The following is a 141,504-nucleotide window of genomic DNA, read 5'->3' on the forward strand; positions in this document are numbered from 1 at the left end:
TGTAAATAAATTGGCTTTTTAATTTTCTAAAGAAATCAGTGTGTATAACAACACTTGTACATCTGTTGCTGCTCTCCTCTCCCTTTTTGTAGAATCATAGAATCATTAAGATTGAAAAAGACCACTAAGATCTAGTCCAACCATTAAGCCATCATCTCCATACTATGCCCACTAACCATGTCCCCCGGTGCCGTTTTCAGTGGAAAGGCATTTTAAACATCTCCTTTACATGTGGCATTGAAAGTTGCACCTCTCCTGACACAGCAATTCCCACACATGAATGTTCTTATTCACCTTTGCTCCTACAGTTTCCAACAGAATTTCCTTGTATTGGCCATTTCTGACAGGAGCTCACCCTGAGGATAAACATACTATTCTTCAAGATTTGCACTGCTGATACAGAGAATCTTCTCTAAGCTTTCTCAAAAGCAGCAAAACCCTTCTGTCTGCAAATGCAGAGTAGTTTTAATGAAAGAAAGCTTAGCACATTCAGTGTAGAGTATCTGCATGCATGGAGTTTGCATACAGAGATCATGTCACTAGTTTGGTTTTAGTCAATTTAGGCAGAGGATAATTCTCTTATTATCTTAAGCAACAGACTCAGAAATTGTGGAGTGATGTCATTGTTAAGATGGCAAAGACTACGTCTGCAGACAAACCGAGGAAAGAAGAAAGCTGGTGAGCTCATAAGGCTGGATCTTGTGGGTTGGTTTCCACTGTTGGGTGTGTGGTGAGGTCAGATTAAAGAGACAGGAAGACGTGAGAGAATATATTCTTATGAAAAGTTAATTCTGTGACTCCCAGATACTCTGTAAGAGAAAGCTAAATATACTTGTGACTGGAAATTATGCATTTTCCTCCTGAAAGGTATGAAAATTGGATACGTAAAGAGAAATACACAGATTAATTAGAGGACTTATGTCTTAGTGACATAAAGCAATGTCAACGATCCACTGAATTTCCTGTGGAATGGATAGAAAACCATAGTTGCTTACCATACTGCACAAGAGTACACAGGTATTTCGGTATCCTGCCTCTAATAATCACTGAATGACCTACACTGCCAGAAAGGCAGGAGGAAAAAAAAAGTAGCAAAAAGAAAAGCCTGTTATGTGAACAGCATTGCAAAACAGACTAGTATCCAAACAGAAAGTGGCTATTTTACAGCTCACTTCTTACTGTAAAAGATAGAAGGCAGTGATGAACATGCTCCAAATGTAAAACGTCATCTGAAGAAGTTAACTTGTTATTATAAAAGTTATTTTATACAGTAGTATCATTCATGCAATTGGCAATAATGATAATATGTTGGCATCATCATTTGGCGTTGAAGCACAAGGTTTCTGATTATTTATTGGAGTTAAAACATAATGTCAGGTAGAGGTGCCAAGTGTAATTATAAATAGAACCTTGAAAAATCCACTTGGTGCGCCATCTCCTGCAACTCGTTCCAGCATGCATGTGAAAGAAAAAACTTACCTGAATCAATTAAAGAAATGAAGATGCATTAGAATTATTTTAACAAAGCCATTAGTGCTGTTTTACTGACATTCTTCTCTATAATGACTATTTTCACATCTGTTGTAGATGAATTAAATCACCTTTGAGTAGTAAGATGAAGCTTGGAATCTAGAAGAATACTTTCTTACCTTCTCAGTCATTCATGAAATACATAATCCTAAACCTGGATCAAAGAGATCCAGTTTCATCTTTTTACGCTCAGTAGAGTCAACCTGAGGACTGAAAATATTATGAGCATTATGTTGTGGTTTAAAAGAAAATAAAAATGAGAATTCAGTTGGTTCAAATAGATGACAAAAATTTCTCTATCGAAAACAGCTGCAGAGTGTCATACAAGGGTGCAGTGGCTCTGCTAGAAGTACTTTAATAAGGATCTTTGTGCCCCTCGTAAAAGTAGTGAGGAAATCAAGTTCTAAGGGACTTAGTGATGCAGATGTTGTCAGTCAGCTCTGTTATCACAGAAGTATAGAATGGCTTGGGTTGGAAAGGACCCCAAGGATCATCATGTTCTGACTACCTACTACAGACAGGGTTGCCCACTGCCTGATCAAGTACTAGATCAGGTGCCCAGGGCCCCATCCACTCTGCCTTAAACATTTCTAGGGATGGGACAACATTTTTGAGCAATCTGTTTCAGCACCTCAGTGCTCGCTCAGTAAAAAACTTCCCACTGACATCTAATCTAAATCTTTCCTCCTTTAGTTTAAAGCCATTCCCCCTTGTCCTATCACTGTCTACCCTTGTCAGAAGTTGATTTCCCTCATGTTTATAAGCTCCCAGGAAAGCTGAGGAACCCCAACTCTTGATAAGGCACTTTCACCTCACAAACCTTTGGAATTCTATGAACTGAACAATAAACATGGATAAGAATTATCTATTTGGATATCTATGTGAATTTCCAAAAGGCTTTCTATATGCTTTCTACAAAGCTTTCCAAAGAATGAAGGATCCTCACCTTGTATGTATCTTGATAAAATCTCAGAGAAAAAGAATAGTAACAAATGGTCAGTTCCTGGAGGGAAAGGAGCTCACAAAGGGAACAATTTATTCCGGGACATGTATCATTTGACATAATCAGAAGGAACATTGTGGGAAGGCATGAGCATTTAAGGAAAGAGTTCCAGCTCTGAGGAACTGGAAAGGATCTCACACATCAAAGACCTGATGATAGAACACCAGTTGAAATTCAAATATGAAGTGATTAAAAGATGAAGTACATAATAAAGTTTTAATAATAACGTCACAAATAAGCAGACAGACTCGAAGGATGTCTATCTAAGTGGCCATCATTGCTTAGATACAATATGTGTGGACTGTGAAAGATAACCCCATAAAAAGTCATCTCAGTATTTAGAGTGCATAAAACAAACAAACAAACAAATAAAATAGTAGGAAGACTAAGAAAATATTAGAGAACAGAAAATGTTCTTATGAGCTTTGAATAGTCTGTGTTTCTAATCTCTTGCTCTCTGAAAGGAGCTTGTAGAACTGAGAACAGTCTGGGGAAAACTGCAAGGGTGGCCAAAAGGATTGAAGAGATCCTGTAGGAGAAATAACTCGATAGGTTAGGAGACCTCAGCGTGGGGAATGGTCAATGCCTGTGGGTGAGTGTGGGAGTGACAGAGCTCTGCAGAGTTGCAGTACCAAGAAACAGGAGGAGAGGGAGAAACCATTCTTTTCTTTCCTCTCTATAAAAACAAGGTAGTCTAAACCAAATAATTTTCTGGACTCTTTGTGTGATCCATGAGATAATCCCCTGGAAAGGGTGGCATTTGCCCAGACCTTGCTTCTCCAGAGTCCAAATAGTTCTTCAGAACCAGCAGTAGTACATGAGATGTGGTGAGCCATACAATGGGTGAGAAAGGCTCTACACTAGATAAGAATTTGCATCACCATGCCGTCCAATGTCACTTTAGAGTAATGAAGGAAATGTGCAAAGAACCCTTAAAAAATTGCCCCCCTACCTGCAAAATGCTGTGTGCCAGTAGAAATATACACTGGAGGGAAAGTAGCCTGGATCCTCACAGAGCAGGAAAGGTGAGAACTGTGCAACCACTCAAAAACATGATGCTGCCATGTGAACAGTGAAGGAAGAAGAAGTATTTAATACTCTGCAAAACTTCAATAAACCCAAACCTGATATACGGGATGGCAGAAAAAAAGCATGTGCCGGATTTGTCTTTAATGGGCAGGAAGCTTTTTCTTTAATGGACAGCAGCTTTTCTGCCGCGTGTTATTCCCTAGAATTGCAACAGCAACATTAAACATCTCTTGACGTTGAGTTTTGATAGAATCCCTTCTTGGATCTTTACTTCTCGGTTTCATAGGTTGTTACTTTTGCACTGCTTTATATGCAAGTAATCAGAGCTGTTAGCATGAACTTTTCTAACTGACAGGTGCAAGCAGTACTTGATTTCAGTATTAAATGGCAGTTTTTCCCACTCCCCTTTATTTCCAGTTCTTATCTGGGCAGGTTCTTTTCAAGACCATTCTGGTAATACTTTCTAGAAGGTTGGTGATGCTGAGGCAAGACTATACACTGCATTGAAATTAATAGATTTTTAATTGTAACAACTAAAGTGGTATTTGCTAAAGTCACAACAAATCTTGAGAAGATGAAGGTTGAAACAGTTTCCTCACTGATATACATCATCTTAACATATTTAAACTGACGTACAGTGAGTGAAAATTGAGCCCATCTACTTTTATAGCCTGAGTACTGTGCTTTTCTTAAGAAGCTGACAGAATTGCCAGCAAGAATCTCTATACATTTTCAATTCAGATTCCAAAAAACACTTCCTGCTACCTACAGATCTTGCAGAAATGATCTTCATGGCAGTGATTTCTCCTCTTACTTAGGTAGCTTCTGCTGGCTTATAAGGGGATCCATAGAATCATAGAATCATAGAATGGCCTGGGTTGAAAAGGATCACAGTCATCATCGAGTTTCAACCTCCCTGCAATGTGCAGAGTTGCCAGCCACCAGACCAGGCTGCCCAGAGCCACATCCAGCCTGGCCTTGAATGCCCCCAGTGGTGGGCATCCACAACCTCCTTGGGCAACCTGTTCCAATGTGTCACCACCCTCTGAGTGAAAAACTTCCTCCTAATATCTAAACTAAACCTCTTCTGTCTTAGTTTAAAACCACTTCCCCTTGTCCAATCACTATCAACTCATGTAAACAGCTGTTCCCCCTCCTGCTTATAAGCTCCCTTCAAGTACTGGAAGGCCACAATGAAGTCTTCCCAGAGCTTTCTCTTCTCCAAGCTAAACAAGCCCAGTTCCCTCAACCTTTCCTCAAAGAAGAGGTGCTCCAGGCTTCTGATCATCTTTGTGGCCCTCCTCTGGACTCACTGCAAAAGCTCCGTGTCCTTCCTGTGCTGAGGACCCCAGGGCTACATTAGGTACCACACCTCATACTCATTATCAATGTACATCTTGAAGAAAGAAGGTAAAGATACACAGTATTGGCTGTACACTGGAGGATGAGTCTCTCAGCAGAATGTCATACAACTGTAGTCATGACAACTGCTTCATTTGTATCTCACATTTAGTCTTTCTGATACATTAGGATTTTTTTCTCCTCTAAATATATGTTTCCTTAAAAAGATATTCTCATCCTTAAACCCATCTGCATTAACTTAAAAAAATATAGAATTGAAAGTCAAGATCCTTAAATTCAAACTTTCTTGAATCTTTCAGTTTGTCTGCCAAAGGTGGAGTCAGCAAAGGAGAGATATAAATACAGGCCAGGTAATGCCTCTTTCTTTTCCTAAGACGGAGTGTGTTAGAAGAGTCTTTCATGGCTGTTCATCCCTCCTACTGTCTCTAAAGGTATCTATGAGAGGCATTATGAGACACTGGCTGCTTGAAGGTGAGAGGTGTCCTTCAGAGAGTAAGGAAAATTGATGAGTAAAATGAGAATAATTATGAAGAGTTGAGGCTTACTTTCACGGGGTAAAGAATGTAAAAATGTGATGTGTGGAGAAAAGTGTGATGTGGAAGTGTGAAATGTTAAGAAGCTTTCTGCAACTAGTGTTATGAGTGGACTCAGGTATGGTAACTTTGAACTCCCAGTCAGTGCAGTCTTTGTATATGTACTTCTCTAAGACAGGAAGATAAGGAAGAGGGAGAAAGCAATGATGGGCAAGGTCAGACTCAGAGCTGAAAAATGGCATCATCAAGCATGCTTGGGACCACACTGTATGCGTGGGGAAGGTTAAATAATGTGTCTTCCACTGGCTCCTGCAAATTATATACAAGGATTCTTAGATATGTGCTTAGAGACTTGTGTCTTATTCAACCAATTTTTCATACTGTTAGGTGAAATAGTGGTCAATATTCTGAGTTTTGCTTGTTGGGAATGCACTGAAGTTGACACTTTGTTCTTCATCCTGCTCTAATAAACCCTCCATCAAAACTAGTTTTCCAAAATGAGAACAAAGCAACACTTACCTTCTTGTCTGTTCTTTTTGTATCTTTGGGTATTTGTGACTGGTTTGAGGTGTCAAAGTTTTTACTGCTGTTGTCACTGTTACTCACCTTCCACACTAACTCAATTTACTCATGTTGGATAGGCTTTAGCATCATCATTTTCCAACTCAGACCTATACAAGATTAAATTGACGTGGATTAAATCACAGACGTAGTCATGGGGCCTGTGAACATTGCTGCCTAGATAAGCTTCTTGGCAAGATTGAAGGCTTCTCCTGCTAATATCAGAATATCATGTGAAAAAGATATCATATGAAGTCATGTTCATTCTCAAACTTTTGTTTGCAGCTTGCTGACTGAGCAGTCCTCTTGAGTTAAGTGGAATTGCATGTGCATGTGAAGTCATCCTGGTGACCACAGAACAGAGATCTTCCTGGTTTCCTGTTTGAACGTGTTACTTGTTAGTAAATGTTACTCATGTATAAGTTACTGAAATGGAAGGAATATCTGTACAATTAAACAGAAATTAAAGAGGGAGGAAACATTATACAGTATTTATTTATCCATCAGTAATGGCCTGGTGAATGTAGGTTAAGAGAAGAAAAGATAAAAGAATTCAACTGTTGGTATTGGCAACTGTGGCTTGTACATGTACAAGTGTGGCTAAACTGTAAAAGGAAAAAATGACACGGTAACAGCCAATTTGAATCAGTTGTTTTGTTTGGTTTGGTTGGTTTATTTTTGGTCAATGATTTTTAAAGAATATTAATTCCAAAATACCTCAGTTTTTATTAAATTTTGAGGCAAGACTTTCAAATAGTCAAATGCCAAACATCTTGTTTATCTGTACTGGATCTCCATTTAAGAAACTTTCGGAGTTTGACTTCAGTGGCAATGTTCCTTAAAAATATCTACATTTTAGCATTAAACAATGCATTTTTACTACTCTCCAGTGTTCCCCACTCTGAAGAATTTGCATAAAAGCAGGACACGATTCTAGCTTCCTGACAGATGTCAGTGAATATCTGCAAAATTTACAAATTGCTATTCATGATGAAGCATTCTGAAGAGCTTATTGCTTCCATTTACACAGGAATTATTTATATATTGTTTTATTATATATTTTGATTTGATTTCCGAGGACATAAAGGAAAAACATTTACCATTATTAATAAATGAAACGTGATCAACATTAAAAGGGAAAAGGAGTGTGGATACTAGATTCTCAGATCAATAACTGTACAACTTAAAATTTGAGATGATTGCAAGTGTATATTTAAATTAAATGACAAAATAGATCATCCCTGCAGTGAACAATCCAGCCACCTTTCTTCAGTTGCCTACAGATTTGGAGATCAGAAAAATACAACTAGCATTTGTTAGCTTTTCAATTTTTATAATCTCGTGAGTGCTCAATGAAGCTATACTTGAACTGTTTTTCTTTTCACGATCAGGTGGTTTCCTTCTGTGACACAGCATTCTAGTACTTTTCTTTTGGAAGGACTGCTTGTGTCCAAGGTTTATGTCTCTGCGTAAAGTTAGTGGGGATCCAGTAAAATCATTTTCTGTCTGATGGCAAGTTTTATTTCCTTAATCTACATCTTGTGAAATGCATGAAACTTAGCATTTAGAAAATCAAAAATATGTGACTGTTGTCTTATTGTACACTGATTGTTTCAGTACCTTATGACATTCTCTGGAAGTTCTGATGTTTTTGAGTATTAGTGTTGTTTTTTTTTAAGAAATCTTTAAATGTATAATAAAGTGCATAATATTTTGTCTGTCTCACATCTTCTTTGCTAGAGTTCTCTCTTCTGTGCTCAAGCGGAGCATTAGACAGATGGAATTAGACCGAAGTATGTTCTGCAGAGCTGATGCTACCTTGATCTTGGTTGCTTTCTTTGACTACTACCAGATAATTTAGGCCTTCTTGATCCCTTTCTTCCATTAGAGTGGTTGAAAGAATGCTGTCTGAATCTGCAGGTGGAACATCAATATCTGCATTTAAAAAAACAAACAAAACAAAAAAATTAAAAAAAAAAAACAAAACACAAAAGAAAGGTAACAACCCAGTGATACACATGTAGTATTAGAAAAAGCTGATTAGAAAATCAGCTGGTAGAGAAAGTCTGTCTAGTCACTGAGTGAAGAGTGACTGATGAGTCAAACCTATTTTCTGCTATTGCTTGTGTGGATTATACCTTCCACCAAATCACTTAAGGATGTTTGGTCATCACTATTAATACTTTTGCAAATGGCAATACATTTATGAATACATGACCTCTTTTGGTAGGAAAGATATCCTGCATAAAGCTAAAATGGTTTTAATCTGTAGCTTTTTGTTACCCTGCTAGTAATACAGTAATAGAGTCCTGTAAATGGGCAGTTTTCTGCCCACAAAGTTGCAGTACATTCCCTCTCTAGAAGAATTGTAATATTCTGTCTTCCAGGAAACATGAACTCAGCAGTACAATGTCTTCTATCCACTACTAAAAGCTTTACATTTTTTTCTTGGTTTGATGCTGTTTGTATGTATTGTATATATCTATTGCAGGTACTATAACTTTTTTTCAAGTGATTAACTAAAAGCTCAAGTTATAATTGTTGCTATTCTGTGCATTTATTCTGAAGAACACTTTATTATTATTGTTATTATGCTCCCCCCTTATTTTACTTCACAACGTGACATTCACAGTTATCTACTCATGAGAGTCACAGGTGTTTTGCCATTGCAGTGGGACAACAAACAATTTATTATGTCACTATAATGACACACACACATCAGCTACAAACTCAAAAGTGTTCTCCACATACTAGAGACCTCTAGAAAATATTATGAGGAAAAAGCACGAATAAGAGATTTGAATTTAGAAACCTGTTAGCAAAATGGAGACTGGGACAGCACAAACTGCCTTCATATACCATGACTGAGAGCCACAAAAAAATCATTTCATACTCACTTTGTCACTTCAAGACTATTATGGCAATATTTAGTAATTCAATCCCAACCAAGTGTTCACCAACCAGTACGGCTCTTCTGTGTATGTGGTTTTTGTTTAATAAATATTTTAATGGAAACCCTCAGGCACAAGTTGTCTCGGAAAAGGCAAGCTGGCAAATGCTGAGAGCATGTTTGCAGCAAACTCTTAAGAGAGAAACCTTAAAATAAGGACCCAAGTAAAACTCGGTATTTACAGACCAGACATATGCCGGCTGACCTGCCTAAGTATAGAACACTGGAGGAGCATTCAGATTTGTTTCCTGTATAAGTATCTGGAACTGATGAGGTGATGTTTACACAAATGTGAGTATGAGGTCACTGAGATATTTTTACCAGATATATAGATACATTACTAATTTTTTCCCCAACAGGTCTGAAGATTTACAGAATATATAAAATATTATAATCCTTTTTTAACCCATATACCACTGTATTTCTCACTGCAGAGAAAAAGAGGTAAAAATCAGCAGCTTAGCTTTGTCTTACTTTTTGAGCTTTCGAGACAAAACAAGCAAGAAGTACTTTTTTGTGTGCATGTATGTGGAATGCTCATAGCCCATGAAAAGAAAGAGGAAGAAGATAGCGTTGATATCCTTTCTTCTATAGCATGACACACACAAGCTGCACAGCCATTGCCATAATGAGATTTGTTACTACAAGTGTCCTCCCTTTACCACTGTGTTGTCTTCTCTTAACAGAGTGTTCAGTGCCCATGAAAGCTTAGCACCATTCTGCTGTACAAGCCAAAAACTCTGTGCAAAGATGTCAGGTTATGCAGTACAATGCTTGCCTCTCAAATAACTCAGCAAACAAGCAAATAGTTTTTGCTCACTGAGTTATATGACAGACGGAAGAGAGACAGAAGTTATATGAGAGACAGAAGATACTGAAAATTAACAGTTGAAAAAAAATCATTTTTTGTGTGAAATTTCTCTCAGAAATATGAGACCTAGAGGCACCATCAATATCCTGGGGAACCATACGACAATGTAGAGAAGTTTGAATAAAGTTAGGAAGCCCCTTCCAACAACATCAAGAATTAGAAGAAAGATAAAAGCTGGAGATGGACATATTCATGAGATATCTCTCTTTTCTTTTCAATTTTAACTTTGCTAAAATTAGTTGATTGATGTATAGTCATGCTGGGTTATACGTGAGTAAATGCAGGATGAACCATGTGATGTGATCCCCTCAGATTTCACAAGCAGAGCCTGGCTGAGGCAACAAATGTACCGAGAGGAGGCGTCCAAGGAACACCTTAATAGAATCTGTAGTCGTGCTGGGAAGTCAACTCCAAATACTTAAATCCTGCTGGCTTGTCCATACTGTGGACTGCTGCACAGTGTAGAGTTACTCGCATCCACTCCAAACAACCTAGATCAGGGCATAAGGTAGACTGGCTCTGGCAGCACAGTGATCAATACAAGAACTCTGCTGAGAAGTGGGTCCCCACCATGCTCCATGCTCCCTCAGGTAGACTGCTTCCAATAATCAAAATACTATGTTCAAAGCTCTGCACTGCAGCTGTGTAGATACTTGTGTTAATTCCTAAATGCACCTCTTGGGATGTTTTCCCCAGTACTAGTTGTAAGTACAACATCTGAGCTAAACTGCACGTAAACTAATTACAATGCATCTCTTCATGGGTAGGCAGAACTTTGGTCTAAAGGACCCCACATTAAGTAACACAAGACACTGATTGCCTGACTCATACTCATGACAGATGGAGTTTGCTTGCTTAGGCTCCTCTGAGGAAGCCAGTCCCAATCTGATTAAATCTGTGCTTCCCCCTCTAAATCCCCGCATCCCAGCCTGCTGCTTCCTGCAGGAGGCAGTGGCCATGCGAGCGGGGTCATGTATCCTGCCTTTCCAGCACAGAGTCCCTTTCCCTGCCCTCACTACAAGCTGTGCGGGCCCAAAGCATGTTTTGAAATCCTGCCTGGAAGGGCGCAAATTGTTGTGATGTCTTGATAAGCAGATGGTTTTGAGGTGTTTAATTTCAGAAGGTGACAATGTATAAGAGGAAAAAAAGTCCGTAGAGAAGCTGATTGGTAGATTCAGAACAAACTGATCTGGAGATGTTGATCTTCTGTTATAGCTATTTCAAGGCCAGATCCTCAGCTAGCGCAAATTAGCAAAGCTCCATGAAAATAAGTGGGACATCAGCTAAGCATCCAGCCTGAAACATAACTAATTCTGGGTAACGCAGTGGCATATGATGCTTAGCATCTTCAACAGGTTAATGACCACATGTTTAGAAGTACAGTCACATTTATTTCTCACCATTTGTATCTTGGTTTTTCTCTTATGTACTCTGCCCCTTGCCCCTTCTGCACAGTTTGCATAGGAGTGAACAAGAAACTGGCTGGCATAACTGAAAAGTGCCCACAATGCAGAGGAAGTGCCTGGTGATGTACCTTTGTTAAGGGAGAAAAAGGTGGTTACCTAATGGTGACTGCTTCATCTCAACTGAGTCAATCAGCTCCAGGAGATGTTCCCGTGCTTAGAGTGTTTGGCCAATACCTGTTGGCCACCTGGAGCTGGAGGTGCTGTGTTTCAGTTTCTGCACATTGCCAGTAAGAATATAAATAGAACAAATATATATCCGTTTTAATGCTCTGTTCTGTATTATGTATCAGTGGAGATATATCTGTGTTTCCTGTCTAATGAAGCATATGATCTTGCATGGCTTGAGAGTGACTCACCGACCTTGCTATTCTGTCAGACACTAAAGATGCTAAAAGCAAGGATTTTGTTCATCTTGCATTTATACTGCACTAAACTGCTTGAAGCACTGACTGCTTATTTTTCCTCCACATTTTGATATTTTTTTAGAGTTTTTTTACAGATTCATGGACTGAAATGCCTGTATACAAGATACTGTCTTGGGAAACATATGTATAAACTTTTTTATTAACTAGTTCATTGTCATGCTTAATAAAAGAGCACCAAAACCAGCCAGCTCCACACTTGTTTCAGTAAAATGTGTCTTGATGCATAAGCAGGGAAGCACCTCCATTCTCCACGTCCCAAAGTAGGATAAATTTTACCAAGTTTTAATTACTCAGATGTTACATATCTGGTTTAGGCTTTTTCCCAGGCTCACTTTACAGTCAATTGAGAGAGAAGAGAAGGATGTGTTTTTGTGGAGATACTAATTTCTCATATTGACCTTTACATAGTAATGTCCCCTGAACATGTGTACAACTCTCTGGTGACTATCAAGTGGCCCAGACAGGCAGAGTAAGCACAGCACCTAAATTTTAGTTGGTTATATCTGCACACTCATACAACACAAATGTCATTTATAAAATCAGATGATCTGATATCATAATACATTTTTTCCCACTCATTGCAAGGCAAAATTTCAGCATTACTTTCCATGCAATGTCATAGAGCTCATGTGCACTCTGAAATCAGAAAGCATTTGTCCAGGGAACACAAACAAAATGATCACCCCATCAAGTTTGCCTTTTCCTGCAGTGTTGTAAGCATTCACTGTTTTGGAAGAAGCCTTTTTGTTGACCTCTCCTGGCTCTGGGTCAGGCACTCACTGAACTAAGAGGGGAAGAGGATTACTGAATTTCAGAAAAATACAAAGGAGGCTAGATACAAGGTTTAAAAAATGTCTCTTATCAACACATCTGCTTCAGACAAGCTTCCGTTTGTCCAAGTGATTACTTTAAGACTGGAGAGGTGTGCAAAATAGTTTCTAAAAGGCAGCTAGTTTTAGGAAAATAAGCTAGTGACTTACAAAGCAATCCAGTACTACCCAGTCAGCAGACATATAATTAACAATGAGAGCACTGATCCCAGATTTTAATACCAAATCCCCTCAATGAAATGTTTTGTACTTAGTTAAAAAGAAAAAAAAAAGTGACATTTTTAGCACGTGCCTTAATTGCTGAAAAAAAAACCCTAAATACACTGAGTGTTTCAGCTTCCCACATTTTCCAAGAGGCATCTCCAGTTTAGGGATTAAAACATGGTCTTTTAAGGCTGAACTTGTTTCCATTTTTCTAAACAAAAATGCTTACAGCTCTTGAACAAAACGAAATACTGAGGGCAAATGCAAGCAGCTTTTGAGGAGTCTTTTGCTGTAGTTGCTGTTTTTCTCTAGTCATGCCAGAATCCTCTGCTTTCATCAGGACAGCCTCTTCCAGCAGTAACGGTGTTGCTCTGACAAAGTTTTTGAGCAGTTCTGTATTTCTTCCTTATAGTCCAGAATGCATTACTGGGAGCAGCACTGATAAGAATAGTCCTCCTGTGTCAAAAAGGCAAGAAGCTGCTCCAGCTGCTTAATGCCCAGTTGTCTGATGTTGACAAAGATGTTTGCCAAAACAGACAGGTGTTTCCATACCCGTAAAGGGGAATGCTTGGGACTTGAAAAATATAGCACTGTCTTGAATGCACAAATGTAAAAAGTTGTTTCTGAGAATAGATGGACTGGTTATTTTTACAGCAGTGCAGAACCATGATTTTAGCATGCTGATTCATGGTGTTTCTTTTGCACTTATTGAAAAGGAGGGAAGAACAGCCTATATTTCAGCCATGAGTGGGGCTCTTGAATCAATTCCAATTTGATTCAAAACCGGTAAGGTATCCCACAAATATCTCAGTGCTGCAGATGCAAAGAACTTCCCTTACTCAAAATGTTATCACTTCTTGCCTGCCCATAGTCAATGTCCTGGGAACTCTGTAAGAGCAAGAAAGAGTAAATGCTCAACTGGTAGATATCGAGAGCCTTTAAATTCTCTTGATGCAGAGGCACTTGCAGTGGGTGCTGGGACTGGTATTGTGCTCATCTGCTGAAATAGAGAAGGAATGAGGTAAAAGCAGATCTAGCTGCATAACGTCATTAATGCTACTTTCAGTTGAAATGAGTGAGAGGTAGGTAAGGAAATACCCATAGAGATCCCACAGATATGCAGAAAATATTTAGTGAAACTGATGCTTTGTATGTATTAACTGCAGTACTTATCCTGTAGACTGCCATCCCAAAGGAACAAACTCACGTTCTCCTGCCTGTGACATTTTTTTTCTGTAAAAACATTATTGGCTGCCGTAGCCTGAGAACTAATCTGCACATCCCAGTGGGCTGCTGCCTTGTCACTTGTTGCTGGAAGAAACACTGTTGCTTATAGCTGGCCATACTTGCCACCCTTTGGTCAAGGAAGCAAAGTCAGACTCTGCTGAGATTCCTTTACTCCCTTTCTAAACAGCGATGCCAGGAGCTGCTGGTGTTGCTTGGACATATTTATTGCTATTTGCTGCTTCCTTTATATGGGTAACTCTAGCAGCAGCAAAGCTGGTATCTCTTCTATCATCCCTTCACTATCCTGTTAGTGTGCTCTCTAGACCACTGACATACTTTCTATATTAGTTCACCCATACTTGCAGTCTGCTTGACGTACTGCATTAGTAATAATGTTGATAAGAAAGTCTAACATTTTTTCAGCACTTCTACCTATTAAACAATGCTAACAGCATGTACAGACCTGCTAATGGCCTAGCTAACTACAAGCAGGTAAGGTTTAACAGAATTTTGAATATGTATTTTCCCATGTAAAGCTAAATATTGTAGTTATTTTGAGTTCTGTTATTACACTTTGCTTGACATTTGGCTCTTTCTTTTGAAACCACATCTCCTGGTGAGAGCAAGCATTTCTTGGCAGCAGGGTAATGATAGGAGTTTCATTACACACAAAGGCCAATGACTACGTAACGTTTTTGGAAAACCTTGCCCAGGACAATCCATCACGGAATGGTATTTTGGATAATTTGTTCTGGCCGTCATCTTCCTACTACTACTGCAAATACAAGAAGTGCTCCGTTTAGTTCTAGCTAAAAATGAATGCAAACTTAGAGCTACTTTAAAAATTACTTACTTCTGCAGCATTTTATAAATTGCAGACTGAGACTTCATGCCCCAAAATGTGTGGTGGGATCACGAAGGAGCGTGCATTTTATTCTTGAAGTTTGACTAGCACATGAACTGCTAGTCCTTGCATAAAACAGCCACACTTTTGGAGCCAGCATTACTCTGAACTCCATCACAAAATGTTTACATTTTAGGCAAAGAAATAATTGAATGAATTTAAGCTGGATATCTGCAGAAACCCTTCAGGCATGGTTCCCTGATCAGATAATATGGTAACATTAAAACATTACCAAGACTCTAGGCCTTCGGTCAAGCATGCAGCATAAAGTTTGAATGGACTTGTAAAGTCTCTTGGGGAAAGAAGAAGATAACCAACAGATAAACTATAAATTTCTGGGGGGGGGAAAGTATGTCTGTCATAGAGACATGTAAAGATTTTATCAAGTGTTCAGTAATTTAAAAGAACTTACATGAAAGAATGATATGTAGATGAATTAATTTCAAGTTATACTGTTTTCTGATGGGCATCTCAGTGTGAAAATCATTAGAAGGCCTGAGGAGAAGCCTAATGAGGGATTTTGAGAACTGAAGCACGCCTAAAACCTGGCCATGGAGATACCTGGTAGAGTATCTGAGATGAGATTTCTAGCTTCTAGACAGCTGCATTTAGGTGAGATAAAATCCATACAAAATATAAGGCCTATTAGCTTGGGCAAGGTGCCTAATTAATTGGCTGCAATCATTTCCTGAGCTAATTCCAGGCTTAAATTTGTGCCAGATTAAATATCTTTTTCCCTGAACACCACTATTCAAAGCAAAGATCCCCTTAAATAAATTAGCAAATTATATTACATGCATATGCACTAAGCATTTCATTACTGGGTAAGGATGCAAAATCAGCTGGTTAAAAAAGCAGGAAATGATAGGTTATCAGTGCTAGCTTACTTTGGTCCCAGTGCATCAGTGATATAATCTTTGGCCTTGTATGAACGTGTCATACTGAATGGATTTCATACAGAGTGAAATTGTGATGGGGAAGGGGGGGCTGGCGTTTGTAAAATATCACTGGATGACAATGACTAGCAAAATATTGAGTAGACTGTCATTAATTGAGAATTCAACAATGTCAGTCAATTGAATGTAAGTAAAATATGTTGAAAAATGGCTATGTAATTGCATAAGTGAATGCTGCATCATGCCTGGAATTGATCACAATTTTTTTGAGGGTGGGGAAAATCACAAAATACTGATGTATTAAAACTGTTTACGAGACAGAGTGAGTTTCCAGTTTAAAAACTTTTTGTGGGAAAAAAAACTTCTAGAAATTTTAGCAATTACTAGTTTTTGCTTTTTTTTGGATTGGGAAGAACTTCTTTGAGCAGAGTTGTTTTGTTTTGTTTTGTTTTGTTTTCCCCACTAGAAAAGCAAAATAAAGAAACAAGTTAAATTAAAAGTAACTGTGAAATAAAAGGTGTGAAAAGATATTTCAAGAGATAAAAACCTTCTTTTTGGAGACATTCAAATCACACCATTTACTAAGTCTCCTTTTCTACCTAGATTTAGCCGTTTGGGAATTACTGAGGATTGGAAAATCTTGTTCTGGCTCAAGTCACACTTGCTCAGATTTGACATCAAATTTGACTTTTCAGGTTTGACTTTTCAGATTTCTGTCTACAAAATCGTAACAGTATTCTTTTGTAATTGGGCTTTGTTGTGTCCATTGTCTTGGGTATATCTTCCCTAACATCACCTCATTTTACTCACGCACTGTGTGCAAAGCACAGGCATGCTGTGATTCCTGGCTGGATCTATCACAGGCAAAGATAAAGTCTGCCTTACTTAGGTACCTAATTTATGTTCTGTTTCAGGCAACCACTGAACCAGTACTCCTAAAGTAAAAGCCGAAGTGCCACCTTTAGCAAATGGGGAAATTGAAGTTAGGTCTGAACTGGATGTGTTTTGCGATGCTTGCTCAGTCTCAACCTCATACATTTTTTGCTTGGTAATTTTACGTGTGCTTTACCTAGTGTATTGTACCTAATGATGCTTAATACATCCTCACGAGTTCACAAAAAGAGAGGAAAGTTGCAACTTTCCAGTACTTGAGGGGAGCTTATAATCAGATGAGAGATCAACTTTTTATGTGAGCAGATAGTGATAGGACAAGGGGGAATGGCTTTAAACTAAAAGAGGAGAAATTTAGGTTAGATTTTAGGGCAAAAATTATTTGCTCAGAAAAAAATTATTTGGCACATGCTGCCCAGAGGAGCTGTGGATAACCCATCCATTCCTGGAGGTTCAAGTCCAGGTTGGATTGGGCCCTAGGCAGTTTGATCTGAGGTGGCAGCCCTGCCCATGGCAGGAGCTGGAACTGAGTGGGCTTTAAGGTCTCTTCCAACCTGTGATTCTGTGTTTACACTGTTGCAGCCTTGGGCAGAAGGTGTAGTGACAGTGCTGCCCAGGCTTACCCTCAAAAGCTTGGTTGATGAATCCAGCCACTGACTCTTTTTCTTCAAGGAAGTAGCTGAAGCACAGTGGAGAGTGCCTTATCTCCTGCAGTTTGTGCTGAATATAAAAGAAAGTTGGTCTGTCGTTAGGATCTTGGGCCCAGCATCGTGTCATTAAATCGCGTCTGGAAAAAAAGAATTGATAAAAAGTAAGTATTAAAGATGATAGAATCATCCATCTTATCATTTAATCCTCTGACAAGCAAGTTCAGTGTAGATTTTCAACTTCTGAAGAGTTCATACATGGTGCAAAGATTACCACCAGCTGCTGAAGGAAGAAAAGCAGATTATGGGTCAGTTGTCAGGAATACTCACCATGAATGCTTTCAGTTTTGCCACAGAATGGATACATTTTTTGAGATTGGGAGCAGTTATAATATTGTAAGGCCAAAAAAAAAAAAAAAAAAAAAAAGCACCCCCAAACCCCACCAATACCTGCTCGCAACTCTCACAGCTCTCTCTCCTAAAAAGTGGCCAATACTTTTCTGAGGAAGCAGACAAGAAAATAATTGTGTGACAGTAAAAATTTCACTAAAACAAACAAACAAAAAAAAGAACTTGAAGCTATTAGCTTATTTTATTCTCCTTCAGCTACAAAGATGTTCAAAGCAAACTCTCTGGGACAGAGAAGGTTAACTTAGATTTCTGCTCCTAGACCAAAACAAATAGGAGTACATTTTCCCATCAAAGGCAAAAATGGTATCAGTTTTCCCTGGGTGCAGGGATCCTAGCCCGACCTGTACAAACCTATTGGTATCATTCAGTGGAAAAACTGCCTTTCTTGTTTGTGTAAAGGATAGGGCTGATTTACACTGCCTACTCGAGGGCATGAATTGCAGCAAGCCCCAGACACACAAAAACAAATCTTACAAAAGCCAGGGGGAGCAGGGCTGAAAACCAAACGGCAGTCAACACCTGGGTACGTTAAATGTTGGGAGAGGGGTCTTAGGGCCTCAAAACCAGAGTGCAGCATTTGAGCAGTCAGTGAAAGGACGATTCAGGAAGCTCTTCAAGGAATGCAGAGTATTCACCTCTAAGCCATAAGTTCAAATCCTCCCCTGACAAACAGCCTTGCTGTGAGATCTGAGTTATGTGAAATGAATTGGCTTGCTCAGAGGATCCAGTTTAAAAAGGAGGCTGACGTCCTTCGACACAACTCAGTATTTTCTGGAACTCCTGATGACAACTCTCTACTTCTGATTTTTCCATGATATTTTTCATTAAAATATTGTGTTTGGATTAAAAACATCAGTACATTTTTTTCAGAATCACTTTTCACCAACCTATATCACAGAGTTGCAGATCTGTTAGTGTGATACCAACTTCTCAAAAGAATTCAATGAAATCTTAAGGATCTGGAAAGTGATAGTAACTTCCAGTCACTGAATCACTTCCTCTCCTTACTCACTTTCAGGTGTACTGTTTATTGATGACGCAAAAAAATACGGATAGAAAAGTACTGAATTGGGCTGGAAGAGAAATAACTGGTTTTCCTTCTGTTGGCAACAACGTATCCATCACAGTCAATTCAAAAGCCAGCTTTGGATGCTGGAAACCAAACCACCTACTTTGTGGTCATGCTGATTTGTAGGATGTTCGAGAAGAGGACCTGAACTGCAGGTTAGTATCTGGACTCTGATGGGCAGAGCCTTGTGCACAGAGGTGTGCAGAGCTTAATGAATGCACTGCTCTTGTGACAGAAAGGAGAAACAGAAACCAACAGAGCGAAAAAGAAGTAAGAAATGATCCACAAAGTCACTTATGGAACAAGAACTTGACAAACGCAGATTCAGAACATTTTTGCATTCCTAAGACAGTCTTTCGAAACAACTACTTTTTAATGGACCATTTGCTTCCCAAAACCATTCAGTTTTGTAACTGAGTGGGAATATTCACTGTTGAAAAGACATTAAAAGATGCTCTGCCTGAACCTTGGCATGCTCTTGCATGTAAAGCTAACACTCTGGGTGGCTGTACAGATGTGGGTCTCTGACTGCACAACTAGTGTCATTCATACATCTGATTCATATTTCGATAAACACAGTTCATCTACAGACCCCCAAGCCTCTTTTTCAGTTCATTTCCAAGCTTTACGTATCTGCTCTTGAGGAAACCAAGATATTCTGGAACAATATCTTAAGGAGGCCAGGGGCAGAACTTCTCTTCCCCTACCCCTAAAAAACGAAAAAAATCCCACTTCCTAATGCTTTCACACCCAAGGTTTCTGTGTCAACTCTCCTTGCTCTTGCAGTGCAAGCCTACCACAGATTCCTAAACACTTCTCAGCTGAAGTAATTTGGCCTTTGAACTCTCTTCCTATCAACGATGGTTTGTTTTGTCAAATGACAATGAGAAAGCCAAAGTATCGGGAAGACAATCACCGACTGCTGATGTCCCGATGCAGGTTCAAAACCACACGGAGAGCAGCAGGAATGTCAAGAATCTCAGCATGCCATTAATGACCGAACAAAGTAGCAAAAAAGCTATTTAGGCTACTGACAGAAGCTGCACGCAGGTGCTGAGCGTTCACCAAATGAGATAAAAAGACCATACAGGAATCTAAGAGCTCATTCAGCCCCTTGGCTTTCAAAAACCAAGCTGATGCTGTTAGGTCCTGATCCTACAAGTCACAGCCTGTGGATGAGAGTTTAAGCTCTACCTGACATGCTAATTTGTGAGTCCTAGGACTTCAAAAAAAATATTTAGGTCAACTTTTTCTTGTTTCTTCTGAAGATCTTGTTGTTCACTTCAAAGGCAGCTTATAAACCTTTATGTGAGCTTTTACACTGAACTATCATATGGGTATACTTCATCTCCTATGCTTTTTTATTTGTGGGTCAGCTGTCAGGAATTTTTTAAGGAAACATTTTTCAGCAGAAAGTACTGAAACTGAAGTTGCTGTTGGGCTCCCATTAGTGCTGTCATTTCACTTCCAGTTTGCACTGTGTTCTTAAAAAAAAATTAGAACGTCTTCAGTTTCTCCAAATGGTAATTTTTTCTTCCCCTCTCCCCCTTTTCTTTTAATTGTTAATGCAATATTTCAGCTATATCCAGATAATGATAAGTAATCACCATTCGGAACTAAGAGCATTGTAATTGATGTGGGACCTATTATGGAGATCCAGGCTTGCCAATCACAGGATCAGTTTCAAACCATTTCCTCAGCCCCAGGAGTAAGAATTCTGTACCTTAAGTACCCTCTTCTTCCATTTGTAGGACCAGCTGTCAAATGCATTTCTGTGACTACTTACGCAGAATGGTTGTATAGGATTTGAGACATGAAATTACGCTATACTGAGTGATCATTGGACTCAGATTCAATTTCCTCATTCATACACCTCTGTCTGGTATAGATATATTATATGCATTCACTTTTTTTCTTTCAATTACAGCTGAATTTTGTACTCAAGATACAGTTTGGAATTGAAACCTTTGTTTATCCAGCTCAGCTGAAGTCTAATCAGAAGTGCAGACTTCTTTATTTTGCTCTGCTTCAACTTCTATTGTTGGCTTTTTTACAGAGAGGTCTGCTAAGATGTGCTATCAGTGAGAAAGCCTGTTATGTCTACTATCAATGGCACATGGTATATAGGACCAAGTTAACTCTTCATTACAGTGGTAATAACTTCTAACCAGTTCTGAACTGGTTGATCACGCATTCCCAGCCTGTTATTACTACTGGATTCATGCCTAAGGCTTAATTTATGTTATCTCTAAAGCCCTGTTTAAAAGACAGCTATGTATCAGCCATTAAACTTCAAGACTTCATTTTCAGTTCTCACTGAAATTCATGCTCACAGGCAGTTCTACTGGATGAGTTAGGAGCAAAGTGGGCAGCTACAAAATGCAAGCTGTTTTATCTAAACAACAAAAAAATGAGTGGATGTTAGATTTTGCAGGTGTGTAAGTAGCCGTTCAAAATGATAGTCGCCTGGCAATAAAGCTATTGCTGTCTTATAAATATTATCAACAATATATAAACAAAATTAACTTACATGTCATCAGGACAGTTGTTTGGAGATTCCAGCCTTCCTCCTGATCGTACATGGTGTAAAACTTCTATATTGGAAAGACCCGGATATGGCTGTTGACCCAAAGTTAATGTTTCCCACATTAAGACTCCAAAAGCCCTAAGAGACACCAACAATAAATTTTGATTACCATGGTGATGATGAGCAATCTCCCTATCATCAGGTAATTAAAAGGGCTCCAGTATAAGAACGAGACTCAAAAAAATTAGGAGCAAGTTGTTTTAACGTGATGTAAAACACTGGACACATCCTTAATCCTGGCTCTAGAATTGCTAAAATAAATATGTACTACTAACACATTTTCCTAGACATGGTGAGATGCAGTACAGCATCTCTAGGCACCACTCTCCATTTTCGTATGTCTTCACTTAAACAAGCATTTAGAAATTGCTGGAGGTGTCACTGGAAATGGAGAGAGTTACAAGTTCTCTGAAGTACCACTCATAAAGCAATCAGCACCTCATTGGATTTGGCACAGGGAACTAAGCGGACTTTTTAGATAAAGGTAAGAGTGGCAGTTAAATGGATAGGCTGTAGAGCCGGAAGACTTGACCAAGATTGGTGAGCTGTAGCCCACCAACTGTCACCCATAGCTATCCAATCTGAAACTGTGTGAATCTCAGGTTCAGCAGAACTGAATTGGTTTGCTTTTTTCCAGGACTCCTGACAGGGTCTCTGCTTCTTCACCATAAACCCAAATCTGCCCAAATATACCTTGCAAATAAAACTCTGCAGCAAAGTACTTTCCCATAGTGATGCTGAGAAATTTGGGCTTCAAAATAATGAAGTCATCGCTACAGGGTGAAATGGTAAGGGGAAAGTATTTGTTTGTAGGAAGGAAATGTCAATTAACCTAATGGAAAACAAAATGGAAAAAACAGAATATAGGCAGTCAATTCACTGCTCAAACAGGAAAAATAAAAATACAAATAAAAAAATTGGGCCTTGTACAAAACTATTTCATTGAGCAACACAATTTTTTCCCATCCAGGATCCCAGGGCTACAGCCCAGAGCATTAAGTAAAGAAATACTTACAAGCAGATACAGTTGTTGTGCCAAGTTTTTTACCAGTTCACAAAAACACCGCATAGGAAGAAATCTATCTTAGCTTGTGAATTATTAGAGATGGAAATATTCAAGCTTATCATTGCTGCTGTAAATCAATATTTTCTTGCTGTGTGATTTACTATTCTTTTCACACTGCTGTGTGTGCCTGCTATAGCTCACCAAACATCAGAGCGATTTGTAAACACGCCATCAATGAGGCTTTCAGGAGCCATCCATCTGACAGGGAGCAGGCCTTCTCCTCTTTTCCTGTAGTAATCATTTTTATAGATATCTCTGGCAAGTCCAAAATCACCAATCTTTACCACTCGGGAGCAGCTCCCATATCGCTTCTCAGACACAAGGCAGTTGCGAGCAGCCAGGTCCCTGAATTTTATAGAAACAAGAAGATGGAGTCAGCTTTGCAGAGTGACTCAGGTCAGAAGAGATCTCCAGAGGTCAAATGGTTCAACGTTCTGTAGAGAACAGTATCAGTCCTCAGGTTAGATCAGGTGGTTAGTTAAATTTTGCATATCTTCAAGGCTGGTGATGCCACAGCTTCCTTGGGCTACCTGTTCCAGTGATTGGTCCTACTCATTGTGAACAACAAATTCTAGTTTCCCTTGCTTCCCTGGTATAAAATCTTAGAGTAGCCCATCATTTTTTGAGAAAATTGTAAGTAATTTTAACAGAAAAGCATAACTTCATGTTTTAATTCAGTTCTCTTACCCTTCCTGTTATATTGTGACATCTTTCCTAGGTGTTTTGTCCCAGGTAAGATAATTAGTCTTGGTACTGGGGGTAAAGCTTGAAAGGTGAAGGAAATAAATTCTGTACCTGTGTATGAAACGCATTTTCTCTAAATAGGCACAACCTTTGCAAATATCCAAGCATATGTCCAAGAGGTCAGTCAATGTCAGTAAGGGACTCTGGAACTACAAGAAACAAAGACAATGTTAGCCACATCTCCTGCCTTTACAAACTCAGAATGACAGCCTCCCCAGTAGTAGAGTATTCCTACTACAGTAGTCATAGTAGAACAATACCATGCAAAGATGGTATTGTTTTCTCATCTGAAATTTATAGGATTTTTGCAAAACAGGTGCAAAGTATCTGTGTGCCAATAGAGCAAATGCTAATTAGTTGCAGAGTAAACTGCTAAATCACTACACTGCAAGGCAGGGTAACACATCCTGTTCTTTGATTTGGGGCTAAGAATATCCTGGGACCTTCAGAATTGCTTCTTTGCTGTAGTGGAAGAAATGGGACACCAAATATTTCCTCCTGCTATTATATCAGGTTTGCTTGCTGCTGTATATTAGTCAGTAGAATATGTTATTTCTATAGAATACACGTACATCCTTTTCAGTAGGCTTCAATACTGACTGTGCATTTGATGTGATCATATAAATGAAATAGATACCTGCTACGGTGCTCTAAAATTCCAGTGTCAAGTCCCTTTGACGTAAACTCATACCATTAATATTCTTAATCTTCATGCTGACTATGAAAGTTAATTAACTTCTTAATTAAAGAGGTTTATTTTTTATTCTTTTCTCCTTTTTCCTCTGAAGACTTTTGGGATACAGCCACAACGACAACAACAACTGTGAGAACTAGTGGACCAGATATATGACCACTATTATATGTTATAACTTTTCTAAGGGCTCTTTACAGTGTTCATAGAGAAGTACTCAACAGACATATCACGACTGAAAAAAATTCCACTTTTAATCAGTGTTTTAATGGTATTCAACATGACATTCAATCTTCTTCACAGCAACTCTGAATGCCTGGTCAGCACTCAATGCTGAGATCCCAGGGCATTAGCCAGGTCAGAGCCTGCAAATGCAGAAGGAACTGGACATCAGCATGGCCTTTAAGGAAGATTAAAACCGAGAAACTGTGGGCAGATACGTGTTAAAAATAGATCCCTTGAGGTCATCCTACCTTTTGCTTTCTGGCTCCTCGTAAATAGCTAAGCAGATCTCCTCCTTCCATCAGCTCCAGTATAAGGTACTGAGGTTCATTTAACAGGCACACTCCGAGTAGCTTCAGAATGTGAGGATGATCAAATTTACTAAAGAGAAATAAATGATTGTAAGATTAAGTATGAAAAATTCAATTGGTCGACAATAATTTGCATATACCTACAAGTAGTGAATGGGTTTACCCTTTACAATCCCACCTCCATGAACATCATGATTTAGTAACTTAAATTGCCTTGACTTGCTTAGTCATGGGGCAATTCTGTGACATCCTTTCAAAGCCGAGTTTACACTGTGCTTTGACAGGCACTGTAATGCATACATGCATGTTAAAGGCACACTTCATCGTGTTTACGTGAAGTAAGACAAGATACCCAAAGGTAATCTCTAGGAATAACATGAATTGCCACCTGTGCACTGGAAGTATCTCTACTATTTCAGTAGAGTATTCCTACTACAGTAGTCATAGTAGAACTATTGATTTAGAGAAACACACAGAGAGAAATGGAAGCATAAGGCACAATACCATCATCTTACAATCTAGAGAACTGTTTTGTTCAACTGTTTTTGTTTTATCAAGATAAACAAAACACTCATGAGAAGAACTAGCTGATATGAGAATAACTGCTTGTATGTGTCCAAAGTCTTGGGATTATGACAGAGAAATCAGCCCTCTGCGATCTTGCAACTTACAAACAGTGCAAAATATTCACTGACTCTTTCAGGGACCGTGTTTTTACAACCACATTTATTGTGTTTGAAAATAGTTTTCTCTTTGCACTGCTGTGTGAAAGGACTTGCACCATCAGCCAGAGAAACATGACCCTGTTGGGAAAACTGAACACATCACTGTTGGGTGGTGTCTAAAGTGCTGTCAAATGCACCAGAATAAACAAACAAATACAACAGAGGAACATTTTCCTTCTAACCTCTTTCAGTTCATTTAATCTTAGGCGTGGGCAAAAGCTCTTCAGCAAAAAGTGTGATTTTGAATTTGACAGTTCCCCCGCAGCACATACCTCACAGTCAGACAATGTTGTCACTCTTAAGAACAAAAAAAGAAGAAGGAAGGCGCACCTGATCTTTTCCTTACAGTTCCTGCAGTCCTTCCTCTACTGAGCTGTTATTTCTTATTTCCAAAGTAAGGGGAGGCACCCCTGCTACATATATTTATACACAAATGACCCACCAATAACAAATATCAAATTATTGTTTGACCTACGGATAGCTCAAAACTTTTTCCACTACTGCATAGCAATAAGTAGAAGAAACTTATAGTCCTTGCTTAGCTAGGACAGCAGAACACTACTGAATGTACTCCCAGAATGCAAGCAACATTTAAACACAGAATATCAGGGTTTGTAAACAACCAGAGCCACCTATGTAACCTCTTTGTCTTTGGCTTAATTTGAGACTTCACCGAAGAACATCAAGAAAAGTCTCTAACCTCTCCATGAGGAAACTAAATCACTCTTTTTCACTTTAAAGAAATATTTAAAGCTTATAAAACATGCCTTTTTATTATTATGATTTAATGACTACTGGAAATATGTAACACCTAACCTTTCCTATTCTCTCTGTCTCATTTAGCTGGTATACGTGCGGGCCCACATTAGTATTTAAATTTAAATCTAATAAATTCCAATAGCATATTTTTAGAGGATTTCTCAGTTTGGATTTGTAGCTAAAAAAAAACCCACAACAACATGAAAAAGCAGAATTGGAGAAGCTCTGAGTATACGTAATTTCCATACTACATAGAGAGGAGTTTTTAACTGGCTTTATGACTGCCAAGTAGACATAAGAAGTTTGCACACAGCACTTGCTCTTCATCATTAATTTACACCATCATTACATGATTTCATTTTAAATTTCACCAGCCTTTTACTCCTTTCAGTGTACAGTGCTTGGTAAAAGTCAGGCAAAGCAATGAAAGATATAGATACATTTTAACTGTAAACAAAACAAAACAAAAAAAACTAAAAATCAATTTCAAATTTAGTAATATTACATTTTCTGTGCAGGAAATGAAATATTTCATTTTTCAAAATATGATTCTAATCCTGCTTTTATGAAATGGAAGTCAAGGAAGTGTAGATCAACACATCTGAAAGCCACATTGTACTTCAAAATCAAACAAAACTTAATTTCAGTTTCTACTAGTCTCTGTGGAGAGAGAACAAGAACAAGAACTTCGAGCTGACATGCAGACTTTTCCATGTCAAGTTCTCACACTGCAGACGTGTATTATCTTTTCTGGGTGCACCTCAGTACAATAGGTATGTGGCAGCCTCTAGTGGTAAGTATGTGCGTTTTTAAAAAACAATTTCCATAGTAAATTGAGACTGCTAGGCATAAGCTTGTTTTGATGCATTTATTTTGATAAAACAATGCCAGCCAAATGTTGCTATTTACCTTTAATGACTTAGTTCTAGGGGAACAGAGAGACTGAAATATCTCAGTCCAAAACCTAACAAATCCATTCTATCAGTATATCGAATTTGCAATCCAAATCTTAAATTTTGCAAAAGAGTTTTATAGCTTCAGTTTCATGAGATTAACCAGTAGCAATCTGAGGTGTTTTAGAAGAAATAGGAGACTACCCCAAAGCACCACATCTGAGAAAAGCGCTGCTCTCATTCCTATCAATGTCCACCACACTCATATGAGAGCAATTTTGAAGGATACCCAATGGCAAAGCTCTTCCTACCTCATTAAGTGTGCCTCCTTCAAGAATTCACTCTTCTCTTGATCTGTTGCACCCCTCTTCAAAGTCTACTCAACAGAAAGCACAAGAACACTTATGTCACCATCACTTTTAGAACATACAGGTGACATGGACACAGCCTTAAATACATGGTATTTTCCAGCAGTTGTTACAAAGTGATAGATTCAGCTTTAAGTGACTTGCAAGAAATCCAGCAAGGAAATATCTGAATCTCTCAATGCTTGTTTCAGTTGCGTAACATCTGAGCCAAATCTCTGCAATTCCATTCTGTTTCCAGAGGACTACACAGATGTGATTACCTTGACTGCTACTTTGGATTCCCCACTTCCGTCTGCCAAGATATCTAATGCAGTCCCTTCATACACCTCTCCAAATGCTCCACTTCCTAACAACTTGTGTAGGTTCAATTTGTCCCGAGAAAAAGCTGGCAATGACTCGATCTCTGCTTGAGAAGGAAGAGTGCTGCAAAACATCAATACTAGTCACTTGTTAATAGTTAAAAATGCTTGACATTATATAAAATTCTTCCTTATATGAATCTGACGCTATTTGACTCAGGAACAACATTTAGGGGTAGTTTGGGTGAAACCTGAATGTTTTGGAATCTCTTGGAAAACACCATGTCTCCTTCCCTCCCCCTTCACTTGTGTTTGTTGCTAAAGTGAGCACTCAGTGTGGGATAGAGGAAATCCAGACCAGACTGTATACTGGGGAACTAGCTTGGCAGGGCATATTTCAGAGCAGACCTGCCCTCTGAGCAGATGCGGCTCCCATCATCACATCAGGTTGTCAGGGATGAGAATGTTGATAAAAGCCAATCCAGGGAAGCCCTCTTCTGTGTTTTTGTCCTGAAAATGCGTTTCCTCCAAGGACATACCTGACAGCATAACATGCATTGGCTAATCCCACTGTCTCAGCCATCCCCCTGAGTTGAGCTAATTCTTTATCTTCCTTGACAAGCACTATCTGCCCAGTTAAGGTTGGTTTTCTTGATTTCCGTCTTTGGTGCCATACTGGAATAGAAAAGAAGACCACAAGATATTTTACTCCGAGAGCATCCCAGAATGTGAGTAGGCTCTGAAAGGCGGCAAGGTCATTGCTTTTTTTTTCTTTTTGTCATTCTGTACAGCATGACCCTTTGGCAGCAAGCGTGAATGAGCCACTACCTTTTCCCAAAGAAGACAGAAAATTGAGAAATTAGGCAAGCATCCACTTCTGTATGTGACAAGAGCAAAACCCGAAGAGTTGGTGCAATATCACATGGCAAACATGAGGAATGAGAGGATAGGACCCTCATATCTAGATATTTATATTACAGAGTAATCTCTGCATTCTTCCTTCAGGAAAAAGGCTGAAGGGGATAAAATGAATTCTTTTGGTGAATAAACACAACACCTAACTTGCAAATTACAAGTTTTCATTAGGATATGTGAGAACTTCAGAGCTCCTTCAGCATTTCTATGCTGTTTCTACAAGTAATCTACAGTAATAAATGCCTTAAGATAGAGTGAACTGTTATGCTTTCCTAAATGTTGAATAGGTAACCATACATCTCTAAGACCTCAAAAGATGAGAGCACAGAAATTCCCTCCTGCTTCCATACTGCAGATTGTTCAGCATTTCCCCAGACCTGGAAGCCCATCATCTCCTGCTATCAGAAATGCCTGGCAAACCAAGGATATGCAAAAAAAATAAAAATAAATAAAAATCAACCACATACCAAAACCAAACAGTATGATCATAGTCAAGCCCAGTACAACTGCTCCAATCACAGCAACAATAGCAGTGATATCTGGAGAGGTCACAGTATCTGTTAAACAGAAGGGGAAAACTGGTAAATGACTGTGTGTATGAACTGTATCAACCTAACTGAAAGATCCTAGAGTTGCTTAGAGCTGCCCGCTGTGTAAGTATCTTTCTCAGCACAAAGCTCTCTTTTAAGCTATGTGGACACATCTATATTTGGTCAAATTAGTTCTCTTCCTCTAGGTTTTGACTGTTAATGCACTGATAACCCACAGTATGTATGTAAAGAGAATGTGCCAACTGCTTGATCACTCAGGATGGGATTTTCAAAAACAACAGCAGTGTACAGACCTAGAATTCTGACGGACATCAAGTAGTGATTTTCACATCTTTATCCAGCATGGAAGCTTGCATTTACTTCAAGATTCACATCACGATGCAAAGTGTGGGTCCATGGAGAAAAATCAGTATAAAGAAGCAAAATCAAAGTTCAGGCCCACTGTTCCGTGCAAAGCAGTGGCAATTGGGGTTACAGTGTAAATGCTACCAGTAGTTACCCTGCAGACACATTCTTTGTGCAACAACTTCATCATAAAATAGGTCTCTCTTCTGAAATGAGTTTATTTATTCTGGAAAAACTTGATTAACAAAACACAGAAGTGTAGGACATACCTTTAGCCAACACAATATCTTTGCTTATGTCACTGTATTCACCAAGCCCCAGCATATTTGCAGCTGCTACTCTGAATTGAAAAGTTCCTTCTAAGTTTTCGGCCTTCCATGTGCAAATGCTGTCACAAGAACCATTGTAAACCACCATCCACAAAGACTTCACTTTGTTAGTGTTGCCAGACTGTTTCCTACAACAGGCACAATGAAATAACCCAGGTACAATATTAATGCAGTAAGTGTTGTTCATTACATCTCCTCCATTCTTCACTTTCACAGCTTTCTCAAAATCTCTTTGCCTGCATGAAATCTCAATCTATTCACGGGGTTTTGGCTCTGGAGCAGAAAATTGTGCCATTCCATTTCATCAATGCCAGAAATCACACATTTTCAGTTTGGCATTGGAAATGAAATGCTATTTTAGATGTGCAAAGCTGCAGCACACTTTCATCCATGTCAGTGCACACCTTACAGCCAAGGTTTCACAACTTCTTATTCAGTTTTCAGAAAAAAGAAAAAATCAAACACAACAACAGTGTTTATTTCGTGTACTGTTAGAAGTTTTTGCTTTCCTGGGCCTGGAGTAATTCAGTGGCTCTTGTGCATCAGGTTTCACAAGCTAAATAGGAAGCAAGTCATTGGCAGGGAAGACACAATTCTTTAGCTAGCCAGGTTCCCATAGTATCTGCTGACTGCTGCATATATTTCTTCCATTCCCCATTGGACTGAGATTGATTGCTCATAATAAATCCAGAGCTGATTATTCACCAACCAGACCACACATTAAACTTGAAAGGCAATATGTGAAATATCATTTCATGTCACACAGGACTGTAATATTTCATATGAGATGACCTTCATGAGTATGTCAATCACTCTCCCAATATGCTTCAATTAAGAAAAAAAGCCAAACACTTCTAAACCAAAAGACAAGTAAAAACTATACCTTCATGTTCACATCCTAACCATAACTGTAAGAAAAATGGGTTATTTCAGAAGGCTATGCAAAAATTTTCTAGAATAATATAGGTCTGACTTAACACTTTTTTGAAGGGCATAGAGATACCTTGAGGTTCAAAGTGCAATTCTGCATATTCTCTGCATATGTGCATTGAAGCTGGAGAAGAAAAAAATGTATTTCCTTAATCTAAAAAAAGCCTCAGTGATGCAGTATGATTCCAGAGATTAATATGAAGCTGGAGGCTGGAGAACACAGCAGCTAAGAGACAGTCCTGACCTGGGCCACAGCAAGTCAGGCTTAACATGGGTGTTGGCACGTCAAAATTATTGTGGTCTCATACCATGAAAGTCAGTGCTGCTGTACACTCACAGAACTGTTCGGAACCTAACAGCACCAGAAAAATATTTCTGAGTGAAAACTTAAGTAAAGTATGCTCAACACCACAGTGCTGTGAATCTTTAACTTTCATAAGCACTGAATTGATTGAGGAAAAGGAAATATTAGATTCCCTCTATCACCGCTCATTTAAAACGTCTTAGGAATATCTCAGGAAATTGAACCTCCTTCAGTTTTAAATAATGCACTAATTAAACCTTTCACTGACTGCATTAAACACACTTGGCCAAATACTAGTCAAAATAATGAGAACTTTCAAAGTCACAGCCGTCAACAATATACTCTAACCTGTCCATTCAGCCCTTACATTGCTAGTGCAAGAATACGTGTGAAATAGCACTCAGTGGAGTCTAATAAGTGTGACATGTGCAGTTCAAGTGATTTGTATTTGACAAATTACTATAAATATTATTGAATCTTCTCATATTTGTGAGACTACCTTATGACTCTTCCTGGCAGCACTATATGAGCTTTCCTTACATCCACTGAATGCTAAGATATTTCAATATACATTTTAGCTGAGAATATTTGCTAAATATTTGAAAATTCAGATTTGAAAGATTTCCAAATGTTTCAGTGAAAAATGTATATCCAAATATATTCCTATATTTCAAGGATTGGTCTGGAAATGTTGTTAGTGTACATTCAGTGTTTTCTAGGAATTGATGTCAAAAAGTGGCTACTTATTTTACAGAAGGATGAGATCCTATGAGAAGGGCCATTAACATCACTGACATTTCACTATTCCTATAAAAAATATACTGAAAGCCCTTGAGATCTCATATCTGTATTTGCAAAAATGATTAGTTCTATCAGGTGTACTTCAAATTGTCCAGAACCTAAACACAGCCCCAATAATCTTCTGAAAACTCAGAACAAGTGAAAATGCATATTCAAAACAGAGAAAATAAAAATTGTGCATTGGTTCAGAAATTTCATACCTTGTGTCCTTTATGTCAACAAATCATGAGCCCTCCTATCTCTTAAATACAATTGCAAAAGCAATTACAGAATAAGTGGATGTTGCTAATAGGAATCCATCTTGTGATAGCAAGACACAAGGCTGATTTACCCTCCTAGTCTGTACAAAAGCCCAAGCAATGACAATTTCAAAGACAAATAACTAATTCTCAGCAATTTCCAAAACATCCACATTGTTTTGGGCTCAAAGGGCAGCTCAGAATCATCAGAGATATTCCCTGACCTATGGATGCATAGCACCTCGTGCTTCCTCAGAGGAAAGTGGTTGACTGCAATATGCTTGGCACCAGATTAGTCCACCTGTCCATGTATCTGAACAACCAGACAAAGTCTCTAACAAAGCCTGTTCCTGCTCACCTTGTTTTTTTCTGGATTGCTCCCTAGGTAACAAATAGCATCACACATCGCTTACCTGCTTTCTAAGATGTAGTAGGTGAGGTTGCTTCCATTGTCTTCAGCCTTTTCCCACTGTACAGAGTTTTTAGAGTCTTCTGCTCTTTTGGGTGTTCCCGGCTTACTGGGAACACCAGCTTTGGCCAAATGGGGAAGATACAAACATTTTCAACATGTACAGCAAAACAAAAGGTTAACAGAGCATAATTTAGACATGTACAAGAGTGGACATACAAAAGGAGCAAAGATCAGCATCAGTAATACCCCATGAAAAATTAGTCTTTGGCCTTCTCTTTGTGATGGACAAGTTTCAAAATTTTCACTCACATGAAGCTTTTCATGAGTAGTTATGAGTTAATATGGGTATAGGCATTTCATCTCAATTTCCCTCACCCTTTTCCCCATGTTCCACTTGAAGTGAATCTTAATTTCTTGGTGTTCTGTTACTTATTTTCCAAAAGTATTAGGTCCTGGTATAAGAAAATTACCTGCTAAATTTTACAAAATATGTTTTGAAGATTCATGTTCTGAAAATAGTACTAAAATCTTGTTTTCTTATGCTATGTGCTCACCTGTAGTTTTAAAGCTTGTTGGAAAGGAAGTGCTCTTCATTCCTGTAATATATACTACTGTTGCTCTTACAAGATAATTGGAAGAAGGAAGAGTTCCCGTGAGATTGCATGTGTAAACAGGGCCTATAGTACATGTAGTGCTTGCAGGAGAAAACCAATCACTTCTTGTTTGCCACTAGAAAAATAAAATATCATCATGGTCATCTTTCTTACTCTCTTGAAAATACATCACAGATTATTTGTGGATATATAACCACCTTGCTACATTTTAATACTGTAGGAGAGAGGTTATGCATGTGTTTTTTCAACCACAGGATTTTATCTTGTTAGAGATCAAGAACACAAAAACTAGTTTTATTTCCCCCTTTGCTTTCAGAAAACCTGCAAGTCTTGGTAACCACAAAGGACAATAGATTAAGTGATCCTTTTGCACAGCTAAAAGGAGCCTTTCCCTTGCTTAGCTCTGTGCAGCTTGTGTTTCTAGATCACTGTGACACAGCCATGAGTTCAGTTTGCCATCATGCAGTTGAAAGGAGATGGTTTAATGGAGTTTGATGCTTTTTTTATGGCAAGTGGGAAACATCTGGTGTAGGCCTCCTGGATCTGACTATCTGTATCAAGGAATCTATGTGATCTAGTTTAGCACAGGACATTTTCTGTGTGTGGTGGTCTAAACATTAAAACCTGAAGCTCCCATCCTTGCTGCTGTCAATGCTGCACTTATCACTGCAGTCTGCACTATTGCACCTGTTTTTACATCCAGCATTTTCTCCTAACTACTATCATAGGAAAATAAAATTCAGATACCAGGTTGTAGCTGACATTTAATGCCAAACATCCTTTATTTTCTTTTGCAGAGTAGACATACAGCTCACAGTTAACAGACAGACTGGAGGAGAGCAGTGAGGAAAGAGGGAGGGAACTATACTGAAACAGGAGACCCAAGAGGAATTCTGGTGGGGTCATCCAGGATGTCCTTTGGCACTGTGGAGTATTAAATGCTGCAGCTGCACTCCTCCTTGTTCCTGGCAAATGCTGCCTCCATCCTGCTTCTTCTGAGTCACTAAGACTGACATCACTGTGCCCAAATTAACCACTGAGATTCTTCATATATGCCCTGCCATGCTATCTTGCTCACCAGGATAGAACTGGGTTATGTTTAATCTGACATGGAAAAAAATTAAGTATTTTTACCTTACGCAGCTCAAACCAGAAGCTGGTTCCATTGATGTGCAGAGGAGCTCTCCATTCTAGCTGGAAACTGGTATTTCCGGGGATTATTTTGGAAGGTGAAATTGGAGACTCAAAAGTTTTTGCAGTAACAGGGACACTTTCAGAAAACCAGTTCTCATTGGGATGAAAAGCAAGAACCTAGTAAAGAAACAGGTGAAATGTAGATGAAATGTACAAGACCAGGTAGAAAAGGTGGCTTTAGAGTGTTTGGAAGGATAGCCGTTTTAAAACAAGGTAATATTTAGGCAATCCAGGATTAAATGTTTTGTGCTTCAGTGTTACATATCTTTAGGATGAATGTCAGTGGTTTCTGCAGTCCCCCTACTCACAGAATCTTTTCAGTTTCATCTTTCTCACTAAAACTCTTCTTCTTTTAGATCCTTCCTAAATGCCACAGATTCTTACACCAGTATGCAGACATTACATCACATGCTGGATCATAAAAACACGATATCAGATACTTTTTTTGTTTTATGAGACTTTTTTTTCTTTTTTACTAAAGAAAAAAAATATTAAAGGAAAAAAATATTAAGGGAAAAAAAAGCAATTGGTAAAACAACTAAGCCCACTATTCATATAATAATGGAGTTCCCTTTCATTGAAATTTTCAGAGCTTTTGCTCCTAAGATAAAACTTCATCTATTAGCTATGATTCATTTCACTCACACAGCCCTGCTTATTACACCACATCGAGTGCTTCAGAGTTAGGTGGCCTCCTTGCAGAAAGGATGTTTCTCATCTGTTGCTCGTCCTTCAGCATGTATCATGGCAACCACAGCAAGACTGTAGCAGAAATTCCTATTTAGTCTTGATGTCGGTGATATGCTCCCACAATAGAAAATATTTCAGTTAAAGGATTTAATCCGAAAAAGTCATATGGAAATAAATTGTGATGTTTGATTTTCTTTAATGAGAAGACTAGAGGACTGAGAGAAATCTGTCAAGTTTTGAACTTATATTTTCAAAATAGACATACATATTTACAGAGAAGCAGTCTGAAAACTTGAAGGTTAGTAACAGACAGGTACTGATTATACTGCTTGTGATTATACCTTGAACAAATTGTTTGTTCCAGACTGGAGATCACTGACAGACCATGAAAGCGTCCCATTTGGAAATTCACTTTTTCTCAAGGGAGCTTCTGGGAACAAAGACAATAAATTGACAGAGATTTGATAGCGGATGGATTCTAGAGGTCCATTTGGCTCCAGAGGCTCACTCCAAGATATGTTGATAGTAGTGTCGGACAAAACCACTGCCTTAACGGAATCAACTTCCTCTGGGACTGGAAGAGAAATTAAAATGAATCTACTTTTGGTATGGATCTCACTGTTTTGCTCTTTTATGTTTGACTGATTTTTAGACAAATAAAATGCAATGGAGGAAGGAAATACAAGTTATGAATATGGTAGTATTCTTGGCTATTGTACCATGCATGCAGGCAAAAACATTGCTGGTGTCCTAAAAACAGAACTCCTGCTCTTTCTTATCAGTTTCAGATTTGAATGCAGTAAGACGATAACTTGGATATGCACTAAAAAAAAATACCTATGCTCTTTCCCAACTGGAAAGAAGAAATCCTCAAATTTGACTATGTATCACAGTATTTTTTAAAAGATAGGTTCAAAGATTAATTAAATCATTCAGGTTGGGCTCTATGAATTGAGCAGTTCCAATATAATGTAAAGCTGATTTATTTTTCATCTGATCTACAAGTTAGATTTATTTTATAAAGTTATTTTGAAACACTTCATACTTAAATATCTAGAAAAAAATAAGTTTCTGCATAGCTTCCATGTATTCTGCTTTCTATAAAGAAATCATTAAACTCAAGATTTCTCATATAATACATGAGGTTGGCCTTTGACCTAAACTCATCTAAGACGTCCCTCTGTTACTGCTAAGCAAAGAGAAGATAGTTGCCAAGATAGTAAACTGTCACATACTCGCAAGATGTACAACATCTCCAAATTTCAGTGGTGAATAGAAATACTGTATTCTGGATTGCCAGTCAAATGGACAGTAAGTAATTTACAAAAGAAAAAAAATATTTGCAAACTCATCGTGTAAGCAGGATTGAGTTGAACTGTTGTTAGATAAAACACAACCCCCTCAAGTTCATTTTTCTGTAAGTTCATGTATTCTTCAGCTCTTTATTTTGTCCAGTTCAGAATCTCACAATTAAAGAGATTTATTTTGTTTACTTTGAGAGGTGTTTCTAGATTCCAAGAACAAAGTATTCACCAAGACAGCTTGTTATATAGGCTCTGCAGAAGAGGAAGCTAGCTGAGAACTCCCGAGCATTTCTTGCTATCATTTACAATTTTTTTTCAGAAATATATTCTCTAAGCTATGTAAGTGAGAATCTTGGCTTGTTGGTCTATTTTCCATGCCAGCAGATTTCTCACTAGCTCTTTTGTAAAAAATAAACTCTTCCCTTGGATCTCTGTGACCACTAATTGAACTGGTAAGTGGAATGCCCCAACTCTGTGTTAAACATTCTTTCTTTCCCTTTGAACTGTGCAGATACACAAAGAGTTAAAAGTTGTTACACTATCTAGATTCCCAATATTTCAGAATTAAGAGAGCATATTCTCTAATTTATGCCTTAGCAGCAAGGACTCCAGGCTATTTCAGCGAAATGTGCAGAAGCTAAGCTAGCAAGGAAGGCAAATGCCTTGTTTCACTAGCTAAAAGATATGTGGAGGAAGAGTGACACTCTGTGGCAAGAGGAATGCATTCATTTTTCCAAGTTGTACTTTTTTCATTCCTTCTATTTTCCTATTTGTTAGAAAGTACAGATTAATCCAAGCTTCTATCATTTCATTACAGAATTGAGGGAAAGAGAGGGAATGTACGCTGCTTCTGAGGTGTGAAATAGCATACACACTTCAAGAGGCTCTAGTAGCATCTGATTACAATTTAAACTAGCAGTTACATTCATGAAATTGAGAACACAAGTGCTGGGACACAAACACATTCTAGTCACAGCTGGTTGGAAAATTTTCAACAAATTGTGAAAAGCTCTAAATGTTGATGAAAATACCTGTTAAACTGCTCAGGGTTTGGGATTTCTTCTTCTTCTTCTTCTTTTTTTTTTTTTTTTTTTCTCATTATTATCATTTATTTTTGTTTTTCTATTTTGTTTTCAGACTTCATTTGTTTTGGTCACAGTGTTTTGTTTTGCCCAACTGAAGAAGTTTGTTTTGAGTTTTGTGTTTCACTTGACTTGAGACTGAAAAATTCCATTTCAATGGAGCAACCCAGTCTCTCATTTCATGTTCAACATTCAAGTTCCTCCACAGAAAGGGTGTACATTGCTGCAGGTTGGCTCAGTTTACCACACAAAGAAACAAGAGTGTGAATTCCTGCCACATCCCAATAGTATCCAATCTTACTCAACCAGCAAGTCGTATGAATTTTGCAGTACAGACACAGATTCCCATGCAAAGAATTGAAATTGACTTCTTATAGGTCAGCTTTGCTTACCTTCTGCAACATACTCCTTAGTAATATGCTCAAAATATTCATAGATCTACATAGGACCAGAGCCTAGTTGCTCAGTGCTGCAGACAGTGAGAAATCCATTTAGGTGGTAAAAAAAATATAGCAGGGCAGAGAGAACCCAAATAGAGGTGAATAGAGAGTAAGGGAAAACCTTTGGATTCTTGCTATGATATGCACACGTCTCGCTGCATTTCACAAGATTATAGCTGTAGTTGAGCTACATGTCACCTATCACCAGCCCTGCTATAGATGGCTCAAGTGAGCAAATACTTAAGATCCAAGTGCTGCTGTGCCTCTCCACTTCATTCACTTGCCCTCTCTCAGAGTAGAACTGCTCCAACCTTGTGGGACAGGATCCAGGCAGGAAAAGCAGTGAAGGTAAGTCTACAGCATGTCTGTAACACAGTGAGTTCAGCAGCAAGCATCCCTAGGTACTCTCTCCCAATTCCTTTCAGTAAAATACAAATGGACTGCCATCCAGGCTTGGTTATAACTCTGCTTCTGTAACATGGACATTATCAGAGGTGTCTAATGGATCTTCAGGGGGTGAGTTTTTGTGTGTTAAGCTGCCACCAAGCAGACACCAAGCACAATAAATGGAGCAGAGCTGCAGTGCCAATCTGCCACAAAAGAAGAGCAATTAAGTTGCACCACAGTAAGTATAGGTTGGATATCAGGAAATACTTCTTTACGGAAAGGGTTGTTAAGCACTGGAATAGGCTCCCCAGGGAGATGGTTGAGTCACCATCTCTGGATGTGTTTAAAAGCCATTTGGATTTGGTGCTCAGGGACATGATTTAGCAGAGGGTTGTTAGAGTTAGGGTAGTATGGTTAGGTTATGGTTGGACTCTATGATCTTTAAGGTTTTTTCCAACCTGAGTGATTCTATGATTCTATTCTATGATTCTATGATTCTAATAAAGTGCTATGCTTACTACAGAGAATGGATAGATCTTTGGTATTGTTTTTCCTGTTTTCACCAAATGGGGCCAGCAGTATCACTCCAATTACAACAAAATTATCTGAAGAGCAGTAAGAAGACAGCTCCTCATGAAGAAGGATATAAGACAGACATCCACGCACATACATGCATGCAAAACAAGAAAAAACTACTGAGCAAGGTACTTCTGTTGGGTCAGGCTGCAGTGTAAAACAACATATACAAAGGTACAGCATACATCTTCAGATGCTGCATTTCTTTCTGGGACTTGAGAGCTTCAGGAAAACTGGGGACTGTAGCTGTCCCACAGTGCAAAGAGGGAGAGTGATACAGGGAGTGGGCTGAAGCATTTTCCTGTCCTAATTAAGTACAAGACTATCTCAGACTAGTAGTGTTCTCAGAAAGTAAGGAAAGTTCAAACTCTATTTCCCTATAAATTCCAGTTACCCTTTAGGCATTTGAGGAAAGCTTTTGGGTTGTTTTGATTTCAAGGCAGATGGGGCCAATACTCCCAAATACATTAAAGTGCAGCAGAGCTGATTTTCCTCCCTGTGGCATACCCCAAATTTCATCAGTTTCATGAGCAGTCAGTAAGGTAGTTAGGATACTCAAGAAGCACCAGATCTATGTTCAGCAATGGGATCTCCAGAATAAGGTGGAGAGGACAACTGTGAAGGTAAAGGGCAGAGGATAAATGGAAGAAAACAAGAAGACAAAGTAAGTTGCATCCTAGGTGCGAGGCAAAATTGTCTCCTGTTACGCGCAGCTGAATAATTAGCATGTGCTCAGTAGTCATAGGTCCCCCATAATGAAACACAGTCCACAAGTCATCAGCAGAAGTGTTACAGAAATTCCTCTTTTCCTGTTTTAGAAAATGTGCCCCAAATAAAATAAGTGTATTTAATATGACTGAGTTAACTAAGAGAGCACTGAAGAGACAGATGATTTTTTTCTTTTCAGTTTAACATCAGAAAGGAAAGCCTGCAAAGCCACACAGCCAAAACAGGAAGTAGAGATATTAACCTGCACACATTTCTTGTGCATCATCTGGTAATATAACACATACACACATACGATGTGAGATCAATACTGGCTTTATAAATCAGTCTTGCTATGGCAGCACAGGCCCAGCTCTGAAATGGCAAAGAATCAGACTGAATAATAATAAGCTAACTCCTAACCAGTTATCTCTCTGCCTTAATTGATACAGTGAATGTTCAAGGCAAAAGTGCTATTCCTGCCCTTCTTGTTCTAATATGAAAGGGACTGAGAAGAACATATCAAGATTACTAAAACAAACAGAAAATACACTATTGGTACTCAAAGGGAAATAAAAATGAAGTGCTGTCTCTTCAGCCTGATAAATCATATCTACGCTATCATAAGAAACAGTAATTATGAGAACACTATCAGGTCAAGGGAAAAAAGTCTTAATGTTGCCTATATCTTAGACATTTAAACATATATAATCATACATCCATACTAACACAATTTATTTAAAAGGTGGTCCAAGGCAAAAACTGCAACTTCATCATTTTTATGCATAGTTTATCTTTCCTCAGGAGGAGTTTTTTAATGAAAACATTAAAGAACATACATATTTCTTTTGACTCTGATTCACCATTTTGGTCATGGATTTGGTCATCTACACAGGTTACAGTTTGAGCAGAAAATTTCACTACTTTCTGACTTGTTACCCAAACATTTCCTTAAGATTAGAATTATGTTCAAAACCAGAATAAAATTTGAAACAAACCTCCACATAGAGTTGTGCCGAATGTCTCCCCACCTACAGCCAGCTGGTTTTCATCTGAATAGTAGTTTTTCACCGCAACTTGTATGACATAGCTTGAAAATGGTTTTAGGTTGTTTATGACAGCAATAGGTTCCTGAATTTCCTGTAATTTTAAATCGGATAATAAATTTGTGTTCTTAGAAAGTACTCACATATAACACCAATCATCTGTCCATTAAATTAGTAAGTAGGTGCAATTAGCATGGTCACAATAATGTTCTGTTCAATGACTGGTGCTTGAATAGGAAATGGAAAAGTTCAAAAAGAATTACAGAAAAAAATTACTAAGGCAAGCAGAGCTATAACAAAGTGCATAAAATCAAGACTTACTGTTGCTGAACATGTTGAAGATTTATTTAAACATTTAAAAATGTATTTATTTAGTAATGACTTCAACATCTCTTTTATCAAGTAGAAACTGGAGATCCACTGCAACCGGATTTTAGCAAGGACATGTTGAAACACAGATGAGTGCTTGCGCAAGGAAAAGCTAAGGAATCCCCCACTTAGCAAAACACTAATCACAAACAAGAATTAGTATGGGATTTGCAGAAGTAGAAAAATTCCCTGACAGAAAGTTGCAGAATGGTTTATAAAATAATTAGAAGTAATATTACATTCTGTTATACACAGTTGCACATGCATTTTTTTTCCAAAATAGACATACCAAAGTTTTTTGCTGTAGAGTAGAGAAATGGTAGGTCAAGTTCTCGTGGCTGTTAGTCATTTCTCTGAAAAATACCAGATATGTTGGTGTAGGCTGGGATATTCTGGGGCATAGCTGCTGTGTTGTGACAGATGGTAAGCTTAACGTAAAACTAGTGTTTGTTGTATCAAGGATAGCAGGTTTCTCAGTGTTTAGTAATGGAGTCAGGCACCTCTTATCTAAGAAAGACATTAACAAATGAAAAAAAAAGCAATTACTGTTGGACCAATCCAAATGTGCATGGGATTCTATCATTGTTCGTATGAGAAAATAATAATCACAAAACCTTCTCCACAAATAGAAACAGAATAGAATACCACTTGGATATAGTATATTTGGTTAGTTGTATAGATTAAAAGAATAGCAGTAACCAAAGTAAAGGCTTGTTTATCTTTGATAAAATCAGAATTGCTACAATATTTTTATGCTTCTATAGGTACCAAAATAACTTGAAAATTTGGACTTCAGTTGCTGTATTACTGAAAGTAGTACACACTGTTGAGTCCAAACTTGCTTGTCACAAGAAAAGCAAATATGCAGAATAGCTACTAGCTTTCCCTAGCAATTAAATGTTATCTAATTTTCTTCCAAACAGTTTTTTACTTGTAAAGTTCACGGTAACAACAGGGAATGGGGAGACAAGATTTGGAAGAGAAGAAGTAGTCTTCATGGAGAAAACAATAAAAGAATGCCATGTAATAATATAAAAGAAGTAACAAAATAAAAACCCTTGTCACCTGACGAACTTTTGAAAAACAACTTAAAAATTTACTAAATGGACTTGCTGCCAGGAAGGAAATGACAGTGCAAGAACAATTGTTTGCCCTTAGTCAAGAACAATTGACCTCATTGTCAAGATCTTTTCTCCCTAAATGAGCAACCCTGTCACTCCTTCCAAAAGCAGGTTCATGCTCATAAGGGAAGGAGAATAAGAAAGACTATTTGGTAGAAATAAATGTAAGGTTCATTCTTTGACAGTGCATAGTTTCTTAGAGTAGTAAAAATCTCACGGGAAAAATCCGAGGTGAAATAAAGAACTGAGTCATTTTCATAACTGAAGATTCTTTCAGGCAATTCCATAGAAACGTGCTTACACTGAGAAAAAAATTCCTTTGCTACATATTCAGCCCCTTTCCTCCTAACCCTGAAGAGAAATCATCCTCTCACAGAACGTGTGACAGGACAATAATTTTCACTGAGTACTTCTGATGTATTAAATGATCAACTGACATTGTGTCTCTGGATGGCAATTAAATAGGCTAGAATGAAAGGAAACTAGCTGTACTACCTGCACACATCACTAAGGCAATAAAAAGCTTGTCAGTCAATCCAGATGGTCTTTGCAAACATCACTTTTTCAGTACCAAGTAGAAAATAAAATTGTTTTTTCTTATTTTAAAATTTTGATTTTCTTTTCTCTTAAACTTGTGCAAATAATTCTGTCAAAAGTTTTTCTCTTGTTCTGTTGCTTTGTTTATTGGTTTTCTTTGTTAAATCTTTTTATGCCACTATATATATATATTTTTAAAGCCATCATTAATGAGAATAACTCTGTGAAGATCTCTGGGTAGAAACAGTCCCATTGGACCAAACACGAACTGTTCCCTTTCTGCATCAGCTAAGCCTGGATTTCTTTAAATAAGCTGTATCTCTGGTTCAGCCTGTACCAGGGCCAAGCCAGGATCCTGCATCAATGCCAAGCCCACACAGACTACATGGATTAAATTTGCCCAAAGTACTGATAAGAATAGCCTGGGCTCTGGTCAGAGCAGCTGTGGGCAGGAGAAATGCTGCTGGCTGCCCAGAAACAGCATAAAATGTTTCATTCCATAGAACTCCATCCCAGTAAAATATCCTCTTGTATATTTGCTAATTTTTAATGTAAAAATTAATAAATTATTTTTAAATACATTAATTTCAATAATAGCTGTTCTAAACCTCTGTACTTACAAACATTATCTCTACAGGTACCATGAATCCTGAAATTGCATTAAAAATAATTTTTCCTTCATTCATTACATTCTATCATTTTTTCTTTTTTAAAAAAAAAAAAAAAACCCAACAAAAAAGAAGTAGTAAGTGAAGCCTGAGTCTACTAGCATGTAAGCTAATTCACTCTCAGGCACTATTTTATAAATCATTTTAATAAGCAGAGCTCTTATATGTTCATCTTTGGAAGAACATACTTTTTTTTTTTCAGCTTTGCATACTTGTGAACAGCAGAATTCTGTATCATGACAAAGATCATTACTAAACTCTTGCAGCACCTCGTGACAACTAATCATCTTCAGGACACAATGGTTGCTCTTTTTCAGTGCTTCAGGATTCACCACCTTTCTCAAATCTCCAGGTTCAACACAACTTTTAAAATAGGAATTTTTCTTTCATTATTCCCCTGATCCATTAAACCACATGCAATAATCACCATCATGTCCTTCCATGCAACAACTTAGTTAATCCTTATTTCCACCTTTTTAAAAATACAAATACACATAGCATGATCTACATGTCAAATACGTGCTCTGAAATAAACTTACTGCATTTGCAGAACAACCCAAATTTCCACTACCTGGATATGATTGCATTGCTGAGCTGTAGGCTAAGATTTTCAGCTCATGATTTGCTTTCTTCTGAAGCGAGTGTCTTGTGCCTTCTTTATTTGCTAGAAAAATTTCTGTGTATTCCTTTGTTTCAATGGTCCAATATATAAATTGGTTATCTACAGTCAAGCTTCCAATTTTTGTACCTGTAGGAAAATATTGTAGTTAAGCTTCAGCATAATCCTGAGTGAATAATTTTATGAGGGCAGATGAGTACTTCTTCTCAGTAAGTCAGTATGGGTCAGTATCTCAGCCACATTGTGTCTACAAAGACTTTATCTGGAGATTTCTGACATCTCACTAGAATACATACTTCCATTGGCAAACACTCTCACACAGCTCTTTCTCCTGGTTTACATCAACAGGGTACACAACTGGAAGCGTGAAACACATTAGTTTTGTCCATCTTGCCTAAAAATGAATCAGTTTTATAAATAAAGTACTTCACAAATGCTATTTTGCTGAAATGCGTGTTGTTGATAGTAGAGATGGAACTAATCACAAACTACCTGGAAAAGTAACATAGCAATCAGACCTTGAAAACTTGGAATCTTGGTAATCCTCCAGCAGTGGCAACCATCCACATCTGAGGCCCATATTTCATCTCTTCCTCTGATAAACAGCAGTTGGGGTTTCTTTATGTCAGATACATCTATACTCATAGGTCTTCCTAGCTCTGCTTCCGCCACGTTACAGTTGCAGTAGTTCTTCATCTTTTCTTCAACTGATTTGTATCCCAAAATGTGGTACGTGGTGTTATTCAGTATATCATAATAAAACATGCTGCCGCCATGATCAAGCTCTTCAATCCAATACAAGCGGCTACCAAATAAAATGCATTGCTTACAACAGAAAAACTTCAATCTGAAAAGTGTCCTAAATACAGTTTTGAAAGTAACTTCAATCAGAAACCTCCCAATTTAAAACAAGGTAAGTAAAGCAGCATATGTCCAGAGATAAATTTTCTGAATGGAAGGTCACAATAATGGAATGCTCTGGATAAAATGGTTGCAATGATGTTTTGGTAATGGTTATTCAGGATTTAAATGTTATTTGAAACTTTTACTCAAACATAGACATTTTTAAGATTAGATATGTCCAAGTTCAAGTAGCACGCAAATAGAAGAGCATCCAGAAGTTTATGAGACATACACAGTGTAAAAACCTCATATTAAAAGTCCTTTTGAGTCCTTATGAGTTAATTCTTCATGTAAATCTCGTTACACCATACTTTAAAGAAATTTTAAGTAATATGTGTCTTACCTTAAAAAAGGATATGACTGTAGAGATGATATAGTTGAATTATGTTTACTCAATTGTGTGTTCAAGGCTTTTAAGGACTTCGTCTTGAGTTCCAGATCAATAAAAAATACTTGAGTTTCATTCAATGATGTTTTCAGGGCAACAAATAGATGTCTTGCAATCCAATCTACTGTGATGGCTGTGACATTGTGAAGAAATACGTCTTCGAAAAACTTAAGAAAAAATAAAATAGAATCTTAAGAGTAGAATTTTCCCACCCAGTGTTAGGATACTACCAAATCAGATTGGCTTCCCAAGTCATTTCTACTTGGAAAGTAGAAACCAAAACATTAGCAGGTGGGATGAAGTTTCCAATATCTTTATACAAACAAAAACTGCTGTCTCACTAACATCAATCATTGCTTCCGCTTAAAATTAGAAAGAAATCAAATGAAATTAAACTTTGTTTGATACAAAAAAATGTATTTTATGTGTGAATTTGAAATTAAATACTTGTTGAAATACCTTGTGAACAAAGCAGATGTTGGTAATCATACATGTTTAATAGGAAAAATTTACCAATGGCATACTCAGGACTCTTCCAATTGCTACACATGACAAAAAAAATTGACAGTTTCAATTTTATTATATTATACATATTCGCATTGTATATTTAGAAATGGCCAGTTGTATCTCTTCCATAGGAGAATCTCATATGAACTGATAGTCATTAAGAAAGTTGTATCTTTCCACTTCAGCCTTCCCCACTGCATTTGCAGACCAGAAGGTCAACGATGTCCTGGGCTGCATCCATAATAGTGTGACCAGCAGGTCGAGAGAAGTGATTCTGCTCCTCTGCTCTCAGGAGACCCCACGACTGGAAGCACTGCATCCAGTTCTGGGGCCTCCAACACAAGAAGGACATTGAATTATTGGAGCAGGTCTAGAGGAGGGCCATAAAGATGATCAGAGAACTGGAGCAACTCCCCTACAAGGACAGGCTGAGAGTTGGAGCTCTTCATCCTGGAGAAGGCTCCAGGGACACCTCATAACGGCCTTCCAGTACCTGACGGGGACCTACAGGAAAACTAAGGAGGGACTTTTTATAAGGGCATGTGGTACAGGATGAGGGTAAATGTCCTTAAACTGGAAGAGAGTAGATTTATACTAGATATTAGGAAGAAATTCTTTACTGTGAAGGTGGTGAGACACTGGAAGAGGTTGCCTGGAAAAATTGTGGACACACTTACCCTGGAGGCATTTGGGGCCAGGCTGGATGGGCTTTGAGCAACTTGATCTAGAGGGAGGTGTCCCTGCTTATAGCAGGGGGGTTGGAACTAGGTGATCTTAAAAATCCATTCCAACGCAAACCATTCTATGATTCTACGATTCTAGAATTCTGCCAATAAATGTAATTTGCTATCATGCTGCTTTTTCTTTGTTTTCAGCATCATGTTTTGACTTCTTCAAAAACATGATTAGGCCCAAAATAATGACAATAATGACCACATTTTCCTAGATTACTTAAATCAACAGAAGGGACAAAGTAATACCTGAGACTCTGAAGTACTCTGTACATTCAGAAGAAAAAGAGAGTCTTCTAGGATGTAATACACTTTGTCATCATTAGCAGTATAACAGATGTCCTTTATATTTGTATTTGTCAGAACTTCCCATATGGTATGATTATTGTCTATGTCAGTAAGAAACAACTTGTTGAAAGAAGAAGTTATAAGAGTTGGGACAGGGAAAAAATCTGGAAAGAAAAGGCACAGCAGAATTTACACCAAGCATTTTAGGCAACAGCGGTCATTCACAACATACAACATAAAGCAAGTACAAAATACAAATGCCCCTGTACAAGCTATATTTGATTATATGGCATACTAGACAAATAGACAAACAAATAAATAAATAATCAGATGCACAGATTGATGTTGCGTTTTTGTCATCGTACACAAACTTATAAATATTTTTCAATGGCATTGTAGATGCTTAGCTAAGAACTTTAAGCCAAGTAAAAATATATTTGCTCTCTTAATTACCTTTCACAGCCCAATTAGAAATAATCTACGATCCCTAATAGATCTCTAAGTTTCTTGGATACCTTTCACAGCCCATTTGTAAGCAACATATATTACTGTATTTTTATGCAGATAACAGATTGAAGACTACCATTCCATGCTATCCTGACACTACTTAGAAAAATTAAGCTAGCATACTTCTGAGAAAAGACTTGCAATTCCCAAAAGTTAAGCTAATGATAAGAAATGTGTCAGTAATTTTCCATTAAAAGCTCCAGCAACCTCCTCTGTGTTGTCTACCACAGTGTGGAACAAATGTCATCCATGTTTAAGGGACTATTTATTATCAAATATGTGTATGGTTGAGTATACCAGCTATTACACAGAAACCATAAACTGACATCTAAGTCATCCATACCTGATGAATTCCTCTGTACTATATCAGATATAGGTCCTGGGCCCACAGATGTAAAAGCTTGCACCTGTGAGACAGGAGATTGTTCTGTACGTTAAACAGCAGCATAAAATATTTCAGTATAGAACATCATAACTGATGACAAAATGACAACCAAATCCCCTGACAGCTCAGCAAGGAATGTAAGCATGTGTTCTGCTTGACAAAGGCTGTGCTGGTCATTTCAAAGTCTACACTGAGATTTTTGCCATGACTATGTAGAAAATTTTAAGACATGGCCTAGAGAGTGACAGTTCATACTGCATTTATAGACTGGATACAAGGAAAGCCAGGCAGTCTTGTCTCTTTCCCCAGGGTGAAGTACTTTCCCACTGTTGATATTGCAAACAACACAGCGTTCTTCCCACTCATAGCCAGCCTATTACACAGTTCCATGCTTGTAGTTTGTCTTTCATTATGTTTTAAGCCTTTTATCATGACAGAAACCATGACCTAGCAAGTTTTAATATGAAAATCTTTTACTATGGATATTAAGTAATTCTTTGCATTTATAATGCAGTATTGCTTTTCAGCTTTGCAGTCAAGCAAAAGCCACAAATTCTTGAAACAAGCCTTACACCGTCTCCTAGACAGATACATCAATATGCACTGATAACGTCTGAAATAAGCTCAGTAACTTTTTCATACCTGAAACCTGACTGTGAGCCTAGGAAGCACATCTCTGATTGAAAAGAGCAATACAGAGGGTTTGACATCGCTCACATTCCACTCCATGAGAGTGTCAGCAGCACCACTCTGATACAACAGTTGGTAGTAAACTCTGAATTGCGTTAATACTCCATTGTCTGTTTCAGGTTTGTCCCATCTGAACTCCACAAGGACTTTCTCTTCACTTTCATGTATGTTATTATGCAACACATATATTCTAGGGTTTGCAGGGGCTGAAGGAACTGCATGAAAAATAAAAAACATAGTGAAACACTTATATGAAAACAGAACCTGTAGCTTGTAATTAACACTTCTAGTTTTGCACCTGAGCTTGACAGCCTTAATGTTGGCAAAATACAGATAGCAAGTAGAGAGTTGTTAGAGTATCCAAAACTTCACAGTAATATCTTTCTGTCTTTCATCAACAGTTATGTATCTGATAAAGATACATAGAAATGCAGATAAAGATACAAGTAAATACACTTCTGCTCTCCAATTGGGAAATATCTATTTAGTAAAATCCTGTAGCTTACTATGGAGTGCCATGAATATCACAGTACAGAATGAGCCCCATTCCCTCTCCTATTCTCTTCAAAACTTAGTGCACCTCATAAGCTTTCTCGGTACATCAGTTATTCTGCATTATATGTTAGCTGTCTTAACTTTAACCTACATGAGAGCAAAATGTTATGCAGTTAAACAGTGCATAACATTTATTAAAAACTTAATGAGTGGTTGATATATCACATGCAGCCTTTGATAATCATCATAATAGATCTCAATTTCTCTGTATTACTCATAGTCATGGGGGCACATAGTGGGTATGTGATCACACTCTTGCTCTTCCAAATTTGCTTACTACAACGGAGTGCATTTATGTGTGCAACAGATAATTGCCAAAGATCGTAGAATCATGGAATGGCCTGGGTTGTTTTAATTCGAATGTGATGGAAAACAGTTTGGCAAAATTTGCCTCTTTAAATCATAGACTGCTTTGAGAGATTCAAAAACCCTGGGGTCTGATTCAGAGACTCATCTCCTCTGGACTAATCATAGAATCATTGAATGGCCTGGGTTGAAAAGGACCACAATACTCATCTAGTTTCAACCCTTCTGCTATATGCAGGGTTGCCAAACACCAGACCAGGCTGCCCAGAGCCACATCCAGCCTGGCCTTGAATGTCTGCAGAGATGGGGCATCCACAATCTACTTGGGCAACCTGTTCCAGTGTGTCACCACCCTTTAAGCAAAAAATTTCCTCCTAAACTAAACCTTCCCTGTCTCAGTTTAAAACCATTCCCCCTTGTCCTATCACTATCCACCTATGTAAACAGCCATTCCCCCTCCTGTTTATATGCTCCCTATAAGTACTGGAAGGTTGCAATAAGGTCATCTGGAGCCTTCACTTTTCCAAGCAAAGATGTTCAGGAATGTGTCCTTACAAGTCTGCCTATGGATGACTAGCCCTGGGAGCTGCTCATTCCACTTTAGACAGGGTTCTACATCCTGACACAGACCTTAGACAGACACACAGTTCCAGTACTCATTGCAGGTTATGACTAGGATTTGAAATGCAAATACCTCCTTCAGGGGCTCGAAGGTACACAGACGTTGTTGGTGCCTTGCCCCAGTATGTGTATGGAGTCACACTAAAATCAAAGAGTGCAAATGGTTCCAGCCAATCAACTTTGTAGGATGGAACTGTCAAGTCATGCGGATGGAGGCACCGTTCACTCTCCAAAGACTGTGAACAAATAAAGTAAAGTAAAGTAAAGTAAAGTAAAATAAAATAAAATAAGATAAAATAAGATAAAATAAAATAAAATAAAATAAAATAAAATAAAATAAAATAAAATAAAATAAAATGTATTCTGTTTTCTAAATTCTTCTCTCCAAGTTGGTAGCTAAACCAGGACAGAACTGCTCCTCCTGAGTGATCATTGTTTTATCAACTCTTGTCATAATGCACATCAATCTGCTAGCAATCTGCCCTTTGAATTTAAAGTACAACTTGCCAAATGTGCTGAAATGCAGTGTGGATGAAAGCTAGATCTCACATTCAGTCAAAGGCTTTCCCACTAGCATCTTGGAGGACACTTCTGTCTTTAAGATACTGTGAAAGTTTTTCTCACACATCTTTGGGCCTGCTAACTCCTTAGCTGCCACTTCACACTCCAGCAGCTAGTCCAGAGCTACTGCTAAGCCCATGTTCCTCCAGTGCTGGCCTCAGTGGTGGAGGAACAAAACAGCTTGCTTTGTATTTGCTTTGTATTTAGTTTGGTTGCTTAATCAACTCCTAAATTCTGAAGAAGAAATAAACCGTGGATCTGTTTAAAAGTAGACAAAGCTAGAGCAAGTAATACATGTAGATAATAAAGAGGGATTGACTGAATACCCTCATTTGTAAAACACTTGATCCCACGCAGTAAAAGACAGTTCCCCATTGCACATCTGTGGAGGCACTCCAAATGATGTGAAAGCTTGAAGAATTTCCCTTTATCTTGAAAGAAGATTCTGGTACTGAACTTGGAATCACTTTTGGTGTAAAAGAGAAATTTCCTGCTCATGAAGAGAGGAAATAATGAAAGAAATGTAAATAATATTATCAATAAGTAGAGTTTAAAACCAGACTTAAAACTTTAAGGTACTACAAATAAACCCCATAATTTATCACCAAATAGAAACAATGGTCTATGAATAATAACATTATGTATTCTTTTTAGCCATAGTCATCACCTTTTCTAATTGCACATTATCCAGCTATAGCCTAGTATATTTATTATCAAGTTGCTGTTGTTCTTATCTTTAGCTAAATGGATACATAATTTTAAGAGTGGAAAATGAGAGGGGATACTTTTATTGAGGGGTTTAGATTAAGAAAATGAATTACCTGGCAGAGGTTTAAGTGATGTGTGAACAAGGGTAAAGGCTGCAAACTCAGCTGGTTCTGAAAAGGGAATACTAACACTCTGGTTGACTTCCTGAGTTGTAATGAATTTAAGCCTATTAATCCAGAACAGACGACCACTGTAATGCTGAAGTGCATTCTGAGACACCTCTGAAATACTCCATCCTGAGAATTCTTTCACTATGACATTACCACAACTGCAAAAACATATATGAAATCAGCAAACACACAGAGTAATGAGAACAGCATTTATGCAACGTTTTATAAATTAATAAACTTCTCATCATTCAATTTTTTGCTACTCATGTAGGAGACAATAAAACAAATCAAGAACTTTTGAAGTTCTCTACAGCACAACACTTTCTAGAACAGCACATTGGAGGATCACCCACAAAACAAATCCCTCATTCCTTTGATTTCATTAAAAAAATGAATTCTAAAGTGGTTTAGTATTCTGATACATGGATGTAGAAAATGGACTATTTCAAAAAAATCAGCCCACCATCTCTCAGCCATCCCACTTAAACCACTTCACAGCCTGAGATTCATTCTATTACCTCATAGCAGGTTCCTAGATGAATTTGACCCTCTTAGTTTCCCTGATAACTTTCTATTATTTATTAAAGTCTATTAACATTTTCCTCCATTGATGTCACTGATAATTTAATTTGTCTAGTTACTTCATGCCAAAACATACAGGTCCTTTTTGATCCCAATTTATCTTCTCAGTAAGAGATTAAATATATTGTAGGAGGTGTCATTTTACCATCTTAGAAATGTCTCTCGACTTAAACATATGCTATCCAAAGCAAATTTGGAAAATCTTTGACACACCATCAGGTCTATTAGGATGGGTTACTTCTAATCTCTCAGCTCTGGCATGCCAGAGATGATGATTCAAAACTCCCAATTTGTTCCCAGTGGAGATGCATGTTCTACTTAAAACTAATCAACACATTTTGATTCCTTAAATGTTTACCATTAATGACAGTGAGTATAAAATCAGTCAGAAAATTCAGTTGATTCCACTCAAAGCCAGCTTGCAACATTATGAACATATGTAAATACAGATACTGTTCAATTAAATCTACAAGGTACAATTTCCTGCTTGTTAAAAGGTAACACTCTCCATATGAAAAGGAGCAAAAATATGTTTTCATGAGCTACCACTAATCAACCCTGCTAAATAGTTTCTTCATGATGTGGGTGGCCCATATGTAAAAATACAATTTTTCTCAAGGTCTTATCAACACACATTTTAGTTCACATATAAACAAAGTTTTGCTCTATTTTGTCTTGTTTTTTAAACTGCTTTTCAAGAATAATGAAGTTGTTTCACATTCAGGATGATCAAGAGGAAAGCCTACTGCACACTGATTGCTCAGGAGTGAAAGTAGTGTCAATTCAAATCTTAAACTACACACAAGATGAACAAGTGCAGCTCTAGTCACTTGCAAGCCATCAGGTGTTGTAAATGCCAAGGTAAATCTGACAGTTAATACTGATTATTTCCCAAAGCTAAGTCTAAAAATCAATGAGTATGACCACATTTCTGCTGAGCATCCCTACTGTGTTTCTCTTACTGTACGACTCTGTTAACTGTCTCAACATATAGTTTTCTATTATCTGCATGTGATCATCAGCTCTTCTTACAGTGTAATTAGAAACTGGAGCTCAGCACTGGACAACCTTTTTTTTAAAAAAAGAAAATACTACAAAGAAAAAAAAGAGATAAAAATAAAAAATAGTTTCTCACCTGTACTATTCACTTACCTCTCTTTGCAAATAGAAATTCTGTATAGGTTTAGGCACAGACCATCTTGCACAAGCCAGTAAAGAAAACCAGAGGTGAGATCCAAAGCTAAACCAGCCACCTAAGAAATGATAAGTTCAAAGAGCAATTTGTACACACTTTCACTTCAGTGGTAGAAGCCTCTGATCACCAATGTTGTGCAGACAGCATTCTGTGCAGCTCTTTGTTGGCAAAAATAACACTATTAGCATGAACATTTATTCTAATACGAAAAGAGGTAATGCTAGAAAACAATCACCTCCTTTGTGGGCACTTATTTATAGCAGCTGATGATTTCTAGATTGCATTTTATGAGCATCTGTCACAGCATTCATTCCTAGAGCATTTGAGTGCTTTGGATTTATGGCAATAGTGTATCAAGTGATTAGTGAAACAACCTATCAACATTTCCAAAACACCTCTGGTATTTTAATATTCTTTGTCTGAAACAGATGGTTGATATTCAGTCTGAAAATCAGAACTGCTTTTCGAAAGAAGTGTTTCAGATCTTCTGCCTTTGTTTTCTAGCTTTGATTTTAGGCATAGAATATTTAATGTGTTGCACTTCTTCTGTAAAATACATGCATTGTTTAATGGCTGTATTCAGTTAAACAGGAAATTCAAGTGTTTACATTTTAGTAAATAATGTATTATCAAATATGATTCGGGGCAAAAATTAAGCAATCCTACTATTCATTATTTCAATATTTCACCTTCATTTAAGTCAGGTGCAGAACTTTTTAAATCCATTTTAAATGTGATTTAATATTCAAAATAAAGCTTTCTATTTTTATTTTTTTTTTTTTTTTTTTTTGCAATAAAACATAAATTCAACGCTATGTGCAAAATAATGGAAATCAGTCATTTAGTAATCTGTTCTGTAAGTGACAAAGAATTTGCTTCCACCCAGTCCGTCTGCTACATGTTACCAAGTTCAGCCCATGCCACATCATTAGCACAGCTCACAAGTGGTTGGAGGCCTTTCTGAGCTTGTTTTCCCGCACCCAAATTCTGCATCCAAGAACTAGTTGTAGCTCTTCTTTTATAAGGTTAGACTTTCACTATGAATGTAAATGGAGCACCTTTTTTTTTTAAACTCTTCATTAATAAACCACAGAAGATGATGACAGGAAAGCAAATGCTATATCACTTCGTTGTCTGTTTGTCCTTATGTAATCACATTCTTGACACATTTCTGTTGACACTGTATGTCAAGAAATCAAGGTTTGAATGATTGCTCCTGTTGCTGTTAAAAATACCTCACAGTATGTATGTGCCCTAGTGCATATTTAACCAAGAGCGTTATATTTTATAGCATATACCTATTCTTCCATCTGTGTCACTGAATTACATATTCCTGAACCTACCACAGTTTTTGAAACATCTCAATCTTTTCTTTCTACAACTATTAGATTTTCCCACAGGCAAGACCATATTCTTTCTTCTGGTCCCAGTATCGCCATTAACAAAAGGGAAATAAATATTTGTATGTACTATTCATATTCAGGGGTTAGGTGGTAATTTAACACCACCCTTCCCTTCTGCTTCAAAAACAGACAGACTTTTTCCATTTCATGGGAGTTACTGGGCATGATATGTAGTTGTGACCATGCAAAGTAATTTCACATCACAAGGTGCAAAATTAGTGTAGCTACTTGAAATGCCTCTTGACTAGCAACATTAAAAGGCAAGATCTACAGGGTCCTGGCCCCTTGTGCTTGTGCCCCTTGTGATCTTTGCTACCCCCTATAAATTTATTTTGTCCCAGCCATATTGTACAGTGAAAACTACTTAAGTGCTTTGAATATTCTGGGCCAGATCCTAAATAGTAACAAGCCAGAGTAGCTCTGCCAAGATCCATCAAACTATACCAATGCACACCAGCTAAGCAGCGAAACTGATTGCAAAATAAAATAATTGTCATAAAGTGATCTAGTTCCTGCCTAAGGACCTTCAAACTCTGCTTTCATACTTGTTCAGGACACCTATTGTCACTACAGTAGTGATATTCTAGTCCCATTACTCACATTTCATGCTAAAAGGGGTGCAGCTATATACTGCTGACAGTACTGTATTGACCAGCTCAACAGCAATTCTTCATCAGAGAAGAAATGAGTAAGTTCCAGAAAGAAACACTTACATAGAAAGCATGCTCCAACTGTTGCATAACAGCAATTATCTAATACGCCTGTGTTTTAATATTAAGAAGGTATTCTTTTCATGATAAAGGGCTCTACTGCTTCAGGAAGATACACATTAATACTTGTAAAAACACGTATTTACTTATTCATGTGGGACAGTGACAAACAGCTCAGTAACTTCACCACTAAGCAACATCGTACTGCCTTTTTTATGAGCTTATTCCAGGTTTCATTTCAATAAATAATCATCCATCAATTACAATTGGTCACTGCTCCCTTTAGATATTTTTACTTGGCGTTTTTCCTGTGTTCATCACAGCAGGAGGTTGAGTTCAGGATGTCAGTGCACAGAGTAGGGGCAGCACAGAAGCAGGAGATATTTGTTTGTAGGAGGTGTGAATAAGTGGAGGGTTGAAGGCTGGTATCACTGACACAGAGAAAGGTGCAGAAAAAAGTGACAGCAACAGATAGGCAGTCTTACTGCTGCCAAGGGCTCTGAAGATGAGAACAAGAAATCTGAGGTTAGAATGAGGTGATTCAGAGAAACAGGCCATAAGTCAAAAGAGGAGGGGAAGGTAACTTTTGTCACTTAGGCTAAAATGCAAGTTGTCACAACACATCAGCCAGAAGATACATGAGAAGTGTAAGTGTGCTATTGAGGTTGTACATGAAGACATACATGAAGAGAGTCCATACTAGCCGGTTTCTGTGGAGGCGTCTCTCACTACCTGTGTGTTCAGATTTACACATTAACCATGTGCCACACCGGAACCAAGTTTCCTCTCCCCAACAAATACTCTCTCAGCTTGAATGCAGCAGAGACTCATGAGATCAGCTGGACTTTCCAAGCATTAATCACCTTTCAGAGACCAAATAAAATCTAGGTGTAAGGTGCTGTAGGTTTTTTTGTTTTGTACTTGCATTGTTGTGGGGCTTTGTTTTTTTTTTTTTTTAATTGTCTGGGTTTTTTGTTTGTTTTTAAATCTGGGAAACCAGTCTCTTCTCCTCTTAGAGAAGGAGGTTGAAATATTCTGGGGAATAATATAAGGCTAGTCAGGAAACATAGATCTCCAGAGTTTCAGTTTCTCTTTAATAGAGAGTCTGTCTTGAGTTAAAAACAGGAACAAAACTTGTAGGATAGATGGAATTTTTTTTTAAAAGGCTTTTTAAGCAAAAAATGTGCCTTAAAGCTTTTGCAGCAATAATGAATCTGAGATGATGTCTTCTGACAAATTATATCTTACCCCATTACCTTGGACAGAGTGAAACCCCACACAGTCTGTGGTTGAAAGAGGGGATCATTCAGCTTTCCTTTGAGAGAGATTCCAAAGATTTAATGAACTGCAATAGAGAGGATGGTCACTCAGTCTGACTTCCTAGGAGACGCTCAAATGTTGAGCAAACTTTACATGCTTCACCAATTCTGCCATAATTCTTACCATAATACTGACTCCCAGACTCTTCCTGTCACCACTGTAGCAATAAAAGGACCTTCTGCCAGGAAACTGGGTCATCTATCACTTATATCTCAGCTACACATGGAAGAGAAGGGAGGGAACGAAAGGCAGGAAGTACATATATGCAACTGCAAAGATTCTGGCAGATCTATTTGTAAGGTAAACATCCAGTCTGAGTTCCTTGGCTGTACTGGCAACTCTGAATCCCACCTTGCAAGAATGAGGACAAGTCCCTGGCGTGGCAAATCCCACATGATGGCAGCATCAAGATGGGTCTAGAGAAAGCAAGAATGGTCTGTGATGAACTGACAGTGAATTGAGCCCTTAAATGCCTTGATGTGACATCAGAGAAGGGTGAGTGGAGAAGAAAGATATGAAGAGGCTAGCAGGGAGACAGAAGCTGTCTGAGAAGAGCACAGAGTTCTCTCAGAGCACATCAGATGGGATCCAGTTAGGAAAGGGGGGAGTTAATAGGCACTGACAATTTGCAAGGTCTTTTATGTGCTCTGAGCGTCTCTTCACCAGCTTATGCCTTCATCAAATGCATTATCCAACCTTAATATAGGTAAACAACTCCCATACTTTTCTTCACCCTTATACTAGCTTTTCTCACTCTTATAAAAAGTCCCTTCCATCCTCCCAGAAGAGTCACCCTCCTCTGCAACAGCCTTTTCTCAGCCACCAGGAACTTCTCAAGAGGATGCAGCAAAGGGAGGTGTGCCAAGCTGGGGCCACGCCCGCAGCTGAGTGGGGCAAAAGGAGAAAGAGAAGACTGGGAAAAGGAAGAGAAATTCAAGATACAGGGTCCCCAAAACGCAGGTCTTGTTCTTCCGGTCATGCAAGGAGCAGGAGCAGTCAGGATGGGGATTGCCAGTGTGAGTTTTGGCATCCTCACCAGCACAGTAGTAGCGAAATCAACAGTTACAGTATGGGTATTACATGATGTAATTCTTACCCTGCTCTCAAAACAATACTGCAAGAAAAGCACGCTTTTCTTCTGATTTTAACATGGTGGTTGTAACAATCACAAACACTGACTATACTCAAGGGTAATCACTAAATCACATTAAAAATAAAAATAAATAAATAAAGCCAGTAGTCACCTGTTTGCCAGAAAACTGTAGATGCTCTTGTAATATAAGGTACTCCTCTCCATTCAGTCTTGCACTCTCCACTGTATATGTTGTGGCCCAATACAAATAGCCATTCACTGAATCCACCACTAGATCCTTCACTATGTATACAACATGAGCCACAACATCCATATGGCCTCCTAGCAGTGATTTTCTGTATATCTAGGGACAAAAAAAAAATTGCTTTTAGCATCGCACCTACATTATCATCCGTGATCAATTCAGTGACTTTCTCACAGCCATTTATTACAAGTTTATGGAAGCCTAAGGCTTCAACATCTAAGCTTTTGTGTTCAAAGTGCAAGAAGAGCAAGGCAAAATCATTAGTTAATGTTTGCCAGATACTAACAAAAGAAAAAGCTGAAATATTTATACCCCTTTGCTTTCTGAGTTTCAGCAGCCTTCTGTCTGACAAAGTTTCTCTCCCACTTCTTACTCACTATTCACAAGTGTAAATGAGGGTGCAACACAGTGTGAAATCTGGCCTTCTAGCTCCAGTATTTAAAACAGCTACTGACTTTGCACTTAGAAGAAATGAAAGGCATAATTTGACAGCACTGCATAAATTAGCACTGCAATTTTGAAGTCAACTACCTTTTAAATAATTCACATGTCAATGTTCCTGATATGAGAGTGTACAAAGTGCAATTGTAATTATTTTTTAACTGCAATGTTCTGCAAAATATCACAGTACAGAAGCCTAACTTGAAAATTTTTGTGTAAACAAATTATGCCAAATTTGCTACATATATGAAGTTCAAAATAAAGTCCATCCTTCCTAGATGGAATGGACTTGGCAGTCTTCTTTTTCACTGTCTTCACTCATTTTCACAATGCTGAATCCAACAAAACCGTTGGTAGCATATTTGATTTACTGATTTTGCACCAAAAATTCAGTGTTCTCCATTAGTCAGTATTTGTGAACATTTTCCCCCAAACTTTTTTATAACTCTGGAAAATCACGTAACGAAGGCCTCTTCACAGTATATTGCAATAGCAAATACAAATCTGATTGCAAGAAGTAAATATTGTTCTACCCAAATATTGTTCTACGATTTTCATACTGACTTCAATTTTTTATTTTTATTTTTTAAAGAGCAACTCTCCCCTACCGTATTTGCTTTGCCAGCCCAATACAAGCATTGTCCCAGCCAATCAAAGGCCAGCATTCTTGCATTTTTGATGTCAGGCACATAAACATTCTCAATGGTACCCTCTTTCTTGTTCATCGACCAGGTCTGAACTTTCCCCATGGAATTACTCCAATATAGAGTGTCGTTATACCAGTCGAGGTCTTGAAGGAAAAAGGGAAGATGTTTAGTATTTCACAAGCACATGAAATATGTATATGTGCAGATAGGTAAATGAAATCAGACACTCTACATTTTAAAAATGAATACAAATGAACAATTAGGCTTAGTTAACATGAAGATAAGTACTTTCTTGTAGAAATCACAAATTTTTAAGTATATCATGGTGATGATTATAGAAGTATGACATCTATCAGGATTCTTGAGGCACAACCCTTTGGTTCAGAGAGTTGATTTCAGCTCTGCTGAACCATAATGATATCAGTAGGGTTTCACTGCGAACTAATTTGACCCACCAAGCAGAACAAAGAGAATGTACTCAACGGCTTGGCTCCAGTGAAGCTGTTTCACTGCACATTCAAGTCTGCACTGCTGCAATGAAAACTCTTTCCTTTCAGTTCCGTTGATGAAATTTGTGAAGACCTTATAACAGTGGTGTGTAGCAGCACCCAGTTTGGATAGCATTTACCTGAAATATTTCTAATATCAGGATGGAGGTATTCTCCTGGCCCGTAGCTATCTAGCCGCTGCTTCCAGAGCCCTTCTGCCCCTACTGCCAATATGTATGGTTCTTCTTCAGCTTTTAAAGAAAGAAAACTGAGGTTGTTCACACTGATAAACAGTTGTTACAAAAGCAAACATTTAAAACTGCCTTGCCCTATGGAATAATGGACAAAGGCGGCAGGCATGAAAATACAATAATTTGAGGAGGTTCGAAATTCAGGGCACTTTCAGACCCAGAACAGCAAGATATTCTGAAACCCTATTAGATACCTAAACACTACTGCAAGTTTGGATGCTTCTGACTGAAATCAAGCAATAATCATCCTAGATCTCAAGTGCCAGCCCATTCCCTTCAGCTGAAATGTTTTCCACTCAGACACAAGTTTTTGGTTATGAACTAGGTTTCAAAATACTTTCCAGAAATATACTAATCTCAGACATTATACACACACCCACATCCCTCTGCACCAAAACCAAGAGTTTTCAGCTTTCAGTGAGCCTACACTTTCCCATAAACTGTCACTACTCCTCAAAAACTGCTCAAACTACTTTGTTAAGGAAAGTGCTTTACAGAGGACAGAGCAGCCCTCATATAACTGTTTTTGTTTTTCCTCCATGTATCAAGAAGCATGTTCAACAGTATATTTGCATTAGTAAATACATACTTATATATAAATAAATATTAATGATAAATACATAGTATGCAATCCTGTTGCAGTTTGAGAATCTTGCTACTTTAACTGTGAATGCAATTATCCTATAATTTTTAATATTTTCAAGATGGACCTTCTTGTGCCCCTCATTTTTCAGTCTTTGCTCAAAGCCAGGGGCTTCATCAGGTGAGAAGATGTATGCATAGCTCATTCTTCGTTCCTTGAGTAACAATGAAATTCTCACCTTCTTCAAATGTCATGCCTCTAAATGGCTCTGACCATGGTCCTTCACCAGCAGGAGACACAGCTCTGACTGACATCTCATACTCCATGAAGCTGACCAGATCCTTCACGGTAAACCTGGTGTCAGTAATGTTTGAGAAGACCCATTCTTCCTCAGAAGGACTTTGAGATGACACTTTCACATCATAGGTCCAGTTCTGCCAAGCAGACCAACCTGTGAGATGCAAACAGTTTTGTTCACATTTACATCAGAGAGAAGATATGCATTCTCTGAGAAAACTGTACATTGGAGACTCATTTAAAAAATGCTAGTGTCAGAGGAATTAGAAAACAAATAAATTGAAAATTCATATTTTCCACTCTATGACAAAAAGTAGTGGCTCAATTCCCCATGAAGGATGAAATTGGAAGAACCAAAATTTTTCCAAAAATGTAATTTTCTGGTGTTAACCAGGAACCAGGACAGCTGATCCACAGTGGTCAAAGGAATGTTCCATAATACATTACATCACATAAAAAAAACCCTGAAAAATCTGTGGGTAGTTGGCCAAGGGTGGCAGTTTCTGCTTGGTAGATTGGGCATTTGTCAGTGAGTGGTGAGCAATTGCACTGTGCGTCACTTGTTTTGTGTGTGAATATATTATTGTTACTATTTTTTTTAATCTTTTTTTTCTATCTTACTAAATAGTTTTTTATCTCAACCCACAAGTTCTACTTCGTTGTTTATTTCCCAGTTCTCTCTTCCATCCCACTGGGAGTGGGAGAGTGAGACAACAGCTGTGCAGTGCTGAGCTGCCTGTCCGATTAAACCATAGCACTGTTTAAATACACATGAACAGAAGATAGAGACCATAGCACTGATTAAAGCCAATGCATCACTGGCATGCGTTTCCTGTGTGATATCAACTAACATTACTGTCACTGCATATCATTCTTAATATAGAACATTGCTTAAAATCCCTTGCAAGTGAAAGGACAATTATTCACTGATATAACGTTTTATTAATTTATGCAGATAATACAGTTATTTTATTGATAAATGTTGAGTTAAATTCTTCATATTGAGGTAAACTGACAATTCCTGGCTTTTGAAATCACTAAAGCCCAACATCAAGAACAGGAAAATCAGTTTTCCTCTGGAAAGAAAAGGATTGGACTTCCAGGAAATAACAGCTGAACTCACTGGTTCCAATAGGGTGTTCAGGTGGACTCCAGCTGATCACTGCTTGATGTAATCCAAATAGCACTGTGACAAGCCGAGGAAGAGTTGGTAAAGGAAAAGGCTGTGTTGATGCTGCATAAAAAAGCAAATTGCCGAAGCCAAAATACTCTGGATAGTCCAAACTGCAATCTACAACATACTCATTGAAGCTAGAACTTTCCACTTGCGAGATCTCCTCATGGAAGACTGCCCGGCCATCTGTGACAGTAAATATGTTATCCTCATAAACAAAGCTCTCCATGTCATCAAGTGGCACGTGTGAGCGCAGAGTGTGAAATTCTGAACCATCAAGAAAACCTGACACAAAGGCCTGTTCTGTTTTGTTGAAGAAAATAAGTCTCTTAGACTGGAAGTTGATCATGAAGTCTCTCAAAGCGTGGGATCTCACAACTAGTGAAGCTGCTGAGGCAGTTTCAAGAAAGAGTGGAAGGTTTGCTCTGTATATGCCATCTTCCAGAAGACAGAAAATATACCTGGCCATGGAGCAAAACAGACCCAAATAACTACAGTGCAAGAGCTTTGAGATGAGCCACCGATACATTCACAGCTCAGAGATATGTCTCTCTTTACACAGACAAGAGCAAAATACTTTTGGTGCTATATACATACATATATGCATTCTGAGAGAATTAAGCACATTATTTTTTACTTTCTGGGAATCTGGCTGGCAGAATACTAGAGAATATTTTTTCTTAATACCTCAAGTATTAATTATGAACATTTAAGACACAAAGAGCTTTGTATTTGTAAATGCATCAAACTTTAAAAATCAATTTTCTACATGGGACTCACCTAATCTCCTTTAATAACCCAGTGAAGAAAATGCAGAAACAATACTGCATAGTATTGCTCTTGTTCCAAAAGTTTTCCAGTTTGCTATTTATTGTAATTGCGCTTTTGTTGAGGTAATGGAAGAGTTCAAAACAGGAACCAGATGACTAATGAACTGAAGAAAAGTAGAGGAGTTTTAGAGTACTGTTGACACCAAAGGTCTCAAAGGAGGACACTTACCCATTATAGGGATCAGCTACAATCTTCCTAGGAGATGTCACATAAAGAGGAGTGACGTCTTCAGCTGTTGTGCAGTTCTCTAACTGACAAACGTGTATCTGGGGAATGAAAAGAGAAGTTGGAGATGTGTAGGGCATTTGCTAATTGAGATTCTTTCAGGTGAACCCAACAACAAAACACCACAAGCCTAGGTCCTTCTGAGCTTCTGTATTGTCACCCACCAACTCACTGCTCAGTGTAACAAGCACAAAAGCACCCATGACAGCTTACCCTGAAAGCTGTCTCTCAGTCATCTTCCCAGAGGGAAAAGACTGAATCTGGAGTACTTGAAAAACTATGCTTTGAAAATGATCTATTAGGGAAGGGAAAACAGGGAAGAAAGTGTTTTTCCAATCCTAGGAATAGGACTTCTATAACAGGGATTTCTCTAAGCTGCAGCAATTTCAGAAAGTTCCGCTTTCAGTCTGTTTGTCTGCAGCTGCATTTGCAATGTCTCACTATTGCTCTTCCAGCTTCCCTCTCCATGAGCAGCAAGTGAAAAATTAGATAAACAAACAAACAAACAAATAAATAAAACACCCCATTGATCATTTAGAGCAGCTTTCTAGTCCTTAGAGCTTTAGAGAAACACAAAGGTACTTGTAAAGTATGGCCATTATGTAACTGATGCTTTGCAAAGGGAATCAGGTGCAGGGCTGCCATCTATGCTTATACTTCAGATTGAAGCAGTTGTACCCTCAGCTGTCATCGGTAGTATGAAATACTTTCTCTCTTGAAACTTCTTTTGCTATCTGTGAAAAGTATTATAATCTCTGAGCAGTTATCACATGCCACCTTCCTGAGGAAGAGTGTGAACTGAACAAGGTAGATGGAGAAACAAGTTACAGGAGCAAAGTCATTCATTTCAGGCACAGGATGGGTATGAAGTCAGTCTTAAAAATAAAGCAGTTGAAAGGAAGGCTTTTTCTGCCCCGAGGAGAAAAATTAGACAAGGTGTTCTCTGTAGCTTGCTTGCTTTAAATATGACCTGATTCCTCTTTTTCTTTACTTTTTAAAACGTGGAATGTGTGGGTTGAAGTTTAGAATCTATTTCTGTAATTATATTTTGTGCACGATACTTATAAATCAGAATTTCTCATTTAAGATAAATTGTAGGATTTGTTTCAATGAAATAAGAAAATAACAATGCCCCGGAGCATTACCTTTTCATTCATGACAAAGTATATTCTCTGGTAAAGCCAATCTACTGAGATTGATGTAATGTTGCCCCAGCCAGTATAAAAGAGTGTTAGGTCAGATATATCAGACATATCCAAAACTCCTTTCACCCAGATGGAATTCCCCTCAGAAAAATAGACAACTTGCTGATAAACATTCACAGAAATTCCTAGAAGTAAGAAGACACGCAGACACAAGTAATATAAGAAATATGCCTCAATTTTTTGCTTATTTTTTCTTATCTGTATTTAAAACATAAGTACTTTTCAATCTGCAGCCCAGCAGTTGGAGAAAAGTTAGCTTTTTCTCTCCTCCACTCCTAGCCTTTGTTCAGACAAGGAAACTTTCTCCTTCGGTTTCTAAGTCACATTATTGTGAGAAAATGCCCTTCAGAAAGGTAATTCAGAATACACAAAATGCAAACCGACTGCCTCCTCTATAAGGCAAAGAGATGCAGTTTGTATCTGCTCACAAAGCTCCGTACACTCTAATGTAAGTTAGACGTTATCTGTCCCAGCTCGGTTCTATCAGAGTATTTAGTCTGGGGCAACATTCATGCTTTGGCGTCTTTGTGACTCTGTGAACTGCAGAAAATTAACTCAAATTTCCTCACTGTCTCCAAGGACCACAGGCACACCAATGTAGATAAGTGACATTAAAGTGACAAGTAATTTGAGATAACATGGTAGTCTGGTGAATTAGGCTACTTAAATGCCTTGTTACAGAGCTCTGTATCCCAGGATTATTGATGCTCTAGATTTAGCCAGTATCCTTTGCCAATTTATATTAATTCTTTAGTTTGAACCACTTTAGTTCCTTATATTCTTGTTGAGAAAACACAGCCATTAATCACTGGGAAACACCTGCTTTGGTTTCATCTTCCTTCAATTTGTATACCTACTGCAAAAGTCCAGCTCTGAACTAGTTGCCTAGATTCAATGGAGAGGTAGCACTGGGGAAAACAATTTATCTCATCCTAAAGTGTGTCACTTTAAATAGATCAAATCACATCTTGAAAGTTCCTATTTCTCACCATTGACTACAAAGGAAAGATAATACTCTCTCAGACTGGAATAGGTTCATTCCGCCCTTGGTGAATACAGGTATAAGTTACACTTGAGAGAGAAAGAGAGATCCTGATGATATTTTACCTGTAATGTTGTGGTGTATTATACCATTCTGCAAACAGTGGGATGCTTCAAGGAAATGTTCCATGTATCTTTTCCTTAAAGACTGGTTTCGGGATAGGAAGAGCCATTTTGCTTTTTCCTTAACTAACAAAGGAGAAATTTGGAATTGAGACAGAAAACTACCGCACGGAGTAATTGTTAACTCAGACACATTATTAACACACATGCATACGTACATGCATGTGCACATACATATACACACATATATATTCTTGCAATGGCTGACTCAAACTTTGAGTGTTGAAAGGGAATGGAGTTATTCACCATTACACCAACACTTTCTGACTGCTTGTGAAGGGTGCGAGTGCATCACCTGCATTTCACAACATTGGTTTCTATAGCAGTTGTATTCTTAGTGAAAGAACTCTGGGCAAAGGAAGTGAAGGTACGAAGATATTCACAATACCCTGAAATCCAATGGAAATGGGATAATTATATCAACACCACCACCAGACTTATTTGAAAACTATATACTATCACCTCACATACCTGGGAAAGAGCAAAGCAAATATGTTTATTTCATGCAATTTGTTAGGCTCACCAGTGAAAATAATAATTTTCACAAGTAAAGAATGATAATGGAACAAAATTGTCTTCTTCAAAGGAGATTACACACATAAATATATGATACGTATACAATATATCACATATATTATTTTGTGTATATATATATACATATATATAAATGTGAAGAAAGAGAGTTTTGGTCACTTAAACTGACTTCTTGCTTATACAGGCCACAGTATCTTACTTTGGAGATAAAAATCTCTGCAGCAAACTTGTACCTTCTGTCTCGGCTATGCATAGCTCTGGAAAAGACAGATAACCTTGCTTCTAAATCTCAGGTCCCTGAAAGTTAAACACATCCCCTGCTAAACTGATTTATAAAGTAGTTGCATTCATTTTAAGAAGTAATGCATAATTTCAAACCTGGATTTGGTTAATTTCAATTTCCCAACAAAGCTTTCCTTATCTTTTTACTTCCAGTTTCAAAAAAATTTCTGCTATCAGATACCACTTCCTCATTTGGTTAACGCAACAGTGTGATCAAATACTGTCTTAATCCATTCCTGGATAACCCAAACAGATGGAGTTGTGTGCATGTCTCACATGATGCAGATGCTATGAATCATTTTGGTGATCGTCTCACTAGCAGAATAGAATAGTTCAGTTGAAAGGGACCTACAAAGACCATCAGCTTCAACTGCCTGATCCTTTCAGGGCTTCTTGAAGCTGAAGTCTGTTATCAAAGGCACTGTCCAAATGCATTCTGAACAATAACAGATGCGATGCTTGCTAGAGTTTGGTTAAGAATTTCCAAGTATTTGACAACTGGATTTCTTCAGAAAGTGTAGAGTCTTATGTTGTTGTTGGGTTTGGGGGTTTTTTTTTGTTTGCTTTTTTCTGAAGATGCATTTTCATAGCACTGAATTTGTTTTTACTTGTGGTTTGTCTGAACACAAACTTTCCTCTGACAACCACTTTTTTTTCCTTAGATTGATACCTACAGAGTATCATTACTTTTATTACTAATAAGTAAATATAGCAAAAATAAATACTGCAATACAGCAATAAAAGTAACAAAAATATGTGCTTTGACATTTTTTTGCATGAGGTAACTGTGAACATTTTGATAAGAGTATAATACGATGTATTGAATGTTATTAAAATAAATGTTTTTTGCCGAGCACTGAGATTTAACATGGAAAATGAAAATATATCTTCTCTGCCACTGCCTCAGCCCACTTAAGTATTTTTCATCTGTAATATGATTCACGTTGAATTTGTATGGCCCTACCATCATCTCAGGTTATTACTGGGCTGTGTATACAGTAATGCCTACAGCCAAAGAACAGGGCTGTCTCTGATGTACTGTTGCTTCATCTGTGTACAACTCCTTGTCATGCATTATTTACAGTCTAAGTATCCTTCTTCTCTAGTGGGGACACAACCCAGGAAATGTGATTTTATCCCCAGGAACAGATGGTGATGAGGACTCTGCTACACCTGTACCTTTGGATTCCGGTGTTGTGATGTTGGCTTCTGCAGGGGGTCCAGCTCCAGCCTCATTAACAGCTACAATACTGAACCTTTGGTGAATCAAAGAGACAGGTTTTGGTTTGGGGTTTTCTTACGAGAGATTGCTTGAGAAACGTTTTCTCAAGCAGAGTAGCTGTAACAGAAGTGTTTTCCTTTTGGAAAAGATCCACTTACATAAAATACTCTTGGAAATCTATAAAAAAAATGTAACCAATCAGAATCTGATTTCCCCAGATTTGAAAGGTGGAGCAGCAATAGGATTTTCTAAGTACAAATTTCAAATGGGGTATTAGGCTCAGAAGAGTAACTCAATTTCATTTCTAAGGAAGGCCTGTATTTACGAGTGCAAGAAGAATACAGGCTCTCGTAATTAATAAAAAAGGAGGAAACTTTCCAGATGCTTAAAGAAATAGAGAGAGCTGTTCTACCATTTCCTGAATACACTGAATACATGCTATGCAGACTAAAACAAACAAACAAACAACAACAAAAAAAGCAACAAAATAAACAACTAAGAAAATGCAGCCTGTTGCCCTATATCAAACTGCTTTTCCTTCCTCCTCACCTGTCCTCCATATAAGTATAAGAAAGATAAGTAGCCTATTCATCTGGAATGAGTCCATTGTCTGAAGGAAAATACCTGTACTTTTGGCAAGACAGTAAGAGCACTACTGTCCAGATATGGATTTAGACACACCCCGTTATACCTGAGAAAGATGTAGCGCTCTTGGCTATGCTGATTATCTTTTCTATTTGTACCTGTAAGTGCTGTTTGGGAAGGTAGAGTAGAACTGAAAGCTGTGCCCTCTTGATGCTCTCAACAGTTCGTGATTCTCACTGGTCAGGGCCAAGTTGTAACCAACAACCAATCCATTGGGAAAAAGTGGTGGAGACCAACTAACTTCAACAGTGTTTGGACTTGAACTTTGAATATCTTTAATGATGGGAGCTGTAGTAGGAACTGTAAAAGACAGAAATAACTCATTCTGGGATGGCATTTAAGACATCATTTTTTTTTCATTTTTCACATCGTTTTTTAGATTTTATATCTGTTAATACTTAGTCATATTTATTAGTATAAATTAATTAACACATAACACATATACTGGTGAGAAATCAGATATTAGGACCAGGACTAAAGGATCATGAATAAAAGCTGGCCTCACTCCACACTGCTGAAGACAAGTAATTTCTTATTTATGTGTATAACCTTTCATCTCTTCTTTCCCATATCTCAATCTGCTCCATGTGACAGTGGACAGAAAAGCAACAGTGTGCCCTGTGAGATGTTGTCCTCTAAATTGTGCCTCTTCAGTGTTGTATCCATATCACATTGTCACTGAAGGTCATTTGATATCTATACAGTTCTCTTGTTGAAGAAAGACAAAAAGGAAGCAGACCAAGCCTTACAAGGTGACTTTTAACATCTTGCACAGCTGTGATCTCCATCACAGTATACTTCGGAATCTGCTGAAAGCTAAATCTCAGTTTTCATAGACCTTTCCCTGTCCTCTCTTCTCTGTTTAGATGGATTTTTCACAATCCATAAAATAAAAATCTTGAAGTTATACTTCCTTCTACTTTATATATTGAGAGTTTGTTGGTTTTATTTTTCTAAACAAGAGATGCAAGGTGAAAGTGAAGGAAAAAAACGTATGTCACACAGGGACATGAACAGGTACTTTAAAGTATTGTTTCAGCATTAAGCTCAGTGAAACTGGAAAACAAAGTAATTTGATACCATGAAAACATTTTTTCACGTGAGATTATATGCATTATACCATGGGATGCAAACTAAAAGTCTATGGCACCTTCCCTGATGCTATATTCAAGGGTATATATAGCTTTCAGTATGAAAATCATATATCACAAAAGGAAAGGATTTATACAAGGTATTTATACAAGGTTCCTGATAGATAAAGATTTTTTAGTTCCATGAAACACTGATAATGTACCATGACATCACGTATTGTCTATAAGACAATAATGTACCAGGAAGTTATATTCAAATATTACAATATTATCTGCTTTCTCATATGAGTGATGTCTTAACTAAGGAACAATTAAAATGCAATTTTTATCTCAAAGTAGTGGAGGGCAGGGAGATATATTCCATACATAGTGTCTGTAGATATACAGACTTTTTACAAACAAGAATATAAACTGTAATGTTGTAATAAACATTTCGGCAAACGTTTCTTTTTTTGAAAAAATAATATCTGGGAAAATGCATATATTTCATTCAGAAAGTTCTCATGCATAAAATTATCCAGTGTGTCCTTACAATTGTGACTCTTTATCTTTCTGTGCACATTTTTAATACTGAAAGCAGGAAACAGCCCTGAATCTTGTAGCTCAAACAAAAAGATTCTGTAGCATTTTTGTCCAGTCTTCTGCAGTTACCTAGCATAAAACATGCATACAATACTGGAGGTTAAACAACTTTTTTTTTTCTTTTTTTTTTTTCTTTTTTTTTTTTCCTGTGAAAGAAGCAAGAAACAAGGAAACCTAGGTGTTTATAATGCAGTCCTGAAAGACTGATAGTACAATACATTACCTCCAGAAGCATGGGTTCGGTAACTGGGACTTGATGGAGAATGGAGCTGCAGCTGAGAGGTTATGATCCAAACTACTCGAAACTCATACTCTGTGAAGGCTTGAAGGTCCTTGACTGTATATGAAGTTTCAGATACTACCTACATCAATGCATAAACACACAATTTTCATTCTTCCTCCATCTTAAGTTATTACATAGGTTGCTATCTGCTCAAAACGTATTTCAGGATATTCGTTGGACTGCAGTATCCAAAAGTTTAAATGAGAACAAACTGCGGAAGCTATCTGTGGCATAAAATTTGGTCTTTCTTCCTTTCAAAATTGTTTACCTCCTTTTTTATTCAGAACATACAACAGAATCTAAACAATGAACGAATGTGGGAAAGGATGGATGCAATAGTAAAGTTAAGAATAAAGTTTAAAAACTAAAATAGTAAGACATTATAGGCACTAAATTCTAAAATTTTAGTATAATATGCACTATAGATTTAAGATCCACTGTCTCCTAGATACCCTAAAATATTTATGGTCTGACGTTATTGCTCTCTGTTATTCAACCTATTATTAATTCTAAAGGGCTTCCTGCTTAACAGATGGTCATCATGCCTTCTCGTACTAACTTGCCGTGCTCTGTAAATTGTTTCAAGAGAAATGATGGCAAGATAACAAGTGTGCAGTTGACGCAAAATAACGTAATACAAAAATTGCCACATTGAATCAGAAAGCTCTCAATTACATTTCTCCAGAATAATCTCAGTCTTGATATTTTTAAAGCTGCATCAGATTTATTTATTGGCTATATCAGTATTTAGTAGAACTACTTATTTTTTCTACAGTTTTTTTTTTCCTATAGTTATTATTCCAAGCATTTTTTTGAATTCTAGTGGTTTTAACATTCAGTAATTTAACGTCCACATGTGCAGATGAACATCTTAATCATACACGCAGTGATGAAATACCTTCATGTGCTTGTTTTGAACTTGCTGCCTGCAATTTTCCATCAAGATTCCTCTGTTGGAGGAAAAGGAATCACTGTTCATTTCTCAGCTTCTCACACTTCTCATGATTAGGAAAACTTTTTTTATGTGCCTAATGTATTATCAAATGTTTATTCAAAAATAAAGCGAAGAACAAATTATATACATAACCTGTGCCCTACAAGCACACTAAGCATCCTTACATGCTTTACTGGTCTTAGAAAATTGCTAGAAAACAATAAAGCAATCATCTAATTCACCTGTAAATTACAGCCACATCTGTTCCAAAATCTGGCTATTACTTTCTTTCCTCACATGTTTTTTAGCTTGATTACACTCTATTAATAAATGACCTTTTTTTATCCCAGAGAAGTAGGTCTGGATTATAAATCCAAAGAAACCTTGCAAAGTAAAAGGAATTGCCTTTCTTTACCTCTGTGTATCTCCAATCTCCAGGGAGCTGATGGAACTTCCACTGGATAATGTATTTAACCTCAGAGATATTAGCTGGCTTCCAACCCAGTGTGATATGGTGGCTTCCAATGGTAGATGCAAATGGTGCTCCAGGCTTGTTCAAATAGTCTGGGGGGAAAATACAACCTAAAAGTGAGAAAAATCCCTTCATGGCAATCTCTGGGCATATTATTTCAAACACCTGACAGCAGTGAGGCACAGAAAATAATTTATTTTAAATATTGATAAATAAATCACGAGACATTTTAAACATAGTTTAATAAGTAAGCCTGAACTGGGCCAAGCTGACTGAAAGCCAAGGTAGATACAATTCTTCACTTAGGTATACGCATTTGTAGTTACAGGTACCTGGTAAATATCTGCTGATCAGAAACCTAGAGAACACATGGGAGACTTTGGTAGAGAGCATTTTCAGGAGGTCTATTTCAACAGTGCTTACCCTAACTAGAGTATTAGCCTAACTGTAGCCATGTAAATCACAGGAGCATTTGGCAATGATTTCAACAGAGAAGTCAAGTTAAGGACGAGCACTCTACAAAGAATCATCTTACATAGCTGAGATTGGATTCAAAAAGTCTCAGGTACATGAAAGGAAGGGGAAAAAAGGTGTTATTTCATTTTTATAAGAAAAATAGAAGAAAATGGTTGCTTTCTGGTGAAACAAAAACATGGGATATCTCTATTTATTTTTTTTTTTTCCCAAAGAAATTCAGACCGTGAAGCAAAGCAGTAATCGGAAAACTGCATTTATCAGAATGTGAATCAGACACAGGACTACACTCAGTCTTACTCTGTGCTTCAACACCATATGCATCCTCTGCACGACTACAGCCAAACTTGCAGGAAACTCTCTGTGTGGGAATACAGAACTTACTGGTTAGTTTTGTGGAAATGCATACATCTCAAATACATAGAAATCCTGTGGGCATTTTGAACACATAAAAATCTTGTGGAAATAATTACGTGGTTTAAAAAAAAAAATAAAGTATCAGAACCACAATCTCATTCCAAAGAGTTTTCTGAGAGCCATTCCGTCAATTTCACTGAGCACTGAATTGGGGCTTTCATCCTTACACACTGTCTCTTTGTGGAAAGCACAAATATGGAGCTGTTTTAAAGCTGGAAACAGAATGCAGTGAAGTTAGGAAATAAGGTTTTTTAACTTGTTAGTAATATATTTTACATTTTGTATTTCACTCTTTCCTGCTTCTTTTATTTTTCATCAGTGAAGCACTTTCATACAAGGAATTTTCAAAATGGTTAAAATCAATAATTTGTCAGAGAAGCCCTGGCTAATTCACACTTCCTTGATAGTATTTATGTCCTGGTTTCGGCTGGAATCAAGTTAGTTTTCTTCTTCGTATCTGCTATGGTGCTGTGTTTTGGATTTGGTATGGAAATAATGTTAACACATGATGTTTTAGCTGTTTCTGAGCACTGTTTACACTAAGCTTCTGGTAGTGCCCTGCCAGTGGGGAGCTGGGGGTGCACAATATGCTGGGAGGGAACAGAACCAGGACATCACATGGCATCATGCAGAACTACAAAACTGGGAGAACTGGCTGTGGAAGCAATCCAGTTCTCAGGGTTCTTTTATCATCATTATTAATACCATTTTCCCCCTTGTTTTGTCCTGTTAAACTATCTGTATCTCAGGTTTTATCCTTTTTCCGATTCTCTCCCACACCCCATTGAGGATGTGTGTGAGCATACAGCTGCATGGTGCTGAGCTGTATGACGAATTTAACCACAACCAGTTACTACTCCTCCTGCAGTCATGTCCACAAACTATAATCATGGCATTACTCTGGAACAGTGAGTTCATTACACTCAGATCTTAAAAATAAAACTCCTAAGAGGTTTCAATTTAGGTAAGGAATCCAGTTGTGGCATTATCAAGCTTTATAAGTAGAGAGCTTAAGAAGAGATAGAAACATTTTCCAGATGCATCTCAACAGATTAAAAATGATTTATAAAGCAGAGCCTCTGGAAAATTCAGGACTTTTGAGAAGTGATGAGTTCCATTTTTCTAGACTGGCATTGTATTTGGATTCATTTGATTCTGCGACTTTATATAGCCTGTAAATCTTGAAGTTTTTTTCATATAGCAGCCATTTTTCAAGTGATAATTGACCTTTAGATTATTCAGAGGCAATTTATATGATTCCAGTATATCCACTTCTGGCACCTTACAGGCACTGATAAGGCATGTTATTATAGACAACTCACAATTGCAGCTGAAATGGATATAAAAGCTTGTTCAGTAGTGTATCCCTACATACTATTTCACGTCTAGGCAGTACGTCCCATATGCAAGCATTTAAAAAGTATTCCCAAAGTTTTCATGTTCAGAAAACAAAAAATATTTCCAAGTGAATTATCTTGATTAATAGCAGGCAAATTTATGGATCATAGCAGACTTTAGTTATCAGCTGTAAGTTGCAACTTTACAACCAAGTAAAGTTTTTACAGGGGATCGTGCGTCAGTTTTACAAGTTGATTCATAGTGCTTTCAACTTCACCTATCACAGAAATTTTCAACCATTTGTATTTTGTACTGTCTTCCTTTCTTCTTCTGATCTTTGTCAGCACCATAAATCCAATTTTTGCTTGATGTAAGAGGATTACTTAAGCTCCAGCTCTTAGAAATTTTGAGGGAAATTTGCCATCTGCTCTGTCTGAAAGCAAGAATTTATTCTCTACCTATGGCAACTGCCCTTTCTTTGCATATTACCACTGAATTCAGTGCCATTGCTCTGTTCCTAGGTGAGAGCTAATATTCAACAGGAGTAATACTGCAATTAGTAATGCCAATTGGACTTCAGTCTTGGGTGTGATCACTTAACAGAGCTGAGTCTATGCCAAAGGAGAAGTCCCACTCTTATCCCTCCTCCTTTCTCACAGACTGCAGTGGTCTGATCCCCTGTGTGCAGTACATGGTGCTCGCCTCACTACATGAGGAGTCAAATCAGCCAGATGATCCAGCAGAAAGATAATCCTGAAAAGCCTTTGCAGTTTGTGAATTTAACTGGCATATTGTGTGGCCAGACAAGCAAAAGCATACAAACAAACAAATCAAAAACACCCCATGTTGATGCGGACTTTCTACAGAAGTAATTTGGTTACTCAATGAACAGTTCTTACTCTCCAAAACCACCTTATTTGTAAACCACTTGACGTATTTTTTTGCAGTTTCACAGATTAAAAAAGCACATTACTACCCTCCAAAAAATCTGTCCTTCCAATTACATTTCCAGCCCTTCAGCAGGTTTATTCTCCAGCTCCTTTGCTGCATGCTTGCCTCCGTCTGGATACAGCAACTCATAGAATCATAGAATCTGAATCATGGAATCATAGAATCTGTCCTCAACAGTCCCAACTGCACTCCTGCCATCATCAGTGTCACATTCCACACTCTAAAGGACACATTCTTGAATTACACTTTATCTAATTCATGTCCTCTATCCAGTCAGGAAAGCATTTTGCCCATTCTTTTTTGTTTAGTCTCTCCTTCTCTCCAAGCTGGTGTAATTCAGACTTTAGTGAGCATTCTTACAGGTTCATCCTTGATAGTATCAATGAAAAACTGAATAGAACAGAACTGCTGGGAGAGCCTAGAAAATAGCTTAAGTAGGTCTGCATTGTGTCTCATACTGGTGGGATCAGACAGCTTTCTTTACAGCAATATTCCTCGTTACAGAGCAGCCTTCAATGCAAAACCGTTCTTAGCAAATAAGCTGGAAATAAGGATTCAAATACATAACTCATTGTTCAGCTTTAGAGAACATAGAACAATTAGAACTGGATTGATAGATATGTTTGTATATTTACACTATCTTTTTTAGAAATGTATGAACATTGGAGAAGCTGAAATTACTATTATTTTGTTTGTATCAATTTGATAACATTAAACTTACCTCACATTCTCTGGTGTATGTCTTGTTCTGACAAGAAACAAATAAGTGAAACAAGAAGCATAATAGTAAGTGAAACATAGCCTTAGCATAAATGTAACAACAGAGTACTTTTAACAGCTAGCAATTAATCAGAAATTTCTTACAGTGAAAGTACACCACAAAGTCTTTGTATTGATGAACAGTGAAAAAACAGGAAAAGACACGTACTCACACAAAAACCAGAGAAGACATGTTCTACTTTTACATCTACATTTAACAATGAGATAGGAGCAAAGTAAAATCCTTAAAAGTGCTAATTCTTCCTCAGTGCTTCAAAACCTGGGTAAGTGGTTGAGCTTGATGAATTATAAAGTGTTCCAAATTTTTGAACAAACACAATTTAAACTTTTGATGTTACAGGTAATTCCTATGCCAAGAATTATTACTGACCCTATTGGGTCGCTTTCAACTTGCAATATTCTGTGATTTGTTTCTGAACAGAGAAATTACAAATGCGCTGAAAAAATTATAGACTTTACATCTATTTTTTAGAAATGCTGCTCTGATTAGGTTTTCTACATCTGCCATTATCTGTATTTGACAAGCAGAGACAAATGTTATAGAACCAACACTAAGGCAGTACTCACACATTTCAGAGGGCAACTGACTTGCACTGTTGCATTCCAAAACTGACATCCTTGTGTGCACTGCAAAGATAGATGGTGGCTTAAAAAGGACTTTGTAATCACACTTTTGAAGAGAAGGAAAACTCCACTGCTAAAGAGTAAAATGGCTCAGAGCAACTTGTTCATGGGGAAAAAGTAACAGATAAGCATTATGCAACACAGCCAAGCACAGTGGACTGACACTCAGAAAAAGCCTCCTGCTCTGCAACAGGAAAGTCATAGTCTTTAAAATGGTATGTTTTCAAAGATGTATTAAATAACATGTGATTTGAACTTGATGTTGGACTTGTCTTGTTTATTGTCTCCCATCCACCTCTTAATAGTTAATTTTTCTTTTTAAAGGGAAGATGGAAGGGAATGATTTTAGAAGCAGGAACCTCTGACATCATGTACTACAAAGCCTCATGAAAAAAAATAGCAAGACCCGATAACAAAGAGCAAATAGTCAAGTCAACTGTGCTATATATTGTCATGACAACACAGCCTTTTATGGTCCCAGTATCATAAAAGACCCAGCCTTGCTAGATACCAGCTGCTGAGAGGCTGCTTCTCACTAATCTCTGCAGAAAATATTGATAATGAATTTTCCATAGCTTGTCTAAGCATGTATATGTAACTACCAACCTGACTTGCATCAGTAGGAGAATATTGTCTTACAAAAATGCTGCTACAGAAAGTTCATGTTAAGCTAAAGAGTCTCCTGATATCAGTACAAACCTTTGAAATCATACAGAACTCTGAATTTTAAACAATTGATTTAGGTTTTCTCCCATTAAACCCTTGAGAAAGCAAAATGAGCAAAACTGGATTGTACAAAGCTAGCTGATTAAAAGTTTTTAATGATTTACATTGAGGGGATAACACTGGTTTTGCCCCCTTTTCTAAAGAATTACTGGTTATGAATCGGTGTGATAATGAATGTTGTAGACAAAATCTAGATATCCAGAGTCAGGCTCTATAGATAGAGTTTTCTTTAAGCAAAAAGACTGATAGTTGCCTCTTTAATCTAAGTACACATCTTATATACATCTGGTCTTTGACAATATGGCCATTGTACTCATGTTATTCAAATAGCAGTAATGCAAACTGTCAGTAATTAATAAAGCAAACTATTACTCACTGCCACATTGATGTCACTAACATTGCAAAGGTTAGCAATTCCAAGTTCTCCTTCCTACAACAGGAAAAAATACATTTTTACATAGTCAACATGTTCTCCCCCAATTATTTTATTAAATTAAAACATCGGTTTCTTGTAAAACAAAATTTATTTGACTCGTGTTTAATCATATGAATAAATTGATTGCTGACACACAGGTAGCTTCCCACCTGAGACCAATTTCAGAGCACCAAGAGACAGAAGATTTGGCAAAATCAAATAACATTAATTTAATTATCACAGGCAGGAATTTGGCAATCACCCCCTCATTCTGGTGCACTAAGTCAATAACAAATGCTTCATGAGTAAATATGGAATAAATGACAAAGCCAAGTGTCTTTGACCTCTGGAGGGCAGAAAGACCTTTCTTGAAGCTAATTGCCTTTTATCTGGCCCCCTTTTGATGGACATTATGCAGCCAAATGGTGACCAGCCTTTCTCTTTAACCAGAAGTGCTTCCCAGCCTATTTTTCCACATCACACCAAGTGTGTAAAACCAGTCACCTCTTGTGCAGTACAAATGATTTGAGGGTGTATCTAAGAGCCTTTGAAAAGCTGAATGCTAGTTCTTAAGTTTGATCCTGTGAGCAAGTAAGATCATTCTTAACAAAACAACCCTCAGGAAGAGATTTTCTGCATGCTGGGACACAGATAATGTGACAGTAAGTAGAACCCCAGACCCACGCAAAGCTGTCACGAAGTAAGTGGGAACACAACAAGTAGACTAAAGAAGTAAAATCAGATTTACAGCTCTCAGATTCATCTGAATCCCTGACACAATACATTCATCAAACATGAATGTGATTTTTCTGTCTTTCAAAGCTGATAGGAAGAGCAACTCATTTCTTATTCTGAATTAATTTAAGCTGAAATCAAAGGATCCCCATTAAAGTTGCCACTGCATGCTAGGCTTCCACTGGGGAAAACAATTAACTCTTTCACTGGTGCTGGATTTAAGAAATAGTTCCAAAGGGACCGTCAGGAAAATGTACGAAACAAAATGGAGCAGGTGATAACATTTTGCAGTAAGTTTACACAGCCAATTAGCCCAGAGGCACAAAATGTACTTTTTTACAGAGCAAAGGTACATGGTCTTCTAAACACATCAACGTTTCAAGCAAATAGAAACAAGTAGGTAACTCCTGAGAGCCTGAGGTAGAATTGTTTGGATTTGTGAGCTTCTGCTTATCTTTGTTGTGCATCAGTAGAAGGAAAAATACTAAATTCCCCTTGATTTAAAGGAATACTAAGAAAGGATCTAGCCACTTGCTTTACTTCTTAAAGATAGACTATTACTTAAGAGATTCAAAAATGAAACTGAAACAAATTCAGGATAATTGTGGAAGCAACAGGGTTTTTACAGTTTTCCTAGGACTACGTAAGAAAAATCACAGACTAGATGGATTAACCAGTAAGTAAAGAGAATAAACTGAATGGAAAAAGTTTCTTTCCTCCACACTCCAGGGTCTCTGGAATTTTTTGTAATCTAGGGATCTGCTGAAACAAAAGCATATGAAAACTCATGCAATCCAATTAATGGGATATTTACCAGGTTTTACAAATTCAATTGTAAAGTACTAGTTCTCACACTCTGCTTTTACTCAAATATGGAATTAAAAAATTAAAACTTGATCTGTAACTGAAAATTCTTACAGTGCTAACAATCAGATGGGTTTCAAGAGATTAAGTGCAGTTTTTCAGAACTTACCAGGTTACTTGTACATAGGTCTTGACAATTTTTTGAGAAAGAACAAGATGCAGCAGAAATCCAAATGAAGTAAAAAGTACCAAGTCTGTTCAGCAGCAGGCAAACGTTCCTCATAACTTGAGAAATTTCATCTGGCAGTCTGATTCCTTCCTTGACTTGGCCATACAAACTCCTTCAAGTCTAGGTGACAGAGACACGACTGTGAACTTGCTACTTTACAATTTATTAAATATTTTAAATTCTTTGTTTACTATTCATTCCTTGTACGACCTTTCTGCTTCCCAGAGCAGTTGCCTTGAAATTGCACAACATCTATTTCACAGTTTCTTATTAAACCACTGAAACAAAAGGGGTGACCAATGAAAGTCAGCGTATCTCCTTACATAAATATCATTAACGTCAAGAGGAAACTAAGCACAATGCTTTCAGTCAGGTGCTGCAAACAACACGGAAATGGAAAGATGGAGAAAAGTGCCCTCATCTTAACTCCTACTACTGCTATGTATTTTCAAACGCCTACAACTAGGCATGTTTGTTCATGACTATAAGTAATTTGCTACAATGCTATAGGTCATATCAGTCAGTATAATAGTATCAATTAATCCTATTCAATATATTTATGCATGTATTACGGAAGAAAATAGAAGTGGATAGATAAATCATATATCTGATTTAGAGAGAGGTAAACTGTCCTACATCAAGTTGGACACCAGTATTAAAGAAGTCAGTGGGAATTCAGGCTTGAGATAATGCAGCTTCCAGCCTGTGCACATCTCTATCATACTAGCAGAGCTATCCACAAAGTAAGTGTGAAATGGAATAAGAAATCTATCCAGCTTACGTATTTGTATGTATAAATAGATGCTATGTTATTTCTGTACATGTGGTTTTGTGTGGTTTTGTGTGCACGTATACACAAGCACAAAAGTAACATAGCATTTTAAAGACAGTTTGAACTGTCACATCCCATCAATGTGATTATCTCGTCATACTCAAATGCTTCTCCACCTTCCCACACCCAACTCATTTGCCAAGCAAATGTTCATGAATTCATGCAATGAACCAGGCTGAGAATCTGGTTAACACTAACCCAGCAACAACAGAAACAAACTGGCTAGCATTAACCCAAAGCTGTTGTCTCTGAGTTGTGTCTCAGCACAGTTCCATGTGCTGCTGTGCTCAAGTGTGTTGGGTAAAAGGAGCCAGTAACACTGAGGCGGGAATAAGGGATAATTCAGGCTGGAGGTATATTCAGGTTGAGGGATATTGCCAAGCACATGGCCTGGGGAAGAAAGGGCTTCGTGGAACAGGATCCTTCCTTTTCATCCATTTGCCCTGGAAAGTCCTGAGGGGCTTTCTCACTGCTGCCCAAGGGAACTGCTTGCAGACAGTAATACTGTATGCTTCCAGCTATGCCAGTGGAAGGGAGTCACTCCCTCAACATTTTGCCACCTCTCCACTCCAGACAGCTGCTGCCTGCCTCTAACCCACCAGCAAAGCCGCTCAAGAGGAAACTTCTTAGCCAGCCAAAATAAACGAGGTCAGTCTGATTTCTTAAAGAGTAGCTCTTTGCTAATCCAGCTCAGCCTGGTTGAAGAAGCTCTGTCAGTGCTCACAAGAACTGTATGTCTGAAGAGGGAGTTGGCAACAGGCAATTGTAGGCTGTGATGTCTTCCAAAGATAGAGAAGTATGTGTTCTGGGTAGATCTTCAGGAGATCCTAAGACTCTCAAGATTTGATATTTAGGTCTAGTAGGTCTGAATAAGTAATTAAATGTACCCATGTCAGTACTCTAACATCTAAACCTGGGATAACTCTTGATAACAAAGATAACCCAAGAGTTATCATGAGAAAACTCTTATTCATGCCTTAAAACTCTATCACATTCCTGAAGGGGGGTTGCCGAAACATCTGTGTAGAATCACAGAATCACAGAAACACCAAGGTTGGAAAAAACCTACAAGATCATCCAGTGCAACCATCCACCTATCACCAATAGTTTTCACTAAACCATGTCCCTCAACAAAAAATCCAACCGTTCCTTGAACACCTCCAGGGTTGATGACTCCACCACCTCCCCGGGCAGCCCATTCCAGTGCCTGACCACTCTTTCAAAAAAATAGTATTTCCTAACGTCCAGCCTGAATCTCCCCAGGTGCAGCTTGAAGGCATTCCCTCTAGTTCTATCACCAGTTACACGAGAGAAGAGGCCAACCCCCAGCTCACTACAACCTCCCTTCAGGTAGTTATAGAGAGCAATAAGGTCTGCCCTGAGCCTCCTCTTCTCCAGAATGAACAATCCCAGCTCCTTCAGTCGCTCCTTATAAGCCCTGTGCTCCAGACCCCTCTTCAGCTTTGTTGAAGGGGACTGGAAAAAGTCACAGCATTAGCTTGCGCTGGGTTTCAAAAAAGGTAACCATGCTTTTGAACTTCCAATGTCTGAAGGATCATATTGTCCCCGTGACAGCCCCACTGATCTCAGGTCCCCACTCCGTAACAGAACTTGCTAAATGCAGTTGACTGGCAAGGCACAGGTCACACTGAATGCAGGAGCTGAAAACATCCTACAGCACAAGCTATACCTCCTACTATTCTGATGGAAACAAAGGTCTGAAAACAAAGGTCTGACACCTTAGGCTCTTCACTGATCTGAGGTTGTTGATGTTGAGGATACAGGGGACCTGAAGTGGATGCAGGTGAGGCTGGGTAATGTATGTGCAGGAAAGGTTGGCTGATAGGAAGAACTAGTTTGAGGCACTGGGGGATCTGTCTTTGGTCTTGTTTGGGTCTGTATAAGAAGGAGCAAGCAGTGGGAGGTAGAAGGAAGGCTCAGTTTAAGATCCCGGTTAGTAATAGAGGTGCATTTGAAAAAAAAAAAAAAAAGAAAAGTAAAACAGAAGAAGTTGGCAGCCACATAAAATGCTGGCATCTACTCTCGGGGCAAGGAAATATGGTTATTATAAATTATATGTGACATTTACCCTGTAACTAATAAGATTTGTGCTTACTGATGCTGATAGTTTATGTAAGTGAGCATTTGCACATCCTCGTATGTATATGCATGCCTTGTGCAGACCGGCTCCAACCATTATGCAGTATAGTTTAAAAAATTGATATTAAATACCTTTCAAATTATCTGCTCATTTTAAGAACCAGATTTTTCTTAGACTTCCAAAACTTTTCCACCAGGTGTCACTGCAACATGCCATAAACAAGGACCTACTGGGTGAAAAAAAAAATAGCTCTGAAATCTCTCCTGTCTTGTTTACTTTCCTTCTAATACACTGATCAAATACTAGCAGCCATTTGAGCCTCCGAATTTTTCACTTAAATATCAAGAAAATGCCTCCAGTGACAGAGTGTTTATGGGTTTTACAAGCCAAGACTAAAACTAAGGTTTATAAAATCTTTAAATGATGGAATATTAACTGTTATTTTTAAGTGTACCTCTTCCACAGAGCTGCATTCTGGCACAGAACTAGAGATCCAAAAGCTGTGAGAATACATTAATGAAACTTGTCACTTTTCATTCTAATTCTACTTATTGCACGCTGTTTCCTTCACCACGAAGACCAGAAAAGGGAAAAAAAAGTTTTACAGTCTGCAAAAGAGAACAGTATGAATAAGCAGTAAAATAAGTGTAGCAAATAAAAGAGAAAAACAAACTCTCATTACAATTCCACATTTGTACAGAAGTGAATATATCAGAGTACCTCTCCAACTGAGGATTCACCTTTTAAACTCCATTGGAAGTGATAGAAATACATGCAGATGAATGATATAATGAATAAGGACTTGAGGAAAATACATTTTTATTATTGTCAGCAAGAGAAAAAACATCTTATTTATATTTGGAATGACTATGATAAGACAAATCCTTTCTGCATGTGAGCATGAACATGTTTGTTCGTATGCGTACATAGACAGTATAATATATGCAGAGTACTGATCTAAGAGTTTTAGGAATCCCATGCATTTACAAGAAGACTTAAGAAGACTGAAATTGTTTGCTTCAGCTCTTCAGTTGGGTTGGCAGTCTCCCCTACTCTAACTCCTACGTATAGATACAAGGTGTTACCCTCACAGTCATGGCAATCAGTTGAAAAGTATCTTGCAGACCACCAAAGGAAACAGCCCAATACATTAACAAAGGCTGATGCCAAATTCAGATTGTTTTAATATCCAGAGTGAAAGCTTCCACATTTCAGGGCAGCTGCAGTCTAACCCACCACAGGAGCCATTCCATCACCCCTGTTCTGTGGCAGTGACCTCCATTAAAGAGGCAGGGCAGCCAGCTCAAGGTAATACCCCCTGTATCTAGATATCTAATTGTAATCTGCTCCCATAAATGAGGCAGGCGTCTAAAACCTCACCAAGGGAAACAGCTGTAACCACCATTAAAACACGTCTACACTTGGCTTCACAGAACTACGGTGCAGCAATTGGAAGGACCACAAAAACAGAAAAGGGGTTGGCTGAGAAGGAACTCCAAAGCCCCCAGACATCTGTGTTAAGTCTGGACGGATGGTCCCCAAGTACATAACAATGAAAATTCCCAGAAACTGGGATCACATTCATGGGTCCAGTCTTGCTAAGTAGGTGGGATGGGAGAGGTGAGAAAGGAGAGACTGTCATTCCCAGAGCCAGTTGGCTTACAGGTCAGAGAAATAAAAAGAAAATATCAGTTTTCCTTGTCAGTGTCTAACCCCTTTGTCTGATGGGAATAGCCTAGAAAAGATACGCATATGTGAAGCCCTCTCTAATGGTGACTGATTTTCACTCTCTTCCAACTATCACAGATTATTCTCATTTTGCCCCCAGCAATGGGACCTCATTAGCTTTTGAATTTCTCTGCAGAGTAAGTGAATAAGGACCCTGAGGGCAAAGAGCTCCCTCTGCTGCCCCTGCCTTCCTCCTCTTCGTTTGTTAGTGCAACTGCTCAGACTGCTGTTTGTCTTGCAGTCACAGACAGTCCTTCGCACAAACAGAAGGAAAATCATACAAGAGAAGTCCCTTGGAGCCTGGCTCAAGATTTATATCTGTCTCTGCATATTAGGGAAGAGGGGAAAGGAAAAAAAAAGTAGACTGTTAAACTGGATCAAATTGGAAAGACAGTCATGCGTGAGATACTTACCTAAACCAGTCAGGAGACAGGGATTTGTTTCTATTGATCTGCAGTAATGATGACTGGAGAAATGTCTCATTAAACGAAGCACAAAGATGGATTTCAGACTAGGCAAGTTTGAGCTGCAGGGATTAACTATAGTGAGAGATCTGAAAGCTAGGCCAGAGCAGAAAATATAAGGAATGCTAAAGAATAACATGAATCTATGACTAGAGTATATTACAGTTAATCACAGATAAAATCAGCCTTAAAAAATGCTCTTGCTTGCTAAAAGAAAACCAACAAAACAGTATATCGAAGCTTACCAAGCTATGGTTTTGTAATAACCCTATACAACATCAGGGAGAAAGAAAGCTAACACGAAGTGAGAATAAAAACCTTGCTGCTAACTAGATAAAACTTGCATTTCATTTAGTATTTTTAAGAAGGATAGGCTGGCAATGTATTTACAGAATTCTTCAGTGTTTTGTTCAGCTGTATTTTCTATTAGGTACCTTCTGATTGTTAATTATAGTTTTGAAATGTGAAGACAACAATATTTCAATACACACAAGCAGCACACAAGGCAGCAGGGCGAGTGTAAGATGGCTACATGCAGCATATCTGAGGGGGACTGCATGGAAAAAACTCGTGAAGTCTTTTTGAAGATGAACAGAATGAAAAGAAGCTTGTGTACTACAGAAGGGGAGATTTACTACTCTGATCAAGTGGATCAGTGCATGAGAAGGTATAAAGCCAAAATAGGAGATAAAGGCAAAAGAAATAGCAGCAGTAGTATGGATTACATGATCTTTGTACAGATTCTTGGAGCAGTTTTCACAAACATCTCCCACAGAAGGCTTTACCTCTAGCACTGCCTGGTTTCCACAGTGTTCCAGAATACCTGAACATTTCATCTCCCAGTAGTTTCGTGAAAAGAAACCACTCCACCAGGAGTCTAGAAGTGAGCGTGGAGGCTGTGACAGCCTGAGAAACAGCAGAACACACTTATGGGAAATGAATGAGGTTGTGTTTGACAATCCCTCTCACTTGTCTGAGGAATGGACTGGATACACTGCATTAACCTGTCCATCTAGGGTTTCAAACTAAATGCACTGTGGGGGAAATGTTCAAGAGGGAAAAGCTTCCTAGACCTATTAACATGAGGAACTGCTGGGAATGGCAACCCAGGATATAAGCTTCAAGGATGCTAGCAGGTCGGAAGAGAAATGCTATGGGAAAGCCATCATTTTGTCCTGACTTGCTAACATGTGCTAACATCACAGACAGCCAAGTTGACCCTTAAGGATTTATCCTCTAAAGGTTCAAAGCCCATCTGGAGAATCACCAGTTGCCATGGCTGAAGAGACTCCATTTCCTCAGGACAAAGCTGTCATGATCCTGGGGATTGCTAACCAGGTCCACGTGCAGTGAGAAAGGAACGAGTGCATCTCTGTCAGCCCCAGACTTGGGTCTGTGTTGGGAGATAGCCGCACAATGTCAGTTCCAGCACCCACTGGTTCTCAAGGTCCCTGTCCAGGCAGTGAGGACTGAGGCAGGAGCACACAGAGATTCTGCTCATCCACAAGCGGTCACTGCTGTTCCCAGGGGACAGGGACACACCAAGGCCCTGGAGTCCAGTCCTGCTGTGGCATCACTGGGACACAGGCTGACAATCCAAGGGCTGATACAAGGTCCAAGTCCTGAGCATATGGAGGTGAGCCCCAAGGAATGGGCAGGGACAGGTCTGGGTGTGTGTGTGCCCTGGGTTCCAGGCATGCTGCTGTCACCCCACACCAAGTCAAGGCCAGGGCCAGGCACACAAAAATGAAAACTAAAGATGAGGATACATGCAGAGGTTGAGGTGATTTAGCACTGCTCCTCAAGTTTTCTCACCCTACCTCTACCTCACCATATTCCCAAACTTCACTTGCCTATCCCTAGCTGTGTACTTGTTTGCCCTTATATCTGGTTCTTTCTTAATCCTACACTGAGATAATTCATGCTCCTGATAAAGCAGAAAGCCATTCACCTTGTCGTCAAGAAAAAAATTCTACATTTCAGGAAGTTGAATTGACTCAACACAAGTGAGTGAGTACCAGGAAGAAGGAAAGTAAGGCCAAGAAAGGGACACTTTGACCCTGCTGGTTTGAACCTTCATTATAACAGCTGCTATTGTTAGCTAAATTTAAATCTAAGACTACATCATTGTCCCTTAATAGAGAGAAGCCTGGCAAGCAGGGTCTGCTGCTTGATGTATTTGAATGTGATCTTGCACAATAGAGCTTTGACCTCCTCTTTGCAGTACGCTAATACAGATTATGAGGACTGGCCTTTAACTGTGACCACATCTGGATTCCCAAATGATTTGCAAAAGAATGACAAATATTATGTCAAGGTAAAGCAGGATAAGAGAGAGGAAGCATTAAACAAGGGATGCCACACCTGTTCATTAGTTAATGCTCCTAAGACTAAAGATATAAAACTGCCTTGTGAAAAGAATTTAATTTTTCCAGTATTACATGGGCAAACACATGTATACATACCTCTCTTGATGCTGAAGAGTCAAAGAAGAAAGTAGTATAGGAGGAAGAGAAAATATCTAGATCATATCAGATATAACAGAATTGCTTATTTCACATCAAATGACACTGCAGTAACCATTCCTGAGAAGATTCTACTTCATTTTCTTTTCTTTTATAGCAATGTGTAGGATATGGACTAAATTGCAAACCAGAGAAGGACTATTCTGTTTGAAAAGCTAATGCATCCTTTGGAAATCTACAGTAGAGACTGCTGAATACCACATCTTAGGCCTCCAGAGTCACTGGTGTTCACAGTCCTGCTGCTGCTGCACACCTACCATAACAGCAATTTAAGTGAATGTAAAATAAGTGAGGTGCAGGTATGCGCTCTTCTCCGCTAGTCTGCAAGCTGCAGAAGCTAAGCAGAGCAGAGCAGAGAGATACAGGCACATTCATGTATGAATCACTATACCAGGAGACATCAGAAATAAAAAAAGTGAGGTGCTGATGTCAGCATAAACATCCTGGTATCTTCAGGATGCTTTGGATTAGGCCCAAAAAGTAAGCTGAAGGTAGAGTCTCTGACAAGGAATTATTCTGAAGGAGAGAAGCTTCCTTAGGCAGAGTTTCAAGGTTCAGAAAGAGTATTCAGGCACATACTACTTTCTTTTACCACATGCTTTTCAGACAAAGATGATACAGATGAGAAATAGCCTATGTGCGTATTTCTGTAAAAACAATAAAATAAAATAGCTTTACGTTCTTTTCTCGTGCAGCAACAAGTTAACCTTCACTTGGCAGAGCAATTGTCTGCAAATGTTATCACTATTTTCTGATTGTGGTATCCCTGACATGATGTTTTTCTTTCTTTTGCTTCAGTGTTTACTATTTTATCACATTAATGTAGTTCCACAAATCAAAACAAAAAAGTCTCCAAGACAAGGAACATCAAGGAATTTTTAGGAAGCAGGGAAATAAGTGAAAGTTCATGGTCCACAAAAGCCAGCCTCTGTATTCAGAGGAAACCAGTGACCTACCAACAGTGGTCTGTAGTTAAGGAGAAGCTGAGGAGCAGTCTAGCTTCCTACTCCTGGATATTGAGAGGTACAAAGGATATTTGGTTTTTAATTATACTGGCTTTGTCACACACTTAATCCCTAAATGACGGCATATCAATGGGACTGTAGGAGAGGAACAAACTTACACCATGAGAATGAATCAAAATCTATTTAATTTCTTTTTTTTTCTAAGTAAAATCTTGGATTCTGTTTGACCTAGTGAAAACCTGGCCCTGGTCCTTGTTCTGCCATTAGTGTAGGTGGGCAATCCATGGGAGAGGAGCTCCCAGGTTGAGTCCACGTGAGGCAGTGGACCTGACCCCTCCACCCTGCAACTAAATTCATGATGGGGAAGTGCTACAGTAGATACGGAGCAAACTAATAAAATATAGGCTGAATTCAAGCATAGGAAGCCAAATTTAACTGGATCACATCTTCAGATATCACATTCTGGAAATCCACCACATCCTTCAAGACCAGTAGAGGACCCCCAAGCCAAAACAACCACCAGTACGCGTGTCTTACATGACTAAGAATACAGTATCTTTAATGAAAAGAAGACAAAAGAATACCCAAAGCTCTTATTTTGAGAAGGCCTATTTGCGAAATTATAATGTCCACATAAAGCTAACGTCACATCATAAGAAATCTCAAATTCTTGATCATTTATTATTCTATGAGGAATTAAGCTCTAAAATTGATCTGAGTATTGATAGTTTTCCATTGGATAGTTGTCTTTGTTGAGGCAACCAGGGTGACACTATCTCTCTTTTTCTTGTTTTCTACACAATCACAATAATTCGTTGCACACTGTAATTAAAATATAAGAAATACCCCAACCCCTATTTTTTAAAAAAATATTTTAGAAATGGACACAATGACCAGCCTTTATAATGACAGATAACATTTTATCTTTTTTTTTTTTTACATTTAATAAATAGCCTGGCCTTAAAGGCAATTGACAGTGAACCCTTAAACTATATATACAGTTGTAATCCACAGCTGTGGCAGTTGTGAATTACAAGAATTTGACCTTGTAATTCATTGGTCTAATATCCCAGTGCTATGTGGAAAAGTTGCACAAGAAGCTTTTTCTCCTCACATAATGATTATTGCAGATTTATGACCCATGCCTCCGCTATGCATAACTAGCTTACTTCTGTGAAGCTCCTGAGGAAAGCAGTCTTCCATAGGATCTGAAGTCAGCACGAAGAGGGAACGCAGACCCACCCATCACTAATTACTGAATTAATCCCTCTCTCAGGGAAATGAACTATATGAAAATAAGGGGAGTCTCTGGACTTACTTTTCAACCTATGAGACTTTTTGCCCAAATTCACAACACTCCTTGAAAAATAAGAAAAGAAAAAAGAAAAGAAAAAAAAAAGAAAATGAATGTATCACGAATACTTGAAATTAGGAAGCAGGGCTAGATCAGGTGTGAAACAACTAATTTCAGTCAAATTAGTTAATCATTTAGGTCATTTGCCTTAGGTGTCTAAACTCTGACTTCTATAGCTGGAGGTATAGTGGACAGTAAAACAAAATGTAAACTTCCCTTTCTGGTATGCATGACAGTAAGTGCACACAGCATCAAAAGGTGTAAACCCTGCTTGCACTCACCTTCCAATGTTCCACACTTTCGCTTGGAAGAATGTAACTAGACTAATTACTGTATTTATTAATAAAAAAGCATGTGACTCAAGCATAATTGGTTATTCCAGTAAGTGACCACTTGATTGCTTCATGTTTGGAAAAGCAATTTCTTAGCCCTTGCTTTGTTGCAGCTTCATAAAGATGTGTAAGCGATTAAGACTATTTGTTTTTCATGGAAAAAAAATGCAGTGTGCAAATCCAGCCACGAACTCCTCCCTCAAAATCACTCTACAGTTAAAGATTACATACTACCTGTGCACTAAAGGGGAAAAATTATATATATATATTTAAATATGTGAGAGCTACTACTTTACAGAGACAGGAAATTTTTAAAAAACGTCTATGAAAAGCAAGGAGAGCTTTGTCACTGACAAATTGATCGAGGATACTGCCAGCTAGCAAGTTATAAAATAGTAGGCTCTGTTTTGACAAAGAATGTCATGAATCTTTAGATCATAATATTTTTCAAGGCAACCCTAAAACAATATGTTTAAATGAAAAGGAACATTCTGCCCCATATTTCTTGACAGAATTAAAAACGACAGCATGGCACGTTTGGTTGATCGTCTCCAAAACCAAGATGATTAGAAACTTGATTTCTTTCCATGTGGAAGTAAGAAAAATGATGACACAAGGCTACTCAGCAGCTGTGAGAAACTGCAGAATGTGTGGCAGTGAGACAAGTGATCAGTCTTGAGCTGGATCACATAATTACACCATAAAAGGTGACAAGATTGGATAGGTTACAGTAATTAAAGTGATGAAGGGTGCTCATTCATCCCCTGCATGGCTCCCAGGAGAGTCACACCCAAGTGCTGTTGTTGCAGTGAATGAGGCCCCATGTCCTCTTCAGAGTACAAATGTCTCGTGCTTGTCCCATGCTGGTGCTGCCAAGGGCTCTGTTGCTCCACCCACTCTGCTGCTGAAAATACGAATGCAAGTCTCAAAGCCCGCTGGAGGCTGTTGCTTGCACTTATTGCCCACAGTTTCTCTCCTGTGCTCTTACTGTCAAGGAATGTTCATGCTCCCCCCTCATGCAGAGACCTGTGCTCATCATTGCACAGTGCCACTGCCACAGTGTCAGACCAGCCAGGATATAGGCAGCAGAGTAAGTAGTTAAGCTGCTTATTCCCTCTGATTTTTTTTTGCTATTTTATTTTTACTTCATGTTTCCCTTGAAGTAATGAAACATACCTTTTAAAGTTATTGCATCCTCTGAGTTACTTGCTCAGAAACTCCTGAAAAAAGTTTTCCAAAACATCCTTGCTCCTGCACTGGTTTGCATTTTCACACCTGGAAAGGGCTGCTTGCAGTAAGCAAGAAGGGGATTCTAGCATGATCTTCAGTTGAACCAAGGCTTGGGCAGACTTTGAGTCTTTTTGTGAATTCTCAGAAGCTGCCAGGAGACCTGGAAGTCAGTCCATCTTCAGCAGGTTCAGTGGTATGCAGACATTAATAGAAGATGGTATTGTATAGGCTGAAATGTCTCTGTGCAGTATACTGTGTCCATTAAGTGCTCTACATAATCAGAATAATACGATTGTGCCTCAAGGAATTTGCTGGACTTCCTAAGCCATGCCATAGCTATGCAGCAGCACTAACTTTGCTATAGCCTAACAATTTTCAACATGGGAGGCTCCCCATAAGTTACACACAGTGGTTAAATCCAGCCACATCTCAGGCTTCTGTCTGTCTCCTTTTCTGATTTTGCACGCAGCCATCAGGCACCCTTCTGGTAGAAGGCAGCACCTGGATGCTCAGGGATCAGTACCCAGCATATCTTGTTCTCAGTTTTATCCTACATATAGATGATATTATGTGCCTCACACCAAAGCAAATGCAAAATGTGTGCCCCCTATACAAAGACTGCTGGGAGGCTGCTGCATCTGCAAGCCATCTTCCTGCTAAATTATGAGATTAACATACCTCTCAAAGTCTAGAACTGTTCTTGTGCTTTGTGATTTGTGACCTCGGGTCCTCTCCTCTTCATTATGCTTTGTGACTCCCCCCATATTCGCCTACACAGGCAGCAAAGAAAGTGCTTCAAGTTCCTAAAGAACAGGAACCTTTCTGTTAGCTGTACAAAAGCAAGGCTGCTCCACTAAGCTCAAATTTAAACCTCGCAGCGTAAATTAGGGTTCTTTCTTCTTCTTTTTTTTTTTTAATCCCTAGAACAAATGTATTAAACAAGATGCTTTTGAAAGGCAGTGCATGTACAGAGCCATGATTGCAAGATAAATTTACAGAAACGCTCCGTGCCCCTTCTTCCTCTGGTCTCTACCCCAAAACAAATCACCAGCTTCACTCCAGCCCAGAGTACACCTGAGGTCTGATCATGCCTCAAGTGTGCTTAGAAGTAGCTTTTTCAGTGTGTGTTAGCTACAAGTATTTAACAATACATAACAAGTAAAGGTAAGAAGGTAAATATGTGAAGCTATGGATTGTCAAAGTGTATTAATTTAACTTATGCATATCTCTATCATACTGACCAGCCACCTTCTGGATATTTTGAGCCAATTTTCTCTTAAAGTCCCACGTGACCCATCTTGAGGCTGGATATCTGAGGGTGCTCATTTACAGATGGTCACACACTGAAGTTGTACAGTCTATGAGTGAGTTACACTATATAGTGTAGGTAACTCATGTAATATGATTTGCAGTAATCACCCAAAAAACTCATAGATTCAGAAAAATAAATGGAAAGGCATGTGCTCATGCTAATAAGTAGTCTGCCTACGTCACTGAGTGAATGCCAAATTAAGCCAGTGTTAATGACCAAAATGAGCTGCACTAAGCTCTCAGAAGTGATCTGCCAGGGAGTTTTCATGTTGTAAAACACCATTGAGTGGCATCCTCACAAGGGGTCAGTTTGGCTTCACTTTTATCTTCTTTCTGAATAATGGGGAGTTATTTCTCCATAGCCTGTAGGACTCTACACTTGCCATTGTTGGACCTCATCAGGTTTCTCTCTGTCAAGCTCTCCAGCTTTCTGGTGTGTCAGCCACTCCTCCTAGCTTTGTATCATCAGCAAATTTGCTGAAGGTGGACTCTAACCCTCATCCAGGTCATTGCTTTGCTGTAGCCTGTTTATTTAAAAGCTGGGTTTTGTTCTCCTTCTTACAAAGGAAGATTTGAAAAAGTGTACATAAACCAACAGTTCAGTGATGTGATCGGAGTTACACAAGTCCTTGAATAATAGCTTTGAGAGCTATGGACCACTTCATTCATCTTAATGATTATTTAATCTTAGGAGCTGACAGTAAGTTCCTTGCCTATAGCACACTGAGAACTGACAGAGAGAGGGCATGATAAAGTAATGTGAATTTAATAGCAAAATAAATAATACAGAAGCTTCTTCAATAATTGCATAATTCATTATCCTCCTGAAGTTGATAGGAAACTCAGGGACAGTTGGAAGGGCTTCTAACACCTTCTGGCAGATGTGCAGAGTTTCCACCCTAGCACTTTATCCACTTGCTGCAGGCACCATGTGCCCATGGAGCTCAGGGCCATGAGAAGACTGAGCAGATGGGCTGCATCACCACAGCACAGCAATCTCCTTCTGCAGTCATGAAAGGAAAGCAAACATCTCTCCCAGGTATTTTACAGCCCCACATGACCAATTGTTTTACTTGAAATTGCTGAAATAAAAATAACCATGAAGCAAATTGTCCCTGGCTGTTGGTTCCACAGAGTACTGCAGGACTCCAGCTTCCAGGAAGGAGCTGGTACCACCCTGTGAGCCTTCTGGAGGCCTGCGATGGGTGTGGGTCTCTTTAGCCTTCAAAGGGTCTCCCCTGCCTGCTCCAGTTCCCCCAGCTCTGCTGAGAGATCAGCACCAGCGCTGTTATTCGCAAACGTGGTGGCAGAGGTTTGTGCCTGGTAAAATTGTACAAAATCACCAGATCTGGCGTATGGCAGTCCTGCGGCATTGGCCTGCAGGACTTCTTTCCCAATACTTACCATGATCTTTATCAAATACAATTGAAACTAAAACGTGGACACATAATAAAGGAATATATTCCAGTCCTCAGCCAGTTGGTGCAAAGCAGGGTGATTCCCACTGCCAAACCGTGCAGGGCTGCCTGCCGCCTGCTGAATACAGAACAGCCATCATATTGCTACAAAGCTTTTCAATAACCACAACTCTTTCAAAAGTGATACATTTTGCAACACCTCTATTGTGCCCTTTCTTTCCACTGTAGGTTCTGAAACAACAGTTGCTGTTGGGGAACACTTTCTATGTATTTTCTATGAACATTTTTTTTTTTTTTTTTAAACCAGTTCTGCGTTGTTTTTAATTCAGTCTGGAAGCTGTTGCTGAGTTCTACTTTCTCGCTCCTTCCTCTCCATGATCGGCTCCATGCGTACTGACCCATTCCTGGCAGCCTGTGGAGCACTCCCAAGGACGGGCATCCTGAAACGCCGCCTAATAACCACGGCTTGTCTCTGGGACTCACGAGCTAATCACGCGCTCTGATTTACCACACCAGTGACCACCCAGCGCTGTGCATCCCCGGACCCGTGGCGCACAGCCTGAATAATCCCGGGTGAGCCGCTCGGAGCGCTGGCACCCCTCGGCGCACGGCTCCCCTCGCACACCCCTGCGCCGACCCCGAGGTCCCGGCTCGGCGTTACCCGGCGCTGCCGGAGCTGAGCTGGGAGCGGCGGGTCGGGAGGGGGTGGCGGGAGGAGGAGGCGCCGGGCGCAGCAGCCCAATGGGAGCGGCGGTGCTTCCAGTCCTCCCGCTTCCTCTCCCCACCCCCGGGCCGGGCGGGCGGCAACGCTGCACCCGGCGGGCAGAGCGCGGCCCCTTCTCCGCCTCCGCGGCAACACCTGCGGGGAGGGGGATGCCGTTGGGCGGCCGCCCCCCTGGGCTGGCAGGCGGGCCGGGCCCGGGGCCGCCCATTCGAGAGCGAGAGGAAGAGAAAGGAGCGGGAGGAGAGCGGGGAAGTTGTGTCTCGCCGGGAGCCGGAGCCATGAGCCCCGCCGGGGGGGCGCGGGCCGCCCCCTCGTTGCTGTTCTCGTTGCTGTTGGCGGCCTCAGCCCCGCTCTGGCTACGAGCGGAGAAGATGGGTGAGTGCGGGCGGAGCGGGCGGGCGGCTTGGGGGAGTCCCCGTGACCGCGGCTCGGAGCTCGAGCTGCGCCGGGGCTGCGTGGAGCCGACCTGGTTAATCCCCGACGGGTTTATCCGCGTGTCTGAGTAGCTGCGGGATTACAGCGGTACCCAGCCTTACGATGAGAGTATCTCACTGCTTTCTTAATCTTTAGTTAATTAGGGCGGTGGGGTCGCTTGGTTGATTTGAAGTCACGCGAGCGGAGGAAAGTCCCCGGCAAGTTGTGAGTACGGGGCTGGAAGCGGCTCCTGCCGACACCTGGGCGCCCTCTGCCGCCCCGGCCACGCTCCGCCCCGCCCCGGTCGGCGGTGTGGGGCCGCGGGGTGCCCGGGGCGGTCGCCCCTTCCCGCATCTGGATGCAGGCAGAGCCGCTCAGTGCTGCCCTGCTGAGAGCAGCAGCCCGCTCCGGCCGAAACGAAGTTTCATAGGAGTTTTAGGGGGACCTTGCCATCTCGCGGTGCTGCAGTTTGATGAAAAGAGCATATGGGAGCTATGCTGCTTAGCCTGTGTTTTTATGCATCTCGCTGTTAAGCTTTCTGTGTGAGGAATTCTGCTGAGGAATTGTGATCTTATGGCCGTGGAATTGCCCAGCCTAATGCATCCATCCTAAAGGTGTTCGCTGACAGCTTTTGCTAATGTAGTGCTGGAAGCTGGGCACTGTGGTGGTCTTGAAGTGCCTTTCAGGTCAATGGATAGTCCCCATATCCATGTTCCTGCTGAGCTGCAAGTTCCCAGCCCCAATGCTGTGGGTTAGTGTCATAGCCAGGCAGAAGTACTTTGGCAGGTTAAAGTCATTTTTTTTATAACATCGTAGTAATGGAAATTTGTGGTATGGGTCTCATTGTGGGGAAGATTTGGTAAGAATTGTGTATGAGATTTGGTATGGCCTTTCTTAGCAGCTTCATTCAAGAGCTTTTCTTTCCTTTTTCTTGAAACTTTGCTTTTCTCTCTCCTCCATGTTTCCTAATTTTGAGACTCTAACTTGATATGCTCCATGGAAAAGATAAAACATTATTTCTTTCAAATCCCCTCTTTCCATCATTGTTTATTTATTTTGTCACTTTTTGTCACCAATGTTTTGTTGTCACGGTCTCACAAAGTTGACGGAAGCAGTGACTTTTGCAGGGATTTCTGTGTGTTTCAATGCACGCAGTGGTGCTAAGTTTTAATTAAACATGACTCCAATTCCTTGTCTGTATTCCAAAACTGAGTGCTAATGGCACTTACATTGTACTTACATTCTTCCATCAAGCAAACAGCATAGAAGCATGAAGAAATAATATATTTTCCTTGCTCGTCTTTGGGACAAACTCAAATTCACAGGAAAGTCAGCCAAGCATTTAGAAAGGGAAATACTTGGTTGAAATCTCTTCCCTTCCTCCCCAGGGGGCGGTTATTCTATTTGTTTGTTTATTGATATTGTCCCATAAATTCAGAGCTAAGTGTCCTGCAGGAACACCGGTGGAGAAAGAAGATAAGGATAAGTAGATACAAGCTTCCTGTCACACGAGCTTCTTGACTTAAAAGTTGTGATGGAATGAGAAGTGATGGAGTGAATTGGGCTCAAGCTGCAGCTAATTCTGAGTCTTGTCACCACTGGTATGTCCCACCAGCTGGCTCACAGGAAGATGGACAGGTTTAAATACATTGATTTAAAAATACTCTCAAAAAAAAAAAAAAAAAAAAAAAAAAAAAAAAAGCGTGGCTTTCTGTCTTATGAGCTGGCTGGCTGTGCACTCTGCTGTTCTCACAACCAGCTTGCCTTCATTTTCAGTCTATCTCAAGGGATGCTACAGAACAAGGATGAGGCTGCCATTGTATCGTCTATCAAATCAGAGAAAGGTCATCTTTCCACTGTGCTATTTATTGAGTCATAGCATAGCTTGTATTGAGGTGACTGTGCAGAGCCTGGGTAGCAGCTCTTGTAAGTCTGTTGAGGACATGTTGTCTGAGGACATCTATGAAACATGGCATTTTGTCGCTCACCGAATGATGACAAGGAAGTCTGAGTGGTTGGGGAACTGATTTAAATCAAAACATATCATAAGCTTAGTGGCCTCTCCTAGGGACAAATACTACATCTATGACTGTGCTCTGAGAGATAAGTAACTTGGAGATGTATATTAAAAGGGAAAGAAGAACCTTTTAATTCTGCTCTATGCTTAACTCTTCTTGTAATTTCAGTGGCCAGTTCTGGGCTGACCGCTGAAGCGTAGCCCTCATCCCCCACCTGCCCAGCCTCATACAGCCTTGCCTGTCTTGGTGGTCTTTCCCAAGGCGTCTTTCCAGCAGGTCATGGCCAAGGCAGACCTGAACAAATTACCTTTGCTTCTCACCATTCTCCAGTTCTTCTTCTAGTCTCACTGAGCAGGACATTGAGCAATGTAATTTTGGACAGTGGATATCTAAATCAGAGTAGAATCTGAGTCTTCCTTCTTCAGGGTTTCGAGTAATCTTCCATTGCTTTTCTTAAACCAGATTCTGGCCAGTAGGACTTCAGTCTGTGTGTTGGTTGTTTGTACAAAGAAATGTGAGGAATGGGGATTTCACCCTATTAAGTACGAGACTGAATTTGTCACTCTCGCTATAACTCATTTTCTTTTCACTTCAAATGAAGCACAGCAGAGAAACAAATTAGATTTGCAGATCAGCATCCAAATGTGAACTTTGCCTGCGTTATATCTGGGTCTGCTGACAGTTGCACCCAATGCCCAGATTTTTCTCTTAAGTAGGAAGAATTTATGAGCAGTAGACCCTTAAACATTTTGGGGCAAGGCTGTTGTTTAGTGTGATAACAGCATATGCAGTAATGAGAGAAAGTGCCTGTTCTCAGGGGCTTGCACAGAACACATACTGGGGAATATTGGTGTGATAAAGCTAATCCAGCCTGTGTACCCATTCCCAGCAGTTTGCAATGCAGATAGAGATGAATCTTGCACGCACACTCCACATCCTCCACAGTTTCTGAATATAACCAATTGGTAGTTTTTTCAGTTTGTTTGCATTTTGTCCTTATGTCTGCTTCCTTCCTTGGCTCCTTTAGCGTTGTGTTGTGAGTGCTGACTGGAATTGCTAAAGACAGAGGCAACAGTTTTCCAGTTGCACTTGATAAGCACAGTGTATACCCACCACATGAGAACTGCCATGTTTTCAGTTGCACAGACTTTGCTATAAATAGCTCTAAGCCCTTTATACGTACTTCTCTTTAGGTTAGCAGAGGATGTATTTCAAATGAAATCAGTGACAGGGAGGCCGCTGGGAGCCTCACTGACAAAGGAGGGAGAAAAAGATGCCTTGGAAAAGCTCTTTCTTGAGTTATCTGCACATTCATGTAATGTGAATGGTATTTCATACAAATTATTTGTTCATTAGCTTATGTAAAAATACATTCACTTATATTTGTCCAGGCCTTGTCACCCTATTGGATTACACATAGAAATACCTAAAATGCCCTCTCAAAGCTGTTTTCTATACCAGAAGTGCTACAGCATGGAAGGCCCATCTGAGATATCCCACTGTGCAGAGAAGTGTGATCCTAAGCAATGGTGTGTGCTGAGCTCCTCGGCACAGACAGAGCCGAGGTGTGGGGCTGGCTGTACCATATCCGAGGCGTGCTCCTGTGGCATGTGCTCATCAACACATGGGTTTTCACCATCTGTTAAGAATAAAACAAGCCAGATAGAATCAAAATAAAATCCTTTTGACTGGATTTGGTGGAATGGTCTTGTCTCCCAACTACATGCAGTAAAAAAAAAAAAAAAAAAATTAAAAAAAATGAACATCAGTACATAGAAATAACCACACAGCTTCCCCAGGAGGTTCAATTAGCGTTACCACAGCGATTAGGGAACTGTAAACTGGGACAATATACTGGTGAAGTTAAATAAATGATAAAAACGAAAACAGCAGCTTGACTAGTTTTAAGAGTATATAGGTATCTCTGGTTTTGCTTTCAGAATAAATTATGAACTAATTAAATTTCATTTTGTCTGTGAGAGCTGAAGCTGTGTTTCTGAAGTTGGCTGGATGTAGGGAGACTGCTGCTAGTTATGGATATTTTTACACTGTCTAGTTAAGCCTAGGGGCTAAGAGCATTATACGAAAGAAATATTTTGGTCCTCTGTTCCCTCTCTGCCCATCAGTTCTTTGGGCAGAACCAGGACGTGTCTCTCAGGAGTTCCCCTCCAAGAAGTGAAGGCTCAGTTTGGTGATGATGGGGCTTTCTCCCTGAGCAGCATTTACAGCCTCAGTGTCCTTGCTCATTATTTCCATTTCCCTATTGGGCTGTGGTTGCTGCCAGTGCAGTCCAGGCTCTCTTTCAGTGTAGAAGGGAGCAGACAATTATATTCAGCCCATCCTCTCTTTGCTTGTCTCCATGGGGCTCTGGTAAAGGTGCTTTCGAACCTGAAGAATGACAGGAGAAAAAATGAGGAAGGCAGAGCAGGGCAAGGGAAGAAACACAGATCCATGGCATGCTCCATAAGCAGGAGCTTTGTTTTTGTATTTCCTGTTGTGTTTGGGCTCAGGCTGCTACTACGGTTGCCGTGATTTCATCGTGCAGTTACAGGTTTGTTGTGTTATTCCTCTACCCCACATTTAGAAGAGCTCCAAACCATTGTTTCTTCCCTGGGCTGCTGCAGAGACTTTGTTTCCATCACAGTTTTGATCTGCGATGTTCAAGTTTCTGGTGCTCCCACCACAAATGTTCAACAGTATTGGATTTCAGTCTAACACTTTGACATTAAAGCTGAAGTTATGTTGATGTCATCTTCCAGATGTTCATGTCTACTGAATTAAAATTGTGCTTGTTTGTTTTATTTCATATTACAAAAACACGTGGGAAATTCTGGATGCAATCCCTCTTGCCATACAAAGGCTTGTGTGTCTTGTGAGAAATCAAACAACCCTTTTCTTCACAGTGCCATGAGGAGAAGCCTAGAAACACTGGAAATATAGGTGGGCTTCTTCACGTCTCCGAACAGAATAGCTTTGTTATGCAGCTGAGCCTTGTTGTTGCAGCTGGGGTAGCTGTGCAGAGTAGGGATGTGCCACCTCTCCTTGAAAAAGCTTAAATCTATTTTACTCTGGTGCATTCCCTTTCTGTGTTGGTGGATTGCTTTCACTTAACAGTCAGCTATGCTTCCTGCGCAAAAGCTTGGAATGTAAATAAGTCCACTGTATCCTCCAACTATGGGAAAATGTATTTTAACCTGTGATGTATATTCAAAGATTCTGAGAGTTCTCCTCCACTGGGAGGACTTGGCAGCAAGGTCCATGTCTAACACCAAGTCATTGCCCTCCTTGCCATCTCAGCTTGTTCCCAAAGCCAGGGTTTTATTTCGTACTAGGCTTCCTGTGTCAGGGAAGGGGAAATTGCAGTTGAAATGCTTGGGAGACAAAGGCTTTATGCTCCTGCTGAAGGCTTTAAAACAGAATTTCAGCAGATAAGCTGTAATGCAAAGTGTTGTGTCACATGCAATGAAAACCTGGGTGGTAATAATGTTTTCCAGCCTGGGTGAGTAGTCAGCACTTGCTGATCAATTAGCATTTTATCACGGGTGGAAGAAGCTTAGTTAAACATGTATCTGAGAACATACTGATTTTTCAAGAAGTGCTAATGCTTGTGCTTTGAAAGTAAATCTCCTGGTTTTCAGGAGAAATTCAGTCTTTGCATTCTCTAGGTAGAAAGTAGAATTATATTTTATCAAAATAAATTAGTAGCTGAACAGCTGTGCTGAAGAATTCACTCTCTTAAGATTAGTGAAAAACTATGCAGACCTTTCTACCATACCCTGTTTCAAAACATGAGAACAAGATTGCTACTAATAAAAAACCCAGTAAGATAAAGGGAAAATGTGGGATTGCAGTATAAGTAGTGTACATGGGGTGGTATTTATGCATTGCTTTTCACTTCTATTTGCAAATACATTTTACACAGACTCACAATATCATATCACAGAAGATATGAAAGAGGTAGAAACAATGCTGTGGTTCATACTCAGCATCACAACCAATCATGTAGTCCTTAAGTTAAATTGTGGCTGATTACATTTTTATTTTTTGATTTGAAATATCTCTCCCACTAGCTAGGTGTAGCCACAGTAAACCATAATATTTCATGTTTTTCTGAGTCTGTGTGTGTATCTCTCTGGTCAGCGCTGTGGTAATGAGTACCAGGCAGGCTGATGGTGTGGGAATACTGAAGGCATTTTTTTTTACCTTCAGTGCTCCAGATTAGAAGCCTGGTGGTGTGCATCTTTGACTGCATGGGTGTCTCTTAGTTCAGTTCATTTTTACTTCCATTACTATCGAAAGCATAGAGAACTGCTTGTTGCTAAGACTGCAGTATTTATGATAGAAAGTGCTGGTTTCCTAGAAGTTAGGTTGGCTGAGTCAAAAAGCAGAACAGAAAATTGAGTCTTGTGAATTAATGACAATTAGTGTTTCCTTCGGAAAACAATTTTCTCATGAAATATTTAACTTATGGATAATGTAGGGCTTGCATAATTTGCTTCAACGAAAAGGGTGATTTCTGTTGTCCATTCAGTTACATCTCGCAACAAATCACACAATCAATCCAGTCATACAGGGAAGGAAAAAAAAAAAAAAAAAAGAAAGCAAATGTGTGACTTGCTAGTAAGGCAGGACAGATTTGATTTCAAGAAAAGAGACCGGCCTTAACTGTTGGTAATTGACAGTCTTTCCTGGCTTGTATCACACTAACGAGGGAATTACATGGTAACAACACAAGGCAAGGGGGTTCATCCTATTGTGTTCAGACATTTCCCAAATTAAAGCGGTTTAGAAATCTTGCCTTCCCACCTGCTACCTTAACAGGAACTGCTTCAGCCTCTCCTTAAACTTAAGTCTCCAAATTTCCTGTCCCTGTGGGTTTGCCAATCCTTTCCATGGCTGTGAATATTCCTATTCCTGTGCCACCTAGTAATCGAGTTTGGCCCTGAGCTTGCAGCATATGTTTCCCACACAGTGCTGGTTCAGTGCAAAATACTGTAAGTTAATCTCCAGTAAAGCATAGCGAAGAGAGAACCTGGGGGGGGAGGAGGGGAGGAAGAAGAAAAAAAAAAAAACAGATGGAGAAAGTAGAGCAAGCAATTTGCATATATATGATATGTCTCTCAGTTAAGATTAGCATTTCCTACTTCGCCTGAAAAGCTCTTGATAGAAATGCCACTACATGTTTGTCCCAAATAAGGGGAACTGTTGGAGGTGCCCTAATAGAAGAATGAACCATCAAGCCCATGAGGTTCTATTTCACATTGCTGAGATGTTCTGGACAGGACACTCCCACCATCACCTTTATGGCACTGGAGTTCCACCAAGGTCTTCCCAGTAGCATGACCCCCTTCCCCTTACTAACTGCCCTCCAGGGTTCTTCCCTAGGGTGCAGCTACAGCCAGCAAACCAAGTGCTTGTGCATTCACAGCACTTTCTCAACACTTCTGCAATGGAGGATGTACACCTTGATGTGGATTTGAAAGGAGGCAGATATCTGATGAGGAAAAACAAATTCAACCTCCATTTTTGCAGAATGGGGGCATTATACTTACAGTTCCTCTGGAACGTCCGTATATTTCTAAATCCATTCTCACATCTGTTCCCAAAACCATGCAGGCTAATAAATGTTGAGGTGACAAGTCACAGCAATATGTCACATTGTAAAAGAATGGCATTGATAAATATTAAATGCAGCTACACAGTGAATAAATAAATAAGTAAATTCTTTATTGTTGTAGCAGTTAGAAAGGCATAGAGAAGTTTTCTCACACCCACAGCCTCAAGATTGCTGTATTTAGAATGCTGAAAAGCAAATTCCAGTGCTGAAGCTCGCTTCTCTGTAGGACTACATTTGGATATTCTGCCTAAGTCCTGGAAGCAGTGCCTCAAGCTTGCTTATTTTTGACATCTACTCCAGTACTGCCTGTCTTTCACAGATTGTGATGAAACCAGATAGCTATCATGAAAAGATAAACTTAGTTTGCTACTACTTCTGATATTTAACAAAAGCAAAGTGAGAGAACTATGTGATGCTATTTAAAGTCTTGTATAAAGCTTGCCCCTTAGACGTTGCAGGATCTTGTTCTTTCCAGAATTCAGCAACCTCTTAATTCTGTGCCCTCATAAATAATTCAGAGGAAAGGGACTACCAAGATTATACCTGCTGTTCTCTTTCTGGCTCTGTGATTTCTATGGCAATCTGAATGGTCTTGTCACTCGTTCTCATACTGATGTACTCAGGTGTTGCTAGGCTTCATCGTGACACCAGTCCCTAAGATACATATGCAGAGGAGATGGTTGGTCTCTGGAAGGTGAAATGATGGAGTGGCAAAACTAATCAAATCTGTATAGACACAGAGAAACTGGAAGAGTTTCTGTGTGATGTTCTGGTTCGTGTTTATGTTACTTTAGTAGAGATTTATTCTACTCCTTTTTAAGTTTATAGGCCTGAACGCAGAGTGTAAAGTTGATTCTTCAGTGAAACATGGATTTCTGTTGGTGGAAGAAGTTGCTCAATGGGAGATTTCTGCTTTCTTTTTCACATTTTAGCATTTAAATAAATGAATATAGAATCCTATGAGATTTTTGTCTTTGCAAACTTCTGCAAAAGTGCAGTAAAGGCTTCCAGGGTTGTTTGTGGAAGTCCAGTGAAGTAACTGCCTTGGAGGTCAGTGTGGTTATAAGGATTTCCCTAGCTGCTGCCATATATATGCATCTCTTAAGTACTGCTGAAAACCTCTTTGATTTTGAAAAATGGTAATGTGATTGGAAGCTACTTTGCTAGATAAGGAACATAAAAAGGATTGTGTGTGTTAGTTTTTTGTTTTTTTGTTTTTTTAAGTATATATACTTGATGGTGGAAACTGTACTGGTTACCACAGTGACTTCCTATACATGCTCAAGGCAGGACATCCCTAGAGGCTGTTGCAAGCCCTGGGGAAAGCCAACCCCCAGCCATGCCAAATGGCTGTGGAGGTGGTCACAGCTGAGCATGGGGTAGGAATCTGTGATTTATAGAAATCTCTGTGGAACCAGTTTGAGATCATCTGCTGCATTCTCACTGCTACTTTAAGAGAGACATTACAGTAAATAATGTCTATGAGGAAGAGGGAAAAAAACACATTGTTTGGTCTCCTACTGCTTTCGCATTCCTTTGAAGTTGATAAATAAATAATTTGGGCTACGAAATCAGCACTCTACAATGTCTCTTTGTTTCTTTCACTGCTCTACCTTCCCTTCTTACCCTCTGCCCCCTCCCAGCACTCCCCACCTCCTGCATGTTTGGCTTTGGCAGCAAATTAGGTGTTGTGGGGGACAGCTGCAGTGCAGGCATTAAAATGTTTCCTGGGGACCCTATGGAGTCAAACAAATGAGAGTTCAATTCAAAGAAAAGAGTTTACAACATTATTTATCTTTTCACTTGCAGTAGGGCGTAAGTGGGGTACTTGTTTCCTTGCAAGTGTATTAATATTAATTCAGAAAGATTGCAATCGTTTTTTTGTATTTTGGATTGTAGACTTGCATCCACAAAATGCTGTAAAAAATCTAAAGCTGGACTTCTGAAAAACACTGCTGTGGGTTTATATACTTCCTTATATAAATGGCCTGGCCAGCTGCTCAGCTAATGTGAATAGCATCTGGGCACCAACACCACCAGGAGGTGGAGGACTGGTTTGACACTGCCCTTCATTTTTATTAGCTACTTGAGGCCATTGCCAGGAAAAGCAGAGAGGTCTGAGATTTGGTCATGCTCTGGAAAAGTGATGGTTTTAGGTCCTGGTCACCTGGTGACTTCTTTCTTTCATGACAGTGCTGCAGCAAAGACCAAGTGCTCCTGATGAGGTTGGCTGGTGGACAGGTTAGAGGTGAGCCTCTGAACGCTGAGTTTGAATCACTCACAAAGCAGTGGGAGCACAAACCCACTTAGTGTGCAGCATGCATTCTTCTGTTGGTGACAAAGGTAGTAGAAACTGTATGAAGACCTAAATTTAGAGTTGTCAGACTGCAACATAGATTTGGATGGAGCCTGGAAAAAACATCTTGGTTTTCCCAGGTCTTTTGTTCTATCCCATGTGATTAAGGAAGGCACAGGTCTGATTGGCAAAGTCTAATTTCTTTTTTCGGTACTCATCTGCTTTTATGCTTAACTCTTTCAGAAACGGGTGCAGAGCCTTTTTGCAACAGTTATTACTGTGTCTTTGAGCTGGAGTTTACTACTTTGGGGCAAAGACATGGATGATGAGATGAATTCATGCTTTCGCTGGGGATTATCAGCAAAACTTTTTGCTCAATCCACTGGCATTTTCTTTGCTTTGTCCACATCTTCCTGTAGCTGTAGCTCTTCAGAAAACACTGACTTCTGGCTGAATCCAGCATATAGAATCTGGCAGATGAGCTCTGTGTTCTCTGTAGCAGGAGGAGAGCAGGCTGGAAGCTCTCTTCTCAGGCCTCTGTGTGGGAAGAAAAATGTTGGGGGATAGTAGTCACCTTGTCCCAGTTACCTGCGTGCAGGCAGGCTGGCATCCAGACAGGAAGAATGGGGCAGAGAGGGAAATATGGCACTGGGGGGGCTTCTTGGTTTGGGAGGGCAGCCGTGGCTGAGTGGCAGTAGGGGCTGGTAACCAGCTGAGAAATGCTCGCACCCAGAGGATAGTGGAGTGTGCGGCTGTGTGCCCGAGCATGCTTGGGTATAACACATATTTAGCACTGGAGTGAGGCCAAGCCTGATATTAATTGCTCAGTGAACGTGAGTCAGAAGGATGAAAAAGGCAGCTGCTTTCTGCCAGGATATTGTAGCAGAGCTTTTGAAAGCACACTTTGATATCGTGCCTTGTAACCGTTTTGTAGTTGGCAATATAAACATTGTTCATAAAAGCTGCAGTACGTGAGGGATTCTGTAGCAGTTACGTGAGAACAGCCTCTACCCCAAGGGCAGAGCACTGCTGTATAGCAGGGGTGGGCAAGCCCAGGGGTGCAAGCCTGGGGTTCAGCCTGTGAGCTGGCTGTGGGAGGAGGCAGGAGCAATGAGGCAGCCACCCAGGTAGTACTGGATGGCAGGAGGGCACTGTGAGGAACTGGAGCTATTTCCAGAGAGATTCAACTCTGCTGCTTCTGAGACCACTGCTGTTTCCTGAAAGCTGTCCCCTTCCGAGCCACAGTATGTGTGTGCAGGGATATTCCTGTGGGCAGCTCACGTGCTTATTTGTGGGCGCAGTTTTTATCACTTACATTCCTCCATGTGCCAGCCAGTGTGGCCAGGCCAAGTCCAGACATGGCTGCCTGCGGATACTTCCTTTACTTTGACCTGCACAAATTAACCATACAGGCATCCAGTGACACCAGTACATGCCCTTGCCCTTTCCACAGGGGCAATAGCATGGTCCATGATGTCCTCTGATGAGACCCAGGCTGGACATATGCATCACCCTCAGCAAAGACAAGGGGCAAGCAGGGAGCTCAGCTTCTGCAGCAAAAGGAGCTGGTTATGCTTGAGTCCAGATATTTCCACCCTCTCCCACAGGAAACTATTTTTATCTTTGTGGTAAACAATTTCATTTCCAGTGTTGTGTGATCTCCCATGCAACCTGAGTGTAGTCCAGTGGCCCCCAATGCAGGGGTTGCAATCTTGCTCTTCATTCAAATGCAGTTTCTAAAGCATATTTGATGTGCTTTTAGTAACTGCTGGTGCTGAGGGGAGATTTTATGAAATCTAAGTGTGTTTTGGTCTTCTGGCTGGTGAACACCTTCTGCTTAAATATTTTGCTTAGCTTCAGTCCAGTGGGAAGCCATGAAACTGGGATGTCTGTGGCAAGGCCATTAACTGCTTCCCAATAGGGTGCTAGAAAGCAGCTCCTAAAAGCAATGCTAAATGAAAACTTAGAGTTAGAAGAAACCCTGCATTGAATTGACTGGTTAAATGCACCTATTTCCATTCACAAGAGCTGTGCCTATAGGAAAGAAGAATGTGATGAGAGGAATTCAAACCAGGTAAGACTCAATGTATTTGTGGTTTTGTCAATGCATTTCTACGGAAAAACAAAATTTAATGTAGAAAATAACAATAAAACCTAAACTAATAATAGACTTGTTCACATTTTTTTATTTGAAAAGATGAAGAAAGGATATATTTTCAATTCCTTTCCATTTCCTCAATTTCTGAGCCTTTGATAAACAGTGTTACATTTATAATTTTTTTTTTCTAAATGTAGTCATTAAATGTCTTCGAATGAATTATCTGAACCAGAGTTTTATTCTGCCTTCCTTCTGTGACTTCAGACTCCTTCCCTAGTGTGCATTTTCAAGCATATTTCAAGCATTTTTCTTTGCTCTGGTAATCCTGCTGAGAAAGTCAAAATGTAGCTCTGGAGTTAGAAGCGATAGTTACTGGGGCTTGGCTTGACTTGGGGCATTGCTTCAGCTCCTGCTACAGATGCACTTTTGCCCTGACCTTTTCCTTTGAGGCAGACAGGCAGAGCAGGGGCACTGGGGGACTTCACAGGTTCAGGATAATGCTGTGCTTTCCTCTCATCAGCTATAGTGCCTGAATGATTGTCCTTCCCACATTACACAATTGAAAAGCTGGAAAATAGCACTTACGCTCTCTTAGTTCTAAAGATGTTCTGGTCTTATTACATTTCAGTGCTGCCTCAAAGATTTTTAAAAAAGGAGTTTCTCTGGGGACAAGACCTTGTATAACCTGCAAAGAGGAGGACAGCGGGCTGAGGTGTCTGCAGTTTTCCTTGTACACTTTCTGCAGCAATGTGCTCTGTGACCTGTACAGTTGTCAGCATCTCACTGTGATAACGATGTCTTTTCAGCACTGTGAGAAGAGTTGTACCACTCAGAATCCTTGAGGTTTTACTGAGGTGGCACAGGCCAGAACAAACCCACTGAGATGAAAGCCAGGCAAACACTGGACTTTCGGTTTTAAGGAGCTCATCCCCATGATGTCTTGTTGTGGCTGTGTAACTTTTCCCTTCATTTTCCCTTTTTGCTCTCCAATGAGGACAAGTTGCAAATCAAACTCCAGACTGCAGTCACTTGGTTTTCAGCAATTCAACTAAAATAAATGCTTACTGGTAGAAACACAAGCATTAAATAAGGACCGTAGATAGCTTTCTTACTACACACACCTCAGATTGTCCCATATCCTGCTGGAAGCAGTCTGATTTCACAATGCTTGCACCTCCCTTGGTCAAGAAAGCTGACAGCATATGTACTGTATCTCTCCTTATACTTTAATTCTGCTGAGAAAAGTTTCCATTAAAAGGATGATTTTTCTCAAGGGACTGATTTGCCTTTTGTTGTTAGCATTTTCTTATGCATCTTAAAATCAAAGGAGCTAGGAAAACAACCTTTAACAACAGGTATTTTTAAAAATATGTCAACAGAGAGATCCGAGAAACCATTTTTAGTTTCTTGGTGATATGATTTTAGATTCAATAATATATAAGGTCTCTTATTCACCTCTATTCTGAGCATGAACCTGTGACAGAATTAAATAGGCAACAAAGCCAGAAGTAATGATAATGCTTCAAAATAAATGCTGTTGCCTGTGAATAAGCAGTTGAGTGAGATTCATGAAATGGCAGTATAATTATATAGTTGCAAGGCATTTGTTATGTTGGATCTTACCTTTGCACAGCATGCCACCTTCACCCCAGCTGCCAGAATGGTACCCATTTTTATCAATAAGTCTTTTCTAGCTTTTCACATGTCAACAATCTTATCAAATCTGAAGCTTGTTCTTTTGGGTGTTTGTGAAAGAAAACTCAGGTAGTAATTAAAACAGCCAGATCAAAATGACTTAACCAAAACATCTCCAAAAGCGAAATTCTAAGTAAAAATGAATTCCCAGCTTTTCCGGATTCTGTTGTATTAACACCTCTAGAATTAGTTTTGATTTTGTAGTGGTAAAGGGCAACAGCATTCAAGATCCCTATAGAAAGAGTTGCTGTGTTCCACTTGACCTAACACTGAGGGCTGCTACACATATACAGATGTGGCACCGGTTTCACTAATGTAATAATGTAATCCATTTTTTCAAGGTTCAGCATAATGAAATAAGTTAGCTTTAAAACATAAATTATACATTACTGGTACACTTTTAAATAGTTCACTAAGAATTTCTTCCTCTAGTAGTCAAGGTCTCCTATCTGTCACCTGCTTCCTTCCCCTCTGTAGACGCATCCTGTTTTCCACGTCAGTCCCCACGTCCCCCCTGTATTTTCATGGACCTTTTCCTGTTGTCCTATGCTTCTGCAGCTGCTCCAAACCTGAACTCACCCCTTGCCATGAAAATCCACTTTGCCGCAGTACCAATTCTCTGCCCATGCTGGGCTGGGCTGGGCTGGGCGAACACTTATTCTCTCCCTGCTACCAGTGAAAAGCAGTGCTGATTTCTCTAGGAACTCTGCCGTGAAGTAGCCTGTGCATTTTGCTGAGGACACCCATCCCACCATTTGTGTTTACCTTGTCCCCAGTGCTTTTTGCATTGTGCAAGCAGAGCAAGAAAACCAACAGGAAAGTAAGATGAGTCAGGACTGTGACAGTATGTGGCTAGGTCATGTCTGTGCATCCATGCATGATTCAGTTGCTCTCTGCCTGATGGCTCCTTACACGGAAATAGTGTGGAATGATAATTGGGAGAAAACTGTTTGAGGAAGGATCCTACCCATTACATGTGAAATTGCATCCTTAAGGTTTCAGTAGGGTTTGGCTGTAAATCAAAACCAGAGTCTCTGTTTATACAGAACTGTCAAATACTCTAATTCGTGTTTCCAACCCTTTTTGCTACTGTTTTGCAAGATAAATATGACTCCATTTATTTTAATTACCTGTTTTCCTACAGCTGTAAAACTGAGGTGGAGAATTACAAAATATTTGAAGAAGGTGGAATGCATTTGAGATGGTTTTGTGGTCAGCATCTTCTTACTTTTTTTTTTTAATTGAGGAATGTATTTTGTTTTTCTTCCTTGGCTCTCCTTCTACTGCAGGAGATGGATGTGGGCATGTGGTGATGTATCAGGACAGCGGGACCCTGGCATCCAAGAACTATCCTGGGACATATCCAAACTACACACTTTGTGAAAAGAAAATCCAAGTACCTCAGGGAAAACGCCTGATCTTAAAAATTGGAGACCTGGATATTGAATCACAGAAGTGTGAATCCAGCTACCTTACCATCCTGAGTTCTTCAACGATGCATGGTAAGTCAAAGCGAGTCATCTCTCCTGTATCTATTTCATAGTTAGTCAGAGTTTCAGATAAGATAACCTCTGCTATTGCTACCTGTTTGTCACCGATAGCCTTTTCTAACATGAAGTCTTTAATACTTCAGATATTAAATGTGTGCAGCCAGGCACTTGTGTAAGCAATTTACACAAAAGGATAAGTGTAATAACATGCTATAGCTGTGCACTTAAAACAACAGAACGACAAAGTCCTCCCAAGAGGTCCTGAAGCCTTCCTCAAATCAGTTTTCCCAGCCAGCTGCTGCTGGAGCTTTTGATCTGCTCTGTAAAAGAGTCAAACTGATGTTCAGGTCAGTGAGCCCTTTTTTCTGACATCAGATTGAAATCCAGGCAAAGATGTGGAGCTGTGAGGAGTGCCATAATGATGGAGGAAACTCATGAATTGCAAGTCCATAAGATTTTGCCAGCTGGGTGCAGGCTGTAGCCCTTCAGGCAGCTGAGTTTGAGTATACGATACTGGACATTACAGGCAAAGCAGATTCAGAGGAAGAAGAAAATGAAGAGGCAAGCCACAACAAGATGTCAAGGTGACCCAGCTCATTGCTTGTCTCAGTGCAGTATGTGGTTCACCCAAGCTCAGGTCTCATAATAGTAAAGAGAGATGATTGCCTTTAATTCATGAACATGGTAGGCCTGTAATTCATCTGGTAAGATAAGATCAGGTGAAGCATTAAAGCCTCTCTCACAGATGAAGATAAAGGTAATTATTGCTCATCACAAGGGATGTATTACATTTTGAAGCAGCCTTCAACAAGAGTGAACACTGACGTGTTCATATCTAAGCCTTGCATATAGCTTTATCTGAGGTGTAAGGAATGTTTCTTGGATTTATTTATTTGTGTTTACGTTCATATACCTGTAAGAAAGGAATTCTGTTCACTTGAAGCACACTGTCTGTACTTAGCAGTAGTGATACGGGTTTAGTAGTGCATTATCATAACTTGGAATGATTTTTACTGATATTACCTTAACATTTCAAATCAAAGGCTTATCTAAGAAACAAGGATAAATCATATTGTCTTTTAAGTAAAAAATGAAGCTTGAATTCTAATTCAGATTTTGACTCCTTACACAACAGCCCCGAGGTGTCTTCACATAGTTCAGTCTTGCAGCTATTCAGCCTACAAACACAGAATGCTGGTGTATTATGCAATCAAGCCCATGTAATGAATTTTTTAAAGTGTTCCCACACCCATTTTCATACCTGATCAGCAATATCTGATGCATGTGGACTATAATTTGCATCCTTTGTAACAAACTGCACAATTAGCAGATTTTGCTTCTATCTGATTAAACAGGTTTTACAGCTTAAGCAGACATGCTATCTGTAATGTTTTTTGTGGCCTACAGCTTGCTGTAGACATTCCTGTATACAGAGTCCTTTCTTTATGTTCAGGTAGATCCATGCAGTGAGGAAATAGCACTATATGCAAAAATTCACAGAACTCAGAATTCTTGTTTTAAAAGACAGGAATTCACAGGTGAGATTCAGACTTTTCCAAGGGTGTTGTTTCAACAGTTTTGCTATAGTTCTAGAGTTCAATAAGTGTTTATGTAAGCAAAAGGAGCCCTCTGATTGGGCACTGCTAAGCACATTTGGTCCTGTGAGGAGTCCTTTCAGGTGGCTGCTTCTCAGTCCAGGTTTCCTTTCTACAGCTCTCCTCTCATCCTTGAAGCAGGTTGGTATCTTCATTCAGGAAGATATTGACCTTTGCCATTGAATTTTTTAATAGGATGATGGAGATCTGAAAATACTTTGCAGGCATTGGAACTTCTAGCAGTTAAAAATTAATGTTTGACTGTTTGGGGGGATGTCTGTACCTGACCAGGGCTTAAAAAGGAAGATCTAAAAAGCTGAGTGTGAAAACAAGCAGTGTGAACATTACTCATACTTCAAATTAGCCAGACAGCCTGTATTCTTTGAGGTATGCAATTATCAGGAAATAAGGTCCAAAGGGAAATATGTTTTAAATACTACTCTGATCTCTTCAATTCCACAGAATACAAGACAGGCAATATCAGCATGCATGCAACATTTTATTGAGGAGTGTATATGAAACCTAGAAAATTGATCAGAGACAAAACACCACACCATGTGCATGTAAATACATTAGTGTAAGCAAGTCTTCTGATGACAAAGTATTCTGTCCTTTCACGTCTGTCCCACAGGTCTTTATATATAACTGTGATTCATTCACTGTAATAACCTCCTGCCAGGATTCATGGAATACACAAGGAGTAACTCAGTTCATGTCTGGGGTATTTGTGTCCCATGCACCAAAGGGAAACTGTTCCAAACAAGTGGATTTATGTTAGCCAGGTGATTTCTTTGCTTTAGCAAGCCTGTGACTACAGATGAGGCAAAAGAACACTGATACGTGTTTAAATTCAGGGCATTCATGCCATCTTGTACACATACCCAGGAATACTCTGGATTTAATTCCTGCCTAGAATGATGTCTAGCACCGAGTATGCTGATCTAATCCTTCCCATTCATATAGAACACAAACTTTACAGTACAGTTCTCACTTTTGATACTTCTCAGCTTTGACGAACCTATGAAGGCAGCCATTGTGTTTAAATTTCCACAATATTGCCATCAGAAGATGGTCATTAATAATCTTAATGATGCTCTAATACTGGGACCATAAAGTGGCAGAACACTGTGTCTCAGGGTTATTATTCTTCCCACTGTTTTCTTTGAGGTTAACAGGAGGAATGACACTGTAGTAAGCCTTTTCTTTCCAACTCCTGGCTCTCCCTCCAGACTTAGATGTGAAAACGTTCATCATCAGTCAGCAGAGGTAGAGTAACACCAGTTTTGCTGAAACTGAGTCACCTTTGTCTAGTAAATCTTTAAATGTTAACACAACTCTGTACATGTTGTCTCTGGGAGAAATAAATAGTGTCCCTTTTCAAAGGCACGGCTTCGCACTGAGCAAAAAGAGGGTGGATTCTTTCTGTTTGCTTCTTCTATTTTCCACACAGAAGGGATTTAGAATAGAAAATAACATCAAGTACGTTTCATAGCGTGCACAGGGTACAGCCTTCTCTGAAATGCTTTTCTTCTAGAGTTAATTTCATTAGCTGAGCATATTAAAAATACCAAGCTCTGAAAAGAGCTTCTGATTTTTTAATTAGTTAAAGGGATATGTGAAAACAAGATTAACCATGTGGTCCCTGTAGTTCTCAGGAACACGACAGCCATTGCTACACCACTTATGTACATATTAACAAAAACGTTTTTAAGGCTCGACAGAAATGGCTTTTGCTCAGCTTCTTTTCATGACTATCAAATTTCTGTATCTCTTTTGACCCTTTTTGCTTGCCTCTTTCACTCTTTTCTTGTCTAATGGCTTAGTATTTTTTCCCTTAATTTCTGTGAGATGATCATAAGTCTTTGACTGGAGAGAGAATAAAGAACAGATAAGTGCCTACTTCCATTCACTTGCAGTCAGTAGGAGGCTGATGTGTTCCTTTGGGGTGGATGTCAGATCTGCTGAGTGACTAGTAATAATTTGGAGAGTTAACACAGTTAACTTCTTGCATAATTTGCACTCAGTAACTAGTGTGAAATAGCAAAAGAAATTACTGGAAATGCTCTTTTCTCCCTGCAGCCATTCACTGGTGGTTGTTAGGAAAACCAAGCATTCACTGATGTGTGAGTGTACAGTGGCTGCTGGGAGTGAGCGTGCATTCTGTGTGTGTGTGCAGGAGAACCAAATGCCTTCAAGTGCCTCACATCTGTCATCATGGTGAGAGGGGATTCACTGAACCACCCTCATTGTCTACTTACTACAGATTGTAATATGTGTCTTTCTTGAACAGAGGGTGCGCCCAGGCTTCTTTTTCACTCCTCAAAGGAAACTTGTTATTGCAGTATTGTTTCTGGTATTTCAGGAAATCCAGCGAAATGCCCAGACAAGTTCTCACTGAAGATGAAGCTGAGCGATTTCTTAACAGTCAAAACTCTGTAAACAGTTGGGTTTCGCCTGAATGGTTACAGCAGCTTTCAAAAGATTTAGCTGTAAAACAACGACTTTGCTTTTCTTTTATCAAATGGCCTCATATTCATTTTAGATTCATAAACTGTATTGTGCTTTTTTCTGAGTTATTTTGTTAAACAGGTGCATCTCTTTGCTAAAGATTCCTAGCTGTAGCTGGGCTTCTGTCCTTGGGTTTAGCTAATACCTCAGGCACAGTGTTAGGTGAGGTCAAGCAGGCAGACCTACAGCCTGCAGGACAGGTGGCCCGGGCTCTCTGTTTATAAACTGTAATTAATTACTTCTTTTACCTGACTGCTTCCTAAAACAAGTAACTCTTAGTCTTATTTTGAAGTCAGACTGTGTTGTGCAAAGTTAAATGCTGAATAATCAGACTGTCTCACCCTGAGTAACAGATGTGACTTCCCTGTCAACTCATATCTATTGAGCATTAAATACCACTTTATTCTGCCCCACACTGTGGAGTCTTCTCTTTTTCTCAGTAGCAGGAGAAGAGTTACCAGCTATGCTCTGTCATTGCATATGAAAGCAAAGCATGTGTATGAATGTGGGATGGAGACAAATTTTAAAAATGCACATCTTCACACAAGAAATCCTTGCAGTTTTTGTGAGCTGTTTGTGCAAATCTTTTACAAACTGGCTGAGTTTTTAGCTCTGAAATAATGCAGGCATAATCCATGTTCATCATATCCCCTGTCCTTCTCCAGCTATTGAGGTACTTCAAAACCTGCAGAAACAAACAGCATGTAGGAATTGCTGCTTGGTATGAGAGAAGTGAGCCCTCTGGCAGAGCACTTCTTAAGGGAAGTAGAAAGCATAAAGGAGCACAGCTTTACAGAATGACCTCAGGAAATGTTCCAGAGTCTGGCTGACAGTAGAAGTAAACTAGACTTCATAAAAGCAGACAACATTGTAAAGATCATCAGATTTGCAAAACAATGCTATTATCAAAAAGACAAAAGTGGTAGACTATTGCTAACATTTTAAAAACAAACAAAGCATAAAATAACATCTTTGGTCTCCAGAGGAGGCAGACAAAGGATATACATGAGACCATTCACCATGTATTTCCCATGACATTAATACTGCTTGGAAACAATAATTTCAAAATAAGAGTATTTCATTTAAGCCACCTAAACCATATCACCAGATTAGGAGTTCTAGAAGAAAGGCATTAAATATTAATTTAATTTTAGAGAATATTAAATTAGGAACATTCAAGATCCATAAGCCCCTAATAGCCCTCCTGCAGAATTTAAAAAATACATATCTATTAATGAATCTGGAGCGAACAGACGGAACCACAGTTCTGTCAGCTCTTCAGCAAGATGCCAAAAAAAGAAAGGCCCTGATATGTAGATATGCTAATACTGAAGTATGGAGAACACCTACTCAATTTCATGACATATAACACATCTGTTTATTAAGTCAAAATCTTTCCTTTGTTCTTAGTAAACAAACCAAACAACCCTGCCTCCTCCTCCTTACCCTAGCAGACATCCAGCAGAGTCACTGAAAGAGGAAGCAAGGAGAGAGATCAACATTCATGACTTGTTTTTCAAACTCAATATGCAAAGCAACCCACCTCACAACTAACTTTAGAAGATGAAAAACTGATAAAGTTATCTGGCAGTTTTCAAAAGGAATCTTAAAGACTTCTGGCATAGTCCCAAGTATAAAAATTAAATGCTTATCCAGAGTCAAGTCCAAACGCTGCTATAAAATTTAACAAGGCCTTTAAATGAGTTTCTCCCTTTCAAATTGGGCACAAACCAAAGCTTTCTCCTTCATCCCTCTTCTTCTCTGAGGTTGCTCAGTATTCATGTAGACAGGCTGTCAACAGACAGAATGGAATACTCAGACAAAAGAGGGAGCATATGTGAATCTCAGAAGTAGATGATAAAGATCCATGATTTTGTCACCTCAATTGCAAGTGGAAAGTACTGTCTAGGAAATACAGTTTCAATTTAAGTAGAATTGCTACAGGTGCTGATGGGTTTTAATCTACTAATGTGTATAAAATCTCCTAATCTGTGTATTTAAAGGGACACTAGGTATGTCAGTGGAGAGCAAATATGCTGGGTGCTGCTGTGTGTAGAGAAAGTGCATTGCACTCAGGCACAGCATGAACCACAATCTCAGAAGTCTGGGAGAGTATGATTTCTCAGGCTTTATAATATTAAAACAAATGGAGAGCAGCTGTGCTGCAAGTGCATAGGAAGGAGTACATGTAGTTAAAAATAGTCTCATTATTTTTCTGAAGGAAATTAGAAGGCAGAAACATAGAATTCAGAGAATTCAGAAACTGACCCTAAAGAACTGCCTTGATCCCAAATCCATTTTATTTAGTAAGAATTACCAGTTTTCATATGGGGAATTTCTTGAAAGACTGTTGGTGTAAAATGAATTGATTGTGGAGAAAATGAGAATCAGAGGTCAAAAGGTCTCTGCAAAAACTGGGCAAAATGGAGAGATTAGCTGCTAGCCAGAAAGCTGTGTTATTCAGTAAATCAGATGTGCTTGCATTGCTCACTATTAAGAACTGAAGAGAGAGAAATGACACTTTTTCAAAAAACTGGCTGCATGCTTGTTGTTCTTTCACATAATGAAACCAAAACAGTATCTCCAGGAATAGAAGTAGGGATGTGAGGTAGTGCTTGTACCCTTTTCTAAACCATAGTTCTCAGTGCAAATTTCTGTATTTGATAGCATGCATGCAATTAAGCTTTACTAGATATCATGGAAGTCTGATGACCTGGCTGTGTATTGCTGATATTACCTGACTTACTGGGAAGAACTGTATTGAAATACTTTGCAAGGCTTCATCTGTTTGCAATGAGAGAACAAGAGTGTTTTCTGGTATTAATATCTGTTGTTTCTGTGTTTTTTTTTTTAATCTATGCAGATAGGTGATTCATACAATTTTGGGAAGTATTAATTTCTTCAGTGGTTACTGTTTCTTGCTTTTATATCCTTTATGATAAACTAAGCTGATTCTAGATCTCCTTAGTTCAGAGCCACACACTTGTCTCTGGGTACACTAGAACCACCCTCGACAAAACAAGGAGATAACCATAGATTTGTAACCCTTGTTGGATTTATTACTTAACAGTATAAACTTGTATTCAGGCATTGCATGCTGATTTCTTAATCTGTTTCTGAATTATTGGCTTTCATAATATACAACTCTATGAGTCTAGACTTTCTTATTCTATTTTATCATTTTTACTTATGACATGTGATTTGTTTGTATAGTTACCTGGAAAACATGTAGACTTGCTACTGTAGGAGACAGCTAATCCTGACCCAGCCGGTGTGTGGTTGAGTGAGTCAGCCACCAAAATTGTACCTACAGAGTAGACATGTCACTGCTAATTGCTGTTAGGGAAAAAGGAAAGGAGCATTGGTGAGAAAATATACAGTCAGTCCCTGAGACAAGAAAAAGACTAATGCTTTCTCAGGTGTTTCATTTTGAAGAAGCACAACGCCTTCCTGCCTTCTCCCCTTTCTCTCTTTCTCTCTTCCTATACTTCAGAAGAAAAATGAAGTTGTAAGTTAGCACTTCTCCCACTGCATTCTGACACAAAAGACCTTCTCAAATAAAACACTCGTGCAGTTGTCTGGTATGACACAGTGTCAAATGCTCTCTTTTTGATAAGTTCATTTCCTAAGCAATTTGTTTAACCCTTTTTATAGATACTGTTTTCTCTAAGTAAGTCGTGACTCATTTTCGACACAGTAGTACTCGGGGGAAATGTCACAATTGTCACTTGTTTCTCTGCCTGCCTGCCTTTGTTATAATTTTACAAGCCAAAAGACAGAATCCGTCCTTTAATTTGTCCTCTTCTGCTGACAGCTGGCTGTCATTGCCTCTGACTGGGCTACTCTACAGGATGATCTCTAGCTGCTATAAGGCTGATTAAGTATTTGGGAAAGACAGTATCAAACAAAATGAAGGGGCTTTTAGACACCTGTTCAGAAGGCTCTTCAATTTTGTGCTGTACTTTGATTGCGATTTCTTGTACTCTCAGTTCCAAGGTACCATAAAGTATCCACCACCAAAAAATTGAGATTGTCCTGGAAAAAAGTCAAAGGGATCATTTTCCATCCCAAGGTCTTGCTTTATTACACAAAAGCTGTTACAATTCTCAACAGAATAGATGGTCTGAGGCCTTCTAAGTAGGAAAGTGTTTGCCATTTTACAAAACCTCTTATTAGCACTTTATATTGTAAACATCCCCTTAAATTCAAAATGTATCCAAAGTGCTCTTGATTTCCTGTGTCCTCTGTGCTTGAGGGCAGCCAGAGACAAATGTTTGCATCCAGATACGGCAATGGAAGGCAAGACTATGGCAATTTCAAAAGAAAGCTCCCCTCAGGAAGTGACTTCTGAAGAAGCAAATGTAATTGTGAGAGCCTGCTGGTACAAGAAAGGACTATCCTGAGGAGTGCTCCAAGATACTGCAGTTGGCAGCTATAAAACCATTATCTAATTCAGTGTAGGCACAAGACTCGTGTCTCCTTTTTCTACTCCCTTCCTGTCCCTCTTTACTTTGTCTTAAGCTCAGGAAATCTAAACTATATATTTCAATGATCTGGTGATGTTTTTAAAATGCCAATAAATGCAGAAATTTTCTTAATAGTTCCTGCTCATAAACTTGACACATGGCACACACATCCTTTAAGACAAGGTGTGCTGTTTGTGTTCCTAAGCTTTTCAGAATAGCTGCTCTGCTGAAGCAGCTATAGCAGATCCTCTATAGATCCCTTGGATTGCCTTTCAACGTTCATTCCATTCTTTTCTCTCCTGAGTTACTGCTGTATTTAAGAACACTCTACTTCAAAGGTGAAAGAGTATTAATCATTTTCTTGAGGCTTATGTGATGAGAGATGCTAATGCTAGAATTCATGCCATGAAGGGACAATTGGATTCTTGTCATTCTTTGTCAAGGTAACTTTGGAGTTCATACCCATAAAGGACTGAAGCTAAAGCCCTTTTGTCAATATGTGGATTGGTTCTGAAGGAGAATGAGCATGTTATGAAATTCCTTATTTATCATGAGAATATTCCAGCCTAACTATCTCATCTAAACTCTGAAATCTTCGTTCTGTCTGTAGGACCCTACTGTGGTAATATGATGCCTGTCCCCAAAGAAATCATTTTGGACAGCAATGAAGCAACTATCCACTTTGAGAGTGGATCCCATATATCAGGACGAGGCTTTCTGTTATCTTATGCCAGCAGTGATCATCCAGGTAATGCACTTTTTCTAAAGGACGAACACCATAGTCCTCCCTAATTCATTATCTTCTCTACCACAGACTTTGGCTTATATGTTTGGTCCTAAATATTTTCAGGTGGCTTGGCATGAAATATCATCTTTTTGACAGCATGGGTATGAGAAGCAATAGTAACGTTAAGCAGATAAAAAAGCTGCTAAAATCTTACCCAGATAATTTGTAGAACAGGCCCAGTGAAATAGAAAATGAGAAGCCTCTGTATTCAGGGCTTTTACCACACAGTGAGAGGATGAAGTGATTGGAGAGGTGAAGAGACAAAATCTACATTTAATATTCTGGGGGGTGTTCCTATGCATCTTTGTTGAAGGTATGTAAAATATGAGTAGAAGTGGAAGATGAAAAGGATGAGGGAAAACCATAGCTGTTGTTTTATCTCTAAGCATTATACAGAGAAGTCTTCAAATGCAATTTCATGTTTAGCCAAACATTTTTCTGTATTTCTATGTCTTGCAACTTGAATTGACATTTGTAAAAAATTCCACAGATCTAATCACATGTCTGGAACGAGCAAACCACTATACAAAGACTGAATACAGGTAAAGAAGGTTTATATCTTTCTTCACCGTTTCTTATTTTTCTGTGTCACCTGGTCAAATTGCTGTAAAATGTCTCATAAGACATGAACAGTCTTAGCTTTCTGGAAAAGTGAATGTTTTTGAGCTACAATACTACAGTAGTGTCAGGCCTCGTTGTGTGAAGCACTAGTGCAGAATGGAAGTCTGCAGCCCAGGAAAACAAGAGAATATTGTTACAAAGCTCTCAGCAATCCTCATTTGGGAATGCATGCGTATGGTAAATGTAAAAAGAACTTCCACTTTGAAATTCAAAGTAGCCTTGAATACCATGGCATCTCCTGAGAGCAGATCATGCCTCAGCTGATAAAAGATCATCTGAGGATAAGCTATAATTTCTGGGCTCCTTGATAGGATTTGAAATGGTAATTAATTGTACTTTGCTGGTTATTTGCCTGGATGTGCATGCAGACTTCTTATCTGGGCTGAAAGCTTGAGTAATAACATTCCTAGAACAACAGGATTGAACAAAATGCACTTGAAGAACTGTTATTGTAGTTCTTTGTGTGCTGCTATGTGCATTCCACTCAAGGGCACTTCTATTTACCTTCTGTAATCACTAATGAACAGTCAACCAGAACATACTGCTGAAGTATCTATGGGTCTGAGAGCTTTTCTTTCGGATACAGTTTGTGTGTCATCATAACAGTCCAGGTTTTAAATAAGCCTTATTCTTTTACTACAGCAGGTACTGTCCTGCTGGCTGCAGAGACATAGCAGGTGACATTTCTGGGAATATAGAAGAAGGATACAGAGATGTAAGTACCCAATATAAAGAGAGGAACTTAATAAAAACAGAAAAGACAATCCATTGCTCCGTTACATAGCACAATTTGGTTTCAGCTTTTGCTGCTCAGCTTTAGTAAATAGTTCTTCCCAGCTGTGTTATGTTCTATCTATGTTATCAGTGTACACTGAGCACATACTGAAAATACTTTTCAAACAGACTAATCAATTGTGTAAGAACAAAGTCCACTGATTGTCAAACTAACACACTAACTCCAGGTTTCTGGCCTTTTGGATGTATAGGGTTTTTCCTTCTTGAGGCAGCGTTCTTTGATGTCCTAAATACTCCTATGAATTTACCTTATACTTGTTTAAAATCCATGTGCATTTCTTTTCTGATGTTATCTCTCATAGGAATAAAATGTATTACTTGAAGGTTCTCTTTACGATTCAGCCTTCAGTATTACAGGAACATCTCTGAGATGAAATTAACTTTATACGCTGTCCAGTCATATCCCACCGATAACTAAAAACATTTAGGATCAGTTTTTATTAACTGTTCACTCTTTAAAGCAAAGCTGCCTGAGTGGTTACATTTATCACAGAATCACAGAATCACAGAATCACCCGGATTGGAAGGGACCTCAAGGATCATGTAGTTCCAACCCCCCTGCCTAGCAGGGCCACCAAACACACACATTCAGATCAGGTTGCCCAGGACCCTGTCCAACCTGGCCTTAAACACATCCATGTGTTTAAGGATGTCATCACATTTATCCCTGATTCCTATCACACATTGCTCTGCCTGTCCTGTGCCCCTCACTGTCCTGTATGCCTCTGAAATCTTGACATCTTTCAGAGTGGAGTTAAGATTAATCCTACCACTGAAGTAAAACCCCACCATATCACAAATAAAGCAGTTGCTGAGTCTCCAGAAAATCCATGCATAACCTGTTCATCCAGTTACTCAAGCACACCATCCCATCCAGGAGAATGGGAGAGCTAAAAAAAACAAAGAAATGCCACATTGCATTCTAATTAGCTGGAGTTATTCCTGCTGCCCAGGGTGACTGGGAAAAAAAAGCAGCACATGACATGACCTCATGCAGATGTTATCTAGGCGGAGGAGTTTTTGAAGGAAATCCTCCCTCCGCCATTAACATAGATTCAGCTTTTCTGATGAGAAAGACCTCCAGGACTCCCTGGAGCCCTACTACCCCAGTGTCCCAACACACCAGCCCTCCCTGGAAGGGGCAGGCAGACAGCCCTTCTTGCCAGGTGCTAGAGGAGCCCAAGCTGGCTTCATGTGAATGACACACAGCCACATTTCCCAATGCATGCCATGACTAAAATCTTAAGGCACCATGCAGTAACAGGTAGGTCTGGCTGCAGGTCAGTCTGCAAAAGCCATTATTGTTTTCTCTTTGCAAAGAAGAGTGGTTGCTTTGCCTTTGACTTTGTTTTCCTGAAGTGGGCCAAATATTTATCAGGTCAAAAGTTCACCACATTTGCCTAGAATCAGACAATTACATTCTTCATTTGAGAAAAACCTGACTTTTGGAAGCATGTATTTTTTCAAAGATAAATGTTCTTTCTTTTTAAGTCTCTCCCTGTTGCTCTCATTCCTTTGCAGGACTTTATGAGCTCTTAACACTTCCACAGCTGTGGCTTGGAAGTGAGAGTACTACCACTTTGTCAGATTTGCCCTCTCAATTTGGGGTTTTGATGGCTTCTACTTTTCAGACCTCACTGCTGTGCAAGTCGGCGATACACGCAGGTGTTATTGCAGATGAACTGGGCGGTCAGATCAGTGTCACCCAGCAGAAGGGCATCAGCCGCTATGAAGGCGTTGTCGCCAATGGTATCTCCTCACATGAGTGAGTATTTCTGGGGCATAGGGAGTTGGGAAGGAAGTTAACTTACCCACCACTGGCTCTGGGAGCAGCCCCAGTACAACCCCAGTGTACTGGCCAGGTCATCAAATGGAGGGGAGACACCACACCAATGCTTTTTGGGCAAAGAGATGTCAGCTGCTGGTTTTGAGGGTTTGTGGATTTGTCTCTATGGCTTTATTAACATGGTGTTGGCAGAGATTGTAGGAAAATGTTTCAAGTTCATCTGGCTTTATAAAGTTTAGGGCTGTATCTTCTCTCTCTTTTCTTCCTTTCCTTCCAAAATACATTTGCAAATTAGTTTTTTAGCAGACAAGTGAAGGTATGATGTTCTGTAACAAACATCTTTAATAGATGTATTAATAAGTCATGCTAAATTCATGTTAAAGTGGAAAAAAAGAACCACCTAGGAATAACAAATAAATAGAAAGTGCCATTGAGCCATGGGGGATTTAATGAATACCTTCTTAAACATTGTGCTTTTGACATGTTCAGAATTTTTCTCCTTTAGAATACTTATAGCAAGGGTGTTATATTTACCACTTATCTTCTGACTTATAATTGCATTGTTGTTGAAGTAGAAATAAATCCTCTAATCTCTATCCAGTACAGTAAGCCCTTCCAGCAACTGCCTCTGTCATCTCTGTTGGTTTGTATTTTGAATTTTTAAATGTTATCTGGGTATTGCAATAAGCATTTTTTCTTATGGGAAGGAAAATCTCCTCAGCCCCATGCGCTACAAGAGCCAAGGGAATATGACTTTTCATTTTTTGCCTATTTCCCCTATGTTTGCTCCACATCCTCTCAACAATTTAACAATCATTGTTTCTTTTGTTTAAAAAAATAAAAAAGGATCAAGAAGAAATCCTACAGAACCATATCAGCCATTCTGTAAACATTTGGCTTCTCCATTCTCTCAGTGAAGCAAAAAAGGCAGACCAATTACGAAATCACTATGAAACATGCTGGTACTGAAATCAAAGCTAATTTTAAGCTATCTGTACGTGCATCTTACTCCTGCATGTGATAAGCAAATTATGTAATCAAATGTTTAATTTTTAAGCCTTGTTCCCAGTGACCTTGGCCACATTCACTTTGTGAACCCAACAGAAGACATGGCATTCATTCTGTCTATTGCTGTGCTTAACCTTAGGTGCAGGTGGAAAGTCTTTGTATATTGGTACTGTGGTTTGCTGAATACAAAGTGAGTAGCATGTAGACAACTAGCAGAAGGCCTTTAAAGCCTAAATATTTTCTATTTTCCTTAAGTATGTGGCTTCACAGCTAAAATAAGTGGAAAAATGATATGATCTTGTACCAAGGAAAGCAGGACTGAGGGCTCAGCTCAGCAGTGAGCCTTACCATAAAGCAAGCAATACAAATTATTTCCATCACACATGCCAGCTTTATGAAATCCTAAGAAATTAAATATTTTGTGCCTTAATTACAGAGGTTGTAGAACCATTTACATACATTTTTATGTGTGTGATCCTTGAGAATCCCAGGTGTAACACAGACAGTAGCACATAAAATGGTATAATGAAAGACAGCTGGGATTCCCACTTGTATTTTTTCACAGTACAAGAGTTAGTGAGCAATGAATGAAGCGTAGAAGAAGCAAATGTAGATGTGCTGGGGAAAAACACTGTTTGCATAATTAACCCATGAACTTCACTGCCAAGCATCCTTTTACTGTTGCTACTCAAAATGAGTTATCCACCTCACGCGAGTAACGAAAGTGCCTGCAGAGATGAAAACAACTGTAACATCGAGCGATAGAACTCCCACTGACTCAAACAAGAGCCAAGATGTGTACTCCTGTGCTGAAACAGGCCTCCCAGCTTGGATTTATCCCAGTTAGTGTGAGGCTCTACAGAGAGCACCCCAGTGAGGAGTGCCGTCACCTCCTGCACACTGGGGTAGATGGACGTACTCTGTGCTCTCCCAAAGGAATGGGTTTGCCCTGAGGGATCAACCAATGCTTTCTACAGATCATACGGAGAGACACAGCTACATGGGCTCCTAGCATGTCAGATGCTTACAGGTGAGATGTGTGATTTGTAGAAATGCTGGAGGGTGAGAACGATTCTTGGAATGCTTCTGCTGCCCCTGGTGGCTGGGACAGTCCCAGGAGCAGAAGAAACACTGCTGTGACCTCATCGTACCAAGGGAGGTGAACTGAGAGGTGCAGGGAGAACATTTTATCTCAAAACATGGAAACGTGTTCCTGGAAGCAGATGACCTGTTTACTATGAAAAATTAAAAAGTGCATATCATGCATTTAAAACATTTTTATAATACGTATTCCCAAAGCTGCCCAGCTTCCCTGTCCTTGGGACACCTCCGCACAGCAATACATTCCTTTGAATGTTTTTTGCTTGCAAGCATCAGCAAGGAAAAACAAGTGTGAGGATAGCAGTGTTGTACCAGATTTTTGTCCTGCCTTAAATGAAAGCTTACTCGAGTTTTTAAAAATCTCATTTATAGCGGATTTCAGTATTAAAGATTTAAATTATTTAGTGACTTGAGCTGAAACTGACCTCGTCAAAGCTGCTGCTTGTGTGCACCGAGCTGTTAAATACCTGTGTTATAAAGTACCAGCAGAGCTATGAATCGTTCACTTGCCAGCCCTTAAGACCTGACCTTGGCCTCCCTGATTCCATTTTTCAACGAGCTTGTTATGCTCGGTTATCTATGAGATTTCCAACTCTCATGCCCCATGTGCAGACCTGAACCCACAAATGATATAATGAATATCAAGTGGCAGGATTTATTGAGCATTTCTGCTACCCAAGGACAAATATATGGGGTTTAACTTTGTAATATGAGCTGCCTGTGGAGGCCTCTAACTGTACATCTGCACATGTGAAGTCATTTGCCTGTGAAAATGGATGAGCCCGTGTGCCTGTGAGCTATGAATATGAGATTTGGGTTAACCTGTGCTGCTTATAAAAAGCTTCCTTGGGACAGATGCTGGAATAAAGGATCTGAGGTTTACATAAGCTTATAATGTGAAGCAGCATTCTTTTTTTTTTTGTTTCTCAGAGGCACCAGCATAGGTCTGCCATACAGTTCTGACAGTGGTGCTGCTGGTTAAGCAGGAAAATGAAGAGCATGGGGTGATTCCATCCCTTAAAGGACAAAGTGAAATCTGTATGACAAATGCCACCTGTCACATTATGAAATTGATGAATTGCCACTTACTGAATTAGTTTGTCTTCTTCAGTGACCTGCAGAATTATAGCAGAAATATTTCAGCCCGATTTTATAGCTTTACAGGTATCAGGAGTGCTAACTTCCTCCCTTTGGTTGCTAAAATTGCTGTCCTGTAGTTTGAAAGGGAGCTCAGTGACTTTTTTTTATTTCAGAGGGATAGCACATAAATACATATTCGAGAAATGCTTCTGTTTTGAGTAGGTTTTACTGATCACAGTCAGTTTTTCTTTTCTTCTCTTGAACTGGATTGTTTTGTGTTCTCTAAGAAAGCAAAAATAGTTTTGGCTGGGGTTCTGAGCTGGCTGGAAGCAAGCAGAACACATCTGATGGCCCATGAGGATTGCCTGGGGGAGGATGCGGGAGGGAGGGGCTGAATTTCTCATCCTAGTGATTCCACTGCCTACGTGCCCGAATAGATCTGTTTGCTCCCAGTGCTCTCCCCCACCCCAAAGGGCCTCTTTTGCCTGCAGGCATTGGCTTTCCCTCAGTGACAAAAAGAAGCAGTGTTCTTACTGACCTTGACACCAGCCTGCTTTTCACTTCCTGATTTGCAGCACTTAAAAACCATATGGCTTTGTGCACCGCTGTCAGGCTGTAGGCTGTTAGACTCTATAGGTAATCTCTGAGGAAATCATAGAATTATTTGAGTTGGAAGGGACCCTGAAAGGCCATTTAGTCCAGCTCCCCCGCAATGAACAGGGACATCTACAGGTAGATCAGGCTGCTCAGACCCTTAGCCCGCCTGGCCTCAAATGTCTCCATGGATGAGACACCTACAACCTCCCTGAGCAGCCTGAAGTGCTCCTGGCTGGCAGCAAAGGGCAGTCTATTGGAACTGGCTCAGTGCTGGAGTACTCCACTCAGTCATACTGCCCAAGAGCTTTCAGAGGGGCACGTGATGCATGCATGAGGCCACGCGGAGCAGCACAGAAAAGGCCAGATTTTCAGGAAATCTGCATTTCATGTTGAAACCCAAACTTTTATTTCTATTGTGAAGACAAATGAAGGAATCATTTTGGGATCGCAGTGAGAATCAGAAGGGAAAATGGCTCCATGGGGAGGCTGAGAGCACGATTTTCCATGCTATAGTCACTGGGTGACGTTCTGTGTTGTGTAGAGTTGTGGAGGGTGGCCCAAGAAATGGCTTTTCTCCAGAAGTGAAGTAGCCCATGCTGCAAGGAAGAATAGGGAAACCACAGATGTGTTAACAGAACTCCTACGAAGAGCTGTTGAATGTGACTATAACAGAACCAAACTGTTAATCTGAATGTAATCTGTTTAATCTGAGCCAGATTAAAGCAATGGGAAGTTTTCATTGCCTGACTGAGGCAAAAGGAATGACTGGAGCTAATATGCATTAGTCATAGTCAGGCATAACTCTTTCACTGGTCCTAAGGCAATTTTCTTGCACCAGTGTGGTCTTACACCAATGTGAATTTACAACAGTGTGGATTTACACCAATAGAAATTCACAGATAAGTTAAGTTCCTCTAATTTAAACTGATGTGGGAAGAGAACCCGGCCTCATGCTAGTGCAGTCCTTTCCTGGCTTCTTCAGCGTGCTTTGATTTTGCTGGTCTGAGGACCAGGGGGTGGAAGATTTTGCAGCAGTGATTAAGATCTTGTGTAGAGAAGTGAAACAAAAGTGCACAGAAAGAGTTACAGGGTGGGGAGATTGGCAATCATCCCATATCATAGAGCAGAGCAAATGCTGAAAGCTGCTAGAACTGCGCTGGATTCTGTCACAGCATGGGATGCATGAGAGTGCTCTGAGGGGATAGATAGTCAAGAGCACTGCAAACAGTTACCTGACCAGAGATACTCTGCTGGATGAAAAGTTATTCTGTATAGTGCCAAAGCCACCCATTTCTTATCATTCCTATGGCCGTTTCCTCAAAGAGTGAATTATCTTTTTTTCTTACAGTGGTTCGCTGTCAGATAAGCGGTTTATGTTTACTTCAAATGGTAAGAATAATGGCCTTATTTTTACCTTTTTTATTTAAGTATTTCCTCAAAAGTTTTGGAAAGTAATCAGAGGAATGTTAGGCTGTGTCTAGAAAAGGTATTTTAGGACAGTTACTTTTTTTTTAAATTGGCAGGTTGAATAAAAAATAGAAGTGAGGTGAAGTGAGCTGGAAAAAAAAAAAAAACAGAATAGGAATAAGTCATCTGCACATAGATGAGAAAAAGGAATAGCATTCTGATATTACATTTCTGGTGCTAGCATATGAAAAATGGCAATCAGTTTCATTTTTATGTACTTTAGGTGGCAGAAAATGAAAGCAGTTTTTCTTCAGACACTTATTAGTTCCATCTTCGTTATAAAAGAACTAAAACATACAGAGGGATGGAAATATATTTACATTGAACTTACACAGAACTAGCTTTTGTTTATGACTTTCAAAGATGCAAAATGTCTTTAATCTGTCGAGCTGTTAATTTGCATAAAACATAGAAAAGCAGGGGGAAAAGTTCGTTCTCATTCACTTGAATTACATTTCAGTCATCTTAGATAAAATCATTTACTATTCCAGTGAAAACTTGAGAACATGTATAGGCCTTTGTAATTGTCAGGAAATTATTTTTAACTCATTGAAACCATATTGCACTGGCCTGTTCTCTCTGAAGAACCTTGATGTGCAGATATTTTGTGGGTTCTTTGGTGGATTTTGTAATGCTTACCTGAAGCTATTACCTTCATGATATCACCTCTTGGCAGCAGTATCAAGGAGCTTCATTAATGAGGAACCTTCCTAGCTCTAATTGCAGGTGAAAAACATGAAATATTTACAGTAAAGCGTTCCTTTCAGTAAAGTGCCTTCATTTTAGCAATGTTTTGTACAGCAAAATTAGTTAATGCCAAACTCTAAACATAAATATTATGATTCAGAAGGAGAAAAATAAAATATAAGAAGTCTTCACATAAACGAAACAATACTGCAGAGATTAAAAACCAAAATGAGAAAGAAAAAATAACAGATTAAGTAGTCAGAAAGTGTGTACATAGGAGCCAACTGGTAAAGGAGAGGGACTGCAACATTCTGATACTGGATTATCCACTATAAATTGACTGGCAAACACTAATGGATAGCATCAGGTTAGCACCTGGTTAGGCAATGTCTGACTTGGCTGTTGTGAATGGTCTTCATATGTTGTCTGCCTAATATGAAAATAGACTGTTAAAATGCAAAATAACTGCTTATGCCTGTCTGTGTTGGGACTCCTAGGCTGCAATAGATCTCTCAGTCTGGAAGAAGGATTCCTCTCCAAGAGCCAGATCACTGCATCCTCCTACTGGGAGGAGACCAACGAATTTGGACAGCTATTCCAGTGGTCTCCTGACAAGGCGTGGCTTCAAGTCCTGGGACTGGCTTGGGCCTCTAACCACAGCAGTAGTCATGAATGGTTGGAGATAGACTTGGGAGAGAAGAAGAGAATAACAGGTAGATCACTCTGATTATTAGCAGCTGGATTTTCCACTGGAGAAAGAAACTAAACACGGTTGAAAACCTAAGAATGCACTAATTAAATCTTTGTTTCATTGAATGTAAGTAAATATTCTGTATTGAGAAATTCTGTTTGCATATATTTTCAGATTGCAGATATGGACCATAATATTAAAAAGCAATTACCATTTCTGGAGTCATTAACTTAGGCTCTGATTGAAGATCCTTGAAATTCACAGCTTAACTCTGATTTCTATTCTTGACCCAAACTCTAAACTGAATTCCATACATGGTTTAAAAAATAAATTAAGGCTTCAAAGATCTTTGAAGGTCTTTGAATTGGTTGTGCTGTGTGTTTGTTTGCATTTGAAAATCTTGCATTGAAAAAGAAACCTAACATGAAAATATATTCTGCATTTCATTTAAAGGGATCAAAACCACTGGTTCTGGACCCACTATGCAGAATTTTAATTTCTATGTAAAGACATTTATACTGAACTACAGAAATAACAACTCGAAATGGAGAACTTACAGAGGAATTCTAAGCAATGAAGAAAAGGTAAGAGAAAGTGGGAGTGGAAGCAAAGCACAGAGAAAAAAATCTTTGCGCTGCCTTGACACTGAAGGACAGACTTTCACTGACAAGAAAGATCAGGAGCTTCAGACTTGTCCAGACTTGGGTCGTCTTCACCAGCAAAATTTACAGCTGCGGCATAGATAGCAAGCTTGTTGAAGCAAGGGAGATATCCAGGGCTTTCTGAAGTTGTGAGATATGCATACAAAGGCTTGTGCATGTGCATATACTATTTGTACTAAAAAGGGAGATTAAAGCTGCAAGAGGCTATTTGAAGAAGTATTTAGCTCAGCTAAATATTGGTGCTACTTATCTATGTTTGCAGACTGAGCTTCTCTTTGGACAGTGTTCTAGGGACTGCACCACTTTCAACACCACACTGGGGTGATTCTTCTGACAGGCCAAGTCTGTTAGGAATCAATGTACCTGCACTTAAACTAAATGCTCTTAAACAAACAAAAGAAATTCCACAACTGTCTGCACAACAGCTGTGGTAGACACTGAATGAATTCAACAATGATCTGATAAAAGCAGCACAGCGTGTGCTAATATTCTTCTGGGAAAAACTCCTGTTTTCTTTGAAACAAAAATACAGAAGCATTTCTGCTCCCACAGCGTTCTTAGTCAGATCATCTTCACTAATCCTTTATGAGGGAGCTTGGTAACCCTCTACCTGGTGCTCAGTCTTGACTATGGTTTTAAAAACTTGGAAGACTTGCGGGAAGATTTCCTTCTAGCTATGATTTCCATTTCCTCAGCTTGTACAGAAACAAATTTCACTGCACAGTGTTAATTGCTTTAAGATTTTTTAGGGGATGTTGGCCCAAGAAGTAAAAAATCAGTCTCATAACAGGTGAATTTTGTGAAGGCTAGCCACTTAAAATCTTCTGGTTTTCAGTTTTCCACAGTTATTTGTTATTTACAAATAATCCTATGAAAACATTATTAGATATATTCTGTTACAACCAAAAAACATGACAAAACTTGTCCTATCTAAACTCTGTATAGCCTGGTGTCTTATCTCAGATATGCTGAGCTCACTTTCTTATCTGATTGGGCTCATACATTCTCCTAGGCCATGCTGAAGCATCTCCAAGTACTAGTATTGCAAGGATTACTTGTTCTATACACAGCCTGAACTGATCTCGGGAAAGAAGTGCAGAACAAAGCACATACAGCTACAGGGTTAGTGGTCATTTTTTGGTCTTGATACAGAAAGATGACAATTTTCTGAAATACTTGGAAATACTTCACTTTAAATAAATAGGTATTCCCTGATGCACAAGTAAGGGCCGTGTAGCACTATTAAATCAAAAATGTTGCGTTATACCACCGTACATTAACTGGAGATCACAGAGAATGGAAATAGAACTTTCCTCTCTAAGCTAACAGTGAAAGGCGATCGTCTACTGGAATTAAAAAGACTGATTCTTTTCAGAGCTCCCATTTCCAAAAATCTTGTGGCTGTGTCCCAGATGATTGATACATTAGTTTTAGGATAATAAAAATATTTGAAGTTGGAAGTCAGGAGCATTTCTGGGAAGCAGATTTTTGAAACACAGCAAATAACACACTTACATTTTGTTGCAGGTATTCCAAGGCAACTCTGACTCTGGTGACGTTGTACGTAATAATTTCATTCCCCCAATTGTGGCCCGTTATGTGCGAATCATTCCTCAGTCTTGGAACCAACGGATAGCATTGAAGCTTGAGCTGATTGGTTGTCGAATAATGCAAGGTATGGGGTAAACAGTGCTTCCAAGGCACAGTGCTCCAAAGAAGTGCTGTGTTACCACAGAATAACTCATTCCCTGCTCTTTTTTGCAGTGAATAGTTCATTTACACATTCAATGTGGCAAAAAACAAGTCAGAGCACAGAAACCTCCCTTGGGAAAGAAGACAGAACTGTTACAGAGCCCATCCCATCAGAAGAAACCAATCTAGGTAACACAGCTGATCACTGATTTTTTTCTGTGATGCATCATGTCTTCACCCCAGCCTGGGTAAACTTTCTCACAAATCAAAACTTTTGTTTTCCCTTCAGACATTTTTAAAGGTTAACTACAGAGAGAGAAGGGAGGAGCTTGGCTTCTTTTTGTCTTGAGGCACAGAAAGAAATTGAAAGCCTTAATTTTTCTTGATGTGTGTAATACCAGGCTTTCTCTTCCCTGACAGCTTAGTTATTTGCTATGCTTCGTAGGCTCAACAGACTGCCCCAAGCATCAGTAGCATTTTTGAAGGAGCTCCTGTCTTCCTCACCCTCTCCCTCTGTTTTCTGACTTTTGTTATACATGGAGCAGTGGTCCTACAAAAACGTTACCTTCTCTCTAAGCTGCCACAACTCCTCTCAGAGCAGATCCCCAGCACTAAGCAATATACTGTAGTGCACGATTGTGTAATTAAACGTTTTTTTCATAATACTTACCTTCATGGGGGTTCAGGCAATATTAATTCTCATACTTCTCCCTCAGTGCCTTAATTTGCAATCTTCATCCTTTAAGTGGAGGTAAATTCTTAGATCTTAAAAAAGTGAACAAATAAATTTTCTAGTATATACTGGCTGACTGGTGGATTCACAGCCAGGCAGGAATTATGGACCCACCATACCAAAGACTGCTAACTGTTGGGTAGCTAATAGCTGTAGCACTGTCTCTGTAAACAAAGAATTTTTAAGAAGTGATCATTACTAAAAAAAAAAAAAATAAAAAAAATTCTGAAACTGGATTGCTCTTGCCAAGAGCTAACTCTGTTGATCTGTGCAGTGGTATGGGTAAATTGTATCCATCTTCACTGAAAATGGAATATTTTGAAACTTTATCTGCTAAACTGTAAATATCCCATGGACATGTGCACTACCTTACTCTCAAAGTGTCTGCAGGAATGACAGGTGACACAAAAGTCACCTCATGGCTAATTTCCAAATCCCTGTTCTAAATCATTTCAAACACAGGCAAAACATTTTTCCCTATCTCAAATCTCGGAAATCTTTGAATTATTTTGACTGAAACGTTTCAGCCAGATCAGCAGGAGCCAGATACTCAGCATGGAAAATGGCAGCTTCATTTAGCAGCTTTAAAAGTAACTCAAAACAGCATTGCTGTAAGTGGCTTTTTATAAAAAGTTACCCAGTATGTAATAAGAAAACTGCTCAGTGTAAGGATGCTTACAGATATTGTGCCAAGTGTCCGCCTAGAGGCCGAGAGTTCAATGTATTTCTCAACTCCGTTCCACTCGTGTACATGGCAGGCAGCTACATATGGCTGAGGAGCAGTTCTGCTGTTCTACTGTTTTGCATTTACATGCTCCCCTACGAGGAGTGTTCCTGCAAGATTATCTGTTGGAATAGATATCCATCTTCAGAGTAATCTGCCTTTTTAACTTTTATCCATTTATTTTTTCTATGCAGGCTTAAAGCTTACAGCTATAATTGTCCCAGTCCTCATAGTGCTGTGTCTGTTCCTGTTCTCTGGAATTTGTATCTGTGCAGCCCTACGAAAGTAAGATACTGTCTTTTGTCATGGGAGATATCTGTGGCGTCCTAGCTGGCACAATCAAATATGTGCTCTCTTTCCAGAGAAACCAGGAAACTGGAAATAGATTATCTTTTTTTAAGTCTTCCTTCCAAATAGAACTCATGCTGCTGTAAATTGTCTTTTTTAATCATCCCCTAGTTAGAGGAAAACAAGGATGAAGCAGGTTCAGAACTACACACCCCAATTTACAGTCCAATGCAACCAGCTGCTCAGTTCAGCCTACACATACCCACAAATGTGAAAATGTAATGCAGTTGAAGATGGAACAGTTTGCACACCAAAGCTGAGCAGAAATTCAGGGAAGGAAACATTTGAGCTATCTGAAGCATTTTATTTCATTTTGCTCCTCTTGTTCTTTCTGCTTCCTCATCACGTAAGGCAATTAAAGACGGGGCCCAAAGTCACGGCTGATCTATAAGGAGTGGTACACATACATTGTTAAGCAGATAAAACTAAGCCACTCTATTTCACAAGTCAGAATTGGAAGAAGCACTGCTAAGTTTGGGTCGAAGTAGGTGGCCATTCCTGAACTTGCCCTTGAATGTAGAACAGGAAAATGCATCTATCAACATCCAGGGATTTGGAAGCATAAACAAAGCTCTGGTGATCTTGTTTCATCATGAGCAGTACTTGGCTCTGCCCTGGATTTCCAGTAAAATCCATAAATGTTCAGAAGAACAGACCCAAAACATTACCTAGAGTGACATATAACGACATGCAAACATCAAGTCCATGAAGGAATTCCTTCAGACAGAAGGAATTTGCACAGCGGCACTCAGAACATGCACACAGATGGGGAAACAACCAAGTGTGGAAATATGGGTTTGTGTGCCTTACAATCTGATAAATGCATCCTCCAGGAACTAAAAGGGAACAGTTGTTTTCAGCTGCTAAACACACAGACTCTCTGCTGAAGTGAAGGAGTGAAGAAGATGAAATGCTATGAGAGCAGAAGTTTATAAATGCTTTCCTCTCCTCACAGGCAAGAAGCCAAAGGACTTTCTTATGGATTATCCAATGCTCAGAAATCAGGTTAGTGAAGAATGGTGGGCTTTGTCTTGTCCTGTCCTGCCACCTTGGCCAATGGGAAGGATTTTATGCACTATGGTGAGATGCTTCTGAAAGAGCAGCCATGTTTCCTCATTCAAATTCGCTATTTCATACAAGGGAAATGGCAAATGATAGTCCCACTTGTGTCATCCCAGAACAGTGCCCAGAGAAACAAAGTAATTTGGTTTCTATGACAGAAGGGCAATTAGCAAAAGATCTATTACACAGAATTCATAAATGATCATGTAAGAGTGCTCCCAGGTGCCTTTCTTTTCCTTCCCTCCTCCAAAACACCTATTTTGCAGAAAATTGCTACTTTCCTTTTTTCTTCCCCACAGCAGAGGGGATTGCCATTCTCCAAGACAGCAAGTGCTAACTATCTTTTTATGGCCTCAGTGTTTCCATTTTGCTGCCCTCCCTAATTGAGACTATATTAATGAAGCCTAACAATACTGAATTGTACTTCACATTTAAAATCAGAATAGAGGATTGTTTTGAGGTCTCTGCTGCAGAAGATGCCTGCAAACCTGGTGCAATAACATACCTTGTTGTGCTTAATTATGCTTTCTAGAGCAGCCTCCTCTCAGCCAGGAAGGTGGAGCTCAGCTGCTTTTTCCTGGCTTGCTAACCCTGCAGAGGAATATCCTTCTGAAACTCAGCTTTCCATTAAAAAGAAATCACTAAGTAATTCACATCTCTTGCAACAGCTCAGCTCCAAAATTTCATCCCTCAGCAGGTGCTGGCATCAGGGAAAGGAACTTTGTTACCCATTTCAGCTCATCCTCATTAGAAAACTAATTTGTACTTAACATCATATTTGCTAATATGATTTTTCAAGGTCACATCAAAATCCTTTCGCACTTGCTAATGAGGACAAATCCCATGAAATTGGAGATAGCCTCTTATCCACTCCGTTCATTTGTAGTGTATGCTTCACAGATTAAGCTTCTAAACACTATGAACCCTCAATAAGTTTGCAAATGACACCAAGTTTGGAAGAAGTGCCAGCCTGCTTGAAAGTAGGAAGGCCCTACAGGAGGATCTGGACAGGCTGGATTGGTGGGTCAAGGCCAATTGCATAAGCTTCTACAAGACCCAGGGAGGAAGTGGAGTCACTGTCCCTGGAGGTGTTCAAGAAACGTGCAGATGTGGCATTTAGGGGCATGGTGGGGATGGGCTGACAGTTGGACTAGGTGATCTTAGTAGACTTTTCCATCCTTAATAACTCTGAATCTAACCAGGTTTGGGACTTTAGCAAGCTGGGAGTTGAACCCACTTTTCAACAGACCACATGTTACAGATGCCAGACAAGGAACACACACTGGATTTTCTCTCTTCTGTCTCACAGTGATGTTGTGAGAACAAATAAGTGCAGGTGCTGAGATGCCAAGGACATGGAAACTATACTCAGCTACTGAAAGAAAAATTTGAAAAAAGAAATTGCAAACATTATTATTGCTACATAAGTGGTGGCAAAATTTATTGCTGATTTAAAGCTTATATTTTACTGATAGGCTTTAAGATATAACTTAAGTCATTCTTGCCAAGAAAGACAAAGAAGAAAACCCTCTCTATGGCTTAGTTTCTACATGGAGAATCTCAGAGTCTCTTTGTTTTTATGGGTTTTGTTGTTTTTTTTTTTTGTTTTTTTCAAGCAGTCTGTTTTAATCTTGCTTTGTAAGTAGTTAAGTATATTGACAGCAATCAGTACACTAAAAATTTAACATTCTGATAAGCCTTCTAATTTTAAGCATTTAACTTTCTGACATCTTCTATTCTTATTTCTCTATTGTAGGTTGTTGGAAACAGATCAAGCAGCCCTTCACCAGACATCAGTCAACTGAATTTACCATTAGCTATAATAATGAGAAGGAGACACCACAAAAACTAGATCTGGTCACAAGCGACATGGCAGGTAACAATTGCTCCCTCGCTCCTTCTCTGATACATTCATTTTATTCTGTGCAGAAAGTAGTTAGCAGGAGGAAGGACAGGCCAGCAATATTAGAAGCTCCAACTCTTGTGAAAGCTCAGGCTCAAGGACAGATTTATCTGTGTTCATCTCAGATGTACTGGGGGGACAAAAACACTAGATGAACCTTCATTTTTTTTATATGTTGTTGTTGTTGGTTTTTTTCCTATTTTATTTGGCAAGATTTTTTCCTTGCTCTGAACTACTTACAATTGAAGGCAAGCACGAAATGCACTCAGGCAAGGGATGCAGCGCAAGAATTCAGAACAGACTGTCCTGCCCAGGGAAGTGGTAGAGTCACTGTCCCTAGAGGTATTTAAGGAAAGGGTAGATGTAGTAGTTAAGAGCATGGCTTAGTGGGCATTGTTGGTGGTAGGTGGACAGTTGGACTAGATTTCTTAAAAATCTTTTCTAACTTTAATGATTCTGTGATTCTTCTATAATTCTATTAACATACCTAAGGTATTGCTGGCACATTTTTATATTTCTATTTTAATTCAAATGTCTCTGACATTGGAACAAAATATGATGTTCCTTGCTGCTGATCAAGTAGAAAAATTGCTTATTCAGTTTGTGGTTGGATTCCATACCAGCTGGAAGTCATGCTGAGATGTGTACAGTATTCCTGGTGCCTTGAATTGTCTTGGAGATGAGGTCTTCTGAAGTGACAGATGAGGGAAAAGAGAGAAAAACACCTCAGTGCATCTCTTCTGTGCTATCTTGGCTTCAGGTCAATGTCTGGAGAGAGCAAATCCCTGCATCAGTACTGCTTGTATTCCAAAGGGATGTTTTTTTTAATTCATCCTCTTAGTGCATCTTATGCCTGCCTGTTTTTCTCTGTCTGGAAAGGCCAGACAGAGCAGCCATTTTAGGAGATCAGTGATCAGCGACCTTCCAGAAAAATGTATTTGCCCTTCCTAGGCTTCAAACCTTAAAAATTGCTAAAAATTTGTTAGAGAAATACACTTTAAAATCTGTCAGTGCTTTACAGAAACTTAAAATATAAATATGCAGTTTTTGAATATAAAGCAGTTTTATTTCATGAAGGAAAGCAAGGTAGTATAGTCCCTTACCACTGTGGTTACCAGCTACCCTGGCTGTGTTGCAGGGGCCTCTGCTCTGTCCATCCTCTCCTCTTGCAGTGTATGAGAATTTATACCTCTTGTCCTGGCCCAAGAGCTCCCAAAGTTTGCATTTCACCTGCAGTCTCCATAGAAATAAGAAACACTAAATGAAAACTGGGACTGAAGCTAAGAAATGTGCAGCAAATGACATTACATAATTAAATTGTGGTGGGCATGTAACTTGCAGATAGGTTACAATACTACATGAAATTCTTCCCCTTTGAATTCCTCGCTGCTTGCTGGTTCTCATGGCAGCCCCCAGAGCAAGTGGAGAGACTTCTTTCTGAGCAAGTGAAATTCCTCAGTGTAGCAGCAGCAGTGCTGGTGAGAGCTGCATCACTTATGACATATCATAACACCTTCACCCTGCATGCTACATTTGGGAAGTAGCCAGGAACTGCCAGAAAGATTCACAGGACATATGGGATTGAATTCCAAGCTCATGTCAGATGAACTACAATGCTAAAACAGAATCTGAGCTAACTTCTTCAAGCCTGTGCCAGAATGCAGTATTTTATCAGTGTCGTTTACCAGAGCTGTTCAGGTCACCATGTATATCAGTAAGCAATTTTCACAAGCACCAAAGTAAAAAAGTTAAAATGCCGAATTTCAGCATGATAATTTTCTGGAATTTCTGAAAACCCCATTAGTTCAGATTGCTTTCTAATGCAGCAGCCTGGCATCCTCTCTGACCAGAACTGCAAATATCCACTTTGTGAGGCTGTGTCTCCTGGATCTTACCTCATGCTCCTGCTGGGGTCATTTCTCCCTTCCCAATTCAGCTCCTGCCCCCTCCTCCATGGGGTGAACTGTTCTCCGGCAGCACTACTCCTGCTGCTCGCCTTATGGCTCGTCCCCCTCGCACACACGCTTCAGTTGGAAGCTGACTTCACACATCTCACACTTCCCTTGACTCTCTTGGCTGCCTTTCTGCCTAACTTTATCCTCCTGTCAGTCAGCCACTGAGATTCCTTTTAAATAGAGCCGGCGCTTGGACTCGTTAAGAATCCTTCAGGCATCTTAATTATTGCAAAAGTAGAACACTTGTTTTGAGAACTTTTTTCCTTTGTGGAACTTCATTTGAAGTCCCCTCTCAGGTTTATTGCTTATATTTTGTTGTCTTCCCTCTTTTCATTTTCATAGAGTTTTGGGGTATTCTCCAGAAATGATGTTAATGCATTTGGGTATGTAGGCGGGGGAAGGCAGGGAGGGAGGGAGTAAAGATGTGACAAATTGAAGCTCCTCTGCAGAGCAGCTCTGCCAAGCTCTGCAACACCTGGGCAATGAAGGAGGATGTGGAATTGGAGACGGGGCAGTGTTTCCTGACATCCCTGATAATCACGGGTTTGCTATAATAAGCAAATCATTTTCTGCCACTTACTACATAAAATCATGTGGCTATGTGTTGTTGAGCAGTTGGTACTTCCTTTTAGATTATCAGCAGCCTCTCATGATCGGAACTGGGACAGTAACGCGGAAAGGATCTACTTTCAGACCCATGGACACAGAAGAAGAGGGAAGAAGGGGGAGTGCAGAGTTTGAAAACCACTACCACTGCCCGCACAGAGCCAACCGGCACGAGTACGCTCTGCCCCTGACCAGCCAGGAGCCTGAATATGCCACCCCCATCATCGAGCGGCACGTCACCAGAGAAAATAACTTTCCCTCTGAAAATGGCTACAACATACCTGTAATATCCTCACAGAAACATTCCCTTTCTGCCGGCAGTTTTTCTGGCTCATGTAAGACTGATACCAGGAATGGAGACTATCAGACACCCCAGAGCGTAATAAACTACGACAAACCTAAAGCCAACGGTATTCTGACCTCTGTGAGCTATAGTACGGACTACCAGAAACCTCAGGCGAACGCGCTAGGGAGTGAGGGTTACTCAACACCCAGAGACTGCCTGAACCCGATAAGCCAGACAGCAATGACAGCTCTCTTGTGATCCGCTAAGCAAGAGAGACGCGGTGCACAGGAATGTCGCAGCGCAGCTTCCAAAGTGAAAACAGAGTTTTAAAGGATTCTGCTGCAGAAGGCAGAAGGCAAACAAACCCTGTGTACATAATATTGCAGTCTTGCTGGGTTCTGACATCTGAAGAAAGCATATGCTGTTTATCACTGTTTATATCAAAAGAGATGTTATCAGTGAAGACTGTATATCTTATTTCTGTAACTGATCTCAGTGCTCCGTTTGCAACGTGTGCAATTTGTACATAGCTTTTATTTAAGGAGAGTTTCTTAAGTTTTCTTTTCACCTGTGGAATTGAAAGGACAAAAAAAAAAACCAAAAAAACAACAAACCAGCTTCTGCAGAAATAGCTCTCTCTCTATTCCACCTCTGTTGTAGTGCAGCTGTAAATTGTGTATCTTACAGCTGATGTGGTTCAGTTCCTTTCCTCTGAAAACTGAAGATCATCATTATAGTTCCTCTTGGGAGGGCAGAAGTAAAACTGCTTGAAGCGTGAAGTGCACAAGAGAAGGCAGCTGAGCATTTAAATACCATGCTCCATCTCACCTGCCCAGCTGCCTTTCAGCAGCAATCTATAGATGCTTGAATTTGACCTAGTGTATGAGCTGAGCCTAACTTGCTATTCATATCAAGTACAGGTAGAAAAGATGGAACAAGCTTTGGATTCAAGCCATAGCGATCACCTTGCAGACATATCTGCAATAGAAACATGCCAATCTGCTTTATCATTGAATGTGTGTGGAACTATAATGTGAATTTACAGCTAAGAATTGAATCCTGTTCAGGCCCTACCTGATGTTGTTAATGCTAAACTGTAAGAAAAATTGTTCCTGGACACAAAGCAGCTCTTCATTGCTCCACTGGGTATTTTTCTGTTTGACTAAATATTTCAAATGGAAATACTACACTAAATTTGTACAACTAAAAGACAACATGGGTATGGTTCAGTGTTGTGCTTCAATGCAAGACAGTGGCTCAGCACAGTTGTGCTCAAATAGGTTTTCTTTTGCAGCAGATGTTACTCAATTCTAGTTTTGGACAAACTTGAAAAAGCTTGGGGTTGGCTGCAATGCACAGCTGTTAGCTCCTCTTTCAGCAAAGGTGTCATTGAAGCCACAAGCTTCAGGTCGGGACTGCAACCATCCTTTGCCCTGCAGCACTTGGAGCCTTACCTTGAATTTGAATGTGTGTCTCAGAATATCAAAAAGTTATATTTTTCCAAGAGAGAAGAATGGTGCTACATTTAAGGCACAAGGTTGGGAAATTAGCCCGGTAAAACGTGAGCTCTTGGAAAGTCAGTATTTCAAGGCCTTGTGTGTTTCCTTGTGTGTAAGCTGGGGATCATTTGCAAAGGACGCAGCAAAGATTTCTTGTTTGTTCACAAAGTGCTTTAAGAGTACATAAAAGCTGTAAGTGATACTAGGTACAAATATTGCTAACTTGAGCCATATCTGACCTTAAGAACAGCTCTCAGTGGGTTCTTCGCATTTGCTTGTTTTGTGGCCTCAGTGGTGCAGTTCTGTCATGCCAAAGCACAGTGCATGCGACTTCCGTGCAAAGAAGAAAGAGTTGAGCTAACCTTGTAGTCCTCCTGCGTTTGCTGTCAATACAGTTTCTGTGAATTGTATAAAACACCTCAGGTTCTGAAGCGAAGCAGCAGCAGCCTGTTTATTAGACCGAGCTGGGTGGTGTTGTTTACCTTCTGTTGTTTACATGTCTATGTAAATAAAGAACACTGGTATTTGTAAATCAGTCGCACAGGCCTGGTACTTAACTTGGTGACTTTATCATCGCTGCACACCCACTCTTGTCACATATCCTGCAGAGTGAGAAGTAACTGTTCCTTATTCCGTGCAAAAGTGTCAGTTCCGCGGCTGCAATTTACACTCTCTGTACGACAGGCTAAAAAAAGCTTATCCCAGTGCCCCACTTAGCCTTGCTTCTGTGTCCATAATCTCTAGAGAAGAAACGCCCACGAACAAACTTCTGTGCCCAGCTCTGCTGCTGGATGCACATAATTGAGGGGAGGATGAGGCTACCCCCCTGGTGAGACTGAATCCAATACTCCACCCACACAGCTAATTAGCTTGACTTGTCACTTTGCAAACAAGTGGAGCTCAGTAATCAGAGCTATTCCCCACAAAGATAATGCAGCACTGCAACAGCAGCAGGCAGCTGATGACATGGCTTGTGTTATAACAACCTTTTGGCATGCCTCAGCCACACGCTTTTTGCATCTGCAGTGTCAAACTGTTCTTTGTTGCACATGCCCATTTTTTGCTGCCATTCAAACCCATCTCAGAACAGCTATTTTAGCTGAAAAAGATGTTGGGTTTCAATGTGCAACGTGCCTTCATCCTCCACTTCTCAAAAAGAACCCAAAAAAAACTGTAAAAAGATAGCTTGGAATCAATCCCCAGATGTCTTCATTATTTCTGACTTACAGTGGTGGCTCTGTCATCACACACACTGCCAGCCACTGCACAGTGCTTCATGGCTCCAATCTGAGTGAATGCTGAGGGCAGATGACACAAACAGCTTGGGGCTTCTTCCCCTCAGCCTGGGGAACAAGGAGTTCTTAGCGACCTAGCAGCAGATATGCAGAGGAACTTCTAGTCTCTATAGTAGTTTCTCCGTCCTGCTACTAAGCCCTTATGCAGGAAAGAAAAGGGATGACTGATCTTCCAGCAGGTGGGTATTCATCCTCATATTTCTCCTCAGAATGGTCTCTCACAGGCTGCTCTAGCTCATTAATTTGCACAGTGAAAACCAGTTGCAGGTGTAACACAGTCAGACTCAGCAAACACAGTGTATTCAAAAATCTTCCTTCTACAACAAAGATTCAAACAGGCCCTACTTCAAAACACTAACACACTTATAAGGGCTGCATTTGCACTGGATCTCCCTCCAGTATGTCATGAGATTACGGAAGAACAGAGCCTACCATCTTTAGGAGACTGACCATCTGGCTAACAGAGACTTTCAATAGAGATTCAGTATCAAGCTTCTTCCCAGAGGTGGCACTCCTAGCAGTCTGGAACAGTATAAATGCAGCAAAGTTCACAAGAAGGTTGAATATTAACTGGA

General features: G+C 39.4%; 2 protein-coding genes across 6 annotated transcripts; one reads left to right on the forward strand and one right to left on the reverse strand.

The window, feature by feature from the left end:
• Window positions 1-6,493: 6,493 nt before the first annotated feature.
• ROS1 (ROS proto-oncogene 1, receptor tyrosine kinase) lies at window positions 6,494-78,630 on the reverse strand. 4 transcript variants are annotated; one of them, XM_042817343.1, is made up of 45 exons: window positions 78,574-78,630; window positions 78,304-78,483; window positions 76,557-76,610; window positions 75,398-75,457; window positions 74,772-74,798; window positions 71,645-71,705; window positions 70,814-70,962; window positions 69,405-69,543; window positions 67,607-67,808; window positions 66,821-66,897; window positions 64,769-64,891; window positions 63,602-63,786; window positions 62,400-62,497; window positions 61,350-61,861; window positions 60,168-60,380; window positions 59,236-59,346; window positions 58,569-58,750; window positions 57,427-57,618; window positions 52,707-52,807; window positions 50,916-51,130; window positions 50,421-50,584; window positions 49,607-49,769; window positions 48,004-48,266; window positions 47,320-47,383; window positions 46,431-46,633; window positions 44,899-45,110; window positions 44,171-44,457; window positions 43,605-43,781; window positions 40,997-41,214; window positions 40,291-40,432; window positions 35,140-35,372; window positions 34,049-34,225; window positions 32,855-33,029; window positions 32,302-32,419; window positions 29,555-29,742; window positions 28,857-28,946; window positions 28,014-28,149; window positions 27,436-27,598; window positions 27,119-27,183; window positions 24,371-24,500; window positions 23,258-23,355; window positions 22,604-22,807; window positions 21,340-21,474; window positions 17,306-17,469; window positions 6,494-7,953 (listed from the first exon to the last, which is right to left on the reverse strand). In XM_042817343.1, the coding sequence occupies exons 2-45, from the start codon at window positions 78,415-78,417 to the stop codon at window positions 7,802-7,804; spliced, it is 6,936 nt and encodes a 2,311-aa protein (XP_042673277.1). In that variant the 5' UTR covers window positions 78,418-78,483; window positions 78,574-78,630; the 3' UTR covers window positions 6,494-7,801. The 4 variants fall into 4 exon arrangements, with proteins under 4 accessions (XP_042673277.1, XP_042673293.1, XP_042673287.1 ...); XM_042817359.1 differs by having other exon boundaries at window positions 35,140-35,228; window positions 78,304-78,608; XM_042817353.1 differs by lacking the exon at window positions 74,772-74,798 and having other exon boundaries at window positions 78,304-78,607.
• Window positions 78,631-93,364: 14,734 nt separating this feature from the next.
• Window positions 93,365-140,166, forward strand: DCBLD1 (discoidin, CUB and LCCL domain containing 1). 2 transcript variants are annotated; one of them, XM_042838703.1, is made up of 15 exons: window positions 93,365-93,722; window positions 108,775-108,987; window positions 118,155-118,292; window positions 118,822-118,873; window positions 119,595-119,667; window positions 121,379-121,512; window positions 126,668-126,708; window positions 127,971-128,186; window positions 128,618-128,748; window positions 130,354-130,501; window positions 130,591-130,707; window positions 132,170-132,260; window positions 133,279-133,328; window positions 135,142-135,261; window positions 137,876-140,166. In XM_042838703.1, the coding sequence occupies exons 1-15, from the start codon at window positions 93,365-93,367 to the stop codon at window positions 138,391-138,393; spliced, it is 2,400 nt and encodes a 799-aa protein (XP_042694637.1). In that variant the 3' UTR covers window positions 138,394-140,166. The 2 variants fall into 2 exon arrangements, with proteins under 2 accessions (XP_042694637.1, XP_042694714.1); XM_042838780.1 differs by lacking the exon at window positions 132,170-132,260 and having other exon boundaries at window positions 93,467-93,722; window positions 137,876-137,962.
• Window positions 140,167-141,504: the final 1,338 nt, after the last annotated feature.

Source organism: Centrocercus urophasianus, unplaced genomic scaffold (assembly GCF_019232065.1).
Source record: "Centrocercus urophasianus isolate 14NV4802_14NV808 unplaced genomic scaffold, USGS_Curo_1.0 seq_10, whole genome shotgun sequence".
Taxonomy (NCBI): Eukaryota; Metazoa; Chordata; class Aves; order Galliformes; family Phasianidae; genus Centrocercus; species Centrocercus urophasianus.

Coding starts and splice junctions, on each gene's coding strand:
- ROS1 (XM_042817343.1), bottom strand. CDS start 78,417: ATGAGGAACGTTTGCCTGCTGCTGAACAGACTTGGTACTTTTTACTTC. Junction 29,743..32,301: donor TACTACATCTTAGAAAGCAG/GTAAGCGATGTG, acceptor TGCCTGTTGTAG/GAAACAGTCTGGCAACACTA. Junction 21,475..22,603: donor ACAAATCGCTCTGATGTTTG/GTGAGCTATAGC, acceptor GGTGTCTCTTAG/GGCTTTTGGAGTCTTAATGT.
- DCBLD1 (XM_042838703.1), top strand. CDS start 93,365: ATGGGAGCGGCGGTGCTTCCAGTCCTCCCGCTTCCTCTCCCCACCCCC. Junction 121,513..126,667: donor AATGGTATCTCCTCACATGA/GTGAGTATTTCT, acceptor TTTTTCTTACAG/TGGTTCGCTGTCAGATAAGC. Junction 128,187..128,617: donor AGAGAAGAAGAGAATAACAG/GTAGATCACTCT, acceptor TTTCATTTAAAG/GGATCAAAACCACTGGTTCT.